This window comes from Equus przewalskii, chromosome 28 (assembly GCF_037783145.1).
Source record: "Equus przewalskii isolate Varuska chromosome 28, EquPr2, whole genome shotgun sequence".
Lineage (NCBI taxonomy): Eukaryota > Metazoa > Chordata > Mammalia > Perissodactyla > Equidae > Equus > Equus przewalskii.
Window position 1 is genome coordinate 15,146,768 of NC_091858.1, and position 144,179 is coordinate 15,290,946.

At 41.1% G+C, this 144,179-nt stretch overlaps 1 protein-coding gene, 2 long non-coding RNA genes and 1 pseudogene across 11 annotated transcripts; 3 read left to right on the top strand and 1 right to left on the bottom strand.

The window, feature by feature from the left end:
- Positions 1 to 12,631: 12,631 nt before the first annotated feature.
- Positions 12,632 to 80,060, bottom strand: LONRF1 (LON peptidase N-terminal domain and ring finger 1). Of its 9 annotated transcripts, none has more exons than XM_070598531.1 (13): positions 79,233 to 80,060; positions 68,834 to 68,952; positions 67,441 to 67,563; positions 64,525 to 64,674; positions 63,504 to 63,744; positions 63,313 to 63,409; positions 61,697 to 61,811; positions 58,343 to 58,464; positions 55,684 to 55,842; positions 55,403 to 55,565; positions 52,314 to 52,466; positions 32,398 to 32,460; positions 12,632 to 12,814 (listed from the first exon to the last, which is right to left on the bottom strand). In XM_070598531.1, the coding sequence occupies exons 1-12, from the start codon at positions 79,954 to 79,956 to the stop codon at positions 32,443 to 32,445; spliced, it is 2,184 nt and encodes a 727-aa protein (XP_070454632.1). In that variant the 5' UTR covers positions 79,957 to 80,060; the 3' UTR covers positions 12,632 to 12,814; positions 32,398 to 32,442. The 9 variants fall into 9 exon arrangements, with proteins under 9 accessions (XP_070454632.1, XP_070454630.1, XP_070454631.1 ...); XM_070598529.1 differs by having other exon boundaries at positions 12,634 to 12,814; positions 63,313 to 63,412; XM_070598530.1 differs by lacking the exon at positions 12,632 to 12,814 and adding an exon at positions 25,791 to 26,314.
- On the top strand, positions 50,548 to 63,280 carry LOC139080109 (uncharacterized). The gene is made up of 2 exons (XR_011534285.1): positions 50,548 to 50,994; positions 63,053 to 63,280. It is a non-coding gene; the product is annotated as an uncharacterized lncRNA (long non-coding RNA).
- LOC139080108 (uncharacterized) lies at positions 78,248 to 85,394 on the top strand. The gene is made up of 2 exons (XR_011534284.1): positions 78,248 to 78,582; positions 84,628 to 85,394. It is a non-coding gene; the product is annotated as an uncharacterized lncRNA (long non-coding RNA).
- A 13,132-nt stretch (positions 85,395 to 98,526) lies between these two features.
- LOC139080155 (WW domain-binding protein 11 pseudogene) lies at positions 98,527 to 101,256 on the top strand (annotated as a pseudogene).
- The last annotated feature ends 42,923 nt before the right edge of the window (positions 101,257 to 144,179 follow it).

Sequence of the window (144,179 nt, forward strand, 5' to 3'; positions counted from 1 at the left end):
TTCCCTTGTTGAGTATGATGTTGGCTGTGGGTCTGTCACATATGGCCTTTATTATGTTAAGGTGCTTTCCTTCTATACCTATTTTATTGAGAGTTTTTATCACAAATGGATGTTGGATCTTGTCAAATGCTTTCTCTGCATATATTGAGATGATCATATCATTTTTATTCCTCATTTTGTTAACATGATCTATCACATTGATTGATTTGTGGATGTTGAAGCATCCCTGCATCCCTGGTATAAATGCCACTTGATCATGGTGTATGATTCTTTTAATGTATTGCTGTATTCAGTTTGCCAATACTTTGTTGAGGATTTTTGCATCTATGTTCATCAGCCAATATTGGCCTTTAATTTTCCTTCTCTGTGCTGTCCTTGTTTAGCTTTGGATCAGGGTGATGTTGGCCTCTTAAAATGTGTTAGGAAGTGTTCCAACTTCTTCAATTTTTTGGAATAGTTTGAGAAGGATAGGTAGTAAATCTTCTTTTGAGTGTTTGGTAGAATTCTCCAGAGAAGCCATCTGGTCCTGGACTTTTATATTTTGGGAAGTTTTTGATTACTGTTTCAATGTCTTTACTGTTGTGATTGGTCTATTCAGATTCTCTATTTCTTCTCGATTCAGTTTTGGAAGGTTGTATGAGTCTAAGTATTTATCCATTTCTTATTGATAGTCCAATTTGTTGGTATATAGTTTTTCATAGTATTCTCTTATAATCCTTTGTATTTATCCATGGTATCCATTGTAATTTCTATTCTTTCATTTCTAATTTTATTTATTTGAGCCTTCTTTCTTTTTTTTCTCAGTGAGTCTGGCTAAGGGTTTGTCTATTTTATTTACCTTCTCAAAGAACCAGCTGTTAGTTTCATTGGTCCTTTCTACTGTTTTTTTGGTTTCAATTTCATTTATTTCTACTCTAACTTTTATTATTTCCCTCCTTCTGCTGACTTTGGCCTTTGTTTATTCTTCTTTTTCTAGTTCTGTTAGGTGTAGTTTAAGATGGTTTATTTAAGATTTTTCTTTTATATTATGGTGAGCTTGTATTGCTATTAATTTCCCTCTTAGGACTGCTTTTGCTGCATACCATATGATTTGGTATGGTGTATTTTCACTTGCATTTGTCTCCAGATATCTTTTGATTTCTTCTTTAATTTCTTCAACGATCCATTGGTTGTTCGGTAGCATGTTATTTAGTCACTACATCTTTGTGACTTTCCCAGCTGTTTTCTTGTAGTTTATTACTAGTTTCATAGCATTATGTTCAGAAAAGATGTTTGATATGAGCTCAACCTTCTTAAATTTATTTAGGCTTGCCTTGTTTCCCCTCATATGCTATATTTGAGAATGTTTCATGTGTACTTGAGAAGAATGTGTATTCTGCTGTTTTTGAATGGAGTGTTCTATATATATATATAATCCATATGTTCTAGTATTTCATTTAATTCCACTATTTCCTTGTTGACTTTCTGTCTGGATGATCTATCCATTGATGTAAGTGGGGTGGTATGGTCCCCTACTATTATTGTGTTACTATTAATATCTCCTTTTAGGTCTGTTAATAGTTGCCTTATGTAGTTTGGTGCTCCTGTGTTTGGTGCATATATATTTATAAGAGTTATGTCCTCTTGGTGGAATGTCACTTTTATCAATATACACTGCCCCTCTTTGTCTCTCTTTAACTGTTTTATCTTGAAGCCTACTTTGTCTCATATAAGTATGGCAACACTTGCTTTCTTTTGTTTGCCATTTGCTTGGAGTATCATCTTCTATCCCTTCACTCTGAGCCTGTGTTTGTCTTTAGAGCTGAGACGTGCTTCCTGGAGGCAGCATATTTTTTGGTCTTGTTTTTAATCCATCCTGCTACTCTCTGTCTTTGGATTTGAAAATTAAATCCATTTACATTTAGAGTGATTATTCATATATGAGGGCTTAATTCTGCCATTTTATCACTTGTTTTCTGGTTGTTCTGTATTTCCCTTGTTTCTCATCCTGTGTATTTTGGACCACCAATTCAGTTTGGTGATTCTCTATGATAGTTTTCTCAATTTTTTCTTTATTTATCATTTGTGTCTCTGTTCTGATTTTTTGTTTAGTGGTTACTGTGAGGTTTGTATAAAAGATCTCATAGATGAGATAGTCCAATTTCTGATAGCCTCTTATTTCCTTAGTCTAAGAAGTTTCCCTCCCTTTCCTCTTCTTCATCTAAGTTATTTTTGTCATGACTTATTCCATTTTGTGTTGTGAATTTGTGGCTAAAATGAAGTGATTTTAGCTATTCTTGATGTTTACCTTCCCTTTATCTTTAATATCATATTTTTTTTAAGTGTTTGCTAACCTATTCTGATAGAGAGATGCAATTTTCTGATTTTGTCTGCCTATCTCCTTGTTCCAGGCTTTGTAAACCCTTTCTTTCTTTTTTTTCTTTCAGGTATGAAGGCCTTCTTATTACTTCTTGTGTGTGTGTGTGGGGGGGGGCATCTTGTGGTGATGAACTCCCTCAGCTTTTGCTTATCTGAGAAAGTTTTTATTTCTCATCATATCTGAAGGATATTTTCATTGGATAGCCTATTCTTGGCTGAAAGTTTTCATCTTTCAGAACTTTGAATATATCATTCCACTCTCTCCCAGCCTGTAAGGTTTCTGCTGAAAAATCCACTGAAAGCCTGATAAGGGTTCCTTTGTAGGTTATTTTCCTCTCTCTTGCTGTTCTTAATATTTTTCCTTTGTCATTGACTTCTGCCAGTTTTAAGAATATATGCCTTGGAGAAGGTCTTTTTACATTGATGTAATTAGGAGTTCCATTAGCTTCTTTTACCATTCCAGCTTCTTCCCCAGGCTTGAGAAGTTCTCAGCTATTATTTGTATAAACAACCTCTCTGTTCCTTTCTCCCTCTCTTCTCTCCCTGGAATACCTATAATCCTTATGTTGCATTTCCTAATTGAGTTGGATATTTCTTGGAGAATTTATTCATTTCTTTTTAGTCGTAGTTCTCTCTCCTCCTTCATCTGAAGCATTTCTACATTTCTGTGCTCTAGATTGCTAATTCTGTCCTCCATAATATCAGCTCTGTTATTTAAGGACTCCAGATTTTTCTTTATCTTATTCATTCTGTTTTTCGTCTCCAAAATTTCTGATTGGTTTTTCTTTATAGTTTCAATCTCTTTTGTGAGGAATCCCCTCTGTTCATTAATTTATTCCTGATTCATTGAATTGCCTTTCTGAGTTTTCTTGTAACTCATTGAGTTTTTTATGACAGCTATTTTGAATTCTGGGTCATTAAGGTTGTAAATTTCTGTGCCTTCAGGATTTATTTTTGGGTGTTTGTCTTTTTCCTTCTTGTCTGGAGTATTAATATATTTTTTCATACTATTCAATGGGTTGGATTTGTGCCTTCACAGAGTGATAATATCTGGTTCCAGAGTCCACCTGTCACCACCGAGGGGTGGGGAGCAGGAGCTGTGTATTCTGAGCCCACTGCAATCCCTGGCATCTGTTCTTGTATGAGCCTGGGCCACTCCTTGGTACTGCGGCAGCACCGTGGGCTCTCCCACCAAATGGGAAAGTGATCACACAAGGGCTCAGGGCTGCCAGTGCCTACTCCCACTGTCCCACCAAGGTGTGCTCTCACCTTTGGAGCCACAGCAGTACTATGGGTGTTTGCAGCAGCTTGGAACTCGTTTTCTCGGGCACGCAGATCTGCCACCGCCTCTTCCTAGGTTACACCAGCCATTTTGCTTGGTGGCTGGGGCCTCCTCACTGGGTCCAAACCTGGGCCACTCCCTGGGACCATAGCAGCACTGTGGGCTCTCCCATCAGATGGGAAAGCAATCATGTGGGAGCTCAGGGCTGCCAGCACCTGTTCCCATGGTCACACTGAGGTGCATTCCCACCCTCAGGGCTGCAGTGGTAGTATGGGTGCTCTAGCCAGGAGAGCAGTCACACATGAGCACAGGGCTGCTGCGGGGCTGGAGAGTGCTCACCTATTTCCACCACCTCCCCAGAGATACTTCATCCACATTCAGATGTATAGCTTCACAGGTCTCTCAGAAGTCTTGTTGTACTGTGTGGGTATCCTCCATCTATCAATGAATGTCCATTTACTTGTAGTTTGAAAGGAGAGAGATAAAAGGAACAGCTCACTCTACCATGTTGCTGACATCACTCTCAACAAATATTGTTAAAATCTATTTCATATAGACAACAATCTCTGACTACAGCACAATTAAAATAGACACAAATACCAAAAAGTTAATCCCCCACCACACCTCTCAAAAAAAACATGGTTTTAGAAACTAAAAATAAATAATCCATGGGTCAAAAGAAGTCTCAACTTCTTAAAAAAATACTTAGAATTAAAAAGTAAGGAAAATTCTATACATCAATACTCGTGTATTGCAGCTGAAGCTATACTTAGCAAAAAACAAAAAAAAAAGCCTTAAATGCTTATATTTTTAAAAAGATGAAAATATATGAGCTAAAAATTAAATTTAAGAAGGTAAACAAAGAATGCTGTAATAAATCAAAATAATGCGGAAGAAAGGAAACACTAAATATTCCTTCACTGTTACCTTAGAGCTCTTACTTAACATGACAAACACGTACTTTTTCCTCTTTTTCCTTTCTTATTTTTGCTGGTGTGATGACGTTGCTATGCATTCCATTTTCATCTTGTTAATTTAGGAGTTCTACCATCATATGCCATTCAACTAATGACCTGGCTTTTTCATATTCTATAAATCAGACCAAATGCCTCTATTGCTCTATTATTTCAAAGCTGTTTCTCCCACTGAGACCCACTATTTCCTCCTTCTGATTTCTCCATGTTTTGCTTACGATCAACCAAATGGAATGGAATCTTTAGAATTCTTTCATTTTTACCCTTTCTTCCCTCCTCCAAAGCATCCCTCATTAAACTCTTGAATGATTTTACTTCCTCTTGCACTCTTAATTCAAGGTTTTGCTGAAATGGTTGAACACAGAATTTCGCTTAATATTTGCTTCTTTGTTTATTTGTTTCTTTTCAGGGTCCACATGTGGGACTGACATCATATACTCTATCCTTATCCATTTATATATAATGACATATTTATAAGACCAATGCATTATTCAACTCTAATTCTTTCCTGACTTTACCTTTCCCCATCTTGAAGTCTCTGTTTCAGTTCACTTGGTCTTTGGAAAGGTCCTTTTCTCGAGTATTTACCTCAGATGGGGTACACAGTGATTTATTCTCTGAATTAATGTATGTCCTTGAATATCTTCCTTTTGCCTTAACAGCTAAACAATGGTAAATGCCTAGTATAGCATTCTTGGAGGTTTCTTTCAGTTGCCTAAAGATACAAGTCCACTGTCCTCTAGCTTCCTGTGTTGCAGATAAGAAGTCCAAAGACAGTCAAAAAGGGAAAAGCCTGGAAACTTGTTTTACCAGGATATGCTTAATTGTCTGTTTGTCTTATCAATCCAGCCAAGAATTCTGAGCTTTTTTACTCGGAAAACTCAGGTCTTTCTTTGGCTTAGGAAACTTTTCTCCTAAGTTATTTAAAATTGTTTCTTCTGCTTCATATGTTCCTTCTTCTTCTTTTAGAATGTCTGCTATTCCAGTGATAGGTATCCTGCATTCATTTTCCAAATCTCTCGTGATTTCTGTCTCTTTGTGTGTTTTCCTCTGTGATTTGTGATGCTGATCGTCATCAATCTTCCAGGCCACTAATACAAGTCTCATCAGTCACCATCCACCCTCTTGATTCATCTACTGAATTGCTAAGGTTTAAAAAAGCCCTACGAAGTCTTTTTATTTTATTTGTTCTTCTGCAGTTTTGTTCTTAAGCGCTCTTTTTAACATTTATTTAGGAACCCATTTGTCTGCTCCAGCAGGTCTGTTCCACTGGGTCTGATTATTGTATCTATTTGTACTCTCTTTGGGTCTGGACACCTTTAGATACATGATTATTTTTCTCTGTTGGCCAACTGGAGACCTATTTTCTTGTACCAATCTAAAAATCAGGAAACTCTCAGGCCAAGAGGTCTCCTCCCTGTAAGCTTGGTAGAGAGGCTGATCATAGCCCCACTGAGGCACCTAGAGGAAGCATCCCCGCTCTTATGTCACTCTGGGCTCTCCCAGTGCCCATGGCAAGGAAGACTTGTCCCTTTAGGAAATCTTGGCACTTTCAAGTAGGACGGAGTGGACACTCTACCTGCAGGCTTGTGCATGTGTTGATTGACAAGCCCTGCCCCTTTCTCTGAGCTCGCCCAGCTCAGCACCATTTTTTTCTTCAAAGAAAAAAGTGGGGAGGGAGGGTCCTTACCAAGAACCCAAGGCCTCGTTTATATCCACCATAGGTCCTGGCTCCTGAAAGGCAACTCTCTTGGATTTGGGAGTGGAGGGGAAGGGAGTCTCATTTAGATCATCATGTTCTGAAAATCCCCTGCCCAAGGGTTTCTTCTGTAAAATGAGAAGATTTAGGCTAGTGTTAGGTAATACTTAAGAACTTTTGGAGTTCCAAAAACCTATGTCAGAGATTAAATAAGGAAGATTCACAACTATAATTTATGGGATTAGAGTGTGTCCTGAAAGGAACACTGTAGGGCGAGTGCTTTTAAGGAGAGAATGGTTTTCAAGCTGTCATGCTTTTATGAAAAACCAACCAATCTCAAGACAGGAGATTGAGCTTCAAACTGGATGGCAAGATCCTCTGAGTTAAAATCTTTTAATTTTGATCATAAATAGAACATAAAATGTTTTCTCCCCATAACTTAGAACAGAGCTTCCAAAACTTTATTGTACCTACAACTCATCTGGGGATGTTGTAATGCAGGTTCTGATTCAATAGGTCTGAGGGAGGGCATATTTTCTACCAACAGGGACACTGATCCTCTGTGGCTCACATTTCAGTAGCGCGGCCTCGAATATTTGTAGTGGTGAGTAGACCTCTGGTGGCCGTTTAGAAATGTACAATCATTTTGTCATACAACTGTAAATTCGTTTTCTGAGAAAGTTAAAAACATATCCTCCAAACTGATATATCTCTGATATGTATAGGCAAAGCCAACACAGTTTATTAATTTGGACTCTACTAATCTGCAATTTGGTGTCATTCCAGATGGACCATATTGCCAGTGGTAATCAATGAAGGAACGTTTAGTCGCTGAGTGCTATGGCACATGCATTTTTTCCAAAAAAGGAAAAATTAGAAACCAATGTAGTAGTAGCTTTTATACAAATAACGAATGCCTTACAAATGTCTCTATTTTATTATATTTGATTTTGAAAAATTTTTAAATTTCATTCTCCTATCCTTGTCAAGGGCTGCCATAAATTACCTTTCTTATAAAGTGTTCTCTGACTCAGGCCCTTTTGTGAATCAGACTAGCCTACTCTTTAATTAGGAAAAAAGAGGGCAGTTTTATAGTTGTTTGTAATTTCTCAGTCTTTTGGCTCTTCTCAGTCTGTGCTTCTCAAACAGAAAATAAGAAGTGCTGTGCTGTTTGGCTAACTATTGTCAGTGGCTCAGATTAAACAAAGAATCTATAAACATTTGAAAGGTATTCAATTTCGGAAACTATTTTTTTCTATTGTTTTTTTTTTCTAGCTGCAAGTATGTTTCTTATTTTGAGTGTCAATAGACATATTTCCTGGTTTTGCCATGGTAAATAGATAAATGTTCCAGGAATCATCCATTTTTTTTTTTTGAGACAACAAAATTAATATCACTCTAGGAAGGAAGATAAACATCCTATACCAACAATATGCTTATTCTCAAACTTAAAGCTCATCTAATTGAAACAAACTTGCAAATTGATATTAATATCAACTTGATATTGATATAAACCTCTGGCCTCATGTACAGCCCACTATCGCTAGTCCTGAGTAGTCACTGGAAAACAGTTCATTGGCTCATGGAAATTTTCTGGAGTTTGGTTATGTTCCAGTATCCTCGTATTTGGACACCAAATAGAACCCCAAAGCAGGCCTGTTTCCTTTGCAGGCTTCCATAGTATCATCATATCCTGAGTTATACAGGTCTTACATATTGCAGGAAGTTATATATGTTTATATATTCAAATCTTTTATTAATCAGTTTTATAAAAACATCTAGAGTTATTGTAACTAATGACTTGGTCTTGGCAGTGATTGAGAGAACTGTCTATTGTAGGGGAGGAAGACATTTCCTCTACCATCTCTGGGTTCTTCTGGCCAGAGAACGAATTAAATTCACATGAGACAGAATAACAGGGGAAAATTAAACAAAGCTTTATAACATGTATACATGGGAGAGGCTCAGGCAAGCTGAGCAACTGGCCAAAATGGCTGAAGCCCCCACCTTAAATATCATCTTCAGCTAAAGACAAAGGAGGATGTTGGGGATGGAGGGGGAGTGGATCATGGGAGATTACCACACAGGTACAGTAAACAAATGCAGATTTAAGTCCTTGCCTTTGGCATTGATTAAGAGTTTCTAGAGATAAGGTCATCCCCACTTCATCCTGGTACAGAGAGGGAAACACCTTTACAGATGGAGATTTCCTTTACAATGTAAATGTCTCTTAACAAAGGGTAAGTAAACTCTGCTTCTCAGAGTTACTTTCCTGTCTGCAGTTTATTAAAAGTAACCAGCCCCAAATAATCCTCAGGCCAAAGAGACATATCTTGGGGTGGCCAATTCCAGGCCCCCACACTATGTAGACATTTTAAAGGCTCCTGTTCTGGGATTTAGGGGTAAAAGAGGCTTTCTCAGTAAAGGTTTGGTGGTAAGTGCAAGTAAAGGGTTAATTACAGATATTTCTATATCCTTAGAGTCTCCAAAACCACACAAAATTTCATATGCATCTCTGACTCAGGGATCAACACGTGGTTCATACATATAACCGGACATCACTGGTAATGGCCCTGCTAACCTTTAGTTTACTAAATGAAAAGAAAAACTCTATTCCTCTACTCTCTACTCACAAAAGTCCTGACACCAGATTCATGTGTTTTTCCCACATCAGCCAATTCTCTGACAACAACTGAGTGTCCTGTAATTCAACTCAGTTCTCACACTGTCCACCTGGAGTTAGCATCAGATCCCACAGGTTAAGGGCTCAATCCCACAAGACTGACTCCACTTCAGAGGCTGATCTTAAGTATGGGTGCCCAGGTTATCCACACTTCTGTTCACCTTGAATACAAATTGGGGGTTCCAACGATCCCCTCCTCAGATTCAATAATTTGCTATAATATCTCACAGAACTCAGGGAAATGCTTACTTATTTTTATCAGTTTATAATATAATAAAGGATATGAAACAGGATAAAAATGAACAGGCAGATGAAGCAATATATAGAGCGAAGTCCAGAAGGGTCCCAGGCGCAGTGCTTCTGTTCCCATGGAATTGGGGTGTGCCACTCGTCCTACATGTGGATGTGTTCACTAAATCTGGAAGCTCTCCAACACTGTAGATGAGGAATTTTTACAGAGGCTTGATTGATTATTAACTCCATTTCTGGCTCCTCTCCCCTCCCTGGAGGATGGGGAGTGGAGCTGAAAGCTCTAAGCTTCTAATCGTGGCTTGGTCTTTCTGGTGACCAGCGCCAATCATGAAGCTATCCAGTAACCCACCAAAAGTTGCCTCATTAGAACAAAAGAGGCTCCTCTCATCCAGGAAATTCCAAGGGATTTAGGAGCTCTGTGTCGAGAACTGGGGTCAAAGGCCAAATAATAGGATGAAAGATGCTCTTAGTACCTTCCTCACTTAGGAAATTACAAAGCTTTTGGGAGCTCTGGCCAGGAGCTGAGAATGAAGACCAAAATATACATTTATTGTTATAACACAATAGCACACTAACCTTAACAGCGTCATTATATTTTAAAATATCTGCTACAGAAGTTAAGCAGGTGAAAGTTAATCACGCCAGCAGCAGGTCTTGCTTACCTGCAGTTCATAACATTCCATTACAACAAGGTAGAAGGAAGGAATAAAACCTCAATTGACGTCTACGAAAATTCAAGACATCGTTTATTTTACATTTTAAAACCTAGTTTATTTCTTTCTAAGTCTAATTTATTCTCCCTCTTGTCTTTCATTTCCCTTTTGTGGAGCTCTTCTATAGAGTGAGGCAGAAAACACAAAGTAATAATAATTGGAGTAAACGTTCAGGCAGAAATTGGACGCAGATAGTTCTGAACATCAGCCCTCTGCAATGAGCAAAGGAAAACAGTAAAGAATCAATATTGGGGGGCCGGCTCGGTGGCCCCTTCCAATTTGGCTGCTTGGGGTTTGCAGGTTTGGATCCTGGGCACAGACCTAGCCCCACTCATCAAGCCACACTGTGGCGGCATCCCACATAAAATAGAGGAAGACTGGCACAGATGTTAGCCCAGCGACCACCTTCCTCCACACACACACACACACACACACACAAAGTCAATATTGGCTAAAGCAAATGTGTTTTGCTACCAAAACAGCCGGATCCCACAAAAAAACTAAATATCTGTGTTCTCTCATACCTGTGATCCCCACTATGACAACCCCAGAAGTCATTTGAAAAATGGAAACTGTTATGGGACCTGTGAATTCAGGAGTAGGGTAACAAAAGAGGTGAAAAATAAGGTACAGCTGAGGGTAGACTTGGGGAGATCCCACCTCCCAGGACGGAGTGGCTTACACCACTGAGACTTCCTGGACTCCAAATATTCAATATTTCACTTTGTACTGTTACATTTATTTACCTCTAAAAACCAGAAACACATTTAAGATATAAGCTTAAGGCTTAAATGGGTATTATTAATTCACACATGAGATGGAATCAATTCAATCAGATCCCTTTCCTCCCACTTCTTCAGAACCTGGAAGGAATAGCATCCTTCGTAGGGCAGAGGGAAAGGAAGAATGAGATTCTCCACGATAGAATTCTCTTCTGCAACTGCCTTCCTGGGTCAGAGGGGTTGGGAAGGGGCAGAGGAATGGGGCTTCCAGTGCTGGAAGTGGTGGTGCAGTGTACAGACAGGTGAACACTGAAAGGAGATCCCCGAGGAATGCAAAGTCAGAGCCAAAACAAACATTCTAAACTGGGTCAGCAATCCCAGGGGCCAAGCAGTGAGTGGAAACTAAGGTAAGGTGCCAAACGGGCTAGAAAAACAAAATAAAAGAAGTGAACTGCCAAGTGAGAGTATCAGTCAGGAGCCAAGGAGGCAGCTTTTTGAGGTCAGGCTGACCGCATTTAGAAGAACTAAAACAGTTCAGAACTAACACCAACTCCACCACCATGGCTTTCTCCTGTAGAGTTTCCCTAGATTTGCCTGGTAGAAGGCTCTGAAGAAGTCCTGAGCTTGCATTTCTAAGATGAAGGGGCTTCCCCTTGTACAAGGATTCATTACTGGAGCTCTTGTTGGGATCCAATATTCGGGGTCAGTTGTTGGAGGATGGGGTGGTGTAGCAGGGATCTGTGGAGCATGGTGTGGATGTTTACAGAAGAGGGAAGCTGGAGACAGAAAGCCATGGTGATGATCGTCTCTGACAGCTTGAAGGGCCCAAGTGCACCTCCGGTGCGTGGTCTCTAAGATGCTGGAGGAGATCCAGGCATCTTCCATTGAGATGCCCGCCTTTAGGGATGAACACCTATCAGTTCATGACTTATTTTGACCTTAGCATACTACAGGGTTTTCTAGAGGTCTTTCCAGATGTCACAGCTCGTCCAGCTCCCAGGTACCTGTCAACTGCCAGCCCTGTTGTTATAGAACGGGATATAATATTTTGGGGGAAAGGAGTACAGTAGATTGTTATAGCAAATGCCACAGATTTGAGGTGAAGGCACCAGTTATTTTGGCTTCTGTAACACTGCAGAAACTTCCCCCATTGTCCTTTTGCCAAGTTAATGTTGATTAATTATTTATATTAGTAACAAGCAATTGACATGTGATTCTCACTGAATCCTTCCCGCACTCTATAGCGGGTCCTCCTCAGCATCCCTGATCCCTTTCTTCTATTCCACAGAACCCTAATTCTGTTCACTGATCCACCTCCCCAAGCCATGCGCTCCAGGAAACTCACCTCACGCTCAGGGTTAGGGTGGCCCCGATTTGTCTGAGGGTCCTCCCATTCCTTTCCCAGTTTCTATTTCAGGAATGTGCATATGACCAAATTTTGGCCAAAAAGACTTGGGAAGTGTGCCAGAGGTTCTGGGAAGTGTTTTCTCACTCCTAAGAGAGAGCCATGAGAAGAAGGAGTTTCTCTTCTTTCTCTATTCCACGTTGAACCTTAGTCTAATTCCTGGAATCTTGTTACTTGCCTGAGGTTGAAGCCTACATGGGGAGGAGGTGGGGGGTGATCAATAGACACAGAGAAATGCAACCAGAGTGCTGATATAGTGTCCCTGGGGCAGGCTGCCTTTTCTATGAGATAATAAATCTCCTTATTGTTTAAGCTGGTTTAAGTAGGGGTTTCTGCTTATTACAGTCAAATCATCCTACCGATACATAATACAAGACAGACATTCTTTCTCCCTGTTCTACAGATGAGGAAATTGAGGCTTAGGGAGGTTAAGATATGCTTCCAAAGTTACACAGCTCTTTAGGTAAGGTCAGGGTTTGAACCCAACGTGACCCAATGCCTAAGCCTGTTTTCTTGACACACACGACTCAGAGCCGCTGGTTCACATGGTCAATCTGACTCTTGAACAGAATGTCATAGGCTGTGGACATGGATGCAGAGGGCTTTGATTATCCTAGGGGCTCCCAATCCAGGGTAGCTGACACCCTGTCAGTGCACATGTCCTGGAGCTGGCCTGGGGAGGATGACGCTTTTGGAGACCCCGGGCAACAGGAAGCTGGAATTTACCTGAGAACAGAAGAGGAGTTGGAATAGAAGATTAGGAATCTCTCTACGTTACATAAAGACTCCTGTTCATCCTTCATGAGTCACCCTCACTGAGAGAGTGTTTCCTACATCCAAGGCTTGGCCGATCACTGTATTATATTCTCTCATCGCACCCTCAACTTCTTGTACTTATTTCAATTATACTTAAGTAATAGCTCACTGTCTGTCTTCCCTGCAGACTATGCATTCCTTACGTTTCCGAGCTTCCTTTCCTCTAAGCCCACCTCTGCCTCAGCCATTTATTTGGTTTTCACCCCAGGTGACATGAGTGCATCAGTCAAAACAGACAGGACATCTATGGGGAAGGGGACAGTCCTCAATGCAGTGCTGCATGTAGGCAGGGGAGTGGGTCCCAAGGTCACGCTGCTGGATGCCTGAGGGTCTAGAGAGAGCACACCACTATGAAAGAGAAAGAAAGTAAATGGAAGAATCAAAGATAAACCTCATCTATCTCAAAATTTGGGCTGAAAAATCCATATGTAGAAAAGAAGGAGAGGCACTATACAACCTCTTTCCATAATGACAGACAGACAGACACACGGAAAGGACTTGAGTCAGCTCTTTTGTTACTACCATCAAGTTACATATGATTTTCTGGACTGGTCTGAAAACTTAACTATCATTTATAATTTAGTTCTTACTGGAAAAGACTTTGAGAGTATCCGAAAATATGTACGACATATGGACTTTTAGTAAAACACAATTGTTACTTGTATTGAAGCGATTTTTCTTTTTGGGCGATTTTGGCTCCTTCTAAAGTCACGTGCATTGCATGGAAACTAGCAGGTGCTCAATAAATAATCATTGAATAAAGGAAAAAAATTGAACATTGCTTATACTTTATTTCTATGCAGAAAATAAATAGAAAAAAATTAGTTTATTTTAGTACAGAATGTATGTAACTAAGGCTATCGCTGCAGTGGAATTCCCTTCAACAAATATCAGTTGAAGAAGAAGAAAGAAAAGCTGAAGCTTTCCTTGAGCTTAAGGAACCTTGAAGTTGTTAGAAGCAAAAGGAGGGGATAAGAATGTAGCCTGCCCAAGGCCAGCTTAGGGCCTGCTTTTTCTCCCTTCCTTCATCATTAATAGGTATGTATTTAGCAAAGTACTTGAGTACTTTGCTAGGTATCACAAAGTATACCTAAAGAGGTATAATACACAGTTTCTGTAGGGAAGAAACACCAGAATCACACTGACTCTTAAAGTCAGAATACAATCACATTATTCTCCTGCTTAAAGACATCCCATTGGCCACGTGATAAAGAGAACAATCTTTAGCTTGCATGTCTACCGAACTCACTAGACTCTTCTCAAGTCGCTCTCCCCCCAACTTTCTGCCCTTCTGCCTGACTGGTCTTTCAGTCTTTGAATGCCTAATTTTCCTGTCAACACAGAGTGTTGTCCGCCTGAATTGACCTCCCTCTGTCCCTTTACTTTGCTAATGCACACTCATCCTTCAGAGTTCAGATCAAATCCGCTTATTCAGGAAGACCTTCCGGAATCCCACAGACTGGGTCCAGTTGCCCTGCCATGCCTCTCATGCAAGCTCTATGCCTTTTCCAAAGCACTTATCCAAAAAGTAATTGGGCAATTATATGTTTAATGTTTGTCTCCCCTCTAGAATTCAAACTTGAGGAAAGCAGCCATGATTTTCTTATCCCTGTTGAATTCCCACAGCCTAAAGTAGCGCTTTGTACATTTTTGTTGAATAGGTGAATGAATGAATGTTAAATACAGTTATCCACTCATCCTCTCCTATTTGTATCATCTTTCCTACTCAAATTTCCATTGTGGGTTTCTTATACTCCGTTTATCCCATAAAAGTCAGAGTTGTTTAGGGTTCTGCCCTGAGTCCTTACTTTTCTCTCTTTACATGGCCTTCCAGTGAGATCCCATGGCATCAATTACCATCCTTATGTTCACGACTCCAAAATATACATCTCCTGCCAAGATTTCTCTCTAGGATTCCCCATCCTCAGAACAAGTGTCTCCCAGACATCCTCCTGTTGACCTCATACAAGGACCTACACTTCCATCTTGATGCAAGCCGCTTTGTAAACACCTAGTCTAGTTACCTCCATAATTTTATTTCTTACTCTCTTCCCAGACTTTCCGAACAAATGGCAACTCCTGAATGCAGTCTCTTCTCCTTTGTCAATGGGCCTTTGCACAGCTGCATTCAAAAGCACGAAGAGGAGTTGTAGAAAAGATGGAATGCAGGCTTTTTCATAGGGAAGTAACATGAGGAAAGTACTTCAGGGAGATTTATTTCACTTTTCTGAAATCTCAAGTATTGTATTTCCACCGAAGACTTGGAGGATGAAGTAGAGTGCAATATTCATAAAGTTTGCAGAGACTATTCATAAGCTTTGAATTGAGGAGAAACAGTGAATCAGAAAAATAACAGAAGGCTAATTAAATTAAATAAGGGGAAAAGTAGAGTACTGCAAAAAGGGGAGAAACTTAAGATGAGAAAAAGAACACTGGCGATAAGTAAGCATGGCTATCAAACAACAAGAAAAAGAAAATGGAGTCCTAGTGGAAAATACCTTTAAATCAGCATTACAGAACAACACGTTCAAAGCGAATTTGCTTCTAATTGTTCAAACTCTGTAAAGGGAGCATGGAGGGGAAACTAATTGTTGTGGAAAGATCCCTGGAATAGGAGTTTGAAGACAGAGATTCGAGTCCCAGCGCTTCTGTATAAAACCTCAGTAGAATCGGAGACCTTTAGACTCGCGAGAAAGCTTAGAGATCATCCAACCCAAACTTCTCATCTAAGGACAAGGAATTTGAGCCCACAAATGATGGGACCTCCAAAGTCACACACCAGGATGTAGCAGAGAGAGCATCCTCCACACCTGGCTACCTCATAGACTTCTCAGACAAAATATGTGAGGTGCCATTTGTAAATAAACTTTCAAGAATGCCGTTTCAGTGGAAGTAGTCAAAGGAGCAGCTGCTGGTAATCCTCATTTAGGAAGCCACAATGATCAAGTTAGAAATAGCTATCATCATCAAAATAAACAATTTGATCTATTCTACTTGTAAAGAGCTGTTAGAGAGTTTAGACAGGGCCTAAAAGAGAGCCAGAAAACTGAGGAGTAAGTGGTGGAATATGAAACTCTGAGGAATAGCTAGGAACTCTTATTTCTTCAGTAGATATTTATTAGGCATTTATTAAGGCACTGAGGTAGGTGCTGCTAGGGATTCAAAAATGGCGGCCCTCAATGGCATGTCCAAGCTAGTAAGAGGAGGCAGACATGTAACAAATACATTCACTAATGCGGCATTCTGGTGTGACAGAAATATGTTGCAGGCCCAATGGGGACCCCAAGGAAGAAAGGGCAAAGTCTCCCAGGGGAGATGAGCTCACAGCAGTGATTGTTAAAGCAGAAATATGTGGTGCTGAGGAGAGGCTCTTTTAGAGTGAATACAGACCTAGTTACAATCAAAATGAGGAGAGAGAATGAGCTTACATTGTAGCATCAAAAGAGGTAGATAATAATTAGGGAAAAGGTCTTTACATTGAAATTTAATCTAGAAGTTATCTGCTGTAAATAATATGGAATCTTCTTTCTGCAAAAAAAAAAAAGGGGGAATGGATTATCATCTCACTGGGATGGTTTAACTATGTTAACTAAAGTTTTCAAGACTCATTCAACTCGTAAAATGCTGGTTTTACAAAAACGCAATTACTTTAAAAATTGACTATAAGCGTGGCTACTTAAGCACTCTAAAAGTAGACATTTAGTGCTTATAAAACAGTGACTCATACTTCACGACGGCTCCTAGAACCTGACTCTTCTCCAGAGCTTTATGGTTATATATGGAAAGTCTTATACTGCCAAACTTGTAACTTACAAGCCGTCACAAATAGGAGCAAAACTATTTTCCAGAGCAAAAATGTATCAACTCTGCCTACGACCAACAGATGGCAGTAACAGTTATGCACCATCATTTTCATTTGAATATAGTTTTGTCCATGGTGTTAGTCATTTGTCTAGTGTGTATCTGCTATGTTTACATTTAGTAATGAGGTACTTTGACGAACATCATTTACTCCATTATCTTCAATAAACGCAAAAACAATAAGGCTGTTAAAAGTGCTTCTTTGAAGAAGCACACAATAACAATGGAAACAACAGTAGAAATAATAGAAAACTCACAAGAAAATTATTGATGCATAAGACATTGTTCTTTGGCTCATAGGAACAATTCTGTTTGACAAAACCACGTGTAAGAACTGCTCAAATCAGTCAATAATATTTAGCAAAAGATTAGGAAGAATACTGAATTAAAAAAAAAATTGAGCATGGCAAGTTTAAGACAAAGCCTAGGAGGTCACGCAAGGTTTCAGCATGGGAAAAGTAGCAAGCCACTATGGCTTGGTGACAAGCAGTAGATGCCAGGCCTCTTCAGATCTGCACAATGTGAAAGTCAGTGGTGCCGTGTCCAATATGGGTGGAGCAGCTGTAGATTTCTACAGGGAGACTCTGTCCCACACAGGGGTACAAAGCTCCGTGAGAGGAGCAAAGGCTGGAATTCAGCTCCCTTTTGCCACCTCAGCTGAGTGACCAGCCTGCATAAACAAATCAATTGCTAGAAAACCCCCTATGACGTATGCGACAGTCATCCTGGAGAGGTTACCTGCCCAACAGATTTTCCTTATAGTTGAAACTGATCCTCTTTGGAAATAGGTACCGAGTAGAAGTTATACTAGTGAAGGGTGGCAGATATGCCACCCCAAAATATGCCACGAGCCATAAGGATTATTTTGAGCTAAAGATGCTTGAAAAACAGCAGGTGCAAGATAGATGCTCTGACCTCCCATTTCCTTCCTGAAAACAGGAGCTGGAACTCCTCTGTGAAAGATGTCCTCTCTATATCGGGGGAAAGAAATATTCTTATCACCAGAGGCAAGGAGTCGAGGCCGAAAGAATTCTGTAAAACAGATCTTGTGAAAATAATTCAAACCTGCCTTTAGCCTCCCCATATAAATATGTTTATATATACATGTAGTTACTTTTCCACAATTGCCTCTCTTTGTTCAACTTAGTATGAAAGCGTTTACCTTTTGCCACTTCTTTGCATTTTCATTTTCTTGTAGAGTCTTCCAAGTACATGTAAAAATAAAATTTGTATGCTTTTCTCCTGTTCATCTGTCTTATGTCTATTTAATTCTCGGTCCCAGGTGGAGACCCCCAAAGCATAAAGGTTTGCCCGATCCTATGTGATTTTAAAGCTCTTAGAAGAATAATTCCTTCTCCTGTTGGATGAAAATGCATTGAGGACCACAGGTATAAACCTCTCTTAGCCTTTAGAGCCTATGGGGGTCAATGTCTTATTAATAGCTTTTGGGGATGTGGTTGGTTATGCACAAATATGGCCCCCATCAGTTCCCTTCTTCACTGCTTGCACTTGCTGCTTCTTCCACTAAGAGGTGGAGTCTATTTCCTTTCCTCTCAAATCTGGCCTGGCCTTGTAACTTACTCCACTTGCTTTGACCTCTGTCCCTGTCAGCATGCAACAGGAGTGAGATTCTGAGATGTCTGAGCTTCTGCTTTCTCCCTCTTGGAAGCCAGCTGCCACGTAAAAATTCCAGCTTCACTGAGATCAACATGCTGTGAAGCAGCCCAAGCCAGCAATGTGGAAAGACCATGTGGAGCGCACCAAGGCACCCTAGCTGATGCCCCCAGCCCATCAGCCAATTGAATGCGGTCACCCAGGTGAGACCATCAGGAAAACCACCCAGTCAACCCGCAGAATCATAAGATATAATCAATTTCTCTTGTTTTAAGCCTTTAAGTTTCAGGGTTGTTCATTTTGCAGAGCCTAACCAGATCAAAAAGAAGAGGAGCTTCTGTGATAAAAGGTATGTGAGACTAGAAACAGAACGAAAACAGATATCCCCATGAGATTCTGTGGAAATCAAAGTGAGTGGCAGGTCAACAAAAATCCAGATGTGAGGTAACAAAGGTGAACAGAAAAAATTTCTAGTAGAACTTCTGAAAATGGAACGGGCTGCATTGTCACTGGAGCGACGAGTCTGAGGACCACTGATATGTGCTGTGGGGAGGGGGTTCCTATACGCTGTAGGAGGTTAGCATAGATCAGGGGTTTCCAAACTACTTTAGCAATGAAACCCAATCTACAAAATTGATAAAATACTATTTTATTAGTAAATTACTTTAAAGTTTAAGGCATTATTTTCACTTGTTAAAAAGGCCATCCATGTGATCAATAAACGCATTTTAATGAAAACAAAGTGCAATGGTAGTTATGTTCCTATCCTCACTATCCACTTCATTTCTATATTTTGTTTTGAATGCACCATATCTAGAAAACTCCAATTAACCTGGAAGTAGACTAAGAGGAGCTCAAGTTCAAGACTTTGCTCCAGCACAAAGCAAAACCCCCAGGACATGGTAGGCACCCGATTAATACTTCCTGAACGTGTGAAAGAGGAGTAGGCTTCAGAAAAGGAGTTCCTGCTCAGGTGTTTTTTTTCCAGAAATAGCCACTTCCGTGGCAGCTAGCTGCGATGAAGACCCTGCCTGCTGGAACTGGCCCCAATCTGAGCATCTGCACTCAGTTGCTTAATTCTGGAGCCACTTACAGGAACATGTGTCTCCTTTATCTACTCAAGTATTAGGAGCTCTCAGCCTCTCTCTCCTGCTTCTTTTTTTTTTCACTAAGAAGGACGGCTTCTGTGGCCTCTTTAAATGTCTCCGGGATGCAGGCATTGGCACTTTATCTCCAGAATAGATCCAGCCTCCTCCCACTGTCCGTGCCAAATTAATCTATAACAACAGAAAGTAAATCAGCGATTGCCTGGTGTCTGGGTGGAGCGGAGGGAAGGCCTGAGAAAAAGTTTAGTGATGAATATGTTTGCTATCTTGATTACGCTGATAGTCTCGTGAGTGTATATATATGGCAACATTTATGAAATTCTACAATTTAAATATATGTAAGTTTTGTGCATCAATAAAAAGAGGTTTATTTGCACCTGCTCACATGGAAAGAGCTCCAACATATATTTCATGTGGAGAAATTGTAAGGCTTATAGAAGTATCTACAGTGTACTTTATTAGTGTGGGTTTATTTGTTTTGTTGAGATATACATATATAGTCTGGTCATGGAATGAAATTTCTGAGAGAATTCACAATATACTGCCAATAGCAGCTCCCTCTGGGTAAAGAGAACTGAGGGATTTTGAGGTGCAGAGGACAAAGACTTTTTCATTTTATACTGTTCTATAGATCATTTGAAAGTGTGCTGGTGTTGATATATTACCTTTATAAAAAAATTCTTTCTCACCAAAAAAGAGGTCTGGAGAGAATTGGGAAGAAAAAAAAAAAAAGAAAGATTTCAAGAGTGATTTCTGCCCAATGTAGGTGGCAGAGTGGTTAGCATTCGACATCTATATAGATATCTGTAAAGCCTGATGATCATGCGTCTTTTGGAATCTAACTTTGTATGTTGCTAAATCAAGAAAATTTGAACATTTATAAAAACTGCTACACTCCTACATACATACTGTGGTGAAGACGGCTATTTGTCCCCTAATACTTGTTCTCCTTTTTTGGTACAGCAATGGAATTCTTAATAGCTCAGGATAATTAAAAAGCTGCCTTTGCCAGTTTCTCTCTCCCTTGTCCCCTCCTACCCTCCTTCTTTCTCCCATCCCCGTCTCTATCTTCCTCTCTGCCCCTCTACTCTCCTTCCCCGCTTGGAGATTTCATGGTTGTCAGCCTTCTTACTGATGACTGAAGGCTCCCAGTGTGAATATCCCAAGAGAAATTGGCATAAATTTCATGTCTGTTTCTACCTACCTGAGAAATTACACAGCATCACGTTTGCCACTTTCTAAAGTTCTGGCCACATTCAAGGGGAGGGGACAATAAATATATGCCACCTCTTGATGGGAGTGTCATGGGATTTGTGGGTATGTTTTAGAACTATGACAAAGACCCTTTCTCTAAAGGCAGCGGAAGCACACACTCTTTTCCTCTTCCTCATCTTTCCCTCCATCCTGCTGCCTGGAATATGCTTTTACAGCCTGGACCACGAGGCCGAGGCCAGGTACTACAGAGCAACAAGATGCCGGGGCTCTGAGTTATGTGACCATCACACTAGCTCTTTACCACCTACTTGGACTCTTTCTTCCATCTTGTTTAAGAAAATGTTATTTCGAGTTTTCCATGGCTCACAGCCAAACCTAATCCATACCGATTAGTAAGGTCAGCAGGAGTAGGCAGTGAAAACCCTAAAAAGATTAAGTAGTTCCAATAATCCTATAAGAATGCAAGAAAAATAACATTCTACTTGCCTACAACTCTTGAAAATTTGAACTTATTTTTATGACTTTGTAGGGTGAAATCTTATAGTCTGCTTTCTACAGGTTGTCATGGGGTCAGCCTTAAAGAACCGGGGTACACTTTTGGATTTGAATTGTACTGTGTCTGGGGTTTGGGGGGGGTGTGTACCATAAGGAAAGTGAAGCCGGGTGCCTGGTACACATGCTCATCTGGGTTATTTTATTAGATTCTTTGATCAAAACTCTCACAAATTCTCAAGTCAGAACACTTTCCTTCAAAGCCAAAAATCACCTCTTAACCCAAAGCAGTGTTTAGCATCATAAATGAGATTTGGGACAGATTTTAAGGGCTGCTTAATATAAGAAATTATTCAAGTGAGGGAATTACATGATAAGTAGTTATATAAATACATATATGAGTAACACACTGCAACCCACTCTCACTGGCATTAACATTTTCCTACGTAAAATATTCATGTAGTCACTTTTTTTGAGAAAAACTTTACAAGGTGCCTGTAAAATTATTTTGCAAATTGTCTGCCCTTTGACCATTTATCTATTGGGGTTTTCCTGTGTTTTACATCTTTTTGAATGAGTTCTTTCTAAATCAAGGATTCTGGCAGAATTAATGCTGTTGCATTTTAATGTCATTCTTCATTGCTAGTCATTTGCAGCAAATTATAAATATTCCATCTTGGATTGCCCAATGTTAGGCATCCTGGTTCCACATGAATAATCTTTTGCTGATAATTGCTAGTGAGGCTTATGGTCTACTGACTTGCTGGGGTTCACAGAGATTTTCTGACTTAGAGCTAATTAAATTGTTGTCTGCTGCTTTTGAAAGTCTGCCACAGACACACGCCTGTCAGTGGCGCAGCCTTTGTGCGGGAGGCCTGAGTTGGATGGAGACAGAAATTTTTCCTAAGTGCTTGCTGGGGGTGGGGGTAGGGAAGTGGGATGGCTTTACAGAGGTTAAGGTTGTGTACATGCAAAACTTAAACTTGAGCACTGATTTTTTTTTTTTTTTTTTTTTTGGTTTTCTGAGATTTTGAAACTACACGTTTAAACTTGCTGCATTTCCCTTCCAGAATCTCTCTTTGAATACAGGTGATATTTAATGATCATCCTGATTGCTTTTAACATATAACTTTGAGGGAAAATTTTAAAACCATATATTTTGCTGAAGGATGGTGAATACATCAATCATTTGGGATAATTTTACCAAAATAAAAAATAGGTTTTTCCATTTAGGATATGACTGAAGAAGCTTTAGAAGTAGAGCTAACTAACTATAATTTGTGTCACACTGAGTCTTTGGTGTCCCTTCACATCAAGCCTTTAGGATTAGAACCGATCAACAAGCCAAGCGGTGGTCTGCAGCCTAGCTGCCTTCTGCCACCAACCGTTTGCGTGGCTTCTTTGTCAGCGGCATGCCATTTAATGTCCTCTGCCTCAGTTTCCTCCTCTGGGAAATGCTGATAGTAATCGTACCATCCCATAGGGTTGTTGTGAAGATAAGGAGACCACATATTCACAGCCTTTACAAGAAAAAGTAAGTGGAAACTATAAGACATTACTGAAAGAAATTGATAACGATGTTAAGAGATGGAAAGAGATTCCATGCACATGGATTGGAAGAATAAACATAGTTCAAATGTCCAAACTACCCAAAGCAATCTACAGATTCAGTGCAATCCCAATCAGAATCCCAATGACATTCTTCATGGAAATAGAACAAAGAATCCTAAAATTCTTATGGGGCAACCAAAGACCCCGAATTGCTAAAGCAATCCTGAGAACAAAGAACAAAGCTGGAGGCATCACAAGCCCTGACTTCAAAATGTACTGCAAAGCCATAGCGATCAAAATGGCATGGTACTGGTACCAAAACAGAGATACAGATCAACGGGACAGAACTGAAAGCCCAGAAATAAAACTGCACATCTACAGACAGCTAATCTTTGACAAAGGCGCCAAGAACATACAATGGAGAAAAGATAGTCTCTTCAATAAATGGTGCTAGGAAAACTGGACAGCCAGATGCAAAAGAATGAAGGTAGATCATTATCTCATGCCATACACAAAAGCAAACTCAAAATGGATCAAAGACTTGAAGATAAGTCCTGAAACCATAAAATTCCTGGAAGATAATATTGATAGTACACTCTTTGACATAAAACTTAAAAGGATCTTTTCAAATACCATGTCTTCTCAGACAAGGGAAACAAAAGAAAAAATAAACAAATGAGAGACCATCAGACTAAAGAGCTTCTACAAGGCAAAAGAAACGAGAATCAAAACAGAGACAACACACCAATTAGGAGAAAATATTAGCAAATCATTTTATCTGACAAGGGGTTAATCTCCATAATATATAAGGAACTCACACAACTGAAAAATAAAAAACCAAACAATCTGATCAAAAAATGGGCAGAGGATATGAACAGACATTTTTCCAAAGAAGATAGACAGATGGCCAATAAACAGATGAAAAGATGTTCAGCATCACTAATCATCAGGGAAATGCAAATCAAAACTGCACTAAGATACCACCTTATGCCTGTTAAAATGGCTATAATCACTAAGACTAAAAATAACAAATGTTGGAGAAGGTGTGGAGAAAAGGGAACCCTCATACACTGCTGGTGGGAATGCAAACTGCTGCAGCCACTGTGGAAAACAGTATGGAGATTCCTCAAAAAACTAAAAATAGAACTACCATATGACCCAGCTATCCCACTACTGGGTATCTACCCCAAAACTTGAAATCAACAATCCAAAATAACATACGCACCCCTATGTTCATTGTAGCACTATTCACAATAGCCATGGCATGGAAACAATCCAAGTGCCCATCTACCAATGATTGCATAAAGACGATGTGATATATATATACAATGGAATACTACTCAGCCAGAAAAAAAAATAAATTCATCCCATTTGCAATAACATGGAAAGACCTGGAGGGAATTATGCTTAGCAAAATAAGCCAGACTCAGAAAGACAAACACCAGATGATTTCACTCATATGTGGCATATAGACAAGCACATGGACAAAGACAACAGTTCAGTGGTTACCAGGGGAAGGGGGGTGGGGGGTGGGCACAAGGGGTGAAGGGGAGCACTTATGTGGTGACAGTCAAGAAATAATGTACAACACAAAATTTCACATTGATGTAAACCATTATGAACTCAATAAAACAAATGAAAACAAACAAACAAACAAACCCCACAAGGTATTCCTTCACACTCAGAGGCTGGCTATCATCAAAAGTATGGAAAATAACTGTCATAAAAGACGTGGAGAAATTGCAACCCTTTATATTGCTGGTGGAAATGTAAAGTGGTTTAGTCACTGTAAAAAACAGTTTGGCGGTTTCTCAAAAAGTTCAACATAGAATTGCCCCATGACCCAGAAATTCCACTCCTAGGTATAGATGCACAAGAACTGAAAATAGGTCCTCAAATCCTTGTACATGAATGTTCATAGCAGCACTACTCATAACAGCTAAAAAGTGGAGACCCAAATGTGCGTCAATGGTTGAATAAACAAACTGTGATGCATATATATGCAATGGAATATTATTCAGCCATAAAAAGAGAGAAGGGAATGATGAATTGTTATTTAATGGGTACAAAGTTTCAGTTTTGCAAGATGAAAAGAGTTGTGGAGATCTGTTGCACAGCAATGTGATTGTACTTAACCGTACACTATAAACAGTTAAGATGGCAAATTTTATGCTGTGTATTTTGCCAAAATTAAGAAAAAAATTTTTTAAGGGAAAAAAAAAAAGTAAGCGGAGCCAGCCCTGATGACCTAGTGGTTAAAGTTCAGTGTGCTCTGCTTTGGTGGCCCAGGTTCAGTTCCCGGGCCCAGAACCACACCACCCATCTGTCAGTAGCCATGCTGTGGCGGCAGCTCTCACAGAAGAACCAGAAGGACTTATGACTAGAATGTACAACTATGTAATGGGAGTTTGGAGAGAAAAAAAAAAAAGAGGAAGATTGGTAATGGATGTTAGCTCAGAGCAAATCTTTCCCAGAAAAAATAATAACAATAATAATAGTAAGTAAGTGTTGGTTGGTACTGTTCATTTTTACTCATCATCATAATTATAGTAATAAAACTCACCTTTATGCTGAGGTTTAGAGTTTGCGAAGTTTTTCACATCTGTTGTTTCATTTGACTTTAACCAATATAATTGTCTTGTATTATTTTTATGTTTTTGTTTTAAAGATGAGGAAACTGAGGTCAGAAAGGTTAAGAATTTTTCTCAAAGTCAAACAGCTATTAAGTGATGAAGCCAAAACTCATCTCGAGCTCTGCTGAATCCAATCTCCCATCTATTTACTACTTCACCCTGCTTTCCCTGTAGTCTCACTGAATGCAGAATTGGAGGAGATGTGAGAAAACATCTATTCCAAGCCCTTAATTATACAGATGGGAAAAATGAGGCCCCAAAAATGAAGACTTCCCCAAGACCACAGCCTTTGGAGAAGACCTATATTTCTTGATTACCACCTAAAATTCTTTTACCACTACCATTTATCAGATAATAGAAATTCCAGTAAGGCACTGAGGCAGTGCTGATAACATTCCAGCATGAAGAATAGGGTTTTCTTTTAGTACCTTGAGAATTTTAATATCATTACTCTTCTGCAAGCCAACTGTTGTGGAATTGCTATAAAAGGCAAATAACATTCTTGCCATCAATGAGTTATTGTCATACCCAGAGATCCCTTTAACTTCCCTTTTGTAGCAGACTTTGGTTTTGTCTCCTAGTCATTTCTCCCTTTCTCATGGGAAACAAGAGTCCCATGGTAGCTGTCCTGTCCCGCTGGCATTGTTTCCATGTTTAATGCTTTCATGAGCCGTGAGGTGTGGGTGAAGTACAATGAGGTCAGTTTTCACAGGTGGCTTCTGGAAGCAAAGAGGACCAAGGACGTGTTGCAGCTTGTAGCTTCCATGGAATTCCATTTCATCTTGTAGCTTCCATGGAATAAGCACATGTGGTTTAGTGGTGGCAATTTCCTTACACAGTCACAGCACAAACAAAGTGCAAAGAATGGGTCACAGCACCTACTCAGTACAAAGAACAGGTATTTCATTTCGTGTGAAATCAGCTCTTCAAGCGTGGCCCTGTGCATTGGGAAATTTAGAAAGGAAGTGGTTTAAAGACAGGAAATACATCTAGCACCTGAAAGCATGAGCTAATTGCTCATTGGAATGGACTCATTTCTGGAAAGGGCTTTTTTTTCCCAGCTCCTCACCAGACCACTCTCCTCTGACTCAGGGGAAGTGCATTTCTTCCGAAAGGCTCCTCCAGGCTCTCAAATATGGCGGCTCCTTGCCCACTCAGAGCCTTCACACACACACACACACACACACACACACACACACACTGTCTTTTCACCTGTAACTCTCCTGCCACACCCGGCTGCTTCTCACGCTCATCAGAAGTGTTTTCCTTGACCACCGTGTCTAAAATAGGTCCCCTGGCCTTGTTCTTCATTCTATCCACATCCTATCTGATTCTTTCACAGAGGGTCACAATCGTAAATGGCTTATTTGTTGTGGTGGCAGGTGTTCTATTTCTCTAGTTAGACTTTAAGGTCCACGAATCTACGTAACATTCAGCTCTCAAATTCAGCGGCTAGAAGGTGCTCGATAAACACGTGCTGAATGAATATATTTGGTTTGGTTCATCAAAGGAATAACTGAGGATAACTAAGATCCTTACTAAAGAGTTCAATTGAAGAACATCTAGAAAAAAATTTAACCAGATGAAATTAAGGTGAGACATTAAAATAACGACTGATGGCTTTAAACCAGAAAGGTAATGTATGAACATTTGCCCTAGTCGTGTAACTCCACTGTGAGAACCCACCTAACTTTTGAAATCAAAGAAATACTGATTTAAATCTACTCCACGTGCAGTGAGAGCTCCGAGTCCCTCCAGTTCTCTCCGGGTTTGGGGGAGGAGGTTGGTTTACAGTGATTTTTGGTCCCCTCTGGATCACCTTCTATTTCTGTAGAATGGTTTAGCTTGTGCATATCTGTCCTGCACATGCGAGCCCATCCTTTGCCCCCGGCTACCACAAACACTCACAGCCCTGCTCTTGCCACCCATTCCTTCTGCAGCAGTTCAGCTCTCTCCTGCCAAGTTAGGAATTTCCGTAAATTATAAGCTACTTGTCAAGGTATTTTTCTCAGCTCAAAATAATTCCATCCCTAAGAGAAGTTCTGGTGCCATTGAAATAATTTACTATTTCACTTTGTTGCATTAGTTAAGGTTCACTTGGTTCTGAGTCATAGAACCCAAATGAAGCTGAGGTAAGCAGGTTAAGGAATTTATCATAAGGATCCTGTGGATTCTAAGGGAACTCAAGGAAATGCTGAATAACCAGGCCTGGGGACAGTGTCTCACATAAAAACACAGTCTCCGAGGATCACAGATAATTCCCACAGAAGGAAAAGTCCACGAGAGCTGGCCAGACAACCCTAGGAATGTCTACGATGTGACGTCTGAGTGCACACGATGTGAGCCCATTTCCTCCAAGAGATAATAGTTCACATGGGTTGTTGACTCCAGAACACTTCAGAGCATACGAAAATCTTGTAAAAAGATAGCTGTTGCTTCAGTTCAAAAACAAATTCCTCTACCATTCAAGTGAGATATGGATGGCAGCGAGAAGAAATAATTCATTTCTAAGCCAATGATTCCAGGAATTATACTGGCCTTTAAAGTGATCACCTTAAAAGCCTAATGTTTCTCCTAACAATGTTGTTCTTTGCACTTTTTGTGCATCCACTATATGCCCCTGTGAGATATGTAATAAATATTTAACTCCTACAAAATTTGAGATAGTTATTATTTTCATTATTTTATAGACGAGAGAATTGGGGCTTGGAAAAGTTAATTTACTTGTCTAAGATTTCACATCTAGCAAATATTAAAATATTCATTCATCTTTCAGGCTTCAAAGACTATGGTTAAAAAGTGTTCTCTTTCTAATATGGAGGATATTTTTCTAAAATAGAAAAAAAACCTCTTGCAGAAACACTATGGCCTTATCCAAAAGCATATTTTTTTGTCTGAATGAGAGAAAAGTCTTTAAGACCGTGGAACCATCCAATTCCCTCTGTGGCTGAGGCGAGTGGCTCCTGTTTCATCTTCAGATGTGGCAGCACCATCTAGTGGCCAAAAAAGGCATAGACCTAGTGAGGGATTTTCTTTTTAAGGGTCACAGGGATTAATTTGGGGCTTCCAATTAATAATAAAATGACCAAATATATTTATCTCCAATCCTTGGAAAAATGTCTCAACAAATACTAAGAAGACAGAAAGAGGACAGAAGGTGGTGACTGACTTAGAACAGAAGAATTTCAGGCCACGCGCCTGCCTGAGGGGTTAGTGATGGAAGTCCTTCTGAAGACGGCCGGAGGGGCTCAGAACTCAGACGCACTCCGATCGGTGAACGGAGGCCTGAGGCGAAGGCCTGGAAACTGAAAAGTCTGTTCACCCTGCTACCCCATGGGAGTCAGGGGTTAACGCTCGGGAAGATTTGATCCCAAGGTGGATCACGGAGACACCAGGCCCCGCATGGATCAGGTGGATAAAGAGAAGGGAAATGCAGGAAAATCCACACCCTGAATGAGGAGTCCTTAACCTCCTTCCCACTCGGCGCCCATGTTCCTTTCTGAAGAGCTGTGGAGGAAAACTCAGCCGTCCAGGAGCCCCTCAGGGAGAAGGCGGCTCTCTGTGGTCTTCTGCGAAGCCAGCGTCAACAGACCCCGCCCTACGCGTTTCAGTGTCTCTCTATAATGTGAATGCATGGCCAAAGTCAGCACGCTTTCCAGGAAAACCACCGACAAGAAAACTGAAGACCAAAACCAGCAAAGGGGAAAAAAAAGACTTAGTGGAAACTCAAGATGCCAGGAGGGGGACAAATGCTATACTATTACGCTATACTTAATAGTATCAGTTAAAAAAAAGAAGAAAACAGAAAAAATAATTCTTTGATAAAAATGGTAACTGAAATAACAGTTCCTTCTTTTGAAGGCTAAAGTTGAGACAACTTCATGAACGTTGAACATTAAAAAAAAAGTGGATGGAAACTAGGAAACTAAAAAAATTAGAAGCTGAGAACAAATCAAAGTGGGGAAAATCTGTCTCATGGGATTTTCAGAAAGAGAGAAGAGAGAACAGCGGTTCTGTGTCATTTCACCATGATGTCCCTTGGTGGGGCCTTTCCCATTTATCACAGTGGGTATTTGGTGGGCCTTTCACTCAGGAAACATGGGTTATCCCATTCTGAAAAATGTTCTTGCCGAGCTTTCCATGTCAGCAGAAACAAAGCTGATTCCTTTTGAATGCTTCATAATATTCTCTTGTCTACAAATAAATAGCAGATTCCACTACCCATTCTTCTACTCGTAAGCATTTGGCTGTTTCCTGCTTTTTGGCATTACCGATAATGCTGCAACAAACATCCTACAATCCTCCTTGCAGATGTTTGCGTATTTCTCTAAGAAATACACCTCATAATAAGATTTCTGGATCACGGAATCTGAACATTTTTAATTTAAAATTCAAAGGTTGCCCCTTCCTCATGACACATGAATTTATACTGCCACCAGCAGATCTTGAGGGAGCCATTTTCCTGCATCTTAGCCAACACTGGATGTTAATGCTCTTTGAAATTATTCTCCAACCTAATAGGTTAAAAAATGACATCTCATTATTATCTTAATTTGCATTTTCCTGACGATCACTGAGGTTGAACAATTTTCAGATGGTATTTGAGTTACTTCTCATCTAGGAGATTGGCAAAACCATCACAGGCTAACAGTTTTGTGCCCCAAAGGAAGAAGCATACCTGTCTTTCTTAGTAGTTACTGTCATTTATGGAAAAGAATTCTAGACTTTTGCCCATGCTGCTCCCTCTGTCAAGAGTTCATGCCCTCTCCTCTTCGCCCGATTAAACACTATTCATCCTTAAGCCCCAGCCTAGCGTCCATCGCTCCAGGAGTCCCACCTAACACTCCAGGGCCACCCAGCCCTCTCATGGATTAAGGGACCCTCTTTAGAGCCTACACAATACCCCATATGCCACCCACTGCACTTGGCTCTGGTTTTTAATCCCCTGTTTCTCCATCCATCTTCCCCACTATGAGAGCTCCCTGAGGGCAGGAACATGGTGTTATTGATTTTCATTGCCAAGCATCTGGTGGGACACACAGCTGTTCATTGTGAGAATGAACACAAAGAAGTAACTGTGTCTGCAAAACTGACCTGGAAGGAACACTTACAGGTGGCTCAATAGCCAGAACTTTCCTGGGTTTGCGGTTTCTCAGATTGTGGCAGCCAGGACTGGCTTGAAGGTAAGATGTAACAGATGTCAGAGTGGGTCATAGGAATGACAGTGACATTCACTCACAATCGTTAAGAGACATAAAGACCAATAGCATGGTAAGAGATCGTTGAGGGAGCCTCCTCTGGTTATCTCCCTCAGCCTAAAACCAGGATCTAGGCCATAGGATCAACACAGTAAAAGGAGAGAAGTGTGTAGTTTGACTAGCTTACAGCGATGCATGTCTTTGGGACCAGACAACTGTTAAAAAGTTCCATTTGACCATCGACTCATTGTGACTTTTCATACTTTGACACCAGTGGCAATAAAGTCTCCACCAAGTGGGGAGAAAACTAGTAAAAGATTGTAGGGAGGGTGGAAATGTGCCACACGTAGTCTTAAGACGTCCCATTGTAATAGCATGAAGTTTGAGATTTCGCATTTATTCATATGTTAGTGTCAATTCTTACAAATTTTGGATCTTTGAAAGCTCGAGGGGGGAATTTTAGATTTATTAATTGAGACATTTCTACAGCTAAGGAAATGTGCCAGATGGTGCTTCCTACTACATTGTTTTTTCCAATTTTCTACCAATTCGGTGTGAAGAAACTTCCAGCAAGCCTCTTTTTGGTATCAAACCTGAAGTGAGTTTGCTCTCCCGTTGCACAACAGGCCAATCTCTGACACTGGGTGTAGTGGAGGAAAGTAGGAATTTTGTTATTGCACAGCGCTGAGCAAGGAGAGAGGGCAGCTAAAGCTGAAATCCCAAACTCCCCGAAAAGCTGAAAAGAAGGGTTTGTATTTGGGGTTTTAAGTAGGGGAAGGGGAGCATATGGCCTTGCTGGTTGGAGCTTTCCCACCAGCTTGTCTTTGGCCTTGAGACACTTGCAGAGAGGAGGGAGCCTGTGACCTTGCTGGTCAGCAGCTTTCCCATCAGCCTGTTTCTCCTTGTGGGGAGAAGATGGTGAATCCAGGTGCTTGCCCTTGGCTGTGTCTGTCTCCATGCAGGATAGTGGATTCTGGAGCCAGGAAGCCAGGGAGTAAGCAGGGAATGAGTGCTTTGGTTTTAACCCCACATATGCTGGGTTCAATGTAGGGAAAGTGATATCAGGGCCAGTATCAATTTGTCTAAAAACATGTCCAAACAGTGAATGGAGCACTTACAAGGTTAGATAATCAGAAAGGTGGGGAGGAACCATGAGGAAATTTTGCTTTTTGATTTTCATATGTCTGTATTATTTAATTTTCTTTTAAAAATGTGCATTCTTTGTAAGTGTATTAAAACAAACCACTAAAGCAATCATCTTAATCAGTGTGTGGTGAACAGTCAGCCTAGCCCTCACTCTTTAGAGTTTGGGCAGTATTCTTCACTGCATTTGCAAGTCTTTCAATTACCAGTGGGAGGCAGGAAGGGAACAATGAGTGTAGATATTTACAAGCAATTCCCCCTATTTTCTCCAATTTTTTTCCAGGATTGTGTGCGAAAATAGGCTAGAATGAGACATTTCTAAAAGCTGGACCTTTCAGCCTGCAATTGATCTTTCTGGCCATCAGGTGACGCTGTGTGTCTCTACAGGGAAAAACAGATTTGCCTAACATTAATCTAGATTGAAATTTTGAGAAATTTGGGACATTTGAGAAATCACCAGATTAATCCATAGAGAAATGGAGCATAAGTGTTTCTGGACACATTTTTATGAGCAGATCAGAAAGTTTTATCTTGGTAGGAAATTCTATTCTCTCTTCAGTTAGGAAAAGATGACGTTCTGATTTCTGTCTGAAAATCCTCATATCTAAACTCTAAACTCATTTTTAAGACTATGGGCATTAAGTTAACAAGCAAATCATGCATCATGTATACATACTCACCTCACTCCAAATCTTAGGTTGACCGCCATGCAATAGTCAGACGTATCACGGTCTCACCCTTTCCTGCAGGGTAATTGAAAACATTGAATTCCTTCCTATCTTGGGTTACATTGAAAAACAATCTTTCCTTAATTTAACACACAAGGATGCCAACCTCGGGCCCTGTCAATTCCTGGATTTTGCCATTAGTTTAGAGTGATCCCACCACACTTAGATTGGAGGCCTTTTTTGACTTTCCTAATGTGTTTCTGTCCTCATTAAGACCCCCACACAAATGCATCACCCATAATAGCCAAAAAAAAGTGGAAGTAACCCACATACCTAGCAACAGTGGAAGAAATAAATAAACTTTGGTAGATTCATAAAATGGAATACTATACAGCCCGGAAAATGAACAAGCTATCATAATAACATTGACTGAAATAAGCTAGACACAAAAGAATATATATCATGTGGCTGCATTTTTATAAATTCAAAAACAAGCAGAATTAATCAATGGTTTTAGAAGTCAAGGTAGTACTTACATTTGGGAAGGTGAGGTTAGTAATTTGGTGTGGATACATGAGGGGCTGTTGGGCACTGGTTATGTTCTATTTCTTTACCTGGATATCTTCATTTCATGATAGTTCATTCAGCCGTACATTTGTGGTTTCTGCACTTTTCTACATGTATATTGTACTTTGAATTTTAAAGAATATTGGGGCTGGCCCTGTGGCCGAGTGGTTAAGTTCGCGTGCTCCACTGCAGGTGGCCCAGTGTTTCGTTGGTTCGAATCCTGGGCGCGGACATGGCACTGCTCATCAAACCACACTGAGGCAGCATCCCACATGCCACAACTAGAAGGACCCACAACGAAGAATATTCAACTATGTACCGGGGGGGTTTTGGGGAGAAAAAGGAAAAAAATGAAATCTTAAAAAAAAAAAAAGGTTAAAGAATATAAATAATTTGTATGCGTGTGTGTGAAGAAGATTGACCCTGAGCTAACATTCATTGCCAATCTTCCTCTTTTTGCTTGAGGAAGATTGTTGCTGAGCTAACATCTGTGCCAATCTTCCTCTATTTTATGTGGAATGATGCCAGAGTGTGGCTTGACGAGCAGTGCTAGGTCTGTACCCTGGATCCAAACCTGTGAACTCCAGGCTGTCAAAGCAGAGCAGGCAAACTTAACCACTATGCCAACAGGGTGGGCCCCAATAATTTTTTTCTTGACATCTGTGAAGAACTCAGAGATTTAAAATCACAGGCATGAGATTTGAGTGTCTATCTAAATGCTTTATACAGAGCAAAAGCTCAATATATAGTGGATTGGTTGATTGATTTCATCTACTAATTAAAGCTTTTGTGATATCAAACCAACTCTGAATTTTTTTTCTGGCTATGAATATTTTGTTATAAACTTTTGAATGCAGGAATGACATTGGTTAGGTGTAATATGAGGTAGCTTTTTGTGATCTGTCATGGATGTAAAAAATATGAGTGAAATGAATATTTGCTCAGGAATGACAAGGACATCCTATCCTGCAGAAAGGATGAAGTCCTAGCCCTTTCTATGGCCTTTGTAATTGCTCTAGGTCTGTGTCTTCCCTCGCCTGCTCTCCTTTTGCCCACACTGTGAGCAATACAAAACTCCCCGTGCTTCCCTGATACCCGGCTCATTCCTTTACATGGACCACTCCCCACCCGCCTCGTTTCACGTGTTCAACCCTAGTCATTTATCAATGCTCCATTTAGCTTCACTGCTTCGTCTACTTCACAGCTGCCACCTACTTCCCAGCTAGCACAGCCCATCCTGGAACATGGATCATGCCTTTAACACATTTGTGGACATACCTGTTCTCCCTAAGAGACTGTAAGTTTCTAAAGGACTGATACGAGTATCCCAAATACCTATCCAGGTGCTGGGCACATGGTAGATGCTAATAAATGTTTTTGGAACCAAAGATCTAACTGTGAAAATAGTAGTCCTTAAAGAGATCTAGATTTTCTCCATTTGGCACTCCTCACCTTCATATATTGTCAACAATATGGTGCCGAAGTAGCATGAGAATCTGTAAAATTAAGAATGAAAATAACTTAAGGACAGACAGCATTGTCCCAATAAATACAGAGACACCTTTGACTTCAGGAAATTTCTGTTTCCCTGTAGACCCCACTGACCTTTTAATTTTGAAAATCTTACCACGTTGGTGGTAACCTGAAATCATTTGCTCCTATTTATATCCAATAGGCAGTCATTCTATAGGTATTTATTGAGCAACTACTGCAGGTATGAGGTGCTAGAATCATCCAGATACCTCGGCTTGGGATGGAGGATGGGTTTTCTTGTCTACGTGTCTTGTATTTACCAGCTGGTCTGATGAATTTATGAAGAGATGTTTCTGGGGCCAAAGTCATGATTATTTTGAGTCTGATCTGTGGATTTGTCCCTAAGTCCCTTCCTTTCCTCATTCTTGGCAACTTCACGTCTACCTACAACTTCTCCAACTCCAGTTACTAGAATCAATTATAATATGAAAAAAAAGTTTTCAACCAGCTTCAGCTCTGCTTCCACACGGCCTTTGCATCATAATCCTTGATGGTCAGCATCACTGACCTTATTTGCAAATAAGCTCATGTTCTGAGATTCTGGTGGTTAGGACTTCAACATATGTTTGCGGGGGACACGATGCAACCCATAAAAAATGTCATGGGAAGTTCTGAAAACAGAATTCTGGCCTCATTGCAGAGCCTCAATTTTCTGAGTGCTCCAGTTCTTATTATTTGGCTCTGCTTTTACTTCTGGTTTCTGAGTTTCTGCTCTGAGAGTTGCCTACTGCGTAGGCCTTACCTTGCTCTTAACAATCACCCTGCTGGTGGCTGAAACACACAAGATAGTAGGATTTGTGAAGCCACATGCGCAGCACTGTGCTAAGCTCTTTTTGCTTTTATTCTGTAGTCTTTTTAATCCTAATTTTACCAATTGACCCTAAAACAAAGTCATACATCTAATGAAAGTCAGGTTGGTAGATCCAAATCCAGGTCTGCCTGACTCTACAGATGAAGGTGTTTCCCCTCCGTTAGCTTCCTGACTATTCTAGGAGCTCCTAGGCCAAATTAGATGTTATAGACCTGATCTGTGCTGTCACTCACATCCATTTATTGAGATGATTCCCTCTCAGAAAGAAGATGAAATAACCCATTTTGACTTCTCCCTGCTACTCTAGATAAGCCACATCGAGATCTAAGCATAACTTTCGCAAAAGATAAATTTCCCACCATGGCAATGAATAGAACATGTGATGTTTGCAAAGATCCTTTGAAATCTTTATGAAAAAGTTGTGCCAAGAGGCTTCTAAAGCTTCTGCAGGAGAATGACAGCCACCTAAATCCAAGTTTCTCTGTACATTCTCCCAAAACCATACAGATCACAGAGAAGAGCAAATAAAGCCACGCATGATCCATGCCTCCAACATAACCTGAATACTACAAACTCTGATTTACATGAAAATGGGAAGACATATACTAAACCAGCTGAGCCAGCTTCAAACTTCATGCTGGAATGGAGAGTCTACAACCGAGGTAGGATGAAGATAAGAAAGAAACCCCATTATCTACCTGGCTAGCAAGCATTGAAGAATTATCAAGTGCTATGAGGCACAGGTAACAGGTAAAACATACTGAATATAGAACACCAATATGGAAAAAACCTCAGGCAAACTGTTGCGATTTTGTAAATTAACATTTGTTAAGTAGTGCGCCAGGTAAGGAATCAGATGGTGAGCCACGGTTTAACACAAACTGAAAGAGAAAGTGAAATAAAGAAGTTTATTGCTCACAGGTCCTAGAGGAGGTTCATGGTAGCCTTGAGGGGTCACACAGGGAGGTCAAGGCATGATGCTGGCAGAGTTTGAGCAGCAGGACCAGGGGCACAGGCTTTTATTGGGGTCTGCAGGTAGAATGTTCCTGGAGTTCCAGGCTAAGACTGGATTGGTCAATTCAAATCAAAAAGAGAGAGGGTTTTGGTAAGCTCCATGAGGGTCTTATCTAAGTGGCACACAGGGGAAGGATCCAGGAGGAAGAGGAGACTGTTTATCACCAGGGGCGTTGGGGAAGTCATATCAGGAACTTACACTTACTTGTGACTCTTCAGGCTGTTGTGAAGGGTGTGCACTCATGGGAGGGGCTAGTGTCAGTTCAAGGCTCTGGCAGCCCACTTAGCCACATAAAAGGGATGCTGTGGCAGCAATATTATGGAGTAGTTTAGCTAAACTCTCAACACAAACCAATCCCCAAACTTCAAGACAGATCAATGTAAACTACCCAAACTGAAACACAAAGAGGAAAAAAAGGGAAAACAATAGAACAGAGCGTCAAAGACCTGTGAGAGAATATCAAATGGGCTAAGAGACATGTAATCGTAAAGCAGAAGAGAAAAAGAAAATGGAAAATTTGAAGAATAATGGTCAAGAATTCTCCCCAAATAATAAATACATGAAACTATACATCCAAACAGCTCAGAAAATGCCAAGCAGGATAAATATCAAGAAGGATAAATTCCAAAACAATATAAAAAACATTTAGATATTTCATATTCGAACTGCTGAAAACAAAAGATAAAGAGGAAAGCTTGAAGTCACTCGTGGAAAAAACGATGCATTACAAACTGAAGAACAAAGATAAAAATTAAAGCAGACTTCTCATTGGAAACTATACAAGCCAGAAGATAATGGACTGGCATCTTTAATGTGCTTAAAGAAAGAAACTGTCAGCCCAGACTTCTATAGCTAACAAAATACCTTTTAAAAATGAAGGTGAAATTGGGGCTGGCCCCGTGGCCGAGTGGTTAAGTTTGCGCGCTCCGCTGCAGGCGGCCCAGTGTTTCGTCAGTTCGAATCCTGGGCGCGGACATGGCACTGCTCATCAGACCACGCTGAAGCAGCGTCCCACATGCCACAACTAGAAGAACCCACAACGAAGAATACACAACTATGTACCGGGGGGCTTTGGGGAGAAAAAGGAAAAAATAAAATCTTTAAAAAAAAAAAAATGAAGCTGAAATAAAGACATTTTAAGACAAACAATAGCAGAGAATTTTCTAACATCAGATCTGCACTTCAAGAAAGGCCAAAGAAGTTCTTCAGTCAGGGGGAATATGATACCTGAAAGAATGTTTGGTCTAAACAAAGAAATTAAGATCTCTGGAAATGGTCAAAATGAAGTTAAATATAAAAGACATTTATTTTTCTTATTTGAATTATTCTTAAGATAACTGAATTTTAAAGCAAAAATAGTAGCCATGTATTCTGGGTTTATATCATCCATAAGAGGAAAATATGTCAACAATAGCACAAAGGATGGGAGGAATGAATTACTATTGTGAGTTCTTACATAACATGTGGATCATTATAGTATTATATGAGTGGGATTGTGATTACTCAAGATGTATACTGTGAACATAAGGAAGCGACTTCAGTTTTTTAAAAGAACTATAAATAATAAGCCATCATCGCGATAAAATGGAATCATAAATACACTCAATTTAAAAGCAAGCAGAAAAAAGAACAGATGGGACAAATAGAAAGCCATTAGCAAGATGATTGATTTTAATCTAACCATATCAACAGTTACATCAAATATGAATGGTATAAACAAACCAATAAAAGTTGAAAATTGTGAATTTGGATTAGGAAAAGCAACACCCCACTATATGCTGTCTACTAGAAGTCTACTTTAAGTGTAAAGCTATAGATAGGTTAAAAGTATAGAAAAGGACACACTATGAAAACACTAATAAAAAAATGCTGGAATAGCTGTAGGAACATCAGAAAAGTAGTCTTCAGTATAAGGAATATTACCAGGGATAAAGAGGGATATAACAGAATTATAAAGGGGTCAATTAACCAAGAAGACATAACAATCCTAAATGTGTATATATTGAACAACAAAGCTTCAAAATATATGAAGAAAATACTGGTAGAAAGACTGGTAGACATGAAAGGAGACAAATTCTCAATTATAGGTGGAGACATCAACACTCTTGTCTAAATAATCAGTAGAGCAGGTAGACAGAAAATCAGTGTGTATACAGAAGACTTGAATAGCATTATCAACCAACTTGACCTAATGGAGCTTTATAAAACAGTCCACCCATATGAGGAGAATGCACATTCTGTTCAAGTGGACATGGAGCATTCACCAAGATAGACCATATTCTGTGCTATAAAACAAACCTTAATGAACTTAAAAGAATTGAAATTATACAAAATATGTTCTCTGATAAGAGATTTAAATGAGAAGTCAATAACAGAACGATATCTGGAAAATCCCAAATATTTGAAAAATTAAACAATACATTTATAAATAATCCATGACTTAACCAAAGAAAAAGGCACAAGTGAAATTAGAAAATAACTTTATCAACATCATTAACTATCAGGGAAATGCAAATCAAAACTACAATGAGATATGATCTCACTCCAATCAGAATGGCTATAATTAACAAGACAGGAAACAACAAGTGTTAGAGAGGATGTGGGGAGAAGGGAGCCCTCGTACACTGCTGGTGTGAGTGCAAACTGGTGCAGCCACTATGGAAAACAGTATGGAGTATCCTCAGAAAATCAAGAATAGAACTACATACAATCCAGCTATTCCACTGCTGGGTATTTATCCAAAGAACTTGAAAACAAAAATGCATAAAGATCCATGCATCCCTATGTTCATCGCAGCATTAGTCACAATAGCCAAGGCTTGGGAGCAACCTAGGCACTCATCAAGGGATGAATGGATAAAGAAGATGTGGTATATATACACAATGGAATACTACTCAGCCATAAGAAATGATGAAATCCAGCCATTTGTGACAACATGGATGGAACTTGAGGGTATTCTGCTAAGTGAAATAAGTCAGAGGGAGAGAGTAAAATACCATATGATCTCACTCATAAGTAGAAGATAAAAACAATGACAAACACATAGCAACAGAGACTGGATTGATGGTTACCAGAGGCGAAGGGGGAAGGGAGGAGGATGAAAGGGGTAATTAGGCACATGTGTGTGGTGATGGATTATAATTAGTCTTTGGGTGGTGAACATGATATAATAATCTACACAGAATTGAAAATATATTATGATGTACATCTGAAAGTTATATGTTATAACACAATGTTACTGCTATAAAAATTAAAATTAAAGAAAAAAAGAAAAAGAAACAATAAAATAAAATATTTGATGATGCAGCTCAACCAGTGCTTAGGTGAAAATTTACATCATTGCAGCAAATGTTTATATTAGAAAGGAGGAAAGGCCTCAAACCAAAGATCTAAGTTTTCAGCTTAAGAAATTAGAAAAAGAAAAGCAAATTAAACCTGCAGCAAGCAGGAGTAAGAAAATGACAAAGGTAAGATCAAAAAGCAATGAAATTGGAAATTGAAAAACAGTACTAAAAATCAAAGTAAACACAATCTCATTCTTTGAAAAGAATGATAAAATTGATAAACTTATAGCCAGATTGCAAAAAAAGAAAAAAAGAGAGAATACACAAACTACCAATGTCAAGAATGGAAAAAAAAGGAGCATGACTACAGATCCTACAGACATTGGAAGAAGGGTAAAGAAATATTACAAACAACTCCATGCCCACAAATCAACAACTTAGATGAAATGAACAAATTCCTTGAAAGATGCAAACTGCCAAAGTTTACTCAAGTATAAATAAATAATCTGAGTAGTCCTATATTTATTAAAGAAATAGAACATGTAGTTAAAATCTTCCAGCAAAGAAAACTCCAGGTTCAGAGGGCATCTGTGGAAAATTCTACCAAACATTTAAGGCAGAAATAAAAAGTAAAATTAAAGGCTAAATAACCTTCAGTTGTGTGGATATGTCACATTTTGTTCATCCATTCATCAGTCGATGGCCATTTGGGTTGTTCCTATTCTTTAGCTTCAATACGAACAATGCTGCTATGAATATTTGTGTACAAGTTTTTGTGTAAACATAAGTTTTGAATTCTTTTAGGTATATAGCTAGGAGTGGAATTGGTGGATCATATAGCATCTCTATATTTAACCTTATGAGGAACTTCTAGACTCTTTTCCAAAGTAATTGCACCATTTTGCTTTCTCAGCAGCAGTGTATAAGAGTTCCAATTTCTCCACATTCTCATCAACAGTTGCTATTTTCTGATTTTTTAATTACAGCTATCCTAGTGGGTGTGAAGTGGTATCTCACTGTGGTTTTGATTTGCATTTTCCTGATAACTAAGGGTGTTGAGCATCTTTTTATATGCTTAGAGGCCAACTGTATATCTTCTTTGGAGAAATGACTATTCAAATCCTTTGCCCATTTTTAACTGAGTTATTTTCCTTTTTTATTGTTGAGTTGTAAGAATTCTCTGTATAGGGGCCGGCCTGGTGGCACAGCGGTTAAGTGTACATGTTCCGCTTCTCGGCAGCCCAGGGTTTGCCAGTTCGAATCCCAGGTGCAGACATGGCACCGCTTGGCATGCCATGCTGTGGTAGGCGTCCCACGTATAAAGTAGAGGAAGATGGGCATGGATGTTAGCTCAGGGCCAGTCTTCCTCAGCAAAAAAGAAGAGGACTGGCAGTAGTTAGCTCAGGGCTAATCTTCCTCAAAAAGAAAAAAAGAATTCTCTGTATATTCTGGACACTAGACCCTTGTCAGTTATATGATTTAAAAATATTTCCTCCCATTCTGTGGGTTTTCCTTTCACTTTCTCAATAGTGTTCTTTGACACACACCAGTTTTTAATTTTGATGAATTCCAACTTACCTATTTTTCCTTTGATTGCTTGTACTTCTAGTTTTACATCTAAGAAATGGTTACCTAGTTCAAGAGCATAAAGATTTACACCTGTGTTTTCTTCCAAGAGCTTTAGAATTTTTGCTCTTTCATTTGGACTTTTGATCCATTTGAGTTAGTTTTTGTATATAGTGTGAGCCCAAGTTTATTCTTTTGTATGTGGATATACAATTGTTTCATCACCATTTGCTGAAAAAGATTATTCTTTCCCATTGAACAGTCTTGAACCCTTGTTGAAAATCAATTGACCATAGGTGTTTGGGTTTAATTATGGACCCTCAGTTCTATTCTATTTATCTATATGCCTATTCTTATCTCAGGATCACCCAGTTTTACTTACTGTGCTTTGTAGTAAGTTTTGAAATCAGGAAGTGTGAGTCCTCCAACTTTGTCCCTTTTCTATGATTGTTTTAGCATTTCCATTAATTTTAGGCTCTCTTTGTCTAATTCTGCAGAAAAGGGGCATCTGTATTCATAAGCAATATTGGTCTTTAGTTTTCTTGGGTTATCTTTGTTCAGTTTTGGTATTAGGGAATAAAAGTTGATTTTTAAGAAACCTATGAAATAGAAGAAAATTGTGACAATATTCTGACATGAATTTAATATTATTAGAGCAGCATTTGAAGAGATTAAAAAACACTTCAAATCAAAACATTAAAAATCAGAATTAACCTTATTTATGATATAAAGGAAAATAAAATTGTTTTAGAAATGAAGACTTCATCACATGATGCTCAAAGAAGAATAGATTTAAGTTAACATACAGTAAAGGACTTCGGGGCAGATAATGAAAACAGCCTGGAGAATGAAAAGAAAATCAAGAAAGAGGTAAAAAGGATGAGAGAAAGTGACAGTCATAGAAGATAGGGAAAGAAAAGCCAATAGAAGAGAATTAAAGAATTATTTTTAAAAATTATATTCAAGAGGGGGCTGGCCCCGTGGCCGAGTGGTTAAGTTCGCGTGCTCCGCTGCAGGCGGCCCAGTGTTTCGTTGGTTCGAATCCTGGGCGCGGACATGGCACTGCTCATCAAACCACGCTGAGGCAGCGTCCCACATACCACAACTAGAAGAATCCACAACGAAGAATATACAACTATGTACCGGGGGGCGTTGGGGAGAAAAAGGAAATAATAAAATCTTTAAAAAAAAAAAAATTATATTCAAGAGAATGTTTTCAGAAATAAAAGAAGGCCTGCATCTACACATTAAAAGGGTCCGCCATGTACCTAGGAAAACTGAACTATAATGTTCAACTCTGAGGCTTGGCCAAGCAAGCAATTAGACTTGAAAGATGTTTGGTTTTTTTCTGAGGTATGCTTTTTGGTGAGGAAGATTGGCCCTGAGCTAACATCTGTTGCCAATCTTCCTCTTTTCTTTCTCCCCGAAGCCCCAGTACATAGTTGTATATCCTAGTTGTAGGTCATTCTAGTTCTTCTGTGTGGGACGCCGCCACAACATGGCTTGATGAGCGGTGCTAGGTCTGTGTCCAGGATACGAACCAGTGAACCCTGGGCCGCCAAAATGGAGCATGCAAACTTAACTACTACGCCATGGGGCTGGCCCCTGAAAGATTTTTTTTTAACTGGGGCCTCCAAAAAGACAAGAAATTAGAAGGGTTGGTGAGGATGTGGAGAAAAGGGAACCTGTGTGTACTGTTAGTGGGAATGTAAAGTGATGCAACCATTATGGAAAACCATACGGAGGTTCCCCCCAAAACTAAAAATAACATACTATATGATCCAGCAATTTCACTTCTTGGTTTTCATCTGAAGAAAACAAAAACACTAATTCAAAGAGATATATGCACCCCTATGTTCACTGTAGCATTATTTACAATAGCCATAACATGGAAACAGCCTAATTGTCCACCAACAGATAAATGAATAAAGAAAATGTGCATATATATATACATTTATATATATATATATATATATATATATATATATATATATATATAATGGAATATTATTCAGCCATAAAAACAAATGAAATCTTGCCATTTGCAACTACATGGATGGAACTCAAGGGGCATTATACTAAGTGAAATAAGTCAGACAGAGAAAGACAAATACTGTATCATCTCACTTATATATGGAATCTAAAAAAAAAACAAGCTCATAGATACGGGAAACAGACTGGTGGTTGCCAGAGGCAGGGATTGTGGGTGGAACAAATGGATGAAGGGTGTCAAAAGGTACAAATTCCCCATTATAAAATAAATAGGTCATGGGGATGTAACGTACAGCATGGTGACTACAGTTAATAATATTGCATTGTCGACTACAGTTAATAATATTGTGTTGTCTATTTGCAAGTTGCTAAAAGAGTACTTAGTTCTCATCACAAGCAAAAAACCCTGTAATTAAGTATGGTGATGCATGCTAACTAGACTTACTATGGTGATCATTTCACAAGATAGATACAGTCACATGCCACATAATGATGTTTGGGTCAACGATGAACCACATATATGATGGTGGTGCCATAGGATTAGTACCATATAGCCTAGGTGTGTAGTAGGCTAGACCATCTAGGTTTGTGTAGGTACCCTCTATGATGTTCACACAACGACAAAATTGCCTAATGATGCATTTCTCAGAACTTATACCCGTTGTTAAGCAACATATAACTATATACAAATATCATTATGTTGTACACCTGAAACTAATACAATGTTATAAGCCAATTATACCTTAATAAAAATTTTTTAAAAAAGAAATCTTTTATATCTATGAAGATATATGTATATATACCATTTAAAAAAAGAGGGGCCTCCAGATAAAAATCTAGGTCACAGAACAAAAGAACAAAAATCAGATTGGCATTAGACTCAGCAGCGACATAATATATATGCACCTAGTATGGTGTCTGGTACTCAGGAGGGGCTCAATTAATGGCAACTCTTGCATCCCGAGAGACCTGGTTTATTGCACGACTATTTTCACTTGCCACTTACCACCCTGTGTGGGGGTTGCGCATTTGAGTAGAAGAGGTAATTTATAGGTCTGTTCTAACTCCATATTCTTTGGAACCAAAGATATATTTTTCTTTCACTCCCTGGCTTGCATAAGGAATTCTTAAAACCTTTCACCTTGCCATTTTGTTTTCTTCTATTGTCCTCGCTTAGACGTGTTCTAGCACGTTATGCTGTTCAACCACGACTTGTTCTGTAGGTTGTTCCATCCCTATTTCTTCACCTTTGCATTCAATTTGTCGGTGGTGGTAAAATTCAATTCAGGAACCCCACACGGACACCCCTCGCTTCCTCCCTCCCACTCTCCTTTCCTCTGCCTTTTGGAAGTGTCTGATCTGTTTCACTTCCTTGGACTACCTTGACCAATTCCAGTGACATTGGTTTATAATTCAATCAAGTGGATTAATGTTTGGGAATCATTCATTAAGTACTCAGCAATAAAGGCATTTCAAATAATACAGAAGATAAATGTGGGGCACATAGGCATATGAGATTTTCCTGATTCAAATGTTATATATCATTGTTCTGCTACTTTTTGTTGTTGTTGTTTTTTGCTGCAGAAGATTCACCGGGAGCTAACATTTGTGCCAATCTTCCTCTCTTTTTTAGTATGTGGGCTGCCAGCACAGCATGGCTGCTAACAGAGCAGTGTAGATCCGCGCCCAGGAACTGAACCCAGGCCGCCGAAGCGGAGGAGCTGAACTTAATGGCTGGGCCACTCAAGTTGGCCCCGTTTTTATTTTGCTTTAATTTGGATCTCTGCTAGTTGAACCTACATGGAGGGATAAGAACATCCTACAGTAAGAGATTGGGTCAAGGAGTATGAACATTTTACTAATCCTTGACACATATACTGTAAGATTACTTTCTAAAAAGATGGTTAGCAATTTATACTGCTCCCAGAAATATAGGGCTGAGCAGAACTTGGCCATCTCACAATCTTGGCGAGGTGGTTGAGGACAAGTTCTAATTTCACAGCTGAAAACGCACCCCCCGCCCTTGTGTAGAGTCTGCTATGTCAGAGGCAAGCCAATCATTTCCATCCCCTTCACACATGGACCTCTTTGATCTTTCATAACTCGATGCGGCAGTAAGGTGGAGCCAGACTGTCTCGAATCAGTCAGTTCCACCACATTAGCTGTGTCATCTTTTGACAAATGACTTAACTACCGAGTGTCACAGTTTTCTCATCTGTACAAGAAGAATATCTACTTGACAGGATTTTTCTGAGGATTAAATGTGGCACTTACCACATTTGGAAATTCAGCCTATACCCTTTTCAATATCCTATTGTAACAACAACAACAAAAATCTTTCAGGATACATTGAATTTTGGTGAAGAGCCAAAAGCTATTTGGAGGCAGGTCTGCAAGAGAGCTCGTTTATTAAGCCAGGTCATAAATGTGTTCTCTATAAAAAATGTTTAACATTTTTAAATGTTGGCCTTTAAACATTGGCTTCGGAAGAAATATCCTATCATTGGGCCAGTTATCTCATTGCAGATCAATACCAGGCAACTGAGTTATTGCAATTTTGCTTGTCCTCAGTCCATCTGTGTAAGTTTGCCTGATTGTTTCCCTTTAAATGGATGAATTTGGTCCCTAAGAAAGCAAGTAGATTATTTTACTAGTCTTGAGCTCTGGGAAAATTACTTGCATTATTTGTTTCTTCTCTTCTACTCTCCTTAAGAAACTTCTATTAGATGGACATTACGACTTTAACCTCCATGTCCCCATTTTTCCCTCATACTCTATTGACCTCAGCATTGCATTCTGGAAAACGCCCCAACTCAACCCTCCACCTCACTCGTTCATTTTTTGTCTGCATCCATTCTTCTGTTTAGCTCATCTATTTAGTTTATTTTTATGATTCATTCCCCTACTCAGCAAACTTTTATTGAATGCTTCCATGGTCCCAGGGACCCTTTGAGGAACACTGTTTCCACTCCTGTATCTTTTTTGGAATGCACATCCTCAAACCTAAGGATATTGAGTTTGTTGTCTGAGTGTTTTTCCTCAAATTCTATGATTTGCTTGTTTACTCATCTCTGTCATTTGGGATCCCTGTTCCTTCCTGTGGGGTTGCTGACTCAGTCCCTGTTGGCGTGCCTCTGTTGACTGTGGAACTCTAGAACTCACTGCCACATGAGTAGCTTGACGTCTGTGGAGGAGAGCTCTCATCCCATTGGGGACGTGAAGCTGGCTAAGGTTTTGTGGGTCTTCTCTGGGCCAGTGCCCACGTTCAGTGCTTTGGTGTGAGAACAGCTGCTGTTGCTGCCTGCTGCCCGGCCCAAGTTGGGGAGAGGGCCAAATGATCCAGCTATGCAGCCTCAAGGAATCTTCTTGGGTCTTCCAAGGCTCTCCTAGTTTGGGGCTCCCCTGTAGTCCTCTGCTTCTGTAAGGCTATGCTCTCCTCTGGTCTTCCATATTGGACCCCGTTTCCATATCTCAGAAATTCCTAAAAAGCATTGGTCAACTCATGGACTTTTGGTTTCACAAAGCCATTAGATTTCACTTTCTTTACTGTCATTTTTTTGGCTTGGGGGAGGAAGGGAAGGCAAAGGTATTTGCTCAGTCTAACCATCTTTATCCAATTTTCCTTCTTACTTGGCATTTATTTCAGTTCTGTTCAGTGATGAGCCTAGGTCTTGGAGATTAAATCTGTCTAAAGTGCTAGATACCACTCATAGTCCTCAGGAAAGGGATTATGTCTATAATTCAGCTATTATCTCCAAGAAGTGCTTAGGCAAAGTGCAAGTGTTATGGAGTTCAGAATCCCAGCTGAGTGGAGTCATCCAAGTGGGACCTTGAAGAACAGAAAGAATTGGACGTGTAGAGACAGGTGTGTAAGAGCAACAACTAGCTACTTTGGCTTGAAATGTTGAATTCATGACATAACTTAGTCACTTAAAGTGATGAGGGGAAAAAATCTGTCAGATTTGCTTTTTTTTCTTTTTATAAACCATAGAAAAGTGCAGTAGGAAAAGAATTTCCAGAGATTTTTAAAAAATCTACAGACAGAAAAACTATAAGAGATCATTTATAACAAAATTAGGGTCAAACCATAAAACCCCTGAATTATCCAGAATTCCTATTTCTGTGTGTAGATATATAGAGACCATTTAATGACCGTGTGTGTGTGTGTGTGTGTGTGTGCGTGTACACGTGTGCATGCACACATGTACACATACACATCACAGATGTGGATTCAGCACCAGTAACTTCTACGGCCATCTGATACATATTTTGACAACTATATAGGTAAATTCTTCATTTATACTACCCAGACACTATTTAACAGGCATTTAATAGTTTTTTATTACAAGAAAGTTTAATCTAACACTTCAGAAACTAGTGACAAGGTACCTAGGGGGAACGTTTTCTGCAGAACTGATTCTCAGATAGCATAATTACAGGGGCAAAGGGTGGTCCTCTAGGCAGTCTTTTCCGAATGCATTTAAAAACATTCAATATTAAAAGTGATTTATTTATATTTGGAAAATCCTCGCTGGGAAACTGGGGACTGAAATGGTCAAGGCTGCTTAACCAAGAGGAGTCCCAATTGGGGGTACCGTGTATGTAAGAGTTTTATCTTTATCCTAAAAGGACTTGGGGTTTTTTTTAATATATATATATTTTTTTCCTTTTTCTCCCCAAAGCCCCCCAGTACATAGTTGTATATTCTTCGTTGTGGGTCCTTCTAGTTGTGGCATGTGGGACGCCGCCTCAGAGTGGTTTGATGAGCAGTGCCATGTCCGCGCCCAGGATTCGAACCAACGAAACACTGGGCCGCCTGCAGCGGAGGGCGCAAACTTAACCACTCGGCCACGGGGCCAGCCCCGGGACTTGGGGTTTTTAAAAGGATGAAAATAGTTCTTAGAGCACAGTTCTAGGGCCTAAAGCCTCCTTAAGACACTGCATTGTTTGGTCAAAAAAACGACCAAAAAATGTATTTTGAAAGCTATAGCTTGTCTCATGGCACAAAACAGATAAGCAAAACTCATCCGTTCTTACTGCATGTGGTTTGATTCCCCCACTGATCTTATTTTGACACTGACCTAAAATGTAAGAAAAAAATTCTTATGAATTTAGCTTTTATTCAAAATTAAATAAGCAAAAGCAAAATTTTTAAGAAACTTTTACAAATTACGTACATAAAAGAAAGTTACTAGGGACAGTCACAAGTTTGCAACAAATAATTACAAAAGTATCTAGGGCAGCATGAATATTAACCATGTCACAGCATGGCGATCTAACTGTGATATGAATAAGGCATAACTAACATCGGCACCGAGACCAGAATTAAAAAAGAAAACATACTTTAAAAGCTTAGTTCTACGTTAGGCTTCTTCTCTTCCCCCAGATCCTTAATGAGTTTATACTACGTAATTTGTTTAAACAAACACATCCTGTCAAACTATAAATTACATAGATGGGCAGTTAATGTGAAAAGCCCCCTAAGATATACAAACTAACTGGTACTGAATTGAGCGCTCCATTTACCTTTATGTACAATTAAATGTAAACCATTTTTTCACAGTTTTAAGTGTTTTATGAATAGATGCACAGTACCATGTCAGGTTTGCAATTGTTCCTGAAAACTGGCTCTAGGTTCTGCATCCAGTGCCTGTCGGCCACCAGGATGCAAATATTTACATAAATAAGAAACTGTGTCATAGTCAATGGTCAAGACAGTTCAGCAAGAGCAGTATTCCAACAGAGAGTGATACTCAACATCATAGTTTACATACTTGTGCAAATATAAGCATTAGGACAGATAAATCTGAGGCAAATTCAATTTGCAAAAACTTGTATCGCTACTGTTGTAAACGTGGGCAATAAATGACCCTCGGTAAGTTCTGCTCTCTATGGCTTTTTTTTTCTTTTAAAATTTTAAAGCCAGAGAAAATGCACACGCACAACCCACACGCACGCGCACGCGCACACACACGCCCCACACACATACACAGAGTTCTCATTTCATTATAGAATATGGTACATAGTGCAACTCCATCACAATGCAGAGGTTTAACACACAGTCAGTGCGTGTTTTTCTGTGCAAGTTCTTAGTGGTCTCAGTCCTAGTTGAAGGTATTCATTTGCAGAACCACGTGAATCAGGAGGTTGGAGGAAAAAAAACACAACAGAACAGTTTCATTACATTTCTCAAACCAGCACTGGGTGTGCAAAGGCAGCGGACAACCTGGCCGTCCACACAGCCAGGTTAGGGCAACTTCAAGGGAGGATCCAAGCAGTTAGTTATTTAGATTGGTCTCTAGAAAAATAGGTCAGTATATGCTGTATCTTTGTCAATCGTTCTTTCAAAGACTTCATCGACAAAACCGACAGCTGATAGCGGGGATCTACGGGGAGGACAGCAAGGAGCCACCAGCACCACGCAGGTCCGTTAGGGGTTGCCTAAAAATAATCAACATTTTATAGAATTAATAAGACAAAGATTGATGTCATAACAACAGTAACAAACCGCCAACAAGCCAGTCTCGATCGCGCACTTCACTGTGTCAGGTCCTATCTCAAATTCTTTTAACGATCATGGAACGAAGGCTATTATTATGCCCATATAAAATGGGGAAACTCAAGCTCAGAAATGTAATGCGAATTGTTTAAGATCTCTCAGCTCGTAAGTGGCAGGGCCAAGATTCGAATCCAGACATGACTCCACAGCCAACACTCTTTCCTTAAAGCAGGGTTTCTCAACCTAAGGATTTGGGGCCAGATAATTCTTTGTTGTGGGGACTGTTCTGTGTAGCACATTCAGCAGCATCTCTGACCTCTATCTACCAGCTGCCAGGAGCACCTCCCCAGCTGCGACAGTCAAAAATGTCTCCAGACATTGCCAAATGTCCCATGGGGGCAAAATTGTCCCTAGTTGAGAACTGTTTTCTTAAAATATATATTTAAAACATTATGCTAATTGATATTTTAAAATTTCTTCAAAGAACTGTGGGATCCTAGGAAATATAAAAAAAAATAAAGGTCTCAGCTTCTACTTTCATTTGAGAAATGTACGTATCTCCAGCAAAGAAGTCCCTCTGATGTTGTAAGCGCTGACTATTGGCCATTGAAAGAACCAGGAATTTATATAAAAGAATTTTTAAGCCACCTTTAGTACACATTGATTGCTTTTTAGTGAACCCGAAACAAGAAGTTTCAGAAGGACAAAAGGAGCTATCATGACATCAGTGTTGATCTCCATAAGCTCCTTCTAGAATCCAACTAGAGTTCTCTATTTGCGTACTGTCTGTTCTCAATTCAGCATCACCACCACCTCCCTCAGCATTTCAGATGTCAGAAACTACATTTCCCAGAATCCCCTCCCCCATATGGTTCCAGGTTAGACTTGGCCAATCAGAGGCACTCCTGTGAGATGTGGAAGTTGGAAGAGAGGAAGCCACTCTTCTCTGGAGACTGTTGCTGAGTGTGGGCAGATATGAGATTCGCAGAGACTTTCCAGAGAATTCTTGAAAACCACTCGCTGCCCTGCTGCAGACGGAGATACTGGTGGGGATTTCCCTGGGACTCCTAAGAATGAGAGCAGCTTCCCACAAGTTCTTGAGCAGCACCGTGCTTCCCTGTGCCTGGTGGAGGTTTGTGGCTGTGGGGCGATTCCCTGACCCCCACTGAGGATGACCCTGATCGTCAGTCCTCTGGCTCCCCCAATGGCTGGGTCAACTCTACATCCTATAGTAAACCCTTCGCTCCTGGAATATATGGAGTGGCTGCTTTTGTGTTCTGACCCAATCCTGACTTGCACAATATGACTAAGAAAGCAGTGGACCAGGCCTGTGTAATTAAAGGTGAGTGTGGCAAAGTTGATGGGAAAGTAGTGTTGAATTTTTCTATACGTTGGTTTGTTAAGATTTAAAATTTACTTGCTCAATTTTGCACTTATCAAAAGCTATTTCTATCAAGTTCAATGGGATTTAGTTACCCAAGATAAAACCAACATGTGGCAACTGGTAATATGTGAGACACAGAATGAGTACTCAATTTGGAGATGGTCTGATGTTGAAATTTCAAGTTCAGCTGAGGAATTCAATTGGGATTCAGGTAGACTTAGGCCAACCTTTGAAAACCAGAATGAGAGGCAGTGTGCATCCCAGTCGGATCTATTCTCTCTCCGTCTTCATGGATCTATTTACAGCCATTCCTTTATGAGATCTATTACCTTCTGACCACAAACATTTTATTCAATTCAAAATGCTTATGCCTAAAAGTAAGTGCTTTGCTGAGTCTAGAATCAGATTTTCCAGGATGGACACTCTTGTTCTTCTTCATTTTTTGGGGGGAGGGGTGAGGAAGATTGGCCTGAGCTAACATCTGTGCCAATCTTCCTCTATTTTACGTGGGACGCCACCACAATGTGGCTTGACGAGCAGTGCAAGGTCCATGCCAGGGATCCGAACCCACAAACCCTGGCCCACCAAAGCAGAGTGTGAGAACTTCACCACCACACCACCAGGCCGGCCTCTGGGACCCTTCTTTGAGGCCTCTTGCAGTGCCCACTGCACAGAGCTCCTTGCACAGAAGGTGCCGGCTGTACATTAACAGCTGTAACGTACATGTATGTTACACGTAAGCTTAAAGGTAAACCCTAAGTTCCTGAGCAAGACCGTAAGAGCATAAGAACAACAGTTTCAACAAGGAGTGATGTATTAAACATCACGAGACAAAAATGGATTTAAGTGGCAGGGTAAAAGTTGGAGATAAAAGGAGAAACGAGAAAAGATTTTTACAAGTATAGAAAATGATATATCTTTCCACTGTCAAAGAATAATAGCAAAGGCTGACGGGCTGGAAGGCATAGCTGTCTCCTGGATGGCACCACGTCCCATTTTTAATTCCTCACCCCTCCTTCTGGAAAACCCTCACTTAAGGGCTTTCTCCTTCTCTGGCACTCACTCCTACAGGCATCTCAGCTGACACCGATTTCCACGCCCTTCCTATATAAAATGTAGTGGACACCGCTGCTCTGGAGAATATGGTCATGAGGCTAAAGACAGAGGGACAAAGGAAATGCTGTACAAAAGGAAAATGAAAGAAGAAACTTAAAAATCTATTAATTTGGGTTTACAAACAAGTGAGACTTTTGGAAGCAACATCAAAGCCATCGTACCTGAAGGTTTTCCTCCCTCCCGGGCATCGATCCAAAGTGCTGAAGAATCTGGCTTCGAAATCTGTCTCTTAAATTCTGAAACCAGCTGCAGGCTTGAGAGTAGACCAAATCATGAAGCTGTCTGAGATTCTCTATCTCGTCTTCCTTCTCAACCTAGAAATACAACAGTCAGTAAGACTTCTGTGTCTAATCTCCCTCCACATCACCAACCCTACAGAGATGGGAAAAGACGTCAAAAAATGGGGAGTACATATTTCAGAGCTGGATCAGAGGCTATTATGCTTATGCAATATACAGCACACATTTCTGCCTCACATAGTGCCAATGGGCCAGACTAAGACAGCGAGGCCTGACCTCCACCTGGCCTTGCTGAGTTAGCAATGCAATACTGCAGAACCCTACTAACAGCCCCTAATTGGGAGTGGTAAGAGAGAGAGTCATTGGATAAAGGTCTATACGAATTTGGAATTCATTTTGTCTTTAAGGATCAATGGCTTTTGAAAGCAGTGGAACAAAAAAAGCTGAAGAATACAGTTGCTACAATGAAAGGAGACTGGGGGTGGTTTAAGGTACAGATGACATGGCAGAAAGCAGTAACGGGATGGAGGACAAGCATTAATTACATCTTTTACCAGAGAGCTGGGTCAAAAACAAAAACAAAAAAAACCGCAACAAGTAACTTAGCATATAAAGCCAATACATCAAAAGACAGAGAACAAATGATGCAATGATGAACTCCTCCTGCTGTATAGGCCCAAGGCTGTGGACACCTCCATCACCCCTCCATACATCTTTCAGACTACTGGATCATCAAATTGCAGATGTGAAATTAAATGCATTGGTCTTCCAGCCTAAGACCCAGAGGAAGAAGCTCACAGAGTGCAGGTGGGAAGATACCACGTTAACTCATCCATCTCAGTCTGATTTCTGAAATGCACTTATATCCCACTCACTACGTGCCAGGGAGCGTTCTGTTTCATATACATTAACCAGAACAAATATGAGACCTGACTCAGACTTTCATGCTTCGAGGATGACTCAACATGAAAACAACAAAGGGAGTCTCAAACATTCCGAAATAGAAAAGGCAAGACTATAGCACACAAGAGAGAAAAGAACACACTTTGTATTTGTGAAAGATTTGAAATGAAAAATAAAACTAAAGTTTAAAAAGCATCTGCTTTTTGCACAATAATGTGAATGTACTTAATGCCACTGAACTGTACATTTAAAAATGGTTAAAATGGTAAATTTTATGTTATATATATTTTACCACATTAAAAATAAATTTTAAAAAAAAGGTAGAGGAGCCATATGATTGAAGAATTCTAGTTTTGGAAAGACCATACAAGATTCAGCCCCCTGCTAACACACATTGGTCTTGATCTGAGCAAGAAATAAACTTGCGACTTGTTAAAACTATCAAAAAAGAAAAAAGCCTCTGCTTTGTACCCTTACAAAATTCAAGGAGACAAACCATGGGCTCTAATAAACAAGTAATGATAAACATAAGAGTCTGAGATGGAAAAAGGAGCTGGCTAAGAAGCAGGCAGAAGTTTTAAAAGCAAGCTTATAAAGTTAAGAAACTTTATTGCAATAATAGAATTTAAAATTTCAATAGAAATCACAGAAAACAGAATTGCTACACTAAGGGAAAAAAAGACTGATATCAAAACAACAAATGTGAGAAGCTTTTCCAGAAGGGACAAGAAATCATTACATAGATGAGGCACTGAGATGAGGAAAAATTATTAGACACTACTAAGACCACAAAGACCTAGAGAACTCAATTTTCTAAAGATCAAATCCATAACGCTTTCAATATGCTATTCTACTGTCATATGTTTATATTTATATATAGTCATGTGTTCAGCCACATACTCAAGGGGTTTTGGCATCAAATCCAATATATGAAGATAAAAGTTTACGTAAAACTAATAGAGTTCTTAGTTTTACGAAGAAGGTTGCCTTTAGCAAATGATTCTATTAACCAAGGATGCCTGAGGCACAGACTATACCAATCAACTCAAAATTTGAACTCCCACTATACTTTTGGCCTAGCGCACAAAGCACACTATCCCACAGCATCTTTATAATAAGACAGGAGAGGCAATATCAGCCTAACCAAGTTTATCAGCAGAGAGGCAATATGGTATCATGAGAAATCACAGCATCGGGAGCCAGAGGGCTGGCGTTAAGTCATTTTTATTACACTTCCTATAAGATTTTAAGCAAACTAATTAACACTTCTGAATCGTACTTTCCTCGTCTGCAACTACCATCAAGTTCTGAAAATTCAATGGGCTAATGTTCATAAAATGCCGACGCTCAATAAATGCTGTTTGAGACAAGGGCCCAAACAGATCAATGAACAAGTGATAGTAAAAGATCTACATTTTTATAATGCCTTTCCAAAGGAAACTGCCTTTAATTTGATATTTGTAGCATCACCAATCATTTTTCAGATCCCTAAACTAATCGCAGACGGTAAATTAGATACCAGAAGTGTCAGAAGGGTCACATTCACCCTCCCCAGATAAGATGTCACCAACAAGTATACAGACAGTGCTTTATCTGTGATGCCCTAGAGTTGAACACAGCACCCAACTGTGCCTGTTTTAGCATTAAGATTATCTTAGGCATATCTTCATATACAGAACAATTCTTAAAGGATTTTATGTGTTTACATCAAATTTCAATCTACTGATTACCTCAGCTTTGACTACTAATAAATTCAATAAAAAAGGGCAGGGATTAGCAGCTCTCATAACTTAGAAGGGTTGGAAGTCCAATTCAATCAACCACTATCGTTAAGCTCCCACCATGCAAATGTACACATACAGTCTGGGCATTGCGCTCATTGTTGAGCCTGTAGAAATGAAGAGGATCTGGGTTCTGGTCTCTCAAGTTCTCGTGGAACTCATAATGATTAAGAGCAAGATAAGAAAACGGTAACCTGGAGCTAGTTTGCATAAGGATTGAGGAGGTCTCTGATAAAAAGAACTGTTTTATGTGCCTAGAAGATATCAGCCTGTACAATGCAGGACAGAGTCTACCAAAGTGTGCTGAAAAAGAGTATTTTTTAATACCTTAACATCTTCCAAATATTCAATGTCCGCAGTGCAATATCCATCTTTCATTCCTCTTTTTAAAACCCTAAACCGCTTTCCTCCGACTGTATCAACTACAGACCGTCCATCAGGTAAGAAATGTACATTTCTAATTTGTAACATACAGCCATAATCTGCAAAACTAAAAGAAAAACTCTGATTAATATGAAAGTTCAAGCAACAAGCACGCAAGTTCTCAACAATGTTCAAAGGAAGTTCCAAGATAAAAATAAAAATATTTAAGTACATGAAAAGCATACCTATTTTGGGTATCACTCACACACATCCCAAACTGTTTCGTTCCAGTTTGTATACTTCTCCGAATCATCAGCCTGTATCTTGGCTCAAATACATGAAGAGGACAAGGCACAGTGGGGTAGGCCATAGTGCAGACGAATATCGGAACATTCTTGGTCAAGCTGAAGAAGGAAAGAGTTTCATTATTATGTAGCAGAACACATGACAAAAATGAGCGAAGCTTGCAAATTAATATAAAGCAAAAAGAAATCGGCTCTAAACAAGGTGAATAAGAATCAGCATCCCCTTGATTAAGTTCATGCTGATACAATATTAATCCTAAAAATCTGTTTGTGCTCTTCTTATGTATACAAGTAAATTTGATTTTGAGATACCGGGTTATCATATAGAGTTAAGTATTTTGATGAATCAAAAAGCAATTGATTATAACTACTATTTTATATTAAAAATCTGTTTAAAATATTTGTACCATGACAGGGTTACTATCTTTTATCCATAAAACACTCTAGGTTACTCTTAGAAAACAGTAAGGAAACATGAGCTCCCACAAAGACAAAAGGCAAATCATTAAAAATTCCTAGGCATTAAAATATTTTCAAACACACTACCAAAAGCAGATAATTCGATAACATTTTTTCCAGAAAATTAAAATGACACAACCTTTTTCACTGCTAGATTGGTAGGAAACAAGAGGGATGAAGGTGATGCCCAGCTGGACAAGAGATGGAAAAAACTAGTGGTGCAGGGGGCAGTCTGTAACAGTGCAACTTGGCTGAAAAAGAATCTCGCTGACGAATCAAAAACTTTAAAAATGTTCAGATCCTTTGAACCAACAGGCTCACTTTTTTTTCCTACAAGTACTCTAAGAGTGTTCAGTGTAGCACTGTGCATAGTAGCACAAACTTAGAAGCAAAGAGAGAGGATGAGTAAACTAAACTATGACATAACCACAAAACGGGATCCTATGTTTAAATGTTTATACTGATGAGAAAAAAAAGTTAGAGAATAATCTAAGTAAAATGATCCTTTGTTTAAAATGTATTTATAGATATTAAAATCTGGAAGGACATACACCAAAATGCCAGTGGGTGATTCCTTTTGGATTACAGATTATGTTGTTTTCTCCTGGGTCATTTATGTTTCCTAGTTTTTCTTCAAAAAGACGTGAAATTACTTATGTGAAAGTAATATTTAATAAAATCCTACTTAGTATATAAAAACATATTTAATACACAATTTCCTCTACTTTTAAAACTGTGTATTCTACCATCACTGAGTACTCTCTCGTTTCGAATGTAAGAACTGAAAAAAAACCCAGTAAACCTATTAATTAGCAAAACTTTTAAGTACTGGGGATGAGCTAGCTACCCCTTAAAAAAAGCCCCATTAGTAAGCAGCAGGATTCCCGCAAGGTTCTCTCCATCGCACTCAGCGCCCCTCACGTTACTATTCCATCTGTCATGCACGGATTCCACTCTTCTGAGGGGGGTCTGGTTGTGTCACTAGGTTTAAGATTTCAAAGGACTACCTGTGGCTTTCTTATATCCAGGTTTCTACAGTGTTGATCAAAAGCTTCATAATCCTCACATCAGAATATTTTCTATCATAAAACCACACAACAAAATATCAGTTCCTTGGGAAGATGAATCAGTAACAATTTCTATGAAGAAAAGACTAGAAATCTCTCTTCTACTGAAGGCCACTGCCCAGTGAAGACATGTGATGGATACATATGGAAAAAGAACACTCTTTTTAAGCACAATTAATTTATCCTTAGAAAATCAGAAATACAAAATGTTTGATTTATACTTTGAAAAATAATGAAACAGTATATAAAAATTACAATTTTACTCTTTATTGTGTCCACTTGAAGTAAAAGAAAAAGAGTTAAGAAATTAAAAACCTATGAAAGAAGTTTAAAGAGGCTCAAATGACTGGTGAAAGAGGGAAATACATGAAGGGAAAAGAAGGGGAGAATTAAAGTACAAGAAAGATACTATACAGAGCCACAAAACCAGGTCCAACCTATTCAACCCCAACTAGACACTGTGTTCTCTTAACAACGGTCTCTATCACTGAAGCCCAAGGTCACCTCCAGGTTTTTCACCCGCCTGATACTAACTCAATTCGGCTAGCAGTCAGTATCTTCACTAATTGAGAATTTGGCTTCTAAGTCACCTCTTTCAATTTCAGTCTCAGGCCTCTCAAGGTCCCAACCCCTTCCAAACCTCTAACTGGCTACACCCCCTGCCAATCCAGGCCACCTATCCTCACCCTTCCTCCTGCCCAGCCTGATACCTGAGGTCTGCTGTGCCCAGCAACCACTGTTCCCAGCTCCACCTCTCCATTCCCAATTCCACTTCCTAATGTCACTGCAGGAAATCCCCCCCCCCCCCACCCCACCTAAGTACTGCTTCTATGCAAAGAACTGAGCCAGGCATTCCTCATAGAACATCTGGAAGTTACCAAATGAACTTTAAAATGATTCTGTCTGTTGAGGACAGGGGAAGCTGACCAATACTCGTTTAAAATATGCTTTTGACTAGACTGGGCTGAACTTAAAGACAGGATCCAGCTTGCTGTGAGAAGGTTCCTCCTGACCGTTTTCAAGGGTAGTAGCTCGTAATTTGATTACGTTAACTTTTATGAGAAGAAACTTACTGTGAGAGTTCAGCAGTTTCTTCATCATATATTTTTTTCCTCTCAGACAGCTCATCAGGCAGATACTTCACCATCAATTCTTCCAACAGCTGTGTGACACAGTACCTCCTATCTGCTAGATACTAAAAGACAATATTATTTTACATTCCAGTACTTTTTTTTCCTATAGTATACAACAGGCAAAACAGTTTAACTGATATATTAGAGCCTTTATTACATATTTATGCAGTCAATTCTGAATAAATTTAATTAGTGAGGGGGAACGTTACAAGGGATGATGCCAAACAGGTACACTGGTCTGTGGGTTTGCTCAAGAGCATTAAAGATACATGGCTGCAACTTGACCCAAGCACTGTGTATAAGACCCATGTCTTGCTATGAGCACAAATCCTTTATTAGTAGCAGCCAGCACTGCCCCTGCCATCTCCCACATCAATTTCCATCTGACAGCTCATAGGTATGCGAAACTAGCATTTTAACTGAGAAACAAAAATAAGGTAAAGAATAAAGAAATTAATGAATTTGCCTTATTTAAGAAAAGCAAAACCACTGCCCTTTTTTTCGTTCCCAATTTCAGTGGCAGAGTTTCCAGATAATTTTTCTTTCAGATTCTCCTTCCATGGTCAACCCACGATCACTCAGACCCTTATCAAGAGGCTGTTTTTCCTACAGGATGCACCTGCCAACTCTGGCTCTATATGCAATGGTACATCTGGACTGCTCCCATAACACTCTGCAAAAGTTGCCACCCTTATGCATTTTTGTGTCATTCTCTTTTCCATCTGCTAAAAGTCATCTCTTTCATTCCTGCCTATGAAAAGCCAATCTATCCTTCAAGGTCTTGCTCCAATTTTACCTTTTTCATAAAGTCTGCCTTAATTATTTTTCTGTCTCCCAAGAACCCCATATTTTACTGCCTTTACCACATAAAAGGCAGTTACCATGTTACCATCTCCTGCATTGTATTACATGGACAGGAATTCATCATGTTTCCGTAACTCAAGGAAAAACTGCATAGGCCCGGTGACCAGGTCAGAGTACATGCACTGAATTTTGGACAAAGAAAATGCCCAATGCAAATTAATTTACTAAAAGCAGTGAGGAAAAACTCTTGGGAGACAATCACAAGACAAAATAAAGAGAAGCCATCCTTTAATCTGTAGATCCAGCAAAAACAAGGGTTTTGTCATTATCCAATGAAAAATAGAGTAGGAAAAATGAGAGGTCAGGAAATGGATTATAGCAATGGTTTTCGAACTTTAGCGTGAATCAGGGCTTGTTAAAATGCAGATTGCTGAGCCCCACCCCCGAGTTTCTGATTTAGTGGCTCTGGAGTGGAGTCTGGGAATTCATATTTTTAATAAGTTCCCAGGTGATACAGATGCGGCTGGTTAGAAGAACACACTGAGAATCACTCGTCTGGAGAGGGGTACTCTGGAGCAGACGATAGAGAAGCAAACAACTGACGAGTTCATTATAAAATTAATCAAATTACAGACATTATAAAAGTAACTTTATCATTATTTTCTATTAAATTAATAAAGATGTTTTAAATTGTAAGATTCACGTAGCAAATTGGGGGAAATATAGCCTCTCTTACATTACTGATAGGAATCTAAATTTGTACAACATTTCTGTAGGCCTAGGCAATTTGGGAATTGGTTTTAAGAGTCCTATAAACATAGGGCCTTTGATCCAGTAATTCTCCTCCCAGGAAATTACCTTAAGGAAACAGTCAGAGACACAGAGCACGGTATTAAAAAAAGAAAGGACAAAACAAGTTACATACCCAACAATAGGGAAATGTTAAATCATTGGACTATTATACTGCTATAAAAAGCATGTCTTTAAAATATATTCAAATGAAAAGATGGGCAAAATAAAACTACAAGTAGGAAAAGCATAAAACTATAGAGTATATCAATTTTATTTTTTTAAATATCCATTTGGAGTTTATAAATTAAATTACACAGGATGTCTTCAAAGTCAGGACACAGGATAAAGTTATTTTTAAATAGTATCTTAGTTATATTTTTAAATAATATGCTTATTTTGTTTTCCTGCAAACTCCAGACATTTTTTAAGGTGAGATATCTCTAAATTTAAAGCAACGTATCTAACTGTTAATCTGAAAAAAGCATAATAAATACACTGGAGAGTATCTAAAAACTCTAGAAACACAGGAAAAATAGCATGTTAAGAGTATTTCACCTGAACACATTGAGCATATTAGTTGAAAATGTAAATGACAAACTCTTTAAGAATAAGTTTATCGTTTGTTTCCTGACTTTGCGAATATTCTGTATTGGTTTTGTGTTTTACATATCAGCTCGTTACGTAAGACAGATATCAAATGTAACAATACGCACAAGCTATTATGACATCAGTACAGAGCTGTATTTTCTATATAGGAAATAACTATGTATATTCAATAGCAAAATAGTTTTATCAGTTTTTTCATTCATATTTGGAAGATCCTTCTTTTTCTTTAAACAATCCTGTCAGCCATCAGGGATAGAATCACTCTCCTGATCAATGCTACCATTGTACTGGGAGCTCAAATGAGAAGGCTGTGGCCTCACCTTAGGGGATCTCCAATCACTCAAGCACAACGGAGAGGATGCTGTCCTCCCATGGTCCCAGAAGACGCCACCTCAGATCTCGGTGCTTTCCTGATACAGGTTATTAGTGCTGATCACTGACTACGTAAGAAGGGGTGTGGAAAGCCATGCCTCCCTCTCTTCTTCCCAGTCTACCACTTTCTAGAGCTGCGCTGTCCAATGTGGTAGCCACTAGTCATATGCGCCTAGTTAAATGTAAATCAATTAAAATTAAACAAAGTGTAAGAAATAGTTCCTCAGTCACATTAGCCACATTTCAAGTGCTTAATCACCACAAGTAGCTAGTGGCTACCATGTTGGACAGCAAAGAAATTGAGCATTTCTATCAAAGCAGAAAGTTCTACTGGACAGAGTTGTTCCAGATGTTGAGGGGGCTAGGCTAGGCCTGAAATCTAGCCTATTACTGGGGGTGGGAGGCAGAGCAGTTGGGTTTCCCCAATACGGTCATCATTAAAATTGAACCTACTCCTGACAAGGTACCTGATCACACCCAAAAAAGTAAGCACCGGGGTCTTGGTCGCAAGGACCTCTCTGTTTTCCCCTACCCTCTCCTAACTCACTTTTCTCCAACACTAACATACGGGTAATGAAACATTACCCTTTTCGGTCACTCAGGATATATAATGTAATTCATTCTGAACATGATCATTACTTTTTCTATGGCTGAATAGAAATGAAACTATGTTACCAAACTTAAGACCAATAAACAGATAAATATACAAATGTTTATTACCTCTTTTAAGCTTTCTTTGCAAAGGGGACAATATGGTGTGTGATCTAAACAACGCTCAAGACAATTCTTACAGAATGAATGTCCACAAGGGGTTGTCACTGGCTCAAAAAACAACCTGAAATCAACCAAAATACACGTTAGTTTTCACATTAAACTATCCATTGGAAAAGCTGAACAAACTAATGATGGAACATGACACTAATCTCTATTTGGAGGAGAAAGAGGAGGGTTTGGTGGGCAGGAGAGGAGGGAAGGGGCAGTCAACGCAACTGTACCCTTCTGAACCTTTTAAAAGTTCAGCTTCAACAGAGGTACCCTGTGGGGGGCCCAGAGCCGTACTGACTAACAGAACAGCCACTCGCCACGTCGCTACTAAGTGCTTGACATGTAGCTGGTCCAAACTGAGGTGTATGGTAAATGTAAAATACACACCAGATTCACAGGCTTAGTGCAAGATAAATAAGGTAAAATATATCATTAATAGCTATTAATTAGTTTTTAGACAGATTCTTATTTTATCATTTAAAAATTAATTTTCTTAATAAGCTTATAAAAGCCTTACTATATAAAATTCATTAAAAAGAATAAGTCAATAAATATTACATTTGAATCCTAAAGAAATATTATGCTTCACACCAGATATAATACTCAAACCCTATGGAGAAGCTAATTTTACTTACGAAAACATGATACTTCTGAAGTTGCTAGAAGCATCGTTAGATGCACAAGTGCTTCAGAAACTGGCTGGTCTGATGCCCTCTCCTCATAAAGAAGCCCAGGCTCAGAAAGGACAGTTAGTTAGTGCCAGCCTGTGTCACCAGCACTGGGTCTCCTGACTCTTCACGCACTGTTCCTTAGACTCTACCACAATTGACGTCAACGGAAACGTTCTTTCACAACGATCAATCTTTTAGAATTATAAGCACAATGGAAATCCCTACCCAATGCTACTTTAACAGGATTTTATAGTTAAGGTATATAAACAAGATAGAATCACGCACATACAAATACAATCAGAATTCTTACCCTAATCTAAAACTATGTATCTAAACTTCAATAGTAAACATCTAACTTTTACAATAGTTTACAACTTCCCAGATACTTTTTATACTCAAGCCATTTGGTTCTCACAACACTACGAGAGAGGCGAATACTGACCCCACTTTCTAAATAAGGAAAACCGAGCTTCAGAGATGAACTTATTTGCCCAAAGTGTGAAAGGTAGATTAAGACTAAAATTCATCTTTTGATTTTCAGTTCAGTGTTCTGTGACTTACATTGCCTCCCATTACAGAGTATATTACAGTTATCTACTCTGTATTTTATTTAGATTAATATAAAATATTCATCTTTTAGGGGCTGGCCCCGTGGCCGAGTGGTTAAGTTCGTGCTCTCCGCTGCAGGCGGCCCAGTGTTTCGTTGGTTCGAATCCTGGGCGCGGACATGACACTGCTCATCAGACCACGCTGAGGCTGCGTCCCACATGCCACAACTAGAAGGACCCACAGCGGAGAATATACAACTATGTACCGGGGGGGCTTTGGGGAGAAAAAGGAAAAAATAAAATCTTTAAAAAAAAAAAAATATTCATCTTTTATAAAATTTTATATACTTACCTCATGCAGAGAGAACACTCAAAATCTGAGACATCGATTAATTCCTCTGGGATGTCACCATAAGTTAAGGAAAATGTACAGACTTCATTGGGAGTTTCTACTAAAACAGAGACAAGGTTATCTTCTTTAGGAAAAAGTTGAAAGGCCATTCTAAATAAAGATGTTTTATAGGAGTATAGCAAAATTTTTACCTCCTTGTTTTTTGAGCTTATTTCTTCCATCTTCATTTACAATCACATCCTGGTCTAAAAGAGACAACTTTCTTTTCAGCAGAGCACCTTTTTCTTGAACAGAGAGGAAAGGTTCTAAGGACACTCTTTTTAAACAATCTTCTCTGGCAGGCATTTCTGTGGAATTTACTGCCTGTGCCGAGCGAGCATGGTTTAAGCTTCCTTTGACAGGCTCTGAGGTGACCTGTGGTATTTCTTCACTCTAGAAAAATACAATAAACCAGGGGGACTGTATTTCTTTACTTTCTACTGCTCTCACCAAGAATTAAACCAAAGTGAAACTCCAGTGCCTTATAATGTTCATTTTACTGTTCATTCAACAGTACCAACTTCTAATTCCAAAACCCTCGGCAGTAAATGATTTTTGCCAGTACTTACATAGCCTCAAATGTCAAACTGATTTACATTATAATGAGGTTTAAGAAGTTATGTAAATATAGTCATTCCTACCCTCAGGAAATTAAAATAAATACAATGCTCTATGTTTTCCAAGAAACGGAGTTTTCTGGCATTCAGGTAACCTAAAATTGTGATTAATGAACAAATACATCACATAAAAGTTTCTAGTGTAGGGGCTGGCTCTGTGGCCAAGTGGTTAAGTTCACGCGCTCCGCTGGGGCGGCCCTGGGTTGGGGTCCTGGGCGTGGACGTGGCACTGCTCATCAGGCCACGTTGAGGCGGCGTCCCACATCCCACAACTAGAAGGACATGCAACTCAGATATATACAACTGTGTGCAGGGGAGATAAAGCAGAAAAAAAAAAAAAAACAGATTGGCAAAAGTTGCTAGCCCAGGTGCCAATCTTTAAAAAAAAAAAAAAGTTTCTAGTATAAAATAAAGATGAAGTCCTATTAAGACAATGCTTAACAGGTTGAAAGTACTACCTAAAGAGATTCTAGTACTAGAAACTAAGAAAGTGAAGATCTTAACTTGTAAAGAAACAGATAGACCAAGCCCACGACAATCTTTTCCCAGCACTTACCTGCTCGGGGCTAAGCTCACTGGCAGAGAGAGGCTCTTCCATTACCGAAGGAAAACCAAAAGGTTTGTTTTTAATACACGGTAACGGACCCCAGGAAGAGTCCTTCAGGCCTTCTTTTAAGTTTTCTGGTGATAATAAATCACATAAAATCTGTAAGAGAAATATTATAAAAGTAACGGCAAATATAAAATACTTGGTTAAAATAACACAAATTCACCTAATATTTAAGAATTTTTAGAATATTTGTAGCAGACGTTATTTTTAATGAACAGGGAAGGAAGAGGTTAAGTAATGTAATAAACAGACTCGCCAAATCGACTAAGAAGTCTTACAAAACCAAAGCGTGCCTCCACGTGGTCAAATCACCTCCAAGAGATGATTCAAAAGGAAGCCATGGGACAGGTTAGACTGGTAGCCCTTAGAAGGTACCCAAGGATAAGGTGGCCTATAAAGATTTAATACAAGGAAGAGATCTTAACAGCAGTAGACAATAATTTACGTCCAGACATTAATGAGTCTTCTCCGGTGAACGGGTTCATGGTTCACCCCAATGTGTATTTTAAGGCTGGACTCAGAGTGTTTATCTGAACTAAAGAACTTGAACCTCTAACTATAAAACCCTACAATTCCATGTATTTACACCGAATTTAGCTTCTCACTGAACTACAGCCCAGCTCTTGGTTGGGAGCACCAAATCGCAGCAGTCCCATAACAGCCAGGAGTTAACCCGGGAGGCAGGCAGCTGCACTATCAGAATTTCTGGGTGCTTCTATCAGGAACACATCTAAAACTTGCAAAGAAACAGGGTAGGTTAAAGCAGGGGAAGAACCTGGCTAGAAGGAAATCAAATTTTGGGGGTTGTCAAATAAGCTATGTTTATATGTACAGCAGTGCATTTCTTAAAAGTCTAAATTTGGAGGTTTGGTCTTTCAGCTGTACTCTCTCTCAAATGCACAACAATCAGAGATATTCATGAATCACTGCAATGTAAATAAGAGGGAAATATACACAGTGTAAATAAAAGTGTGTATATCTGGTAGGTGCTCAAGCAATGCCCCATTTAATACAAAAATATTTAAAAATCTGTAGATGTTTCTACATTTCCCCTGATTTAAAAAAAAAATGTATTAACTACACACCTACCCTTGTACCCAGCAACTCCACTCCTAGGTATTTAGCCAGGAGCTATAAAAACCCAGGTCCACAAAATGACTTGTGCAAGAATGTGCACAGCAGCAACTGGAAACAACCCAAATGAAAATCACTACTAACTGTGAATACCACAAACTGTGCTACCTTCACACAATGGAACACTTAGTGAACAATAAAAAAGAAAAAACTTACTGGGTGTATCTCAAAACTATTATGTTGAACAAAAAAAGCCAGACACAAAAGAGTACATGCTGTATGATTCCATTATCCATTATCCATTCAACTTTAACAGAAGTTCTTGAATGGGCCAAACTGCTCTATGGTGGTAGAAATCTGAACAGTAGCTGCCTCTGGGAGCAGGTAGAGAGGGGACTTACCAGAAAGGGGATGAGGGAAATTTCCAGGGTGCTGGAAATTCTATTTTGATTGGGGTTCTGTTACAGGGGTGCATAATTTCTCAAAACTCATTGAACTGTAAAATCTATGCATTTTATTATACATGTAAATTATACCACAATATACAAAGCATATAGAGGAAAACCGAATATTTCAAAGCATCAGCTCTTTTGCGTTCATCTGACTTTTTTAACCAACAAATATTTACAGAAATATAAGGGCCTCCAACGGCATGGAAAACGCCATATTGTAAGTCCTTAAGAAGACTGCAATCTCACCAAGGCAACATGAACAAATATAGAACCATCAGAAAACACACAACAGTAAACAGTTTTTTGTTAAATCAGAGGCCTCGGATGTATATGCAAACAAACCTCATAGAGGATATTCCAGTGTTAGCTGGATTCATTAAGGCGTTTGGGATCTGAGAACAATTTCAGAGTTCTCACACTTCAGGGTCCTTCAGCATCTCCCAGGCTGCTAGTTACACGATGCCCCAGCTCTCAAGATTCTAATTCCAAAGGTCTGTGGTGGGGCCCAAGAATCTTTACGTTTACCATGCACTGAGGCGGTGCTGACAAAAAGCCACCCTTAAGAAACACCACAAAGGGGATAAACACTGGCATGTTTTGAGGACACTGAGGAGAGCATCAGGACTGGGCACCGAAATTGTATGAGGGTAGATTTTCCCAAAAAATGTTTCAAAGACTCTAGTCTTTCCAGATGTTCGATGAGTAAGTTTGACAAAAGCCGAATGCTGTTGTCATGCTGGCATAGCAAAAACTCTGAGAAGTTCTGAAGAAACCTGTTTAACTTGGTTTAACTCAATCTTTCAAGTCATTTGATCAGAGACCCCCCCCCCTTTTCTGTTTTAAATAACACCTCTTAACACACCACAGAATAAACTTTAAAAAGTGATATGGATTACTGAGAAAAAGAGGGCAAAAAAAAAAAAAGAAAGGAAAACATTGACTGGGGCAATACTATTGGTAACCATGGAAAGTAAGCAAAGTTGAGACATGAAATGAAAGGCAAAAGGCAGGCCAATAAAAATTCCTGAGCAGGAACATCATGACAACAATGTTTAATTAAGGATGATTAGTCTGGCTCAGATGGAACAAATTATTAGGGAATGTCTAAATTTAACTAAGCACAAATAACGCATTTAAATATCTGTGAATGAAATGTTCTGATTTCACTAACAACTCAATACACAAAAGTATAGGAACCTGAAAACCACCTGCCAAATTGCTACTAAATTGGACTTATGGACTCCTTATGTTGTTATCCCAACTTTCTAATCAGCATTTTTAGGAAGACCTGTGTGTCAGCCCTGCCTGGAACTATTATAGTTGGTAAACTAATTACCTTTTCTACTTCTAGCTTTGCAGGTGCAAAATCTTCATCCAGGGCTAAGCACTGAAGAAAGAGTTGTAAGGCATCACCGAAAAAACCAGCGTCGTGGAGTACTTTTCCTTTCCTGAAGTAGACCTGCAGTCAAAGCAGAAACGCAACTTTTACTGAGAGACTTGCTTTTAAAAAATCAGTATCAAGTAAAGAAAAAAAACAGTCAGCTCGGAAATGCTCATTCTGAATCTCTGAATGACTCTGAGGAGCCCAAGGCGTTTAAAGGTATATTTACATACTAGCTGGAGAAGCACTTAGGTAGGAGGGACGGAGGCCCAGAAAGTGGCTTCAAAACCACATTTCTAATTACCTCACTTCAGCGCTAAGTCCAGAGGAATCATTTTTTTTTTCCAACAGTTTTACAGTTGCCCATACAGATAATTTTCCCTTTTGTTCTTTTTGTCTGAGGAAGATTAGCCCCGAGCTAACATGCTGCCAATTCTCCTCCTTCTTTTGCTTGAGGAAGGTTAGCTCTGAGCTAACATCTGTGCCAATCTCCCCCCTCTCCACCCCGGCAACTTTATATGTGGGTCACCACCAAAGCATGGCTGATGAGCAGTGTAGGTCCACGCCAGAGATCTGAATCCGTGAACACAGGCCACCCAAGAGGAGTGCGCCAAACTTAACAACTATGCCACAGGGCCAGCCCCTTCCATCTTATTCTTAATCAATATTTGTCTTCTACTAATAGGTCACACCATCATGGCAGTTAGTAGAATTTTCCCTAATTTATAATTTTCACAGCTTTCTCACCATACTATCCTCAAAGGCAGTTTTGAATGGAGGAAAAAGTCACATAAAAGAGTAATTTCTAGCTTAAAGAACTTGGCAATTTGATAGAAAGGAGATTTAGTAAACTGATGATATATTTTATATTTACGCCTCAAGCCTTTTTTAAAACCACATAGGCAGGGCAACCTCCTTTGCCCCATCTACTGTATGAAATCACTGTCTAATCATCTAGTTCCCATTATAATGCCTCAATCGACTGTCCATGCTCAAAGACTTCTTCTCTTTCCAGTAATAAACCTCCTCCATCCATGTCCAGTTTGGATCTACTTTGACAATATGGCCAGTTGTATCTCTTTGAGGAAATTTTGTCTACTGAAATCTCTAATTTTTTCCATGCCTTGAATTCACGTTGTTCTTTAATAAGGAAATAAGTTTCTTATAATTTAAAAAACTGTCAGATAATATTTATTTACTCAAAATATTGACCTTAGATTTCTGGAACTCTATATATTTTATTTAGAGTCAACCAATCCATTCTGTTAAAACTTATAACTGTAATTGAATGCATGTTCCCTACAGCTGAAATTTTAAAATTCATGCAAATGTAAAACAGTAACTTTACCTCAGGCCAATTTGGCAGTTGACAGAGAATTGCATTTAAATCTTCTATGGCTGCTTTAAATTCTTGGAGACCAGCATATGATTCAGCTCTGTAAATTTTTAGAGTCAAGTCGCTGGGCTCTGAAACAAATATTTTATAAAGATTTGATTATTTTTAAAAGATTATTGCGTAATCCACAAAATACATCCTACTAGATTAAGAACTGACTTAGTGATTCCAGTCAATAACCAGCAAATAAAGGTAGTGAATGAGCACAGTATGGGTGCAACCCGCTTACATGTCGAATTTTGTCTAAAGTTCTATCAAATCATTATATGTAGATTAAGTTAATGGAGGAAACTACGGTTTTTAAGAATAGTGGAAATATTTTCAAAACATGAATAATCACCTCTAAAAAACGAATGTTTTCTTAAAACAGGGCATTCTATACAGATTTAAAAGACATCTTAGATGTCTAAAGATTTGCCTTTTTATGGTAAATCTTAATTTTTTGTACCCTAATTTCTAACTCTTCATTTATAAATGACCCTATGTGTAACTACTGCACATAGAATTTCCATAGTAACAAAGAGTGACCACGGCTCAATCTTGGGAGGGTATACAATGGTCCTGATTCTGGAGGAGAGGGGTTGATAAGAGTTAGGGTTTTTAAGAGGTTAAAACTTTAATTCCTGCCATTAGCCGGAATGGTATCAGACTGTTCCAAAACAGATTTAATTTCAAATATTAAGTTTTGTTGACAATTTCACTATCTTCTATGTCTCTACTTGCAAAACCAAATTAGTGTCCAATGGCATTCAGAATGTCAGACAGTTCACCTATGAGACTATAAGCGATTATTACAGGTACACAGATTCTAAAACTGAAGAGTAAGCAAGACACTCATTCCCAGTACATCTACAGACGAAATGAGCTTGACTCTTCTTTAAAAGCTATTCATCTCTGAAGCCTTCAATAATGTATGCTTATGAAATAAAGCCTTCAGTGCGAGATAGGCATAAAGACCCATAAAGCCTCATTTAAAAAGAAAAAAAAAAAACTATAATAAAACTTCTCAAGAGCTCCCCGGTTTACACTAGTTTTTAAATGATTGCTTTTCTACAGATAACTTTCGATTTAACAATTAAATGAGACACAACTTTTTCGGTTGCTGGTGAACTCTTGATTTAATGATTAAATTAGACAAAAATTTTTCAGTTGCTGGTGCTTGAGAATAGAAATTATATCATTCCCTCAAGCTTATACTAATGAAAATTTTTAAAGAAGAATGAAATTAATATTTCATGAAAATATTTCTTACTTCCCAAATAAAAAACGACACGTCTAGAATATTTTGTCTTTTGTTTCATAAAGCAATATAATTGGAAATCATTATCTCTGAACAAAAATGCGTAGCAATTGAAAGCTCAGTCTGATTAACCAATCAAGAATGAAGAGGCCCAGCACAAAGCTGGGAGCTGTAGGTGTTCAACAGATTTTAATTTACCCCTGTCTTCCAAGAGCTTACAATCTAACGAGGAAACTTTATTTTCTTCTGCAGCGGCTTCATGTAATCTGATTTGACAAGCACAAGTGGAGTTCAGAAAATGGAGAGCAGTGCAGGCCAAAACAGTCCAAGAATGAGTGGTCCACTGACCAGCATCAAAAAACTCTTAAGGGGGAAAGGACTGGGGCCCGGGATGTGCAGTTTTCCCCCCTCAGCTGGGCTGCTCCCAAGAGCATCCTTGAGACCCCGCCTCTACTCCAGCACCTCCAGACAGAGAGAGCTCACTGTCACAACAGGCAGCCCACCCCACGCCTGGAGCCATTACTGGGCTCTTTTGTAATTCCAATTTTTTCTTTTACAGCAAGTTCCTATTGCACCATCCTTGACGCAGTGCACACTCAGAACGATGGAATATAAGACCCTTTTCTCAAGGCCTTCGCTGCTCAGCAGTCACCTTTATGCAGCCTCCTTAGGTCAGCCCTGAAGGAAGGGACTGAGAAGATCTCTGTCTTTGAGAAAGCCCACTCAACACATCACACTTCTGCACTGTGACCAAAGTGATGAAAGACTGTGTCCCCTCCCTACTCCACACAAAACACTTCGACTACTGATACTCCCTTAGGGGGAGAGGGAGGGTCCTAAAAAGTTAGTGTATACTGTGATAAGAAGAGAAGTACACCCTAAGAAGAGATGACAAAGAGGGTCGGATTTTAAAACTCTTGCTCCCCAATTCCTCCTAGGTAATGTTTTTACTGAGAACTTCAAACGTTAATGGAATAATTCTTTTGAATGATTCTATCCAAGAAAAAAAAAACAAAAACACCTCATCAGGTGAGTTCAAACTCCCAATACAGAGATTAGGGCCACCCATAATTCCAAAAAGGGGCAAATGCACTAACTGAGGCCCTCCAAGAAGTCAAAGCATACAGAAGGTGTGCCCTCCATGCAAACTTCTGCAAAAGGCCAACTGTGAAAAAAAGCAATCGGCCCCAACTGTGTCATTAACTCAAGTTTGAAAGAGGCAACAAATATTTACTCTATGCTCTCGACATGGCCTGAGAACACCAGAGCAAACAGTCACCTCTCTGCACAGGCCAGCAGGGTGGGCCTGTCAGTCCACTCCTGCAGGAGCCACGGTACCCAGCCAGCACCTGGCACATTAGAGACTCAATTTTTCGGAGAAGTGAATATAAAGAAAGATGCAGTTGGGCTAATCGTACTGAGCATGATCTAACTCCCAAATCTTTATCTTCGGGCCTGATTTTTTCACCCTACTTTCAGATTCATCAAATTTCCAACTGCCTGCTTGCTGTACCTTTCCTCAAATTCAGTGTTTCCCACCAAAAAAAAAAAGTGTCTTTTCACTGTATTCTTAGTAACACCACTGACTTCTCAAATCAAATTCTTAACTTTGTCAATTTTATCTCCCATAATATTTCTCAAATCTGTCCCTGGTCTTTTCCAACCCTACTACTAATAGCCTTGGCTTAGGCTCCCAAAATCTGTTTAAGACTACTGCAATAGCTTGCTGACAGCTCTCACTGCCTCCCAGTTTTACCCTACCTATATCCGCATCAGCCACAAGATGAAGCGGGTTGGTACGACATACAAGTTCCTTCATGCCTGGCTCCTGCCCACCTCTCCAGCCTTACTTCCTGTCACTATCAACCTCCCACTTCAAGTCCCAATGATACCGAACTGCTCGCCCTGCCCCGAGGATCCACTCTATTTCCTGCCTCCCTCGTTTGCTCACAGAGCTCTCTCCTAGTCCTATCACTCCTTGTCAGACCACTCTCCTCCCCCTGGTCTGGATAACTGTCTCGTCTAGCAGAACAGCTCACCAATCTCTTCTCAAGAAGCTTGCCCTTGAGTCCACTTCCACTCAGCCTCTCAGAAGGATCAAGAGCATGAGCCTTAAGGTCAGACTGCCTGGGGTCAATTCCGGGCTCCTCCACTTACCTGGAGAATATTACCAAACACCTCTGTACCTCAGCCTCCTCAGCTGTCAAATTGAGGGTGTTTCTAAAATTTATTTTTATTTAAGAACCACTACTTACTATGTACTGTTCTAAATGATTTACAACCTTCAGAACAATCTTACATGGGTCTAACATTGCGTTTTTACAGATAGGGAAACTGAGCACAGAGTTGAAGTGACTTGCTCAAGATCAAACAGCTAGTAAGTGGTGGATTCTAGATTCTACCTCCAGCAGTCTGGCTCCGGAGCTCTGGCTGTTCACCTGCATGCTAATAACAGTATCTGCTTCACAAGGTTACTCAAGAGCCGAGTTAATATATGCAAAGTACTGGGAACAGAGCTTGCTACATTGTAAGCACTACTTAGTGTTTGCTACTATGACTCCATTCCTTCACTCCATGTGCATAGTATTAATTTTCAAATCTATTTCTGAGCTCCCTCCATTATTTCCCGTCTTTGTATCCTCAAATCCTGGCTTTGCTACATGTTTGCTGAGCCAGGGGAAATTCATTAAAATCTGTCCCCTTAAGCTCCGCAGCTCATGCTCTCATTTTCTCTTCTCTCAGATCCAGGAATATGGTGACTCGTTAGACAAATAAAAAGACTGAAATAAAATTCTGCTACACATCTGAGGGAACCAGTCTTTGTCCAAGACCGTTCATGGGCTGACAGGGGAAAGTGCTCCAGACTCGTGATTCCTCATCTTTGTTCCAATGCTGAGGGACAGGGGATCAAGAATAGGAGTCTACCCATTGTTAATTTAATTCACCCTCAAGACACTTTTCTGGGGCCAGCCCGGTGGCCCAGAGGTTAAGTGCACACGTTCTGCTTCTCGGCTGCCCAGCGCTCGCCAGTTTGGATCCTGGGTGCAGACATGGCACCACTTGGCACGTCATGCTGTAGCAGGCGTCCCACATATAAAGTAGAGGAAGATGGGCACGGATGTTAGCTCAGGGCCAGTCTTCCTGAGCAAAAAGAGGAGGACTGGCAGCAGTTAGCTCAGGGCTAATCTTCCTCAAAAGAAAAAAAAAAAAGACACTTTTCTTTGGAGTATGAAAGTGATGACATTTTTAATGTACAGTTTTAGGAAATATACCATATATATTGTTTTAACTTGCTTTTTTTGGTCCATGTAATTAACTACTAGTCCACATGATTTTTAATGGCTTCAAAGTTTTCTACTATATACACAATCTATTTTAAAATTCCCTCCTCTGCAATTATTACTCCCAATTTTTGCTAATATAAAAAATACTACATGAGCATCTATTTACATGCCCTTACATATCTGCTTATTTCCTTAGTCAACTATCAAGTTGAATGACTGTGTAGAAAGTTATAGAGACATACAAAGTTTTCAATACATTCTGCTAGCCCTTTTATAAAACTTTACTTATTTTATAGTCTCACAGCTGTTTATGTTGTTCACTAGAAAAATACAAGTGAAAAATAGCACCATTATTTTAACAGACCTCTCTTCTGTGAGTGTGACCTTTAAAACTATATATTTATAGGCTATTTGGGTTGTTTACATGTAAGTGTAAAACTTCCTGTTCACATCCTTTTTCTCATTCTGAGTATCTTTATCTTAGATTTACACGTTGAGCTAGTTCAAGAATGTCAATGGCCAACCAAAACACCAAATTTCTTTGCATCTATTACTTTATCAAGTCCAGTATGGTAGGACTGGGTTATAACATTTAAATTCAAAGCTGCCAAGTGACAAGTGATTAATGATTGATTAATAAAGCCCAGGAATAGTAATCTGGCACAGTAATTAAGATCACAACCACTGGATTCAGAAGATCTGGGTTCAGATTCACTTTGGGGAGTACCTCAGTCTGTCCCTTACACATTGCTGATGATACCTACATCTTAAGACTGTTGCGAGGACTAAATAAGATAATGCATGTTAATAGTTAACACACTGCCTGGCGCACAAGTGTTCAATAAATAACAGTTACTGTTAATATTACAAAACATTTCAAAACAAGTTGATAAAGAAATGAGATTAGCTTTTGATACAGGTATTAGAAGAATATTTTCTATCTCTTCTTTTATGCAAATAAACCTTAGCCCAAATGAGAAATATCTTTAGGGAGTATAGTGCAGACTAGAGAATGGGACAACGGTGAGCTAAAGAAGGTGGGGAAGCAAAAAACTGATCCTATCCTACAAAAGAAAAAGGAAAAAATTGAACCAAGCTTCTGTCTTGCATTTTAGTTCTCTTAAGGCATTCACCCTCTATACAAAACATGACAATTTTGAAAAATACCTTTCCAACAAAGAGGCAGAATGCTATACAAATTCATTTAAAATTGTACTTGAATATATCCAAGCCTCTTAGAATTGTTCCAGGAAATAGAAAAACAGTTCTGAATAAACAGAAGGCTAATATACAAATAACTAGAAATCTAAGATCAGTGAGTTTTGGTAAATTTTGAATTATTTGTTTGATGAAGAAAAAACAGGTAAAAACGCAGAAATTATTTATACAAGACAGGACACTATTAAGTGTATATAAACCCTTTTGTTAATCTACTATATCAATAAGAATATGCCATTATAACATTTTTATAGTGAACCGGAGGCACTGAAAAACCCTTAAAGTGACTTCTGAATTAAAGACAAGATGAATCAGAGATATAGTGCATATAGGCTCAATTAATTAGAAGTCAATTAAGCAATAAGCACTTTTTCTAGTGATTTTTAATAAATATTTGCTTCCATTTTAAAAGAAACAAAAAAAACCAAACTCTATAACGACAGGGACTTAATTTTGTTCACTTCTGTATATCCAGCACCTAAAATGATGCTTGGTATACAGTAGGTACTCAATAAATACTTGTTGAATGAATAGGAAGAATATTTAAGATGTATGTTTTATATGCTCATTTTTTAATCACCTTTATATTTAGAAGCAATATCCTGCACACCCGGTTTCTGCTTTCAATTCTAACGTGGTCACTTCTTCCCTTAAAAAAGTCACTTAAAATTCTTGGAGCTCTTTTCTTCAATTGGTGAATTAGGAATATGAACACTTGCCTTCCTACCTCACACAATCTTCTGTAAGGATCGGTTAAGATAATGGAAGTGAAAATACTTTGTGAACTATGAAACACCACATAAATGTCAATGTTTATTGTTTCAGGTCCTTTGCAGAATAAGTTAGGGCACAAATAAGTTTATTGATTAATTAAATTCAAATCTCTTCACATTGACCCAGTTGAGTTGCATAAGATATTAAAAGCCCTTTACATTTTCTTTAAACGTATTCATTATTCACCTATAATTTGACTAATCTCTTTTCAACTAAAGTGTTGGAGTATCTATATTTTATTGATGTACGCTAAAATGTTAACATGAATTAACATACATAGGATAGAATCAGGATTTAACCCTCACTCTGGTAATATTATTAATGTGGTAGAGAGAAAAAAATAGGACTTGATATCACATGGTTTAGATTTCAATTCTAGCTAAATCATCTTTTAGCTGTAGCACAACTCTTACATTTTTAAAATATTTTAATTAATATTTATTCTGTCAGGCACCATTCAAAAGCACTTTACATGTTTTGACTCAATTCTCGTAAGAGCCCTAGGCGGTTGTTATTACTGGTATCTCTCTATGAAGTGGATACTATTCGCACTTTTCAGATAAGGAAACCAAAACAGGGAGGTTAGACAACAGGCCCAAGGTCAGAATGCAAGTGGAGGGCTGCAGTGGGATTCAACCCAGGTAGTCAGCTCCCAGCATGTACAGCTTTAACCACTAGGCCACACTGCACCTCCATCTCCAGGGGCCTCAATTTCCTTCTGAGGATAAGAGCACTCCACAGGATTCTTTGTGAAGATCAAATGATATAAAGAATTTTAAAACACTTGGTAATAGTCAAGGACTATGTAATTAGTATTAAAGACAAAAATTTCCTTCCAAGTATTTCAAATAAAATGTTCTCCCTCTTCTGACCTTTATTTTTTTAAAAACCAGTTCAAACTATAAACCACACTCTCCTGTTGTTTTCTTTTGGGGGAGAGGGGTGTATATGGGGAGGAGGCAAGTGTAAAAATTCACTAAAAATAAAAGGAAGACAGCAAAGTGGGATCATTTCAATAGACTCTTAAGTGCAATGATTCAATGCAGAAAAGACTGTTACATAACATCCTTGAACTCTAAAAAGACAAAGTTATGAAACATCTGAGAGTTAATATCAAAAGATCAATGGATTAAATGTTACCTAAATATATTTCAATTCAACAGAAACTTATGTAATCTCAATGGGAAACTTCTGATTTTGGCAAAGGTTTTCAAGCTTTCCTTTCTTGTTGACAGGGATAAATTTGGATGTGTGTGGGCTAACTGTAGACTAGATTATTTTTTTCTAATTAATAGTATTTACTTGTTTCATTATAAGCATTATATGAAGAAATTACAGTGAAAGTCTTTTTTCACTGGCAACAAGAATGAATCATTAGTAACTACAACCGGACAGTTACATAAATACATTTCAAATGCCTAGCCAACTCTCAAAAAGTTAAAAGCTTAACTGTTCAAATAGATTTATGACTTGACCAGTTAACTTTTTTATTTATGCCGCTGAACTGTTGAATACATAATACGTGTACTTTACCAACTATAATTTGTTAGCTTTAAGATCCTTTTCTCCTGCTTCACACTAAAAATTCAGAGGATGAAAAAAGTTATCCCCGTTAGTACCATTCAGACACATTTTCGAGTATGGGAATTAATGATTTTCGAAAGATCTACAAATGGGGGGAAAATGGGCCAACGATGTGGAAGTCAGGAAACTTGGGTTCTAGTCCCGCAAAAGTAGGATTAAGCAGCTGAATGCGGAAATTGCCATATGCTGCCCATGCAAACTGAAAAAGGGAAAAAGTAGACCTTTCAGAGTCTTTTTCTGTTAAAAATAAAATCCTCAATCCACGGCCCAGAATCTTCATTAAAAGATTATTGGTCATAGAACATTAAGCTAGACCTTAATTACTAAATGTGCTCACTGTTCTCCCATGGATTAGGACCTGAATTCTTATGGAGGGCCTAATTGAAGAGATCAAACCACTAAATTAGCAACAGTTAAGACTGAATAGGCTGTCCTTAAATTTCAGCCTTTATTTGACACTAGCGACAAAATAACTTCCCTGGAAATTTACTTTAAACATTTTCGTTGGGTGAGCTACAAAGGCAGGATGAACCCTGGTCCAACATTTAGGAGCACTGGAGGATACCCTGTTGCCTCTACAACCAGCAAACAGTGAGACGGTGGACAAGTCATTGCACTGTCCTAGCTTCTGCTTCATTAATAAATTGAGGACCACGGCCCAGATGGTCTGTACTCCCTACTCCTACGCTATTGACCCAGAGGGACAGAGTCGCCTATATCAGAATTTTATATTTCAAATAGTTCTTTTTTGTACTGGGTCAACCTCTCTAATTTATTTTATAACCGCCTACACCCCATAACGATACCGAAAGAATATGAAAATATGCAGGGTTTGTGCTTTATGGTTTAAAGGTATTAAACAACAATCTATTGTCATTAGTTCAAAATGACTAAGCATCTACAGGAAAAGATCCACAAGATACTTTCAGTTACATAGTTTATAAATTTACCTCATACCTATCATCAGTTTATATTTTAGATGTTTGTTTTCTTGGGGATTATCCCCCGAGTATTATTTCATGCCAACATAGACACTAATCTTGAAATACGCTTACTGAACACAAGGCTTAAGTGACACCACTGACATTTTATAATTGTGTGGGAGGCCCTCCTGTGCACTGTAGGATGTTTAGCAGCATCCCTGGTCTCTACCCACTAGAGGGACCAGAACCACCACTCCCACGAGGGGTGGCAACCAAAAATATCTCCCGATATGTCCCCTGGGGGGGTGACACCCCTCTGGGGAGAAAAGCACCGATTTAAAGAACAACTCTTCATTTTACTTAGATAAGTCTGGCCACGTCCCCTGCCACAGCCTAAAACCACCTTAAGAAAAGTGCTAACCTAGGTCAGGAGGCCGAAGCTGCTGCTCAGAGGGAAAGAAATAGACAAAAGATCGACAGGGTCTTTCTGCACAGCTTGATCAAGAGTGAAGAGGCCAACAGAAGCCTGGCAAAGAACTCCATCAGACACTACCCCTTTATCTCTACCGTGAACGAGGTGTGTTCGAAACTAAGCACAGCGCTGTTTATGAAACAACCATGATTTGAAACAGGCAGGCTGAAACCATCAAGAAGAACCAACTCCGCCAGCCTTTTCAGGTAGGATCGAACGGCCCGGGCAGCTCCGAGCCCGCCCGCAGCCCGGCGGCCCGGGGGCCTCCCGGTGCTGGGTGCGGGCGCCGAGCTCCCGCCACGCCCACCGGACGTCACCCGTTACACAACGCTCCCACCCAGCTTATGCAATTCTGCCCTCCCGCGGCTTCCAATTGCCCCGGTGACTTTTGTGCGAGACGAAGGTAAACGTTGCACGCCTCGCCGCCGCCGGGGATCCTCTCCCGTCCGGGCTGTCCTGGCGCCGCGCTCCCCCGGCCCGGCCCGGCCCGGCCCGATCGGTCAATCACCGGAAAGCGCGCGGCAGGAAGCGAGCGGCCGCCGGGCTCGCCCAGCTCCCCGCCATCCCGCGCTCGGCTCGGGACGCGCCCGCCCGCCCGCCAGGCCGCGGCCGAGGGAACCCCGCGCCGGGCGCCCCTCCCGGCGCCGCGTCACAGGCGGCTCCGAGGGCGATCCCCATTGTGACCGAAGCACCCCGGGGCGCCGCCCCCTCCCACCCCCTCGAGGACCCGGAGCCCCGACACGCGGGGTCAGGCGGCCTCCGGGAGGCACAGCCGCCTCCCCGGGGCGCAGACGAGCAGCCCGTCGGGGAAGGAGGGTGGGGTCGGCCGGGCCGCGCCGCATCCCCGCGCGGTCACCTGCTCGCAGCGCCTCGCAGGCGGCGGCCAGGGCCTCCCGGTAGCGCCCCTGGCACAGCAGCTCCCCGAGCCGGCCGGCCGCCCGCGCTCGCTCCCGCTGGCCCGGGAACCACTTCTCGGCCAGGTGGTTGAGGACGACGCTGGTCCTGAAGTCCGAGGAGGCGATGGCGGCGGCCAGAGGCGGCGGCCGCGGGCCGGCGCCCGGAGCATCCGTGGCAGCGGCGGGGGCGGGCGGCAGCCGGTCCCGGCAGAGGCGGCAGCGGGCGCGGAGCTCTCTCCGCAGGCAGCGGCGGCAGTAGCTGTGGCCACAGGGCACGGTCACCGGCTCGCTCAGGAAGCCCCGGCAGCCCAGGCAGCTGAGCAGCCCGCCGGCGCCCGGCTCCGCGCCCGCCGCCGGGGTCGCGCTGCAGCGCAGCCCGTGGCGGAGCCGGTAGTTGAGCACCAGGCAGTCCACCAGCGTGCCGAGGCACTCGGGCCTGGCCGGGGCCCCGCGGCGCAGCGCCGCCGCGTACGCCTCCAGCGCTCCCTTCAGGTGGCCGCCCAGCGCCAGCAGCTCGCCGCGGCGGAGCAGCAGCTCCCAGCGCTCCGGCTCCGCGGCCGCGCGCTCCAGCCCGTCGCCGCCGCCGCCGCCGCCCACTTCCCAGAAGCGGCCCCGGCTCCGCGGCCCGGGGCCCGTCTCCCGGCTCCCTGCTGCCGAGCTCCTCGCCACCGCCGGAGAAGACATGGCCCGCGGAGGGCTGCGCCGCCGCCGCCGCCCGCCGCCACGGTCCCGGAGGCTCCGGGGCGCGCGGCTCCGCACGCGGCCCGCGAGCAGGGGGGCGTGGCGCGCGGACACGGCGGGGCGGCGCGCGCCCGGGAAGCCCCGGGGGCGGGGCCTGGCGGGCGCGGGGCGGGGCCGGGCTCGGCGGCGGCTGCGGCGCCCGGGACTCCCCCGCACCGCCCGCGGCCGGGTCCCGGAGGAGCCGCCCGGCCGACCCCGCCCCTGCCGAAGCCCCTCCTGGCGGGGACGCGAGGTCAGATGATGCCCCAGCGGGGATCTAATTGGCTTCTCCGGAAGAAGGGCCCGGCTGTTAACTAACAAAGCCCGTGGGTGACTCCGTCCCCCTCGCGTCGCCGCCGGCCGCCCCCCACCTGCCGTGGCCTCGCCCCTTCTCCCGCGGCTTGTGGGCGCTCTCTTGCCAGGCGGGCGGCCGGCCTCTCAGGACTGGGGCCCAAATCGCTAACCGTCTCCTGACACACCCGCCGCCAGAGTGGGGATCCGCCCCGTGTAGCCTGTCGGTTGTCAAGTGCACGTGTGCATGTTCATTAATTCATGCCCAAGTTACAGATGGGTATGTAGAGGCAGAGGGCCTAGGAATGCGCAAAGTCAGTCTGATGATTCTTCAAGGCTAGAGTCGCCAGCTTTAGAAACAAAAAAAGAGCCCTACCTGGGTTCCTGAGGCCACTCCTTCCAGAGGGGACCCCCCTGGTGCCAAGTTTCTGCTGCCTTTCCAGTTTAAAAGTCACCCTCCACCTCGAGGGAGGAAGCCCACAGGTTCCCAAGGTGTCAGCGGCACTCTTCACATCTCACTCCCTGCCCCACAGCTGCCTAAGGCCTATATTTGGCATTTTTAAAGAAAAAATCCCAGGGTGAATGCTTTTCACATGGCACTCACCCACTGCACCCCCAGCAAAAGCAGGGGCTCCTGTTCCAACAGGATGTGGAGGCAAGCAAGTTCATTTATCTTGCACATTGCGCCTGAAGCAAATTACAGCTAAGACCCAAGCAGCAACTCCTAATCACTCGGAGTGGGGAATCCTGGAATTAATTCACGAGCGTAACCTTGAATCTAATCCTACCCTCCTCAGTCACCACCTTCCCTCAATAAGCAGAATGACTTAAGTCAGATGCCCACATACTCATTTGAGACCTGAAACCTAAGTGGTCAAACAAAAATCCATCTACACATGGACATTTACTTTTGCGATGCATTCCTGTCCTGTCCTGCACAGCAGCTTGCAAAATGTGCAACAGTAAATACTGAATACGTGTGTACATGATTACACAAGAAGAATAAATTGATAAACATGTTTATATTCCTTATCAAATATGGTTCAAAGCAGGTTTTATTATGGAATTTCCCCTAAAAGTAACATGTATGGTTCAGAAAAATAATATGAGGGATCATTTGGCCTTTGGAGTTTCTTTCCCTAATAGATGTGACGAATAACCACATCTGATTCTGGTGTGAAATAAAATGGTACAATTATGATAATAGGAGAGGAAAAAAAATGGGACTGTAGGAGGAATCTTGCCGTGTTCTCTTTGGCATTTGTGAATGGTTATAATTCATGTTTGCTGGTTTATACATTTACATAACTGGTTCTCATTTATGTAACTTATTTATGTAAGAGGCTGTCCTGCCACTGTATCCTTTGTGTATGCACAATTTCCCTCTGAATCAGGAAGTCTGGGGCAGAACCACCACCGACTCTATGACAGGTCGCTCTGCTGTCATTCTGTGCCCCCAAAAGAAGATCTGCGCTTGGATGAGACTGCTTTTCAAATTCAGAGGAGAGATAAATTAGTCTGTCTCTTCATTCATTTTCTAAAATTCGGACTTTGGTCTCTGACTCACCCAGCAGGCTGCCATGGAGAAGAGAGAATCCTACGAACCAACCCCCGGCCAGGAGGGCTACCATGGGGTGAATCTCTCCTCTTTTCCTTCTAGCATTACTTGCTGGTGTCTTTGCTAACCAAGTAGTAAAATCATGAGATTTGTATTTCATTTCGGTTTTTTCGTGTTGTCTTCTAAAATAGATCGGTTATGTAAGAGAGTAAGAAGAAAAGCATATCTGTTTCCTAATTTGGAAAATGCTTATCACTATCATTCCCCACCACGCCAGAAGGAGCCTTTCCTGATATAGTTAGGTAAACTCCTATTTAAGAATCACGTAACGCAGTGCTTTTCTTGTACGGGAGTCAGCTGAAGATGTGTATTTGAACCTCCTTTTTGTGCCGTGGGTGAATTTACCATTTGTTTCTTCACATTGTTACCATTAAAAAAGAAAGACTGAGTTTAAGCTTTAAAGAGCCAAGCACAGTTATGTCCTCTTCCCGATTCATAGCAGTTGGTAACATTCTAGTCAATACATTGAAACAGTAAACTCTAAAGTGTGATTTAATTAGCACATACCCAATAGCATATCTAGGCACAATGCACAGAAGGAAGGGAATTTAGAGACGACCTCTCATAGCCCTCATTGTGCATACATGGGAATACTGAGAACTGAAAAGCTGCCAGTTTAATAGAAGTCATCCTGGAGAGGGAATCCAGAGACCCAGTGTTGACCCTATTTATGCCTCTGTACCTGCGAGGAAGTCACCTGGCCTCCCTGAGCCTCATTTGGCATCTGTACAATGAGGGAACTGGAACTCTCTCTCAGGTGCCTTCTGCCTCTGGAGTGGAGCCCTAGGGGTTTGTTTGAACACAATGAGAGGAGGCAGAGAGTCTCCCAGCCTCAGGAACACAGCAACATGACACCTGATGGAAATGAAACAGCTGAAGATGAAGGCTGAGGACAGAAGAGGAGGGTACTGGAAGCAGGCTTCGTTGGGGCACACCCAGCCCTCTCCAGAGCAGGGGACCCAATCTCCAGGGCATGAACGTTTTCGGTCACTGGACAGGGATCCCCCACCGCACACCTCCTCGCCTCTACTGTAAATCTGCGAGAGGCTGGAAGAGAGCCTGTGGGGGGGCTGGTTATATAACTTGGGCATTTGTGGGGAAGTTTATATAAGATGCTAAAAATACAGTATGTGATTGCTCTACTGGTGTTCTTGTGAAACGCCCTAATGAGGACAACCTGAGTAGGTTAGATAGAGATGATGCTCAGTAGGTGTCCAAAGCCAGTCGTGCGCAGTGAGTACTGTCTAACCAAGGACAGTTCACTACTTGTTGCTAAGTGTTCCCTGGTAGCTCAGTGGGGAGCACTGTCAGAATGCTCAAAGGACACTACCCTTACCAAGGGCACCATTCTTCATTCTTCTTTTCTAATACCCTGAAGAAATATGTCACCCATATTCTCTTTTATTGGTAGTCAAATTGATATTCCCAGTACCAAGCTGTTAAAAAGAAAGACATTGGAATAAACCTTATACATTATTTAACAAGTTCTAAGAATTAACTGCACATGAATTCCCCTGGTACTCTCCATCCTCTTTCCTTGGCCACCTTCCCCTGCCTTAGCACTTAGCATCATGTGACACGTAATGTACATCCACAATATTTGTCGCCTCCCTCTGGAATGTAAGCTCCTTGAGAGCCGGGATTTCTGATGTCTTGTTCTTGCACCCAGGGCACTGAGAAAACACTAAATCATCACTGTTGAATGAGTCACACACAAATTAATGATGTCACCTAATAGTCTTCATTCTTGTTAGTGACAAAAATACATTTACCATTAACACAGTAGGACAATCTATTTTCTTCATTTCTCCTCTGTTTCTCTCACAGTTCCCATCCGGTCTTCCAGAAAATCCTTTGGGTTCTGCCTTGAGCAGATATCCAGAATGTGACCCCTTCTCACTGTTCCTCCATCCCCCAACCCCATCTTCACCCCAGCCCAAGCCCCCAGCATCCCTCCTCCTACAACAACACAACCAGTTTTGGTATTCTTTAGGTAAGAGAAATAATCTTGCAAGTGGAAACAGATATAACAAAAGTTATATTCAGGGGCCAGCTCCATGGCCTAGTGGTTAAGTTTGGCATGCTCCACTTCCGCAGCCTGGGTTCATGGGTTCAGATCCCTGGTGAGGACCTGGTCAGCCATTCTGTGACAGCGACCCACATATAAAATAGAGGAAGATTGGCATAGACATTAGTTGAGGGCTAATCTTCCTCAAGCAAAAAAGGAGGAGGATTGGCAACAGATGTTAGCTCAGGGCCAATCTTCCTCAGCAAAAAAAAAAACAAAAAACAAGAAGAAATTTATGGGGGCCGGCTCCGTGGCTGAGTGGTTAATTTCGCATGCTCCACTTTGGCGGCCCAGGGTTTCACCTGTTTGGATCCTGGGCATGGACACAGCACTGCTTATCAGGCCACGCTGAGGTGGTCTCCCACATAGCACAGCCAGAGGCACTCACAACTGGAATATGCAACTATGTGCTGGGGGGCTTTGGGAAGAAAAAAGAAGAAGAAGAAGATTGGCAACAGTTCTTAGCTCAGGTGCCAATCTTTAGGAAAAAAAAAAGTTATGTTCAGCAAAAAATATATATATGTATATATAAATCAAGAAAACAAATCTACAAGAAAACAAAACAGTCTAACAGCAAATAATGCTTTAATAATTTGAAAATTATAAAGCACTAATAACGTGGATAGAATCTAACATTATTATTACTATTATTATTTAGAAATGCTTGCTAAACTCCTGGGAATATGAGACAGTCTTTGAAGATTTGAGAAGATTTGGTGGGATGCCTATATGGATCCAAAACATGTTGGCGTCATCCTCAACTCCTCTCTTTCCCACATCCTTCGCATCTGGTGGACCACCGAGTCCTCAGAACATATCCAGAATCTGACCCCATCTCACTCCTCCCCTGCCACCACCCTCATCCAAGCCACCAGCAGCATCTCTCACCTGGATTACTGCAACAGCCTTCTAACTGACCTCTGCTTTTGTCGTTACACCCTATCGTTCTGTTATCAGCACAGCAACCAAGTAATCACCTTAAAACATAAACAGTACACTCCTCGAAATACAGTATTTACTTCTCGTTTTAACTCAAGAGAATCCAGAGTCCTGACCGTGAGCCAGAAGTCAGTACTCCGTCTACCCCACCCTCCAGCCTTTCTGATCTGGTATCCTGCTGGTCTCCCCGCTGTCACTCCACTCCTGACACTCTGGCCTCATCAGGGCCTTGTTCTTTCCTGGTATCCTAGGCTGGGAAGCTTTTCTGATAGATGTCCTCAAGGCTGCCTTCCTCTCTTCCTTTAGACTTTTGTGCAAATGGCATCCTCTCTCTGATGACTTGCCTGGTCTCCCTGTCTCTCTCTTGTTTTTATCTTTAGCATTTATTCCTAATATACTGTATATTTTATTTATCTTATGTATTGTTTGTCACCCCAAAAGAATGTAAATTCTAGGGAAACCTTATATAATAAACTGCTTTATTCACTGTTGGATTTTCAGTGCCTAGAACACATAATAGGTCCTCAATAAAAAACTGTCGAATGAAGGAATGAGAAAGAGGCATTGGTGCTGCACACAGAAACGTACTAGCTCTAATGCTCAACTCCTGCTTGTGACAGCTATGGTCTGTTACACCCCAGCCAGGGGGAGAGGAAACCTATGGAATGAAAGATGTGGAATGAAGCTCTGCCATGGCTTTGCATGACAGGATCTAACAAAATAATAATTACATTTAAGAAAGACAAGTGGAAGTTGTAATATCAGCTTACTTGCAAAGGAATCTCTAGCCCGAGTGAACGATATTGAGTGAATTTACCCCTTTGGAAAGTTCACGTGTATGTTGGCAATCTGGTCAACTTCCCATGCCCAGCAAATATGGAGAAGACCCTACCACTGTCCCCTTACCACGTGGTTTTATTTTATTTGTACATTCCCAGGATTATACAACTTGGTTGGGCTGTCACCTGATTTAGAGGAAAAAGGCATATGATGCAATTTTGCCTGGTTCATTTTCAGCTCCTGTGTGACTTTTTTAGAATCTGAGTTATTAGATAAATCGTAAGGACTCAAGATTGCAATTCATAAAATGAGTGATGTCGATAAAGTGAATATTTGTATAATTTCATCTGAAAGACTGCAGTAGGCTAGTTGGGGGAGGAGGGCATCTGAGCCAGTGGAGGAGATCGAGCATGTCAGGTTTGAAGACACTTGTGACTAGGTTAGGTCAGATGATCTGTGTCCGAAAATGGTACACCAGTTCAGTGCCAAAAAAGGAGAGATGACGACTTCAGATGATGGAAGCATAACCAGGAGATGCAAATACATACATCAGAGAGTCAAGATAAGGACATATGGTAGAATAAACCACCGGGTTAGTGGCTGAGGAAGTTAAGAGAAACAAAAGGAGGAGGAAGAATTGGAAAACATCAGGCTGATATACATCACAGATCATCTTTATTCAGTGTCCACAACATGTGATAGGCCAGGCCGGTTTAGGGCCTTGGGCCAAAGAGACGGATCTCTTCTCCAATTCTGAAGAAGCCAATGAAGGGACACTCTCTCAAACTTGAGTGAAATAAATTAAGCAAATAACATGAAGGATTCTTTTATCCAGCATGGAACACTAATTATCACAAAAATTAACAATACGTATGTATATTAAAGAGTTTTGAACAAGTTTAAGAACGACAGCTATGTTAAAATACTACTAAGGGAAGTCAGACTCCACTGAACTTCTAGGTTAGTCAAGAAAGACAAGGATACTTTCCCACGATCCATCCTTTGATATTTCTGTCAATCAGAGAACACTAGGCTGGATGGCCGAGGGATCTAACCCAGTAGGATGGTTCCCATTTTCTTATGTCACTACTGAATTCATCCCATCAACTCCCTTAGGAAACCAAATCACAAACACATAACTTTGACTATAATGCCTTGCAATCAGAAATGTCTTGACCAGAGTTCCAACTAAAATGTGAAGCACAGGTAAATGTGCCAGTACATGTGTCGCTTCATAATGACCCTTCCCACTCCTAGCTGGCTAGCTCATACGAACCCCCAGCATTCTGGCCACTAATTTAATCTGATTCCGACCCTGGTCTTTGTGACGATTCAGGACCTAAGATCTCTGACTCTGATTTATTTCTTAGGTGACAACACTTCTTTCTAATCCAGCATGGAGGGAACTAAGGCTTCCCACAAGCACATTTATTACTGAGGTAACTTTGCTACAAGTACCTTTAGCCTTAGAGAATTTATTAATCCAGGTAACACTACCTCATTCTCCCCTATTACATCAATTCAGGCCTAAAAGAATTAAGGCCTGTCCCATAGAAAGTGCTTCTCCAGATTTAGATCAAACTTCTCTGAGCAGAAGTGGCATTTTGAGTAACAGTTCCATTCTTGTTTCCCCTAAATTTGATGTAGTTATCTGGTTCCAAATATAACTAGGCAGCTCGAATGCAGCCAGCTGAGTTTACTAAGCTTTCTTTTATCTCTATCTGTTTACACAAACATCTTGCTTCGGAGAACGTTTTGGAATTGTTTATATGATAAATCAAACCTGTTTTGAGTTCATCTGAAAAAAATAAAGCCACTTATAGGCATAGAAAGAATTGGCAACTCCCTAAGATGGTGTGAATTGAAGGACACGCTGTTGCATGCCACAATACTCAAAACCGTCTTACGCAGAGGGTAAGCCACCTTGACCTTCGATATCCATGGGCAAAGTTTCTCCAAATCTACCTATGACGATAAGGGGGTGGAAATAGATCATTTCTAAAGTCCCTTCCAGCACAGACAAGCTGTAATTTCTGAACAAATACATCCCTGCCTTTTGATAATATTGCAGTGGAAAACAAAGCAGTTTGGGCCCACATGTGACATCTTTAATTTTGTAATTAAAAAACCCCATCTGAGCACGGGCGGTGTTCACACATGCGCACCGCGCTTCCGGCGGGGCCTCGGCGGAGTCGCGGTGTTTGGGGGCCGTGGGGGGTGGACGGTGTCCCCACCTTAAGGGAACGGTGTTGCAGGACGAGCACAAAGGGCAGGGTGACGGCGCTAGGTCACCATGGGCAGGAGCGGGTTAAAGGCGGCCCCGCGGGATGGTTTAGGTGGCGGCCCCGGAGGAAGGCGGGCGGTGGCGGCTCGCGGCTCAGGCTGAGGGATGGAGGCGGAGGCGGCGGTGACGGGCGTGTCGCGATGGGGAGGCCGTTCCCCGAGCGCGTCGTCACGTCTCGCTGCCCTCGGATGGGCGCAGTCCTGATCCACACGCCAGGCCCGTCCCCAGCTGGCAGCCAGGAGCTGAGTGGTGGGTCCTCAGCGCCGCCATCCCTTCCTGGCTGTCCCCGCGGGGTCGTCTAGACCAGGAAGGGGGCTGCGCGGACCGCAGCTCAGCCACCTGCCAGCCAGGCCTGGGCAGCGCCGGCGGCCTGCGAGGTGTGGAGGGAGGTGCGGCGGGGCCACGGAGAGCTGTCTGGCTGAAGGAGAACCTTGAGCAGCGCATCCACACACCGCGGAAAGCAGCTTGCAGTGAGCGTGTTTAATCCTCCATGGGGAACTGCAGCCACAGCTGTACAAGGGACAGTGTACGCACAGATCTTTGAGCGCCTTTATCCAGATCAGCAACAGAGGAGAGCTGATCAAGGCACACATCGTGCGCAAATAGTGACCTTGAGCCTGGTATCCGCCAGCCCCAGCCTCGCAAAACCTGGTACTACGCTGCTGGCCCAACCCGCTGCATGCTGTGAGGAGCATCAGGGAGGTGGCGAGACACCAGCGAAGAGGCCATGGGCCTGCGAAGACCTTGGAGCTCACCAGGCAGCCTCCCTTGAAGTTTGTAAAGATAGCCATCCGCAGTCATGAGGAACAACAGCCCCACCTGAAGCTTGCCACTGGCCGCTCTGCTTACCTTAAGCTGTGTTCCCTTCAGATGCAAGAGATCTTTTTTGCTCACTGGAAAAACCTTGTTTGCCCCCAAGACCACCACTGGAGGCTTACAGCTGTGCCTAAGCCATTCCAGCTGAGGACACAATGGACGTACTTGTGTTTGAAGCAGAGCCGGGTGGCCACGGAGCTCCGTGGAGACGGGGATCACAGTCAGGCCAGCATCAGGAGCCTTCCCATGGTCTCTGAGGTGTTTGGGGCCACCTCCTCTCCTTATGCTGAGGGGGAAGGAATCCAACATGCCTTGTGCACATACTGTGTTCGTGGAAGCACACTCTTCCTCTTATCACAACACCAAGAGTGCCCGATAAAGAGGCAGCCGTGGTAATGACAGGCACCATCACAGGTGCTGTGCACATGGAGGTAACCAGGTCTGCAGACCTGGCACACAAATACAGCACCGGCAGGAGCGCCTTCATGGATCCAGCAGGAAGTGGAACCGGCATGTCCACGGCAAGTGCCTCTGATGCATCCTCAGAGGTCTTACTTAGTTGGAGCAAGAGCTTTCTTCCAGTGCACACTTCTAGCACGTCAGCAGGAGCTGCTGGTCTCTCCCCAGAGCGCAGCACGTGTGTGGTGATTGCAAGAACAGAGACGACCGGCAAGCCTGTTGCAGAAACAGTTAAAGGTCCCGTGGCAGGACCCCTTGTCTCAGCCTTGCAGAGGGCCGGCTACACATTGGACAGGGCGGAAGGCAGAGAGTCTCCCAACCCAAGACTGAAGCCCAAAGGGAAAGAAAGGGAAGGACAGAATTCCCTCTAGAAGTCATTCCCAACACTGTAGGACTGGGGGTCACCCAAGATCATGCTTGCTTCTGCTCCTTAGCCTGCCGCCCTCAGTGGTCCAGGGGGCCTTAGCCCCACCATAAAGGAGTCTAGGTGGTCTTAAAAAATGGGAGGAGCTGACCTACGACTAGTTCAAGGTCTTCAAGCAGAAATGGCTCTTCATGAGCTTCATTCAGAGCCTGCCTTACTGCACGTAGTGGAGAGGCAGGCATCAAATCCAAGACATTGGAGGAGAGCAGCCTGGAGGCCAGCAGGCAGTCAACAGAGTGTGGCAGGCCCTGCAGATGACTGGGTCCGTATCTGAGACCAGGGAGACAATAATTTTGAAGCCCATAAAAAAGGAGAGCGTAGAGACCCTAGGTGTTTCCAGTTCAGCTTGCCTTAGATGTAAGTAAATAACTAAAAATAAATGAATAAAATGCATTCTAAGAATGAAAAAAACCCGTAAGGCACAATCCAAAGGCACATCTCCTTTCGTCATGAAATTCATAAACATGTGTTGGTGAGAAGGGTGTGGTAGGTTAAGGGAGAAATGAGAACACACCTGCATTCCCACCTAGAGGGAGACGGTAACCTGGTGGGCCTATGCTGGGCAGAAGAGGAGTCCCTTACTTTCTTTCTTACTCTGTTTGGGCTTCCCTAACAAAAATACTATAAACTGAGTGGCTTATAAACAATACAGTTTTATTTCTCACAGTTCTGGAGACTGCGAAACCCAAGATCATGGCTCCGGCGGATTCAGTGTCTGAGAGGTCACTTCCTCATTGATGGTCATCTTCTCACTGTAATCTCAAATGGCGAAAGGGACAAGGGAACTCTCTGGGCCTCTTTTACAAAGGGCACTAATCCCATTCCTGAGGGCTCCACCCTTATGACCTAATCACCTCTCAACGATCCTCCCTCCTAATACCATTCCTTTGGGGGGTTGGGATTTCAATGTATGAATTGTAGGGGGACACAAACATTCAATCTATAACATCTTCCTTTTCTTCAAACTGCACATATTTCATTATTTAGCCTAGTGATTCTCAAACTGCAGTGGACTTAAGAATCATCTCTTAAGTGCTCTCTGAAATGCTGATTCTTGGCCTTAGACTGAACCAACCTTTCTTTGGGTGAGGCCATGTTGAGTGATTCTGATGGAGGTGATCCAAGATCTGTGCTCGGAAGAATACTAGTCCATGGTCCACTTTAAGAATCAGCCTTGACAGTCAGCAAGTAGGCCCTGTAGGTTTTTCACGTAGATGTGCTCATCTTTTCGAACTCTGTGCTGGCTCATTTTAATCATACCTACTGTAGAGATTCACTTCTTAAAAATGGTGGAATGAGAGCTTACTATATGCTAGGCGCTCCTTTGTGTGTTCTACCAGTTAAACCTTTTCATTTCTTGAAGACCTGTCTTTTATGATGCTATGCACAGTCTGCCTTATTTTTTCGACTGCTGCCTAGTATGCTGCCGTACAGCGGAGTGATATGTAATCATTCCTCGAAGAGAGGGGATGGGATGGAGAAGAGAGACAATGGCCATCCTTATTCTGATAATTACTTTTGCAATGTATAGGGCGTGCACTGACCTTCCAAGGCTTTATAATGTTGCCAAAAATATAAATATAAATATGCCAGAAAACAAAATCATTTTTCAATGGGTTGAGGGGTGGAGAGGTTGTGAAGCAATGGCTGCATAATACAAAAAGGAATCTTTCTGTTGTTTTGAGAAGGTATCAAAATTGGGAAACCATAAACTTATCTTCCACTCCTCTTAATCAATGACTGGAAACTAGATTGAAGGCAAAGTAGAATAGCATGTATATTTTAGGAAAGGAAATAAAATGCCTTATTCCCTCAAGATACCAAATAATTTCTTCTTTCTCACAATATTACCTTGTCCCAGCCTTGTGTCATATGTAGGAAAAAATAGTCTTTTAGCAAATTATAGTCACTGTTAGAAAATTCATTTACTTTGGTTTTCTATATCAAGAGAATGAGAGGTTTACAACGTTGACATGTCTGGTGTCAGACCTAGAATTAAGGCCCCATATTATGTATGGCTGTGACATCTGGTGAAATTGGAAGGGCCTTAGAGGAAACCATGAACAAAGAAAAAAGACAACCCACCAACTGGGAGAAAATATTTGCAGATCATATTTATCTGACAAGGGTTTAATTTCCAAAACATATAAAGAACTTATACAACTCAACAACAAAAAACAAACAGCCCGATCACAAAACAGAACAGACATTTTTCCAAAGAAGATAGACAGATGGCCAACGGGCACATTAAAAGGTATTTAACTTCACTAATTACTGGGGAAATGCAAATCAAAACTACAATGAGATATCACCTTACACCGATTAGAATGGCTTTAATTACAAGACAGAAAGCAACAAGTGTCAAGAGGATGTGGAGAAAAGGGAACCCTCATGCACTGCTGGTAGGAATGCAAACTGGTGCAGCCACTATGGAAAACAGTATAGAGATTCCTCAAAAAATTGAAAATAGAAATATCATACGATCCAGCTGTCCGACTACTGGATATTTATCCAAAGAATGTGAAACCAATGATTCAAAGAGACTTAACGCACCCCTATGTTCACTGCAGCATTATTCACAGTAGCCAAGAAGTGGAAGCAACCCTAGTGCCCCTCAACTGATGAATGGATAAAGCAGGTGTGATATATATATTCCAAGGAATACTACTCAGCCATAAAAAAGACAAAATCATGCCATTGGCAACAACATGGATGGACCTTGAGGGCATTATGTTAAGCGAAATAAGCCAGACGAAGAAAGAAAAACACTGTACAATTTCACTCATATGTGGAAGATGAACAAACACATAGATAAGGAGAACAGATTAGGGATTACCAGAGGGGAAGCAGGTAACAGAGAAGGAGAAGGGGGTAAAGGGGCACATACGTATGGTGATGGATTAAAAAGACAGACTATTGGGGGTGAACATGATGCAGTCTCTATAGAAAGTGATATATAATATTGTACATCTGAAATTACACAATGTTATAAACCAATGTGGCCTCAATAAAATAATTTAAAAAAAGGAATTGGGAGGATCTTGAATGTCCTAACAGCAGCTTCCCCTCCTCATGGATAAGGTCCCTAGCCACATGACCCTCCTTATCAAGGAAACCACGGGCAGTTCCTAACTATCGTGGAGTAGTCAGTTTCAGTTCCCTGCCAGCAAGCAGAATTACTCAAACAAGCCCGTCATGTCCTCCTAGAGAACCAGATGTCACCTCTCTCTCTTGATACAACAAAGTCTGCCTCCCACAGGCCCTGGTTGCTTCACTCTCTTCCTGTGTGGCCCTGGGAGACATGCAGTGTCCCCTGGGCTGTGAGTAGCGTGTGACTAATAACCTGCTGTGGATCTCATCTGTCCAGTGTCACAGGTCTTGTGTTCAGCCATCTCTGTAACCCTACAGCAGGAATCCCTCCATCACCAATGAGATGAATAGGAGGTGATTATAACATATTTTATCCACCAAAATAGGATCTTTGTTAAAATAAACTTTTTTTTTTAAAGATTGGCACCTGAGCTAACACCTGTTGCCAATCTTCTTTTTCTTCTTTTCTTTTTCTTCTTCTCCGCAAAGCTCCCCAGTACATCGTTGTGGCACTAGGGGTCTTTCTAGTTCTGCTATATGGGATGCTGCCTCAGCATCACTTGATGAGTGGTGCTAGGTCCTCTCCCAGGATCCGAACCGGTGAAACCCTGGGCCCCTGAAGTGGAGCACACAGGCTTAACCACTTGGCCATGGGGCTGGCCCCTAAAATAAACTTCTATGTGTTTAAGTAAAATAAACTTCTGTGTGCTTTTAGAAGGCATTAGAAATCAAGCATCTTTTCACCAACAACAAGACAGTCAGAAAAAGCCATCTACTTGGGTATTTTCTTTCTAGCAAAGCCTGTCTTTGTGATGAACCAGTGGTAGAAATATAAATGGTTGGCCAGCAGCACAGTGTCTGCATCATGGCCAATGCAAGTCCAGAAATTAGTCAATACTGGGTGAGAGAGGGAGTCATCATTTCTCAGGAAGAAAACTAGACAAATCCAAGAAACAAGGGCTCCCATAAATTTATTTATGTGTGGGTCAGGAGTGTGATTAACACCTATTGTTTACTTGACCAAAAATAAGAGCTAAGCTCCCAAGGGTCATGCAGGCCAGTAGACTCAGGGCCCCAGAAGAAAGGTGTGAATGGGAAAGATGGGCAGAGAGGGGAGCTCTTAGCATCATCCAGTCAGTGTTCTGACCCAACTGCACATGCCAAACAGGGGCACAGGGACCCTTCACGATTTCTACCCAGGGGTTATTTCCACCCACTCGTGTCAGATGGCAAGGCAATGAAGGCCCACGCAAGCTGTGCAAAGACTGTGTTTTGTAAAGGGTGACCTGGGGGGTGAGGATCAGCAAGTAACAGGGAAGAGGCCTTTGGCAGCAGTGTGGTTGGGTGGCTGCCTCTGCTCGTGTTTGTGATGGTACTTTCAGAGGGCTCCCCGAACTGGACTGTAAAGCATTCTCTGCCCATCATCAAATGCAACTGGGTGCTCTATTCTCAAAGCAGCTTCCATTTATTAGCTACCATGTGCCACTCACTGGTACATTACCTCTTTTAATCTGCGTAATGATTTTTTGAGATAGGTACTATGATCCACATTTTGCTAGTGAGGAAATTGCATTAAGTAACTTATTCAAAGTTGCACAGTTAATAAAAAGTGAAGCCTAAATTCTAAAGCAGAGCCAAGCTTCTTAATAGCAACCAGAATGTGTCTGGGCATTTCGGGAGAGAAGGGACTAAAGAAGAGGCTGCTTAGGACAATCAACTCCAAGTGCAATGCTAATAAAGAGATAGGTCATGGCTTTCATACAAACATAGACAATTTTGCTTTAGAGAAAAAAATCTACTAGGTGTCCCATTAAGTATGTACCTAGTGGGAATACAGATGGATCCAAGTCACAAGACATGATAATTCAGTGAAAGAAGATGAAATAGATGAATATCCACCTTATGTATTTTGGTGCCACCTTCCAAATAGCTTGCAACTTATTGTACAAACTTATTGAAGTAGCATTTTGTGCTGTATGTAAAGCAGAATCCAAGACATGAGTACTCTGAAGGGCATTGCTCAGCAGCCTGCACTACATTGGTTGTGTGTTTATTTCTCCTTTCCTTACGTAAGCATGTTTACACAACGTCAATACCCAGAGCAGTAGTCAAATGATGTTATGGTACCGGATGGGAACAGAGCAGTCCTGAGCACTGCAGGACAGCGTGGCCTTCTGCTGGCTCCAGCAATAAGAAACTGCTCACCTTGAGAACACCCCACCTGGAGAGGTGTAGTCAGTTCATTTACTTTTACTGCTTCTTTTGGGTTGACTGTAGCCTTTCTATAATTTCCATTTATTAGCTAATTTGATTTAAGGAAATATATTATAAAATCCTTCAAAGCTTAAAAAACTGACCTTGCTGAATACCTGGTCACCTTCACAAAGGTCTCTTGTAAGAATTCATTGTTATCAGCTATTTTAGACATAATGATTTATAATGGAATTTACAGACCTTAATGTCGGGTCTGACCTTACAGCCAACTGTGCTGGGGCTCCCCATGCCTGATAAAGTGACTGAAGGGACCATAGCAGCTGCACAGAGCTGAGCATTACAACCAGCCAGCCAGGGGGACAGCCTAGCCTCCCTGGACACCTGTAGCAAGAGTAACCCTGCCACAACAGGAGGGCACATGTAGCCCACGCAGGGGACACCCTGGAACATTTGGAACTGGTGATGAAAGGGAAGCACACTGCTGGGCCTCATTAGGCATCTCTTACATAAGGCCACCTCTCCAAGCTTGAGAGACATAGCTGACCCACCTAACACCTAGGTATAAGCACAGAGAAAGAGGCAAAATGAGGAGACAAAGGAATACGTTCCAAATAAGGGAACAGGACAAAATCACAGAAAAAAAACCCTAAAGGAAACAGAGATAAACCATCTATCTGACAAAGAGTTCAAACAAAATTCATAAGGATGCTCACTGGTCTTGGGAAAAGAATAGATCAAACTCAGCAAGAACTTCAACAAAGAATTGGAAAATATAAAAAAGAACCAATTGGAAATGATGACTATTGGGGCCAGCCCCGTGGCCGAGTGGTTAAGTTTGCATGCTCTGCTTCGGCCGCCCAGGGTTTGGATCCTGGGCGCGGACATGGCACCACTCATTAGGCCATGTTGAGGCAGTGTCCCACATGCCACAATTAGAAGGACCCACAACTAAAATATACAACTATGTACTGGGGGAATTTGGGGAGAAAAAAAAAAAAAGAAGATCGGCAACAGTTGTTAGCTCAGGTGCCAATCTTTAAAAAATAAAAAATAAAAAGAGATGATGAATACAATAAGGGAAATAAGAAACTCACTAGAGGCACTCAATGGCGGGATAGATGATACAGAAGAAAGGATCAGTGAGCTGGATGAAGGACCAGAGGAAATCACCCAAGCTGAACAGATAAAAGAAAAGACAACCAAAAAGAACGAGGACAGTCTAAGGGACCTCTGGGACAACATCAAGTGCACTAACATCCGCATTATAGATGTCCCAGAAGGAGAAGAAAGACAGGGGGCAGAGAATCTATCTGAAGAATTAACAGCTGAAAACTTTCCTAACCTAAGGAAGGAAACAGACATGCAGGTTCAGGAAGCACAGAGAGCACCAGACAAGATGAACCCAAAGAGGCCCACACCAGGACACATTATAATTAAAATGTCAAGAGCTAAAGATAAAGAGAGAATCCTAAAAGCTGCAAGAGAGAGGCAACAAGTTACATACAAAGGAAACCCCATAAGGCTATCAGCTGACTTCCCAGCGTAAACATTACAGGCTAGAAGGGAGTGCTACAGTATATTTAAAGTGCTGAAAGGAAAAAACCTACAGCCAAGAATACTCTACTCAGCAAAGTTATCATTCACAATGGAAGGAGAGATAGTTTTCCAGACAAGCAAAAGCTAAAGTTTATTACCAATAAAGCAGTCTTACAAGAAATGCTAAAGGGATTTTTTTTCCCCCTGAGGAAGATTAGCCCTGAGCTAACATCTGCCAATCCTCTTTTTCTGAGGAAGGCTGGCCCTGAGCTAACATCCATGCCCATCTTCCTCTACTTTATATGTGGGATGCCTACCACAGCATGGCTTGCCAAGCAGTGCCACGTTTGCACCCGGGATCTGGGTGGCAAACCCTGGGCCGCCGAAGCGGAACGTGCGCACTTAACCACTGTGCCACTGGGCGGTCCCCACTAAAGGGATTTTTAAGTGGAAAAGAAAAGACCACAAGTGGGAAAAGAAAATTATCGGAAAAAAAAAAAAAGCAAACACGAATGTTGGGTCTGAAAGTTTCACTTGTAAATTATATAGATTCGAGTTACATTCGTGCTAATTGTGTTAGTTCAGAAAAGTGTTTATATCGACATTAAATCATTGTGTTTTGGAGACACTGTCTTCCATTAACCTGCCCATAGTTAGATCAGATCACTTTAGTCTCCCCCACCACTTCAGCCCTTATTTTAATTGGTATTTATATATTCTATAAATATATAATTATCTGTATGTATCTGCTAAACAGCCTCTAATCTGCTTTGACTCCTTTTCATTACATTGAAAGGTTTTTCTTAGGATGGATTTATGTCTTCTTCTTCTCCAAGCCTCAAAACTCCTAGCAGAATACTCTGAACATTGTGAACACACACACACAAACTAGGATTTTGTCTGGCAGTAAGAGTTTCAAGTCAATTAACAATCTTGCAGCTTTGGAAGTATCTCGTAGGAATTAAACTCAAGTGACTCCTCCCAGATACAAGTCATCTCTTAGGGAGTCTCTTGTTTTGAGTAAAACACTTCGATTACTTGCGTATGTGATCAAATGGCCATGCACTCCTCTGAGAGCCCATGTTAGAAGGAAATTCAACATCTAAATAAGCATTCATTTGTAAAAGATCTTACTGTATCTAGAGGCTAAAGATAGTTTAAATGTATATCCCATTTCTAGGTTATTTACCCACTAATTTACTTACTTTCTTATTTACTTTTTTTGGTAGCTTTTTCACTCAGATCTATCAGTAACACTTCATTGTCCCAGCCCGTGTCTACACGTATTTCTAGAGCTCTTCTGCATCTGTCAGAAGATAGGTGTTTCTTATTTAAGAAAATCATGTGTATTAAAATCTGAACTTCTCTAATGGTTAAATTGGGATGGATATTGTCTTACCCTGGATTCTTCCGTTTGCAAAAGGAACCAGGGACCTCTTATCTCTTCTTTCTAGAAATATTATTGAGTGCATTTGCAAGATGAAAAGAGTTCTGTGGATGGATGATGATGATGATAATATAACAATATGGAAGTAGTTATGCCGCTGAATGCTACTCTGAAAAATGGTTAAAGTGGTCAATTTTTTGTTAGGTGTATTTAACCACAATTTAGAATATATATATTACTGAGCGTCTACTGTGAGCCTGCACTGTGCAGTGAGTGAGACACATACTGTCACTGCCCACACGGCATTTCCAGTCTACTGGGACAGTCTAGTCTACTGACCAAATGATGCTGCAGATGTGGCATGGTGCCATGAAAGATACATCGAAAATGGAAAATCTGGCAGTGGGGACCTAATTTACATAGAGGGGCTCAGAGAAAGCCCAACATCAGGAGGTAACGTTAACGTGAGATGGGTTTAGCCGCTTGAAGAATGCAGGGAAGAGCTTCAGGGTCGAGGAATCAGCATGGGTGAAGTATAAGAGGTGGGAAAAGAATTCAGTGTGTTTGAGGAACTGAAGGAAGGCCTGGTGTGGCTGAGGAAGTCTTGGGGGTGGGCAAAAATGTGGAATAAAAAGAAGTTGGAGGTAGGGATGGCGGAGGAGCGCGAGGTTTCAAGATGGCGGTGGCTCAATGGCTGACCAGGAGGCAGAGGTGAAGGCCCCTACGAAGTCACAGAGGCCGAGAATCGTCCCCTCCCCGCTTCTCGCAGTCCCAGGAGTCCAGCAGAAGTGTTTTTATTTTTAACGAACAAGTAAACCATACAGATTGTCAACATGGGACGGAGATCTACATCATCCACCAAGAGTGGAAAATTTATGAACCCCACAGACCAAGCCCGAAAAGAAGCCCGGAAGAGAGAATTAAAGAAGAACAAAAAACAGCGCATGATGGTACGAGCTGCGGTTTTAAAGATGAAGGATCCCAAACAGATTATCCGGGACATGGAGAAATTGGATGAAATGGAGTTTAACCCAGTTCAACAGCCACAGTTAAATGAGAAGGTGCTAAAAGACAAGCGTAAAAAGCTACGTGAAACCTTTGAACGTATTCTACGGCTCTATGAAAAAGAGAATCCAGATATTTACAAAGAATTGAGAAAGCTAGAAGTAGAATATGAACAGAAAAGGGCTCAACTTAGCCAATATTTTGATGCTGTAAAGAATGCTCAGCACGTGGAAGTGGAGAGCATCCCTTTACTAGATATGCCGCATGCTCCTTCCAACATCTTAATCCAGGACATTCCACTTCCTGGTGCCCAGCCACCCTCCATCCTTAAGAAGACCTCAGCCTATGGACCTCCAACTCGGGCAGTTTCTATACTTCCTCTTCTTGGACATGGTGTTCCACGTTTGCCCCCTGGCAGAAAACCTCCTGGTCCTCCCCCTGGTCCGCCTCCTCCTCAGGTCTTGCAAATGTATGGCCGTAAAGTGGGCTTTGCCCTAGATCTTCCTGCTCGTAGGCGAGATGAAGACATGTTGTACAGTCCTGAACTTGCTCAACGGGGTCACCATGATGATGTTTCCAGCACCAGTGAAGATGACGGCTATCCTGAGGACATGGATCAAGATAAGCATGGTGACAGTACCGATGACAGCGACACTGACAGATCAGATGGAGAGAGTGAAGGGGATGACTTTGTGCACCGTGATGATAATGAGAGAGACACCACTGAAGAAAAAAAGTCAGGTCTGAGCGTACGATTTGCAGATATGCCTGGGAAATCAAGGAAGAAGAAGAAGAATATGAAGGAGCTAACTCCTCTTCAAGCCATGATGCTTCGGATGGCAGGTCAGGAAATCCCTGAGGAGGGCCGCGAAGTAGAGGAATTTTCAGAGGACGATGATGAAGATGATTCTGATGATTCTGAAGCAGAAAAGCAATCACAAAAACAGCATAAAGAGGAATCTCTCTCTGATGGCACATCTACTGCTTCTTCACAGCAGCAAGCTCCCCCACAGTCTGTTCCCCCATCTCAGATACAAGCACCCCCCATGCCAGGACCACCTCCTCTCGGACCACCACCTGCTCCACCTTTACGGCCACCTGGCCCACCCACAGGCCTTCCTCCTGGACCACCTCCAGGAGCTCCTCCATTCCTGAGACCACCTGGAATGCCAGGACTCCGAGGGCCTTTACCCCGACTTTTACCTCCAGGTCCACCACGAGGCCGACCCCCTGGCCCTCCCCCAGGTCCACCTCCGGGTCTGCCTCCTGGCCCTCCTCCTCGGGGACCCCCACCAAGGCTACCTCCCCCTGCACCTCCAGGTATCCCTCCACCTCGTCCTGGCATGATGCGCCCACCTTTGGTGCCTCCACTTGGACCTGCCCCACCTGGGCTTTTCCCGCCAGCTCCCTTGCCGAACCCCGGGGTTTTAAGTGCTCCACCCAATTTGATTCAGCGACCCAAGGCGGATGATACAAGCGCGGCCACCATTGAGAAGAAAGCCACAGCAACCATCAGTGCCAAGCCACAGATCACTAATCCCAAGGCAGAGATTACTCGATTCGTGCCCACTGCACTGAGGGTACGTCGGGAGAATAAAGGGGCGACTGCTACTCCCCAAAGAAAGTCAGAGGATGATTCTGCTGTACCTCTTGCCAAAGCAGCCCCCAAGTCTGGTCCATCTGTTCCCGTCTCAGTACAAACTAAGGATGATGTTTATGAAGCTTTCATGAAAGAGATGGAAGGGCTACTGTGACAGCCTTCGATGGCAGAACGGGCTTCTGTTCACATCAGCGGTTCATGGATAAAGAGGCTCTTGTTATACTTAGGTGAAAGAGCTGCTTTCGCTGTCAGGGTATTTTATAATTTCTGTTTAAGGAATATCCTAAAGTTTAGCCTTGTTCAGCATTTACTGCATATGAGAGAGGGTATTTCATTCAGAATAGATTGGTCATTGAAGCAGTGCTGCTAACATCCGGTCCCTTTCACACCGCCATTCTCATCCCGTTCCTTCCTCTTCTCCCGCTCTTTGGAAACTTGCGATCAGGGGCTTCTTTGTTACTTATTTGTTTTGATTCTCTTCTTGTGTGCTGTGGGCACTAGAGTAGAGATTTCTGAAAACCAGTTTATTTCACCCCATCTTGCCTTTCGTGTTTGAGTTATTTTTAATATTTTCTTGTAAATATTTTGTAATATTGTAGTGAAATGAATCTCAATGTCATTTCCTATTACAAAGCAAGATACGTGGGAAGAAAATGTACAATTCTTTGATTAAAATTATTTCCCACTGACCTAAACTTTGAGTGTTTCATGGAATAAATAAATAAATGTTCTACACCAAAAAAAAAAAAAAAAGAAGTTGGAGAGGAGTCAGAATCCAGACCATTCAGGTCAGCGGGATTTGAATTTTACTCCAAGTAAAAGGAAAGACACTGAAAGGTTTTAAACAGAGGATTGACATGATCTTATTTATATTTTAAAAGACCACTCTGACTGCAACACAGAGGATGGGATGATGGGGGAAGAGCAGAAGCAGAGAGAATAAATAAGAAGCTCTATAAGCACTTTCCCCGACTGCATCTAAAAAGATAATTTGACTTAAAAACATGATGAACATTATATTTTTAAGGAGAATATTTAAGGTGAAATAAATGCAAAGTATATCTATTGGCACTTGTTTGTTTTGTTATATAAATCTAAATTTTTCCTTTGACTTTTTTCTAGGCCACTACACTTTAATTTGCTTTCCTTTGTATTTTCCCTGAATATACAGTGGTTGTTTTTTGACCAATGAGATAATTTATGGTAAAGCTATTGTAACCTGTTCAACATTACTCGTACGTTAGATATTATTATTGCTGTTATTTAAATATCAGATGACAAAAATACTCTAAACTATATTTCAGTGTCTGAAAAGACGTTCCTAAATTATTGACTGTTATATTACCACGAAAGGTTGATATTGTCCTTACCCTTCTCCTTCTTATTTGAAACATCCACTTCTTCCCTGGCTGATGAGTGTGACTCCTGGAGATCAAAGAGGAGGTTCCTAAAAAAGGGGCCTCGTACTATGGAATAGGCCACATACTCTGAGACGTGTCTGTTCTGCCATCAAAAAAATTAAAACACTTGAATCACCAAAAAACCAAGGACTGGCAGGAAACAGACACAGAATGAGCTCAGAATTTTTCCATTACCAACAGTGAAGATAAAGTTGCATTGATAAAATGTACCAAGGCATTCTTTGCCTCATTGCACCCTCAATCTTCACTTCAAGAATCAGAAACTGTCTAAAGTCAAAAACATACTTCATAATGGTGCATAACTCAAAACACCCAGGGGCTGTACAAACTAGAAGATGGGACTTTGTGTCCTTACTCTCGGGTTAGTGATTTGGGATGCAGCCTACACACTGTCATCCTACCTACAAACTTCCCACCTTCTCCCTCATGTCTGTCTATGTCTATCCAGATCCAGCAACTCTTGGAAAGTAACTGAGAAGGAAGGATGTAGAAGAAGAAAGTGTATAGTGGGCTAAGTATGTTCACTGCTGAAACAAATAAACCTGGACATTCAGTTGACACAGTAAGTGTGTTTTCCTCCCTCACACAATGGTGCAAATTGAGTCAGAAGATGGCGATGAGGAGGTGGGGCAGGGTCTGCTCCCCACAGTCGATCAGGGATCCAAGTTCCCAGAGGCTCCACCCTCTCAAACATGCGACTTCTTAGAGAGGGAAGTAAAAGAAATGGAGAATAGTTGTTCAATGGGAATAAAGTTATAGTCATACAAGATGAATAAGTTCTAGAGATCTGCTGGACAACACGGTGCCCTAGTTAACAATCTGGTACTGAGCACTTCGAAATGTATCAAGAAGGGAGATCCCGAGTCAACTGTTCTTATGACAAAGAAAAGAGCAAAGAAATACAAGGAAACTTTTGGAGGTGATGGATATGTTTATTGCCTTGATTGTGGTGATGCTATCACAAGTATATACATATGTCCAAGGTCATCAAATTGTATACATGAAATATGCATAGTTTTTTGTATACCTCAGTGAAGCTGTACAAAAGAAACAGAAATCAAACGTGTGGCTTCTGAAGTTGCCCTGAGCATCAACATCCAGCAAACGAATGTGGGAAAAGAGATAGTCTGCTCATGGCAACTTTTGCTTGGTCAGATGTAGAAGTGGTGTACATCACCTCCACTTATGTTCCTCTCACTAGAATCCTAACTGGGAGAGAACTGAGATATGTAGTCTGGCCCTGTGACCAGGAAGAAGAAACAGGTTTGATGATCCACCTCAGTCACTTTAAGGTTGCTGTGGTTCTCATACGTAAAGAGCTATAAGAGTAGAAGTGGAGAGCAGACTGCTGGAAATTGTGTTTTATTTACTGCTTTGCTTACAATTACATAGAATCGGCAATGGGGAGTGAAAAAATAATAATTTATTGTTCTGCTGTAGATGAATATGTGTTAGAAATTTGGAATAAAGTCAACTTACTTCAACTAAGGATCTGAGGAGGGAATTCAGTCACCACCTACATTCAGGGAGGCAAGCAACAGTGACTCATGCACAGTCTGTGCTGGCAAACAGTGAATGAGTTTCCACTTATTACAATACAAGTACAGACAAAAAAGAAATTGGACTCATAAAAATTTTCTTAGAAAAAATGAAAGGAAATATCACATGAAGACAAATTAAAAACACATCACTGAATGTGATTTATTACAGAAACCAGAAGAAAAACACTTTGAGTAGAATGGAAGACAGCAAAGCTTCCAGGAAATGGAAGCTGGAAGCATAAGGAATGAACAGTCTAAGATGAGAGAACGGTACAATAGGGAAGAAGGGGGAGAGGGTTATCGGTGACATAGGGAAGCACTGAAAGGACACTAAAAATGCAATAGGACAATTAAAATCATCATTGGAAGCATGTAGGCCACCATTGGAGTGGAGGAAAATGAATTAGGAAGGAAACAAACCAGAAGTCTCACAGAATGAAAATAAAGTGGGTAGATGTAAAAGGATGAAAGAAAAGAAGACAGCTATGAAGAGAGAGCTGAGATCATCATCCAGGTAAACTGGGTTTTGGAGAAAAGGCCGGAAAATGACTTTGTCAAGGTGGTTAATTACCTGGATATGGAGATGGAGAGGCGTTTAATTCCAGGTCAAAATCAACTAGAGGAGATACAAAGAGACAGATCCTTGCACATATTTTGAATTGTAAGGATGAAAAATTTAAATCCTCTCCAGATCAAAGACCCAAACTACTTACAAACGAAAGAAAAACAGGGAGATTCACCTGCCTCTGCAGCTCTTGAGCTCAGGAGACGAGGAGAAACTTCTGTATAATATTAAGGCAAAATCAGTTGAAATCTGGCTCTTCGTAGGCAGCCAGATTGTCTTTCAGGCAAAATAAAGATACGTCCAGAAATGCAATAATTTAGAAAAATGTGTCATTAATGTACTTTTTTGGAAAAAATATTACTTGACAATATAATCAAACTGACAAAGAATGAAGCAAAATTCAGAGCTCAGGAATGGAAAGTGGTGGCCACAAGAGCACTGGGGGTGAGCACCAAAAGCAGTTGGAGGTAGCATGAAATCTCAGTAACCCTCCTAAATCCAGCTGCAAGTGAAATAATATCAAAATATTTCTTTGAAGACAAACTATCTAATGTAAAATAATAATTTAAAACTAACATTAATCTATATTCTCAGTTTATATTAATAAAAAGCCAAAGGGATTGTGAGTGTGTTAAATTCCTTATCTTAGCTAGGAAAAGACTCAAAAATATATTTGGATTCAAATAATTAGGAAAATAAAAATTAAAGGCTATCAAATCTTAAAGCAAGTCATAAATAGCTTAACATAGGTTTATTTTAAGATTGGCCCTAAGCTAATATCTGTTGCCAATCTTCTCTTTTTCTTTTTCTTCTTCTCCCCAAAGCCCCCCAGTACATAGTTGTATATTCTAGTTGTAGGTCCTTCTGGTTGTGCTATGGGGGATGCCACCTCAGCATGGCCTGATGAACCATGCTAGATCCACTCCCTGGATCTGAACCAGGGAAACCCGGGGCCACTGAAGCAGAGGGTGTGAACTTAGCCACTCAGCCAAAGCCCAGCCCCTTACATAGATTTATACCTTCAAAAATCAATAGAGAAGATAAAAATAAAAAAATACATATTTATATGTATTTTTAACAGCAGGAAACAAAAAACAAATCACTGTGAAAAAGCATAAAACGAGATGACAGAAGCAACACCATATAATAAGGCATAAGAAAAGATGTCAGAAGTTAGGCCAATCTTATAAATTATAGCAATAAATGGAAATATATAAAGACAAAAATAACAAAAGCAAAGACCTTCAATTAGGTCCAACTCTGCAATGTAACATATTTATGAGAGGTGCTCCTTAAACAAAGTGATAAAAACAAAAAAAGAGTGAAAAAAAAAAAACGAAGAACAGAGACATATCAGACAATGTTAAAAAATAAGAGGTAAATGTTACAATAACAGTATAAGATAGTGTAGAATTACAAGATAATGAGCAAAATGCACTAAATGAGACACACACAAAGAAGATGCAGAACTGGTGAATCTTCTTAAACTGAATTATATCACACTTTGTATAACACTTCAAAGATGTTTTTTAAAAAATTGGTAAATACGAGAAAGAAGCAGAAACATCATAGCAGTGAGTGGCAATATTCTTCTTTAGTTTTTGTTACATCAAGTAGAAAAAAATGAGAGACTAGGTAATCTAATTAATAAGATTTAATATATGTGTCACATATATTTGTGTATTTGTGTGTGTATGTATAACTTTGTACTCTATATAGAGAGACGATAACTCCTTGTTCAGCATTAGAAAATTTATGAAAATTGAGCCTGTATTAGAACATTAAGAAATTCTATTATCTATTGATCAATCAGTTAATTGATCTGCTATCTTTCCAATGCAAATAACACAGAACACAGTCTGTAATCCCAAACAATAGAACTAGAAATTAGAAAGAACAGATTAAATGTTAATACATATGTGTGTGTGGTATGTCTGTGTATAATTTATACATGTACACATTTAATTTTTAATTGCCCATAGAAACTCTTGGGCTAAAAAGGAAATCAAAACTGTAGTTATATTTTTATGTTAAAAATAGTGACAATGCATGGGGCTGGCCCCGTGGCGGAGTGGTTAAGTTCGCGCGCTCCGCTGCAGGTGGCCCAGTGTTTCGTTGGTTCAAATCCTGGGCGCAGACATGGCACTGCTCATCAGACCACGCTGAGGCAGCGTCCCACATGCCACAACTAGAAGGATCCACAACGAAGAATATACAACTATGTACTGGGGGGCTTTGGGGAGAAAAAGGAAAAAAATAAAATCTTTAAAAAAAAAAAATAGTGACAATGCAGATACTGCTCATTAAATGTTACAGCATGTGGCCAAACTGAACTTAGAGAACTCTAATTTCTTAGACTTATTTAACAATAAATAAACATAGATGAGTGAAGGAAATATTCAAATAAAGGAATGTAAAAGAGATGAAGAATAAAACTAGGAAACTAAGGCAAACAAAAGAAGAAATTCATAAATTAGATAGAAATACATTATCTCTTAAACTTTTTTCATAACCCTTGTGTTAAGACAAGTAGTCCCTAGACACAAGGTCTCAGAAACTAGGAAATATTTATCTAAATCCATATCAACCAATGTTACATTCACTTGTAGTGTTAAGATTTGCTAACAATAATGCATTACAGCATCCATTTGTTGTTGAAATGGCTTACCATCATCTCCTGTGCAAGCCCAAACTGGCTCTTAGCATTCAGAAATTCATTACTGCAGACATGTGAGGAGATTTGCCTAGGAGGATGTCCCTCATAACATTGTTATTTATTGTGAAAAATTGGAAACAACCTAAATTTCCAAAAAGAAAGAGAGTTATAATTTAATAAATACTCCATCCTTATGGCGTAATACTATTTAGTCAATAAACTGGTACTATAGAAGAATATCAAATAACATGGGGAAATGTTTCCAATATATTAAGATCCCAAAAGTGCAACTCACAAAATGGGCTGTAATCTCATTCATTTAAATACAGAGAGACAGAGAGAGGGAAGGAGGGAGAGGTGAAGTGGGGGAGAGAAGGAAACACTGGAAATTATAGGTGAAAATGTATAGTGAGATTTCTAATGATCTTGACTTTTTTCTTTGTGCTTCCTCAAATTTTTTCAGTTTTAACAGGAACTGATTACTTTTATATTCAGTAATATACTTATCACTTTTATATTCATAAATGTCACATTTTTTAAAATAATGCTTTCACCAATATTTCATAGGATGAACAAGCCAGGTAAAGCAACACCACAATTAATCATTCTTTTACTTAAGAAATATGTACAGGGTGTGTACTAAGTGCCAGGTGCTCTTCTAGGCACAAGATAGAACGGTATCAAAGCAAAACAAGTTTTAGAGATTGCCCTTTAAAGAGCAAGAGAGAGAATAAGCAAATATAACTATATATGAGATCATGTGATAATAGAGTCCTGAGGAAAATTGAAGCAGGTAAGGGACAAGGAGAGATGGAAGGAGGAGGTGCTGTATAATAGGATGGCATTGTTTCATTTTTTTTGTTTTTAATTCTACATCCTTGCTTTTTTTTTGGTGAGGAAGATTGGCCCTGAGCTCACATCTGTTGCCAATCTTCCTCTTTTTTTTTTTTTTTTTCCTCCCCAAAGCTGCAGTACATAGTTGTATATCCTGGTTGTAAGTCATTCTGGTTCTATGTGGGATGCCACCACAGCATGGCCTGATGACCCGGCCGCTGAAGCAGAGTGTGTGAACTTAACCACTTGGCCCCAGGGCGGCCCCCTGCTTTGCTTTTTATATTTTTGCAGAGAAGTGCATCTAAATATATATAAAACAGAACATTTGCAGCTCAATTACTCTCCCATACTCCTTTGACTCAACAGGAATTGGTGATAATCTAAGATCTACAAACTCAAAATAGACTTTTAGTCCTTGATGCTTATCTGACACCTGTATTTTAATTTTAATACCATGACTAAAATGAGGGTGAACAGGAGGAATCCCCCGATGGAGCAGACGAAACTTGAGTGTTTGGGAAAAAAAAAAAAAGCTCTGATTCTTTTGGGTTCTTTCATAATGATTTTAAATCACTTTTATTTGTGCTGCTGTCAAGTTCCCCTGCCTAGAGCCGGGAGCCCCACCCAGGCCTACTGAATTAGAAATCTTGTTTCAACAAGCCATGCAGGTGATTTTGACGAATGCCAAGACTGAGGACCGCTGCCAAAGAGACCGGCTGAGTGAGTGTCCTCGGAGGCCAGTGATGTGGATCGAGGCTGCCCCAGGGAGAGAAGCCCAGGGCGTCCTGGCCTACATGCCGATCTATATGACCTGTTTCATATCTAAAGTTATACGACCACACAGCAACCAGACCCCATCTGCACTGACACCATTTTAATGACTTTTTATGTCATCCTTCCTTTGTCTGGTAAAAATAAGTCACATACCCATGCCTTATAAATGTAGCCCTAACCCTCAACACATTGCAGCTCTTCAGTGTCCTTGGGTCTTGTCCCCATGCTTTTCTCTGAATAAAGGAGCACTGCTACCAGACCTTGAAAGTCCAGGAAATCTTTCTTTCAGCTCTTTGGCTTGCCGAGCCCGCATCATTTCTTCTGGTGGCACGTATGGGGATCTTGCTTCACCGGCTCGTGAGCTTAAGTTCTGGTAAGTGCCCTTTCCTTCCTTGTGCCTGCCTCTTTTTCAAGGGTGGATATAAGTTCACTTATTCATCGCGAACCTTCTCTGACAGCTGTATGAATCCATGTTTGCTGCCCATGGCTACTCTATGGGGCAAACCGTGGCATTCAGCCAGAAGAGAATCAGTACCTTGCACCTGAAGGTGATGAAGAAACAATTAATCCATTCCTTCCTAATTCTAACTCTAATTTATACATTTTACATGGGTGCGGGTCAACCACTTAAGTGGTTAGGATGGTCGCCAATCTCCAAGGCTCTCGTGGCAGCTTTCTTTTCCCAAGGCTGGATTGGGATCCTTCCCTATGGCTCCTGACCACGCTCCAAACTATGGAAAAGTCCTCATTGAGACTCTAGTTCAAGGAAAGTACCAAACTCTAACCTTTGGTTGAGTATGGGAACCCCTTTTTTGGAGAATGGCTCCAGGATGCAATTGGGTAGAATGTCCCCCAGACCGGCAGAAAATTCTTCACTGTTTTTCTCTATTCTTCTTTTATCTCTGGGACCATTCATCGGGCTCCTATTATTGCCTGGCATAATAGGGAAGCTATACAAGGGATGCAATGTGGGGGGACGCCCCCATCACCCCTTGCTATAGGAACCCCATAGGAGGAAAAATGGGTAGGACAGCTGCCCTAGGTTCAGGAGGGATATCAAGGTAATGGACCCTTTTCTTTCAACTCTCTTAAAGTTACAGTGACCATTTTTGGCTCCTCTTGAGTTTTGCAACCGAGAAACAGAGAAATCTTTAAAGAGTCAAAGGCTCCCCCTCTGGAAGCCCCCACTCTGGTGTCTGGGCCTGACCTCCCCGCCCCCACCCCCGCCGGCGACCACAAGTGGGATGCCCTCTCTTGGTGGTTGACTCGTTGAGTGTTTTAGGCACCTGCTGAGTCAGTTGTAAGCACAGGAGATCTGTGATTTATTCTGTGAACTGTCCTGCTGAGGTTGTGTGCCTGGCACAGGAACTGTTGCGTGACACTTATTTTGACAACCTTTGGGAAGAGGCTGTGTGAGTGTGAGGCCCGATCTCTTCTTTTCTGTTCTTTGTCTGTTTCGTTCATCTCCTCCTCTGTTGTCACCAAGTCGAGGTTAAATTCCGGCTGGACCTGAGCAGAACCTGGACCTTCTGTAAAATCGAAAACTTGAAAACTTTTTGCCAGGAACTTAACTCTCAACCCCGGCACTGGGAGCCCTGGCCCCAGCCCGCTCCAGGCCTTTGCCTCTTGCCTCTCTGGCTTGCCTTGTGCTGGCTCAGGGACTAGATGCCCAGGCTGAGTGGGACTTGACTAAATCTTATAACTATATTCACACCCGCAGTTGGTTTCTGCACCTTTCTCCAGCCCACTGTCAGTCAGACGCTGGTGGTCTTTACCGCCACGAGGAACTGATGAGTCAGACGCTGATGGTCTTAACGGCCATGGGGAATGCCCCAAGCATCCCCAGAGACTCACCCCTCGGGTGCATTTTAACTAATTGGAAACACTTTCAGTTGGATGAGTTTTTCTCCAGAAACTCCAGTTTGGAGAAAACTTGAGGGGTTTCTCTGTGCCTTTATGATGCAGTTGGACAGGTCGATCAACGTATAATGTCATTTGAGTTACGACAGCATTTCTGGAAAATCAAGAGTGACTGGGCTTAGAAAATCCTTGTGAGACTGGGAAAGCAGCTCTAGAGGCAGTTCAGATTCCACTCTGTTCCTTCATCTCAAAAAGGGTTATCATCTCCCCTCTCCAGGAACTGTGATCCAGCCTATCACTAATTCCTAAAACTGAAAAAAAAAAAAAAGGAAAAAAGGGCCATCAGCATACCCTTGCCCAAAAAGCTAGAATCTTAAATGTCTTCTCCATAAATATTAGTAAAGAGGCTCAAAAGAAAATTTGGATTCATAACTGGTGAGCTTTGTCTTACTGTACCTGATTCATAGTGGTAATTTTTAAAACAATAGCTGTGGAGACTCTGTGCTTGTGTGCCTATACAAAGCCAGTCAATTTTGACAAACTCCAGGAAATAACTCAGGGAACAGATGAAAAATCTGCCCTTTTTCAAGGGAGATAAGCTGAAGCCATTCGAAAATACACTAGTCTAGCCCCTACTTCTCCGGAAGGGATGACTATTCTAAACATGCACTTCATTAGTCAATCTGCCCCAGACATATGCCAAAAATTGGCTAAATTGGCCTTGGGTCCTCAAACACCTGTACCTGTACACCAAAAGTCTCTACTTTTGGAGATTGCTACTCAGGTATTTAATGATCGAGAATTGACTCTTAAACAGGATAAGGACAGAAGGACAAAATTACAGGGTAAGGTACAGGCTCACATTTTAGCAGCTGCCACTGCAGATATGTCACAGAAACAGGCTAACCAGGGGCCCAAGTCTCACACTACCAATGCCGGAGGCCTGGGTAAGTCCCCTTATTACCGTTGCGGTCAATCTGGACACTGGAGCAAGCAGTGCCCAAGAAGGAGCTTCCTCCTGGGTCTTGTCCTCTGCAAGCTAGAGGGACATTGGAAGCGTGATTGTCCTTGCCTCCAGAGTGAGGAGGGGCCAAGAACACACTTCCCTGCCCGGAGATGCAATCCTGAAGACTCAGTTGAAGGGGCCCAGAGGCCAGTCCGGTTCCCATCACCATCGAACAGACTGAGCCCTGGGTGACTCTGGATGTGGAAGGGAAACAAATCAATTTTCTTATTGATGTGGGAGCCATTTACTCTGTACCTATTTGCCACTCTGGCCCAACTCATAAGTTCCATCAAAAAATTGTCGGAATAGAGGGCGACTCCAAGTTTTGTTATCAAACTCTTCCTTTATCTTGCCAATATTGGACTCAGGTGATTTCCCATACTCTCCTAGTCCTACCTACTTATCCTATTCCATTATTTGGGCGAGACTTAATGAGAAAATTAGGAAGCCAATTTATTCTAACACGTGAGGAGGACGGCTTGTTTGTTGCTCTCTCTCCAAGCGCTGTTGTTTCCCAGATACCGTCTAATATTCCACCCCATATATGGGAAGCAGTTGATCCCCAGGTTTGGGACTGCTCCCTTCCAGGAAGAGCTATAACAGCACAGCCAGTCTCTATTAACCTGCAAGACTCTTCTCTTGTCACCATAAGAAGCAATACCCTTTAAAACCAGAGGCAATTGAAGGATTACAATGCCTCATATTAAAATTCCTCAGTCACAGCCTCCTTAAACGATGTCAATCTCCCTATAAGACTCTTATCTTGCCCGTAAAGAAGCCAAATGGACATTATCATTTGGCCCAGGACCTTGACATAATTAATCAGGCATTCCTATTCACCCATGTGCCTAACCCATATACTATTCTTCCCCAAATCCCAGAGAACTCTAATTGGTTTACAGTCCTGGACTTAAAGGATGCTTTCTTTTGTATTCCTCTGGATGAAACTTCCCAGCTTTTATTCTCCTTCGAATGGAAGTTTCCTAATGGAGCTCTTCCTACTCAGTTGACGTGGACAGCCCTTCAAGGTTTTTGGGATTGTCCTCGTTTGTTTGGAAGTGCCCTAGGAAAGGATCTACGGGATGTCAAACTTCCTGTTGGTGGTTTAATACAATATGTTGAGGATATTCTTATTTATAGTCCCACAAAGGAGGATTCTGATCACAATACTGTCCTTGTCCTTAATTTCTTAGACCAATGGGGATATCGAGTGTCCCCACAAAAGGCACAAATTTCACAACAACAGGTGTCCTATTTGGGCTATGATTTAACAGGACACCGGGCACTTTCTATAAATAGGAAAAAGGCTATCCCCTAACTCGGACCACCAAAGACAAAAAGACAGCTTGGCACTTTTCTGGATATGGCAGGATTCTGTCATTTACGGCTTCCTCCGGTCTGGGTAATAGCAAAGCCTTTATATGAAGCAACCAGAGGCCCTGATTCGGAACCTCTGGAATGGACACAAAAGGAGGAAAAGGGCTTTTAATCGATTCAACAGCAATTGTCTTCTGCCCCAACCCTGCCTCTGCCTAATGTCAACAAGCCTTTTACTCTTCATGTTGCTGAAAAGCAGGGCCAGGCCCTCGGTACCCTCATGCAAAGACTAGGCCCAGAGACCCGGAATTGTTGGATATTTCTCAACAACTCTAGACTTGGTGGCTTTGGGATGGCCAGCCTGCTTACAGGCTGTAGCAGTTGTAGTTCTATTAGTCGAGGAGGCCTCTAAATTAACTGTAGGACAACCTTTAACAGTCATGGCTCCCCATCAGGTACAAGCCATGTTACAAACTAAGGGACATCAATGGGTGACTGGAGGACGTCTAACTAAATATCGGGCCATCCTCCTAGACACCCCTGAGGTCGTCCTTAACGTTTGTCAAACAATTAATCCAGCAGACCTTATGCCTGGTCCTGACTACCGAGTCCAGGATCTGGAGCATACGTGTTCTGAAATCACAGAATAAGTGTACTCAACAGGCCTGACCTGCTGGATTCCTGCATAGATAATATGGATGACACCTGGTTTATAGATGGCAGTAGCTTCATGGAACAGGGGATATGCAAGGCAGGCTATGCCATAGTAAACGCCTCCCACGTCATCAAGGCACAAGCCCTTCCAGCCACCACGTCCACCCAAAAGGCTGAACTCGGCGCTCTTACCCAAGCTCTTCACCTGGCGAAGGATACGGTTATTAATATTTACACTGACTCAAAATATGCCTTCTTGGTCCTACATGCACATGGGGCCATATGGAAAGACAGGGAATTACTCAATACAAAGAACTCCCCTATCAAACACGGAACAGAGGTTTTTTTAAACTCTGTGCTTCTTCCAAAGCAAGTGGCTGTGGTCCATTGCCAGGGACATCAGGAAGATTTATCCCTTGAGAGCAAGGGCAATAATTTTGCTGACTGGGAAGCTAAACAGGCAGCTCAACAAAGTCATACTTTTAAGCTTACTCCCCACTCCCCCTGCTTTAGGCCTTATTAGTCCTATTTATTTGAATCAAGAAATAACCCTGGCTATACCACATTTGGGACGAATATATTTGCCTCGCTCCTACTAGTGGTCAGCTCAGTCAAAAAGCCTCTCTATGTTGGGAACAAAACAATCATACTTGTGATTTGTGGCCCGATAGCACCCAACCTGTGGGACAAATTCCCCCTTATATGTGATCTCATATCATAGCCTTGAAAAATACTGATTGGATTGGGACTGACTGGGATAGATGGCCCAGCACATGTTGGTTAGCCCCTAACGGCACTCAGTGGTTATGTGGCTCCAACTTATGGCCTTGGCTGCTGCCTGGATGGATTGGGCGATGCACCCTAGGCTTCATCTGGATACAGGGTAGAACTACATTTATTATATCTCCTCCTGCTAAGCTACCTAACCTACAACAACGCTGGACCCATTCTGTCTTCCACTGGTGTGATCACTTTGCCTCAATTTTCCTTCCCCAATTAGGAATCAAAAGTGTCATCTGGCACATGGAAGCCCTAAACAAATTTCCTATCCAATATGAGTCAGCAAATTAAATCCATGTCTGACCCTATCCTAACCCTAAATGATTGGTTGGACTCCTGGTCAGGTCCTGATCTCTGAACTACTATCAAAGCTTTATTCATTGGGTTAATCATATTGCTTGTATTTCTTATTATAATGTGTTGTCTATTTCATTGTTTGTCTTACACATGTCAACAAAGTTTTGCCTTCCGGACCACTTCTTGTCAAATGGTTCTCTCATCTCCAGCGGACCTGGATACCTTGTCAGCTTTTGACTCCACGGGCACAACCTCCTGGTCCACTGAACTTCCTGCCTGTACCCCTATGGCCCCATTTAGGGACAACTCTACGACCTTGTACAGCTGGAAGTAGTTACAGAAGATTGACCATTGTCCATATCCCCAAAAGATTTCGGGGCCAAATGGGTTCAGGGGGGATTTTATGATGCGGATCAAGGCTGTCCCAGGGAGAGAAGGCCAAGGCATCCTGGCCTACATACCGACCTGTATGACCTGATTCATATCTACAGTTATATGACCACACAACAACCAGACCCCATCTGCACTGACACCATTTTAACGACTTGTTACATCAGCTTTCCTTCGTCTGGTAAAAATAAGTCACATACCCATGCCTTATAAATTTAGCCCTAACCCTCAACACGTTTCAGGTCTTCACTGCCCGTGGGTCCTGTCCGCATGCTATTCTCTGAATGAAGGAACACTACTACCAGACCTTGAGAGTCCAAGAAATCTTTCTTTCAACCCTTTGGCTCGTCCAGCCCACATCACCAGTATTACATTTTTGTCACAACATTGTGACATTTAAATCTTTGGATTGAATAGTTTTATATTTACTGTGCTGATATTAAAAGTCATACCTTTGGAAACTGTTCTTTCAAATTCAATCAGTTCAAACAATAAAAGAACTTCATAGAATAGATTAAATGAATACATTATTCTTTAAACAAAGCACGCAAAATGCCAACATAAGAAATGTATGAAGGTGAAATGTCTTGGTCGAGATTAAAGGGTAACGGCAGTGGACCTTAAACCTCACTTCTTGGACTCCTCCAGCCCTAACTCCTGCCGCTTCTCCATCCTGGCAGCAGCCCCTGAGCACCTCTCTGGAGATTCTGCAGGATAGGCTTTGAAAATCATTGGCTTTTTGACTAGTCATTTGGCCCTTAACTACATACTGCCTTGGCCTTGCCTGGGATGTTTTTACTCATCTTTCAAAGGTGTGGGTCTTTTCTACACCAACAACCAGTTCTCCCACTCTGGACACCAACTGGGTGTCCTACAATTCAATTCAACTCGGACACTAACTACCTGGAGTTAGTATTAGGCTCCGTGGTTTAAGGGCTCAGTCCAAGACTGCCCTCGGATGCCAGTATCAAGTCCCAGGTTGCCACCTGTACTTCTGACCAACTAGGTGTAAATCAGGGGTTCCCACAACCCCTTCTTCAAGTTCAATAATATGCTAGAACTGCTCACAGCCTTGGAGGACGTTTGGTCTTGTCCAAAACATCCGTAAGACATTTGGTCCATGCCAAAAGGTCCTTGATATTTGGTCTTGTCCAAAACCATTTGGCATGGACCAAAAAATGCTCATGGGCATTTTGGACAGGACCAAATGCCAATGACCTTTTGATGTGGACCAAATGTCTTATGGACAATTTGGACAGGACTAAATGTCTGCTAATTGCTCACAGAACTCAGGAAAACACTTTGCTTACATTTACCAGCTTGTTATAAAGGAGACAACACAGGAACAGCCAGATGGAAGAGATTCATAGGGCAAGGTATGGCAGTGAGGGGGGAGATGCATGGAGCTTTCATGCCCTCTCTGGACCTGCCATCCTTCCAGCACCTTGACGCATTCACCAACGTGGAAGCTCTCCCAACTCTATCATTTAAGGGTTTTTCTGGACGTCCCACTCTGTAGGATGGAATCATTGAACTCAATCTCCAGCTCCTTTCCTCTCTCCTGGTGTCCAGGGGCGAGGCTGAATGTGCCAACCCTCTAATCACATAATTGGTTCCTCTAGCAATCAGCCCCCATCCTGAAGCTATCTGGGGAGCCACCAAGAGTCACTTTATTAGCATAAGCTCAAGTATGGTTGAAAGGGGTTTCCTATGAATAACAGAAGATGCTCCTATCACTTCTGTCACTCAGGAAATCCCAAGGATTTTAGAAGCTCTGTGTCAGGAAACATTGACAAAGACTAAATATATAGTTCTTATTGTATCACACTTCTCATAGTTTCCTTGTGCGTTATTTCATTATTACTTTTTGTTTGTTTAACTTTGGCATGCTTGTGGTCTGAGCCCCTTCATGAATGAGGCAGGAGAAAATATCATAGAGCATAGAATAATGTAAAGAGTGCGTGTAGAGAGAGATACAATGAAAACCAATATAGCCACTGGGCTAGCCTGGAAACTAAAGGCAGAGGCTCCGTGTGCAGTATGTTTCCTGTATTTTCCGTAGTTTGCCAACTACGTAGAAGAAGGAATCCAGCTGGTTCATAGAAGACATTGACCGGCAAGGTGACAGTCAGAGTGAGCAGCTACTCACTCGGTTCTCACCTTTTTTTAAAAAATCAAATAGGACCATTATTTTTCTCCTATGAACCCCATATTTAGGAAGATTTTATCTATTAGACTAACTGCAGTATTTTAAGTAGGAAATTAGTTTTCCCAATTTTAGTCAATGTAGAGATTGATCGTGCCTTCTCAATGGGGACAAAATTTGTCCTTTTGGAGCAGGTGAAAAGATTCCACTCTTTTTATGTATAAAGCACAGATATAGAGATATATAGAGAACATATGTAATATATCTATGGTATTAAAATTTCATGGGGGTGATTAGGAAAAAAAATATGTCTAAAAAGACTGCTTGGGGCATGACGATACAAAAAAAGGTAATGGGGCCTGTCTGGTGGTGCAGCAGTTAAGTGCGCACGTTCCACTTCGGCAGCCTGGGGTTCTCCGGTTCAGATCCCAGGTGCGGACATGGCACTGCTTGGCAAAAGCCATGCTGTGGTAGGCGTCCAACATATAAAGTAGAGGAAGATGGGCATGGATGTTAGCTCACAGTCAGTCTTCCTCAGCAAAAAGAGGAGGATTGGCAGTAATTAGCTCAGGGCTAATCTTCCTCCAAAAAAAAAAAAAAAAAAGTAATGAAGCGCTCATATAAATGACTTCCAGTCAGAACTTTTGATCATATGAGCTTACCAGTATTATCACACACAGTTGGAATTTCAGTCAAAAGCAAATAAATGTCAGATCTCAGCTTGTAGGTAAATGTGTTTCTCCATTCAAGAGCGAGCACTTTGCAGGCAATGTTCTAGATGCTGGAAATACAAAAGGACAAAAACAGTCCTGTCTTTATGGAGCTTATATTCCAATTGGGGGAGATAGTAAATAAAGGAATAAAAATACGTGTAATATATTAAATGATGATAAGGTATTAGATGAAAAATAAAGCAAGGATGGAGATTGACAGAGAGAAAGTGAGAGCTGTTCATATAAGATGAGCAGTTAGAGAAAGTTCTCCTTGGTATAGTGACATTTGAGTAGAGTCCTGAAGGTTTTGAGGCAGGAACTATAGGGATAACTGGGGGAACAAGGCTCCAGGTAGAAAGAACAGAAGTTCCAAGAGTGGGCTCAGCATGTCAGAAGTATAATAAAGAGGCTAAAGGAGCAGGAACAGAGTGAACAAAAGGAAGGATGCGGAGACAAGGTCAGTCTAGCAGGTAGGAGGGGAAGGTCATGGGAGGTAACAAAGTCACATCACTTAGTAAGGTGGGAAGTCGAAGTCTTTGAAGGGTCTGAACAGAGGAGTTCATGACGTGATTTCCATCCTCAGAGGCTACGTTCTCTGCCTTGTGGAGATTAGACCTTACAGTGGTGAGTGTGGAAGAAACAAGACCAGTTGGAAAGCTACTGCAATAGTCCAAGTAAGAAATGGTGGGGACTGGACTAGGATATCCAAATTTGGGATATATTTTAAAATAGGCTCTTCTGAAAGATCCAAAACAGCTTAAGGCCCCAAAAGACTCCAAACTGGGAAATGCAATATTATCCTAAAGTTCTAGATCTTATTTGGGGGGAATCTTTGCCTCTTTGTGTACATATTAAAAAAAAAAAAAAAAAAAAGAATTCTTCCTGGCATGGTAATTCTTCAGGGTGACAAAAACAAATCAGCAAATCTCACATTTTCTTTCATAGGAAAATTTTGTTTGTAGCTGGACTGAATTTTTATTTGGGCAAGGAGCAGCTCTTTTTACAAGACAAGCTTTGTGTATTTTGTTACGAGTGTCCTTTATTTCTGAAGCTGTCAACCACATTTCCAGAATCGCAAGTGGTCTGGATTGATGTAACCTGCTATATTATGCAGCTTTTGGAGTGCATTTGTGTTTTGAGAGCTCAGAAAGTACATAATGAGCATTAATGAGTCTTCCCATGCAATTTCTAGCTCACTCCTGGCATTGATCCACTCTTAGGCTTAGTGTGATAAAACTTTCTTCCAGATAAAACCTGACTTTGGCCCTGAAGTGTGTTTTTCCAATAGCTATTAGTCAATTTTGCAAGCTACCTCAACTTCTTTTGGAAGATAGGATGTCATAAATAAGTAAAAATAGTTATTGGTTTGTCCGGAAATGGAAAAGTGCAAGCTGGTGTACGTGCAAAGCAGCATGGCTGGGGCATATTTATGCAGATGGGAAAGACTGATTCTTCTCTGTTGTTCCATGGGTCATATGGCTTGTATATCACCCTCCTCTCAGTCTAACAAAGGGTCATAAACAGCATGCAAGCCAAGGGTCTACAATCAAAACAAAGACATTTCATGAGTTGTGAGCTGTCGCTTCACTTTAGCAATGATTTGAGATCATTGGTTAGGGTTTGTATGGAATGTTTTCATAATGGGGCTGGATCTCTCATAAAGAATAAGATTTACAGGAAAAAAATTAACAAGGCTTTTCAAATTTTGTAAACTGGCCTTTCATTCCTGCAGTAAAAAATGACCAAGTAATAAGTATGCAAATATATATTGAGAAAACACTTGTATTCTATGTTAAAGGTATTATTTGTTGTGTGTGCTCAAAATATATATATATACTTTTTTTTTTGAGGATGGTTAGCCCTGAGCTAACATCCACCGCCAACTTCCTCTTTTTTTTGCTGAAGAAGATTGGCCCTAAGCTAACATCCATTCCCATCTTCCTCTATATATGGGATGCCTGCCACAGCATGGCTTGATGAGTGGTGCATAGGACCATGCCCGGGATCTAAACCGGGGAACCTGGGCCGCTGAAGCAGAGCATGCAAACCCAACCGTGATGCCACTGGGCCAGCCCCCAAATATATTGTTAATTGTTTATAAGAGGAAAAATAATTTGGCTTATCTTACACCTCAGATAAAGAGAAAAAAGAACTGGTAGGCCTAAGATTGGGAAAAGGTCATAAAATGTTTAATGATCGTGGACCAGAAGGAGAGGGCTAAGATCAAACTCACATTAAATGCAGGGCAGCCAGCAAGCCACCAAAAGACAGCAGGGTCTCTCCAGTCCTGATTGGGAGTGTAGGGGGCTGGAGGTTTGGGGACCTATTTTTCAAGGAAGGAACTCATTGAATGGATGCTGCTGGAAAGAGAAGCATGAAAAGAAGCCAGCAAGACAGTCACCCCCGCATGTCAGAAGTTCAGGTGGATGTCATTAAGTCACGTGAGCACACAAAGGCATGAAGGAAGGGGGATCGTCCCAGGTTCTGGTATAATCCTGCTATGGCCACCAAGAGCAGAAGGCCACAAAATCAGTGAATCTCTACACCTAAGTGCTGTGTGAGTATCTATTCCACACCAACTATAAGTAACAAATCAGGTGAGGGGTTTTAAGTAGAATAGCTCTAGAATCAATGGCCTGTAACTATTTTATCCATGAGCAAAGTATTTCAATTTGAAAACAATCACCATAATGTTTCACATACAGATTGACAATATATATATACACGTATATACGTTATAATTAAAAAATTTCACATGAATATGTTAATAAGTAATTAAACCACCTCATGTTCAGACTTGGTCTTGTCTTTAAAAAATATTATTTTCAAAACCTAAATAGAAGGGGCCGGCCTGGTGGCATAGTGGTTAAGTTCACACACTCTGCTTTGGTGGCCCGGGGTTCACAGGTTCAGATCCTGGGCGTGGACCTACACACCACTCATCAAGCCATGCTGTGGTGGTGTCCCACAGACGAAATAGAGGAGGATTGGTACAGATGTTAGCTCAGGGCCAATCTTCCTCACTAAAAAAAAAAAGTTAAGAAAAAACTAAAAAGAAAATAAATCACTTTTAAAACAGCATGTGGGAGGTAGAAAACAAAATAATAAAAATGCCATTAAGGTGAAAGGGGCATAAGCAAGCCCCAATATTTATATTTTTACAGGCCCCGGAGGGCTCAAGACTTTTTGAAGCTCTCTAACACCAAAACTTCTAGTGTCTTAGGGAGTCAGCTCTGCCGTGCACAGACCGAAACCTGGAGCCCACTTACAATATGTGAAAACTTTAATGTAAGTTCCAAGTTTGCAGCTGTAAAGATCAACAAGTACAGTAAAAGCAGTTTCAAAGTCAGCAGGGCCCTTCATGTCCTTAGGGATCTTCTTTCTAACTCGTGCTCTTAAGGAAATCTCTGTAACTATTTGTGGTTGTTTACATCCTTATATGGAAAAAGAATGCATTTTGCTGAGGAAAAACAAAAATAATGAACTGGATTTATGGCTAGTTTCTCTCAATTATCTTCTTCCTCCAGACCTTAATCCAAGGATATTCAGTGAAATAATGTTCCAGTTTTAGATACAGTTACTAGAATTGCAATACTGCCTAGGAAACACATATTTCATTTTTAGGTTACATACTGTAACATTTGAAACTGCCTTCTTTCCACCAAGAGCTGGGCACTAAACTTCTTCCTGAATGAGGAGGTGACAGAACCAGTAACGGGATCGTGGTAATGTTGTATCATTGTTGATTTCCGGAGTTGGTGGCTGTCCTGTGGTTATGTAAGAGTGCCTTGTTTTTGGGAAATGCACACTAAAGTGTTTATAGTTAATGAGCAACATGACTACAAGTTACTCAAATGGCTCAGGAAAAAGAAAAAAACAGCAAACAGAGAGAGAATGATGGATCAAATGTTGTAAAATGTTAATGATTGCATGATGAAATGAGAAAGCTTTTTGTGTTATTCTTGCAACTTTTCTGTAAGCTTGAAATTATTGCAAAATAGAAAGCAAAACAAATTTAAAAAAGACACAGTTTGAAGGGCCTCCAACTGGCCAAATTTTAGAGTATCTGAAGTTCAAAAAAAATAATGGCTGTAATTGTAATCCAATGAGTAAATAAGACTTCTCGAGTCCTCAATGATACTTAATAAAACAGAAAGAAGGAAGAAAGAAAAGAGAGGAGGGAGGGAGAGAAGGAGGGAGGGAAGGAGGAGGAATGGAAAGGAAGCAGGGAGGGAGGGTGGAAGGAAGGGAGGAAGGAAGGAAGGGAGGAAGGAAAAGAAGTACTTATCACCATTGTTGGCTACTATCATGCCAATATCTTACTCTGAAATTTTTTAATGAAAAATTAAGCATTCACCTTATCTTTTTGAGAGGAGTTATGATCATCACCAGTTGCAGAGTGAAAGAAAGGTTTTCTTTTCAGAAGAATGGCAGCTCATATATGTTGAAGAAATGACAGACTAAAAATCACCATTTAAAAATCACCATTTAAAAACCACCAATGAAATAATCAGGTATGCAAGGATTAGCAATGCATGCTGGAAAAACAAAGGGTGTGTGTGTGTGTGTGTGTGTGTGTAAATACATAAAGATAAAGGGAGTAAAATGTAAGTGATATTAATATTGATCTATGATGTGAGTGTACAGATATTCCCTGTATTGCTCCTTCGATTTCTTTGTATGTTTGAAAACACATAAACATACAACGGCTTCTCCAATTTCAGTGTCGCTCCATGTTTTGCAGCATATAGAAACTCAGTCCTAACGAGATAATCCATCCCATCGGTGGTTAAAAAACTGTGGCATATCTATTACTTTGTCCCCTCAACCACAAAATACACATAATGGAGGGGATTTTCTCCCAGCTGCTGAATTTCACTAAAGAGTTTAATTCCTGAGAGCTGCAAGATGATTTGCTTTCCAGTTAGGCACAAGAGTTCATGACATTAGGAAAGCGGCATAGGAGGTTTCACCCTCAAGTTTCCCAGATGATGGGTACTACTTGCCACAAAGTACCAGACTGACTGATCTTCTGAAACCAGAAATTAAGCATCCCACTGCTCTTAGGACCTAAGGTCTTAGAGTTGTCATTATTCACACACTAAAGGATAGTTGAATTCCTCCTTATTCTCTATTCTTATTAATACACACTTGTCTCAAGAAAAGTTTGAGGACATATTAACATTAGATTGAGTCTTGTATTCATGGATAGCCATTCTGGTATTCTCTTCAGCTAGGAACTGTCTCCATGGTGGTACGGCTCAGAAAGAAGGCTCATTGGTCTTAGCGTAACTTTAGTGCCGTCCTCAAATCAACAAATCCTCTCATAGTTCACCTTTATTTTTATTTATTTATTTATTTTTGTGAAGAAGATTTGCCCTGAGCTAACATCCATTGCCTATCCTCTTCTTTTTTTGCTTGAGGAAGATTAGCCCTGAGCTAATCTCTGTGCCAATCTTCCTCTACTTTGTATGTGGGATGCTGCCACGTGATGGCTGATGAGTGGAGTAGGTCCACACCCGGGATCCGAACCCGTGAACCCCAGGCCGCTGAAGTTGAGTGCACGGGACTTTAACCCCTTGGCCATGGGTCCGGCCCCTCGTGGCTCATCTTTAAAGAAAATGTCCACTGTTTCTAGAGCCATACAATAAAAACCACTTACAGTAAAAAATTTTTGCATAGACATGACAGAGTGATTTAATGTTTCTATTCTTACCACAAAATATATTTCACATTATCTTAATCATACCTAAATATCTTAATCATATCATATCTAAGTGTGACACGAGACGACTGATCTTTACGTGTAAAACCAGATCTGACCTACAACTGCACTGTTCTTGTGGTCACATATCCCACTGCTCCCTGGGGACCAGAGGCCCACTTGAGAGACAGTATTTAGCAAACTGAAATATATTGCTATTATATGCTAGAATTGGTCCATCCCTCATGGGCGCGCCACAAATGCTCAGATGGAATAAGCCCACTCTGCAATCTTGTGCAGCAAAACTACCAAATGGTGTAGGGGGAAAGCAATGGCCAAAAACCAACATTGCATTAAATTGTAACTTCCAGGGAGGGTTTGTTAGGGAGGCAGAATAAACAACTCTGGGAAATCTTTCAAGGACCCTTGCTTTATAGATGTCAATCCTTAAAATAATGGGTTTGGAGGAGCTCTATTTTTAGAGTTGGGTGACTCTTTAATTATGTCATAAGGGAGGGGTGGTGTGCAAAGTAGGGTGCACACTCCTCTGGGTGCGCACAAGAAGATTCACTGGGGAACTTTTATTTCTGTTTGTTTTTCGTCTAAAAACAGGACGGGAAGTAAGCTTTACTAATATTTATGATCCAGGTTGGCATTGGTGCTGTCCCTCTGGCTACACGTCAGCCGTTCACTGTGGCCACTGGGCACCAGGAAGAACCCGACGGGGGAGTGGGGATCCCACTACACACGTGCCAACACACACCTTCGGCTTTCAGTCTATTGGGATATAGTTCCACCCCGTTGAGTTGGGTCACACGTTACAAATTGATGTGCTTGGGCCTTTGGAAAGAGAGTTAACACTAAAACAAACGTAAAAATACTTCACCTACGCAGACTGCACTGAGCAGTGACTCCACGATTAGATGTCACTTTCAAGCCAATCAGATCTAAAGAAACCCAAGGGGATAGAACTATTTCTCAGTGGGGCTGAGTAACATTTATTTCGCTAATCTGCGAGCAAAGCTATAATCGTTTGGGTTATAATAGTTTTAAATTGTACGTGATTCACCATACTTGGGCAGATTTCTATAGTGAAGGCACATAGCCATGATAATTAATGATAAGGACCAAGGGAGTCTGTGCCGCCGAGGTAGCTGAGTCATGAAACAGAGGGAACCCTGGAATTGTGGTTCTCCCCGCAAGAGGTTGTAGGGAAGCCAATGGTTTGAGAACAGCTCGAGGCTGGTCCAGCTGCCTTGGGAATCCTCAATCGCATTTCAGGGGCACCGAGCAGCTTTTTGGTTTTGATTTGGGGTGAGACACTGAAATCAGTGCAGTTTACCCTAAACTTCCCTCTCATCTAGAAATACTTAGGGAAAGGCACATTTCTTATTCCAACCATAGGTTCTCAAAAGTTTACATACTGTGGGATAGAATGCAGTAGTAAAACAATTATAAATGACCTGATGTTTGCTCTAGGTATGGCTCTGTGGTTAGCATACATGGATTATCTACCTCATTACACAATGTTTCTAATGTTTTATGACTCTGACCACACTTCGTCTTTAAACATCTATGACTTCATGTCTTAATTCACAGAAGCCAAACATATGCGCACTTTCTTTTCCCTGATAACTACTATAAAGCATGGATTTTCTCTATGCAGATATTCCAAGTTGGTTTTAATTATTCCACCTTTCAATAGATCGCTAAATCTGCTTTCAATGCCTTCTACCTCAGGCATTTCAAAATATGGTGCACGGAAGACCCAGTCCCCAGCACCGCCATCCTTCTACTTGAAACCCAGCCCAGGGATCGGGTGAGGCTTGTAGTAATTCTCAGAGCCTGGGCCCTGCTGGGATTGCTTGGAAAGGCAGCTGGAAACAAGTGGTAAATGCCAGCTAAGCGTATGTCCTGGCTCAATAGGGACACTAGAGAGTCATGGACCATACATTCCCTCATCGCAATATTTCTTCTCTGGAAAGAGGAGAGGTAAACGTAATGACCATTCAGGAGAATATGGGCCCTGGGGTTCTCTAAGCACTAATGTATTTGTTTTCTCACACACTTGCAAGTTCTATAGTCACATGACCTCAGTCCCAATCCTGTTACCCCACTTACAAACTGGGTGACTTGAGCTTCAGTTTCCTCATCGAGAAAGGAAGGATAATAATACCTACCTCATAGGATTGCTATGAGGATTCAATGAATTATTTTTTCTGGATAAAGTGCTGAGAACATGCCACTTACATAATAGGCTGTCTGGGAAAAACACTCCTGTGTTTCTCTTCTACTTGACTATGACACTCTATACTTCTGTACTCTGGTCACCAAATACGAGGGAGAGTTCCCCACCCCAAGCAATTCTGCCATACCAGCTGGGTGTCCTACAGTCCAGTTCTGACACCATCCACCTGCAGCTGGAGTCAGATCCCACAGGTTAAGGACTCAGTCCTGAAAGACTGTCTGTCCCCTTTCCCCACCCGATCATTTGGACAATGATCACAAGTCCAGGTTGTCAGCTGTGCTTCGGACCAACTGTCTATAAATTATAGATTCTCATGACCTCCTCTTTAGGTTTGATTTATCTGCCAGAGCAGCTCACAGAACTTAGGAAAACAGTTTACTTACTAGATTACCAGTTTTGATGAAAAGATATAACTCAGGAACAGTCAGATTGAAGAGATGCATAAGGCAAGGTATATGGGAAGGGGCTGAAGCTTCCATGCCCTCTCTGGGTGTGTCACCCTAATAGTACCTCCTCTTGTTTGATAACCTGGAAGCTGTCAGAACTTTGCCCTTTTGGGGTCTTTATGGAGCCTTCATGACATAGACTGGTTGATTAAACCATTGGCCGTTGGTGATGGATTCAACCTCCAGCCCCTTTCCCCTCTCTGGAGAGCCAATCCTTAATCACTGGGTTGGTCCCCCTAGCTATGGGTACCCATCCTAAGGAGCTTTCCAAAAGTCGCCTCATTAACATAAACTCTGGGGTGGTTGAAAGGGGCTTGCTATGACAAAAGACATCTTTACCACTCTTACTGCTTAGGAAATTCCAAGGGTTTTAGGAGCTCTGTGTCAGGGACTGGGACAGAAGACCAAAAATGTGTTTCTTATTACAAGTCACAATACCACATAAGCACTCAACAAATGTTGGTTATTTTAGTCTAAATCCTTATAACAACCCTAAGAGGTAGACATTATTATTCTCATTTTACAATTGAGAAAATAAGCTCAGAGTAATGAAGCAATTTTCTTGGGTCATAAAGCAAGTAAGTCATGATGCTTGTATTTGTACCTAAGCTGGTTGTTTTGACGCTAATATTCAAGTTGTTTTCTCTACACTACACAGCTCCATGAGAAAAATATATATGTTATAAATGAGAACTAAGCAGAACCTTATAGTAGTGTTAAAAGAGAAACAACAGGCCCAAAATGGAGTCACTTGTGCTAAGCCCCACGTCAGCAAACCAGACTAAATACCTAACCTGATTGTGGTTTCAGCCTTTCCTAGGAATGTGACCTTTAACCAGTCAATCTGGAATTACCTGGTCAGCATGAGTGAGGTAATCTGCCTGATAGACCCCACTTCCCCCAAAGGAAGAGGACCTTGCCTGAAACAATCCACTCCTTTCTGGAAACTTCCTTTTTCCACCCACTTCTGCCTATAAAAGACTTTCATTTTGTACAGCTCCATGGAGCTCCTTTCTAACTGCTAAGATGGGATGCTGCCCAATTCATGAATCATTAAATAAAGCCAATTAGATCTTCACATTTACTCAGTTGAATTTTGTTTTTTAACGGTACAGAGAAGGCTATCTGAGTCATGGCTGACTTTCATTTCTATTTTGGTCAAAATATCTGGAAATCAGATTTGATCTAAATCCTTTTCAGAATATAATGATTATGACAACAAATTGCGAGCTCTCAATTTTGAGAAGCTATTTTATGAGATGTGGGAAAATCGAATTCTTTCTTCAGTGCTATGTAATAGCTATGTGTGGAATGCGGCCTTGGAGTTTCAAGTTTCAGTGTAAAACTGCTATTCTTGTTATTATTTCTATATGAACAAATTTAAATATCTACCCAATTTCTAAATTACTTACTGCCTGCACCATAGCTTTGTTTTTTGGTTTACTTTTACATACTTTTGTGTGACAAACACTAGAAAAACTTTTTTTAAAAAAAGAATTGGAGATGCTTTACTTCCAGAAGCAAAAAATCCCTTGAAATTGAGAGAGCTTTGGGGGCCCAGGGCAGGCCACCCAAAATATCCCACAATAGCATACTGTTTTTTATTAAAGCTACTTGAGAAGCAAGAAAGGCTTTCTGACCCTCCTGTCTCTGTTGCCTCTGAAAGCAGGAGGTTCAGCTCCCATTTGAGAGGGGCTCTCCGGCATCCTGATCACCAGAGCTGGGGGACTCAGGCCTGCATAAAGAAACCTTGCTCATTTACTGCTGCCAAGTCTAGACTCTGCTTAAATTTCTCTCTGTTTACATACCCCAAAACTAAGTTCTTTGTCGCGGCAATTCTTCACACATTTATCGTTTCTTTTTGTAAAAGATAGATATACTGTTTGCTTTGTTCACTCTACGAGCATCATTTCTTTATGATCTCCAATACTTACGTATTAAACCGGGTTTTTCTCCTGTTAATCTGGTCTTGCATCAATTTTATTACTAGTCCAGCCATAAGGACACAAGAAGGGAAGAAAAGGGATTTCCCCCACCCGGACAGAGCTAAGCAAGTAACAACAATGTAGCCTACTTTTCTTCTTCCTCATGCTGTAGATAACTGGAATAGTTCAGGCACCGCATCTAATCTCTTACATAAGTCTTATGCAAGAGACGGGAGCCAGTTCTTTCCTGAAACAGTGCCACAGCTAATTCAGATATTGAAGGGCTTTTGCTTCCTAATATTCCTGGTGAGCATGGCATACACTGACTTTACTCAGTTCACTTAAGTTATTTTTAAATCACTTGGGTAAACATACCTACACACACACGCTCACATTTATAAACATCCTTGTCAACCCAGTGAAAGCTCACATTGTATTTGTGCAAGTATGCTTAGCCTGGGCAGGAAGGGGAGAGAGAAAGAAAGGTTTGGATGATTAATGCTACTTCTTTGATCTTTTGTAGAAACATATACTATAACTGAAGACATTTTTAAGACAAGCTCTTATGATTCATCAGGGCTTTTGTAGGACGTACCTCCAGCAGAGAAGGCTGGTGACCCCGTTAACTGGCTCAGGAATTTGATTTTCCTTATTTTAAGAGTGAGGACTGTGAGGCAGCTAAAAGGGGAGTGACTGCGCTCAAGCACAAAGAGGAAATCGGAAACAGACGGATTAGGTCTCAGAGATCCTGTTTGGACCACGAGGGCAGAGTAGCAAAGAGGGAACGTGGAGAAAAGCAAAAGATACCGTTCAAGGTGACTCCTAACCCCTTCATCCAGAGCACAGTCCTCTAAGACAAGCCGCTGAGTCTTGGTCTTAGTCCACTAACGCAGAACAATTGTAACTGATCTTTTGGCTTCTCCGGTGAAGATAGTAGCTGCTGTCTGCCACTGCTCTCGGGGTATTAATTAACTCAACATCGCCTTAGGCCAGCTGTTGTTCCCGTGGCAGGGAACACAGCACTGAACAAACTCCTCTTGGTTCTTGACTAGGAGGATATGGTCCGGTCAATGGTTCTCAATCCTGACTGCACTTAGAATCAACCAGAACCTGTTATTAAACATCATGCGTGTGTGTCACTCCCCTGGGGGATACTTATTCACTTGGCCTGGAATGGAGCCAGGGTGCAGCGGTGGTTGACAACTACTGGTCCAGTGGGATATTGCTGTGGTACAGGCAACTGCTAACAGGACGTTCTGTTATCATGTTCTTTATTCCTTTATTTCTTTATTTTTGGTGAGGAAATTTCACGCTGAGCTAACATCCATTGCCAATCTTCCTCTTTTTTTTTTTTTTTTTTTGCTTGAGGAAGATTAGCCCTGAGCTAATATCTGTGACAGTCTTCCTCTCTTTTGTATGTAGGAAGCCTCCACAGAGTGGCTGATGAGTGGGGTAGGTCTGCGCCTGAGATCTGAACCCTCGAACTCAGGCTGCTGAAGTGGAGCACATGAAACTTTAACAACTCGGCCACACGGTGGCCCCTCTTCATTCCTTTATTCAAACTGTTTTCCCAGAGTGTGTATTCATATCTCTAATGATATGTGAGGTGAGTTTAGGTGGTTCAGAGATGAAGATTTTTTATTCAAATAGTTGTATCTTTTTTACGTGTACTTAACATATAACTGGCATGTCAAACTGATGAATTCAGAGATATTTGCTCTGTAAAATAGTATTAAAGTTACCTTGAAAATGAATGAATTAAAATTTAAAAATGAGTCAGGTTAAGTAAAAAAAATAAACAAAAAAACTAAACATAGTGGGTGTACTATGATGATATGGCGAAAATCATGGAGTTGGTATGAGAATGAGGCAAAATCAGGAAACTAACTTAAACATCATGAGAAGATCACCGTGCAGGTCCGAGCATGTCATAGATTGTCTAAATTCTTGTTAGTGGCTCCCATGCGTACATCACCTTCAAGATGAAAAAGACGTGAAGCTGACTCCGTTCAGCCCTAAATGATCATTTAACATTAATGACCACTTCACTGGATGACCCAGTTGCTAAAAGCCAATTTACTGAATGACCACCTAAGCAATTAACGGAGGGAATGCTGAGAGACAAATACCTTAAACCAGGCCTTTTGGTGTTTTGCTCTGGGAAGCAGAAGTAAATGTATGGGAAAGAACTGGGGTAGGACATAAGTCCTCAAAAATAGAGAAGAGAGTTAAGTTGCACTGAAGCGAAGCTCACTCTTTCCCATTACACATTCGAGAAGTATTCTCATATCTGAAATTTGAAACACACTTGAGATTCGCATTCAACTGAGCCGGGCTTGGAAATTCCTGGGGAGATGACTGCTGTGACACTGAGGAGGAGCTAAAATTAAAAAATAAAAAACCCTCAGGAATGTAAGTGGATCACAGTGAACCCATTTTTGCTGAAACGGCTTTTAGTGAATTAGTCGCTTGACCAAGTGGCTTCCACAAAACAGATTTGCTAAAGAGAAACAGTTACCTCCCTTATGGCAAATGGGAATACATTTTTGGGAGCCTTGCTGCTTTCTCTAGACTGCTAACTTCTGGAAGTGTGTCACAACTTTGTATTTGTTCTAACACCTCACTCAAGTTAGCTGGCTAAGCAGGAACAAGCCTTATTAAAGTGTGTTTGAGTAGAGTGTGCTTTTTCTCATACTGCAACTTAGGGCACACAATCTCAAGTTCAAGTGTGAGTTGAGTCCAGCCAATCCAAATAGCTATCTATGAATAGGAATGATAAATATGTGATCTATTCATCTATCTATGAGTAGATGAATTTTAACTAGGACTTGAAAGAACCAAATAATTCATTGAAAAACACTAATTCACACTGTATATCATGAACTATACACAATTATAGAATTTAATTAATAATGTAATGGAGTTATTTTTAACATACAGTGAGAATTCTAAAACCAATTCGTATCTTTTCTTCCCAACAAGTGTTGACTTGTTGACTTCCTTCCTTTGATGTGACAAGTAGAACTGTTTCTGTTCTAGAGTGGTCAGAATTCTCATCTTATATTGAACCTCCTGGTTCTATTGATCTTTTTATATATCCTCTGTGTGACTCCAGTCCCAGGGTGTTTTTGTGCTGAGGTTGTCACTCTCATGGCAGAAAATAGTCTCTTGCATTATAAATGTTCAAAGTGCTCGTTTTAGATACCGTCTTTACCAGCTATATTTAAAGGGGTTGCTTTCCTCTAAGGAGCCCTGTTAAATGCCTGCCACATAATGGGCATGTCTCCTCTCTTTATTACTTGACCTTGCTTTTCTCCCTCTGACTCAGACTTCTGATTTCTGCCTTATTGTAGCAATAGGAGCATTTAAAACTTAGCAATTTCAGCAGGAAGAGTAATTTCCTGATCCGATCTGAGTAGATATGACCCTTTCCTGTTCAAACTCAATTAACACCATGACACTCCCAGTCAAACATCATTAAGTGCTCTGACAGCAGAACCTCAAGGTTTTATGGTTTAGCCATTTCATATTCACTATTATACGGGCCTCATTAGCATTATGTGGCACATAGTATCTGAAGAATAAATGCTAAAAGAAACTTACCAGCCAATGTACTATTTGAGTATAACTGCCATATTTGTCTCTAAAAACTGGATCCCTCTAAGAGCTATTTCATGTTTTAATCTAGCCTGTTAGTGCAATCAGAATAGAACCAGTTGTGGACACAAGGGAGCTGGGCAGCGCCCCCCAATACTATGGTTTTTCAAGGAGTATACAGTTTATCCCCTACCACAAATTTTCCTCCTGAAATTCTACAATGAGAGGCATTTCAATCATTACTCTGAATTTAAAAACTAAGTTATTTCTGTAAAGGGTTATGTATTATGCTCCCAAAGATTAAAATCTGAGCTGGACTTAGTGAACAGACACCTTGAAACAAGACTGTCTTCTGGGAGATGACGTAAGAATGGAAGAATGTGCCTTGTGCTTTGTGAGAGGGGATAAGGGAGCAGAGACTGAGAAGTCAATTGAGGTGGTGGGCAAGGGGAACTGGAAACAGGCATTGTCTAGGTCCCAGCACTCTGCAGGGCTCCCTAATCCTAGACAGTTGTTTTTTGACAGTAGCAGTAAGGCCTACAGAGAATCTCCAGGCCTAGACTCGCATTGCTCACGAAACTTTCTGCAGTGGGGAAATATTCTCTGTCCACTCCATCCAATACGGTAGCCACTGGCCACATGTGGCTACTGAACATTTGTGGCTGGTGCAACTGAGGAAGCGAATTTTTTATTTAAATTTTTAAATAAAAGAGAGTTCTGCCTATATGTTGCCAAGATCAATCAAAACTCTAATTCTTTAGTTCCCTTCTTCTTCATTTTTTTTTAATGAGAGAATATTTCCAAAGGAGGTATACCAAATTACTGTTACTACTACTACTACTCCCATACATTGAGTACCTACTAGGTACTGAGTATATTTATTATTATTTTAATTCTAACAACAGATCTTCAAGATAAATATTAATTTTTTTAAGAGATGAAGAAATAGGTTCAGAGAGGTCATGAAGACAGTAAAGGAGAGTGCTGAAATTTAAATTTAGATCTGCCTGATTTTGAAGTCTATATTCTTTCCGCTAAAGGTAACACATATATAAAAACGTTTTTAAATTATATCCATGTCTGCTTTTCTAGATCAAACCATACCTTTCTTACATTTTATTAGCATGAATAATAAAATTTTCTCTCATTCCATCATTCTCTGTTTGATACAGCCAAAGAGAGTAACTGATGTCTACAGCAGAAGTGGCTCTCTTAGGAAACACAAATGGAATCATAAAAGGCATGGACAGATTTGTGACTAACAGGGCCATAAATTGCTACTAGCACTTTGGGATAAAGCTACTTTTAAAGCTTGTTAGGGAGGACAGTTGCATATTCCCATTACATGTTACTTGCAGTAATTATTTATAGCTGGACACTGGGGTGGATTGACCCTGGAATGGCTCAGTTCGAATCCTAAGTTCATATAATAGGCCATTAGCAAATTAAAGAATCAGAATCCTACATGGGGCTCAGTTGTAAGCTAATAATTTATTAGTTCACGGAAGGTCTCAAGCTTTAGCTATCAGTGTCATTATACAATAATATTAACTGCTTGAAAATTAAGACTTATGAAAATCAAACATAAACAAAAGTACTCAAGTAAATTCACGAGAAGCAATATTAATTTTAGAGAAAGCAGAAAAGCATAATGCTATTGACAACGCGGTTACAAAGAGAACCCCAATTAAGGAAGTGTTCTTTTCAGCTGTTGGATTTAGTCTTCTCGAACCAGAGTTTAGACGGCAGGAAAATGAGCCAAAGTGGAAAAAGAAAAGACTAAGTATCCAATTAGAGCCGCAGTGTCAAGAGAAAGCCAGGTTTCTGAATAAGCAAGTAAGGTCAAGGGTCAGCTATTTTAGGAACAAATTGTACCCAGAAATGTGAGCTTAAAGGGAACTCTTAAAACGAAGAATGAGTCCTTAAGAGAAAACCAAGTAATATACAAAGCAAAAACCCATGGTAACTGCCAAACTAAGAGTGGGTCAGATATTCATAAAAAGCCCAAGTGAATGGGTAGTTGGCATCGACAGGATAAGGGTTGCTGTGCATAAGGAGAAAATTAGATCAATGACAGAAAAACCCAGGCACAACGGAGAGAGACCACAGTACAAGACAAGAAATAAAGTCTCTGAGAGGACAGTACAATCTGCTGTCCGCATCCTCCGGTTTGGCATCCAAGGATTCAACCCACAGCAGATTGAAAGGCCTACAATGGTCGCGTCTACACTGAAAAATGTACAGGCTTTTCTTTCCTGTCATTAGTCCCTAAACAATACAACAGAAGAACTATTTACATGGCATTTACATTGTATTAGGTATTATAAGTAATCTAGAGATGATTTAAAGTATATGGGAGGATGTACATAAGCTATATGCAAATACCACGCCATTGTATAAAAGGCACTTGAGCATCCATGGATTTTGGAATCTTTGGGGTCCTGGAACCAATCCCCAGTGGACACTGAGGGACGACTGTACTTGCTGTGGTCTGAATGTTTGTGTGCCATCCCAATTTATATGTTGAAATCTTAACCCTCCCAGGGTATTGGTCTTAGGAGATGGGGCTGTTGGAAGGTGCTTAGGTCACGAGGGAGGAGCTCTCGTGAATGGGATTACTGTTCCTATAGAGAAACCTCCCAGAGCTCCCACACCCTTTCCTCCATGCGAGGACACAGGGCGAAGGTACAGGCTATGAAGCCAGAAGAGGGCTCTGACCAGAACACGACCATGCTGGCGCCTTGATCCTGGACTTGCCAGCCTCCAGAACTGTGAGAAATAAATTTCTGTTGTTTATAAGCCACCCAGTCAGTGGTATTTTGTTATACTACAGGCTGAGTGGACTAAGACAGTATAGGAGCCCAACTACTGAAGAATAAGGGCTTTAAAAAGGAAGCCAATTGTAAGTCCTGAATATACAGCTGAGAGTGAGCTCAATGCAAGTCTGACTCATTGCTGAGCAAGTGAGCTGTTTCCTTAGAATCGGGGACAGTGAGGTCTTGGCTGATGTGGGAAAGCAGCTGGACTAAGAGAAGCTTCAGTTCAGTCTTTAAAGATGGTGAGACCACTTGAGGTGTAACCTTATTGAGAAGGAATAATGGCCCTAGGAATCAACACTAAGGACATCTCTTCTTGCGGCTGCTGAAAAAAGGTAGACGTGCGAGAGCCCTTACTTGCTCATGGATAGACTGGAGTGGGGTAGTGGTAGCTTGGAGGCAGTGAAGAGGACAGTAACCTAATTCCCTCTACCTTCCATCCCTCTACCTAAAGGCATAATCGGAGCTAACCAGAGATTTTCACCCTGGTCAGCAGAGGGACACTCTGAAACTTTTCTGATGGCAACAGCAGGTGATCTGCTGCTCATTTTAACGTCTTCATTCTTCCCTGTGAGAACCAAATGCTACAGTGTCTTAGGTACCATCAATTCATACCCAGGAAAATGGCAGAATGTACAGAATCCTTCTATATTTGCTCCAAGGATGAGGAAGACCGCAAGTCCAAAAGGCCACACTCCTACTGTGCATGATAAAACGTCACCAATTATCTCTGCCAACGGAGGGCATGCTTTGGAAAACTCACATGACTCGATGCTCCTCCATTGGTAGCCATTTAGTCCCTTTCCATATGTATGTATTGTGTTTCCCCATCCACGTGTGTAAAAATGACAGCAGTTACACTTAAATGTTTAGCTTGCTTTCTTTATTTGATAGGAGTTTTGGCTTCTGAGAGGAGGCAAAGAGGGGGAAGAAATGGGTAGCTGAGGTGTATCTCAGGCCCACTGTCAAAAAGTCAGCAGTGAAAACTGCTTTTGCCCTTTCCCAACTTATTTCCCCCAGCCTTGCATCTATTTGATTCTCCCTCGTAGCTCTGGTAACTCTCAGGTTTTCACTTCTTTTTGAAACTAATAATTGGGCTGCAGTCACAGAACACCGGAGCTACGTGGCAACCAACCAACCAATCGCATAAGTAGCAGAAGAAAAGCATTCAAATCAGCAAAACATATTAAGGATATGCCTGTAGATGTTTATAGATATTTTCTGTAAGAAAGAATGAAGTTTATATTCTATTTAGTTGCATAATATGCGAGGAGGAGGCAAAGGTGCCATTGCACAGTGAGAAAGAACATTGCAAAGACTTTTCCAGAGTCATGCTGTTTTAAGGATTATGTTCTAAGATGGAAATAAATCTAACAATTGGGATAGTGTTTTCTCAGATCTAATTAAAAAGTGTTAGCTTCCGGAAATCTCTCGTTCCTCTTTTTACAATTATTTTGAACATTTGTTTTCTGTTATCTATGGTGCAATTTGTCTGGACCCTGGGCTGTGGGAGTCACCTGTGCCTGCTTCACGTTTCTTGGGTAGCCTCTTGGCATGATTTCTAAAAGTTTCCAGAGGTGAGAAGGGGAATGGAAGCTTTCAGCATCAAGAAAAAAACTACAAGAGGAGTTCATTTTTATAAATGGTATTGTCTTATATAACCCCCTGGAAGACACCCAGTTCTCACTTCTAAGAGCTCTTATGAGTCAATTTGTCATTTGATATTTTGTGGAGTTCGCAGTAAATTGGAAGAAGTGAATTCTCCTACTAATCTTCAATGAGAAACTAAATTCACTTGATTTGGTACTTTAGTTCCTTGAAGGAAGCTATTTTATCTCTTCCCTCTCTCTGCCCAACTCACTCTCAACATTTAGAACAGTTTCTTACATGTACTAAGCACCAAACAAGTATTTGGAGAATGAAATGGAATTTTGGAAAAGTTTCCTTCTTTTGGATATGGAACTAAAAACATATGAAGCCAGAAAGTTTTGTCATCCTCACCCCATCAACCTCTCCAGGTATCTGCCTTTCCTGGGGCTGGTGATGAGAATACCCCCTTCTCTCCCCTGCTCCCCCCTCCTCCTTTCTCCCCTCCCCTCTCCTATTCCTGCCCTTTCCCCTCTTCCATGGAGATTCTAACCAAAAAATCTATACCCACAAAGAACAAAAACCAATGGAAAACAAGGTGCCACTTTATTAATAGTTGGGCAAGGACTCAATAATCCCAATGCAAGGCAGATTTGCAGAATAAGGTTTAAGTGAGGAAGTCTAAGGCAGGCTTCTTATTTCCCTGTCCCTGAGTCTAAGATTATCAGGGGGTCCACTTAGCTTCCAACACACAGCAAGAAGGCTATAAGAAGGTCTTACTGCAAGACGGCAGGCTGCATCAAGGTCCTTGGACACAAGCACAGAGCCTACCATGTGGACACAAGAAACTACAGAAGACCCACTCAGATAGGCTGGTCCTTTAACACACAGGCATTCTGACCACAGGTAAAACATGCCCAGTGAGAGCCTCATGTTCACACCAACCAGGAAACCACTGGTTCTGCTTTGGGCAGGAGCTAGTGGAGGACCAGCAGGGACAGAAGGATGGAAGTGCTTGCTTCCCTTGTGGACAGAGATAGGAAGTGGGAAGAAGGAAGCTATTTTATCTCTTCCTTCTCTCTGCCCAACTCTCTCTCAACATTTAGAACAGTTTCTTGCATGCACTAAGCACCGAACAAGTATTTGTAGAATGAAATGGAATTTTGGAAAAGTTTCCTTCTTTGGGATATGGAACTAAAAACATATGAAGCCAGAAAGTTTTGTCATCCCCACCCCATCAACCTCTCCAGGTATCTGCCTTTCCTGGGGCTGGTGATGAGAATACCCCCTTCTCTCCCCTGCTCCCCCTGCTCTTTCCCTTCCTGCTCCCCCCTCCTCCTTTCTCCCCTCCCCTCTCCTATTCCTGCCCTTTCCCCTCTTCGGGAAGCGGAGACACAGAATTGGAAAGTGATTTCAGGAGTCTTTGTAATCTCTAGTCTCCAGAGAAGACCAGGCCATAGAGCTGGGATTTTGCCCCGGGCCCAGTTCAATACATGAATTGTCATCCTGGACTTCTGCTTGACTCCCACCTACCTTCAACCTGTCTCCCTCTACTCCCCAAGCTGCCACCAAATTAGATTACTTTTCAGTTCCTTAAACAGCCTCTGTACTTTTCTGTCTCCAAGACTTTGATGACCTTATCTTCTCCCATCGCTGTGTCATAAACCTATGCATCCTTCAAGACCCAGCTCAGATCCCGCTCCCATGAGACAGTCTGCTACTGCCCCAACCAGCAATAGGCAAGTTCTTGTTGATGTTCCCAAATTGTGTCTTATAGAGTGAAGAGCAATGACCTAGCAGTTTGAGTCTGAAACCTAGCTCCCCAGCTTTTTAGTTTTGATCTTGAGCAAGTGACTTACGTCTTTATTTTACTCAGTTTCCTCATATATCATATAGGGGATCGTCATGTCCTAGTAATTAGCATCAAGTAAATTATATAATATAATGCCTGGCACACAATAAGTCAGTCACTAAAAAAGGTGCCTGCTACTACCACATGTAGCCATATTTTAGCATCAATATACAAAATATGGTAGCCAGCCAGCCCTGGTGGTCCGGTGGTTAAGATTTAGTGCTTTTACCACCATGGGCCAGGTTCGTTTCCTGGTCCAGGAACCATACAGCCCATCTATCAGTTGTCATACTCTGGGGGCTGCATGTTGCTGTGATACTGAAAGTTTTGCCACCAGGATTTCAAATACCAGCAGGGCCACCCATAGTGGACAAGTTTCAACAGAGCTTTCAGACAAAGACATACCAGGAAAAAGGACCTGGCCACCCACTTTCGAAATATTGGCCATGAAAACCCAAGAATAGCAGTGGTGAATTGTCTGATAGAGCGCCTAAAGTTGAAAGGATGGTGCAAGATGACTGGGCAGGGTTCCCCTGTGCTGTACACAGGGGCGATGAGAGTCAGAATCAATTCAACAGCACTAACAACAAACGAAATATGGTGAATTATATTTATTTGTGAACCTGAGTTATCTCATCCCACTGGATAATTCACTTGCTGAGGCAGCAACAATAGCTGCCCATTTTTGTATTCCTTCCATCCCCACCCCGGCGTCTTGCACAATGAACACAAACAAAACACATCTGATCGATGGAATGGACTTAAATGTGCCAAAACAGACTTGACTTTCTACATCAGTTCACATGATCCTGAATCATTAATCACTACTTACCTAAAAAGGGCACCATATCAATTAACTAATCCAGATTGTAAAACAGTACATGTATTCATTTATTCAAAATATCAGATGACCTAACTTTATATTTTTGCATATATCAAATGTATTTTTAAAGACTGTCCTTCATTTGAATAAAGTATTATATAACCTATTTATCATTTGTTCTAACTTTTGCCTAGCCATTGCCAGAAGTTCAGACCTTGCCAAAAATTTTTCCTCCACCTGGTTAAGAATTACTTTCTTTAGATTTAATCTGATTTTTCTATTATAGAACACTCTTCTTATTAAGATAGTTTAATAGACTCGACAAATGAGTTTGTTGAAATGTCTTTCATAATTGAGGGTAATGTTGATTCTTCCTAGGCCGTATCCTGTACCTTTCTGCTTTACCTGGGCAGGCTTATGCCACCTCCGGGTTTGGAATGCTATCTAAACATCTCGGAGGAGTAGACAGACCCCTTTTGTAAGTGCATGCTAGTTTCAACCACATGGCTCTTAAGCTCGGTTTTAAAAAAATAAAACTAAAAAAACTGTGAGTATAGGAACTTTGCATCACATTAACTCAACACCGTCTTTAAAGGCAGAGATTCTTTCAGAATCTGGAAGTAACCAACAGGGCCCCTCTGTTCCAGGGTGCACTTCTGAAAGAGCAATTCCAATCCCAACAGGCCAAAGGGGCCCACAGCTGGCCCTGGGCGAGCCTGCCACATGCCCAAAGACGATTCCCGAAATCTTTTCCCTGCTGGCTGAAGTGTTGACAGGCGACAGGGCAGAAAGACCAGGCTGTTAATAGGAATATACAGCTCAGATAGTCAGAAATCAACCTACTCAAATTTCTCAGACCATCCTCCACTTCATTTCTCTCTTCCGGACAATCCAAGTACAGCTTTTCCTTTTTAAACCTTACTCCAGTAAAGTATTTATGTTCCTGCTTCCCTCCATCCGGAAAAAATAAAAGCTTTAAGGTTCTTTACGCCAGCTAGAGTCAGCTGCCCCTCCCTTTCAGACCCCCTGTTCTCCCGGATTCCAAGGGTGGGGGCGGGGAAGGGTCGGCAGTTGGCAATAGCTTCCCTCTGGGGCTGTTTTCATCTCACTTGGCATCTCCTTCACCTCGTGTTCAGTCATGTCTTCTGGGGCCTCACAGGGAAACGAAAAGGATCGTTTGCTTGCAAAGAATGTAGGAACCCCTGCAGTCCATGAGCCTTTTCTATTTTACTTTCTTCTAAAAAGCCTTTACTTTTCTAAAAATACATGAGTATCAGCCTATTCTGATGGTTTTAGGGACATCAATACCTCAGTGCACGAGATATTAATGCTCAATAATAAAGCTCTGAGTTTGTACGTTTAAAAATTAATGAGAGATCAATCATACCTCAATAAAGCTGAAAAAAAGTTAATGAGATCGAAAGAGAGAGAGGCAGAAAATGCTAGCTACTCTGTTACTGATTTTCCTCTTTTTCTGCGATGATAAAACCCTTGACGTCTTCCTGACCACCTGGAACAGAGACTTCCTGTCTCAAGTTCCCCGCAACTAAAGGAGGCCACGTTAGAAAATTCTGGCCAATGGGATGTAAGATGACGCTCTGGATGCCCTTTGCAGAGCAGGTCCCTAAAGTCCAGGACATGGCCATTCTTCCAGCCCTTCCTCAGTCCTGCTGTCTGGAGCAGGATTCAGTGCCAAAGGCAACATCCTAGGAATGGCAGAGAAACAAGATGGAAGAAACCTCACACAGCACAGCCACAACACCATCCCTGGAGTGTCTCTCTCTGGACTATTACATGAGACAGAAATACATTCTTATCTCGTTGATGCCGCTATTGATTTGAGTTTCCATTTTATTTCATGTAGCCAACCGTATTTTAAGCAGAGGTGGATTTTCCATGAAACTAATGATGCCTAAGCTTCAGAAACCCTCATGTGCTTGGGACTAGTCCAAGGCCGAAGGAGGAAACTCAGCATTGTGTTCTCGTGGTTGTTTTGTACTCTTTTCCTTAAAGCGTTGCCCCAGATTGCATAGGCCCCACAACCCTGAATCCACACCTTATCCTCAGTAATTCGGTGAATCTTCTCGTGTGCCTCTTCTGGTAAGCCGAGCTTATACATAGCACACTAAACAGTTCGGGGATTTCTCTTGCATTAGGTAAACTTTAGTGTGCTTGGTGTCATTTAGGAATATCACAGCCCATTGTTTCTCAAAGTATATTCCTAGATATACAGATATATATTTAATTATTTTATTGAGGTCACATTGGTTTATAACACTGTGTAAATTTCAGGTGTACGTCATTATATTTCAGCATCTGTATAGACTGCATTGTGTTCACCACCAAAAGTCTAGTTTCCATCTGTCACCATACATATGCACCCCTTTACCACTTTCATCCTCCTCCCACCCCTTCCCCTCTGGTAACCACCAATCTGGTCTCTTTATCTTTATCTTCCACATATGAGTGCAATCATTCAGAATTTGTCTTTCTCAGTCTGACTTATTTTGCTTAGCATTATACCCTCAAGGTCTATCCATGTTGTTGCAAATGGCACAATTTTGTCTTTTTCATGGCCGAGTAGTATTCCATTGTGCATATATATATATATATATATATATATATATATATATATACCCCAGATCCTCTTTATCTAGTCATCCATTGATGAGCACTTAAGCTGCTTCCACATCTTGGCAGTTGTGAATAATGCTGCAATGAACAGAGGGGTGCATATACCTTTTTGAATTAGTGTTTTCATGTTCTTTGGATAAATAACTAGAAGCGGATATATTCCTAGATACTAATGACTGTTATAAGAAAAAGGAGTTTCATGACCAAATAATTTGGGGAAATACAATATTAGCCAAAACATTTTTGTCTGTCTTATTAACTGGAATCTCTCTCAGAGGATTTATAGGGAAATGTGCATAGGGAATCTCCCACAGAAAGAGAACACTGTGTTTCCTAAACTTATTGGACTACTAACCCCTCTTTGTAAGGAGTAGTTCATGGACTAGCTTTTGTGGAGTAGAATTTGGAAATACTCAGCAGGTCTCAGCAGGAAATATTTGCAGACTATCTCATAGGGCAAAATAGGTGTTTTATTTTTATAGCCTCAGTGGGACAAGGTGGTTGTTCTTCCTGATCTTATTGTTTGAGCTGCTCCCCGTCTGAAGTTTGTTGTTCAGTAAGCACTAATTCCAATAATACTGTCATTTTTACATTGACTCTGGTTCATCTCTCAAGTCTCCAACAAAAGCTAGGACTATTACGTACAACGTGTTATACTACTTGTGGAAGAAAGAGTGTGATTTCACGGGGATTGGAGTCACACTGAGGTTTCATCTCCCACGAAGATGCTTTTGATAGTGAGGTATGGAAAGCTACAACCACATTCGAGATAGTTCTGTATAAAATACCTTTCTGGTTTTTTGTTTGTTTGTTTTTAGCTTGTGTCAATGCTGCGGAAATGTCCCAGCTCATTTATGTGAGTACATTTTCATTACAGAGAAATAACTAGGCTCCATGCTTCTTGTTTCTAACTGAAATTTAAACGTTCATACTTGCCTTTGTCTTCTAGAGTTTCTATAACAAAGTACCACAAACTACGTGGCTTAAAACAACAGGAATTTACTCTCTTCCAGTTCTGGAGGCTAGAAGTCCGAAATCAAGGTGTCAACAGGGCTGTGCTCCCTCTGAGAGGGCAAACCTTCCTTGCCTCCTCCTAGCGTCTGAAGGTGGCTGTCAGTCCTTGTTTCTTGTTGTGCACCCGCTCGCTCCAATCTCTGCCGTCACCTTCACATGGCGGTTTCCTCTTTTACATGGGTTAGGACTTCAACCTGTCTTTTGGGAGGATACAATTAAACCCCTGACAATGCTAAGGAACCCTTCATTATGTGTTGGGCAGCATGATGTCACGGTGGACAGAGCTCTGAGTTAGCAGTCAGCAGGCCTGAGTTGGCGCTGGGCAAACGTCTAACCAGAGATGATAATCCATGGCTTGATTTCCCTCCCAGCATTGTGATAAAGATAGAGAAAAGTGCTTCATAGCTTTTCACTGATAATCGAAGTGTTGTCACTGTCTTTAAAGAGAAACATGGTTAATGTGGATAATTGAAATTTGGCATATTCATACCTTACTTTAGACAATCTTTCTCTACCCCATTTAGCTCCCTACTAGATAAGGATATGAATTATTATTATTTTTTTTAGTGAGTAAGATTGGCCCCTAGCTAACATCTGTCGCCAAGCTTCCTCTATTTTGTATGTGGGACCCCATCACAGTGTGTCTTGATGAGCAGTGTGTAGGTCCATGCCCTGGATCCGAACCCACAAACCCCAGGCCGCCAAAGCAGAGCGTGCAAACTTAATCACTACGCCACTGGGCCAGCCCCAGGATAAGCATTTTTGTAATTGCTGCCCTTACCCTGTCAACTAATTGACATCAGGTGGTGAGGAGAATCTTTGTCAGTAGAGCCAATTCTTAAATTGCATATGAAGTATTGAGTAATGGAAAAATGTCCATTTTGCTTTAATAACAATTCTCTATGTTTTAACTCAAGGTAAAAGACTGAAAAATGCCTGTGGGAGACTTTTTTAAGACTAGATATTAATTAGTATACCCAAAATTACTCAGCACCCATCGTCCATAAACTACCACTCTTAAAGTCTTTGACACAATGATGAGGAAATAGCAGAGCTGTGGTTAGAAGCTGTTGTTGTAGGTCTCGAAAAGCGTTGGATGTAGTCATAGGAATTTGCACGCTAGTTTCAATTTTGCAAACATCTTTAAAATCATATTTTCATTTAGTGAGCACAGTGTAACTAAAATGTTCTTCTTTTTCCTTTGGTTTGAATTTATTACATAATTTCTGTTATACTGATTATCTCATGCTGGGTAGATGTTCTCTTTGGCAATCATATATCTTTTTAAATACATAAAAATAAAGTATTTATAGTGTGAAATGTTTTGATATACAGAATCTTATAAAACATGGGGATAGAGGGAGATGGAGATTTTAAGAAGAGATTCTTGGTAGTTAAAATGTGGAGAAAGGGTAGATTAATGGATGAGTACTGGCCAAGTGAATCCCTTCTAATGAACGTTGACAAAACAGGCAGTCTTCTGAATACTAGATCTCTTTCTACCTAAACCTCTTACTTGACTTCAATGCCTTTTAACTATGACCTTCTACAATTTCCTGTATGATATTCCACCATTTAAAACGTAGTTGGATGGGGCCAGCCCCGTGGCGCAGTGGTTAAGTTCGAACCTTCCGCTTCGGCGGCCCGGGGTTCACCAGTTTGGATCCCGGGTGCGGACATGGCACTGCTTGGCAAGCCATGCTGTGGCAGGCATCCCACATAGAAAGTAGAGGAAGATGAGCACAGACGTTAGCTCAGGGCCAGTCTTCCTCAGCAAAAGGAGGAGGATTGGCAGCAGTTAGCTCAGGCCTAATCTTCCTCAAAAAAAAAAAAAAAGAGAAAGAAATAGCAAAATAAATAAATAAAATAAAATGTAGCTGGCTGATTTCTTTTAAGTGATTTTATTGAGGTCACATTGGTTTATAATATTGTGTAAATTTCAGGTGTACATCATTATATTTGACTTCCGTAAAGACCACATTGTGTTCACCATCAGAAGTCTAGTTTCCATCCATCACCATACATATGTGCCTCTTTCCCCCTTTTGCCCTCCCTCCACCTCAGTCCTCTCTGGTA

Coding starts and splice junctions, on each gene's coding strand:
- LONRF1 (XM_070598526.1), bottom strand. CDS start 79,956: ATGTCTTCTCCGGCGGTGGCGAGGAGCTCGGCAGCAGGGAGCCGGGAG. Junction 63,745..64,524: donor GTGAGCTTAGCCCCGAGCAG/GTAAGTGCTGGG, acceptor GTATTTTTCTAG/AGTGAAGAAATACCACAGGT. Junction 55,843..58,342: donor GAAACTGCTGAACTCTCACA/GTAAGTTTCTTC, acceptor TTCCTTCTTCAG/CTTGACCAAGAATGTTCCGA.